We start from the raw sequence: 144,179 nt of genomic DNA on the forward strand, positions 1-144,179 counted from the left end.
ACAAGGTCGCAGTTTGTCGAGCTGATTAAGAGTGTAACGCTGTTTGGCAGGCGAGACGGTGCGGTTATTTTAATGCCCTTAACAATATATTTTCTTCATGGGACCTCCTTTGCCAGTACCAAAATGTGAGAATAGGTTTTCCACTTTTGTCTGGCAACAAAACAGGTGTTCAGATGTTAAAACACCAAACTAAAACCTTTTACAAGGAATTATGTCTGCATTAACCACAATACTTGTGGTCAGAATGCAAACAAAAAACATACTCTGATAATATATGCATTGTCTCAAGACTAGGCTCAAAAAGAAAGCTGTCTGGTGTGGACCAATCAGTTTCAAAGACAATCCATATATTATCAGAGTATGTTTTTGGTTTGCATTCTGACCACAAGTATTGTGGTTAATACAGACATTATTCCTTGTAAAACGTTTCAGTTTGTTGTTTTAACATCTTAACACCTGTTTTGTTGCCAGAAAAAAGGGGAAAACCTATTCTAATATATTTTCTTCATCAATGGATCAGATTAGTGCATTCATTCGTTTTATACGAGTTTATGAAAAAAATGTATATGATGTCGTGGTAATAGCTCATGTAAACTCTGCATTATAATGCCACACAAACGTTTCCCACTGGATACTTTCATTCTGTGGTTGCTGTTGTTGTCGCCATTATAAATCGTACATTTCATTTCCTGTTTAGGCGACAATGGTTGATTGATTTGAAATCCTTGTTTTAACTTAACAATTTCCACACGGTGAAACGAATGCATTTTTTATATTCCCCCCCCCATTTTGGAATTTACGCCCATGCTGCCACCTTGTGATTAGAATGTACAGCAATAAAAAAAAATGACTGGACATCTTGACGTAAAAAAATGTAACAAATACCATGCTTGAAAACTAGTGAATCCTACCACTCGTTATGTTTTCCAGTCATCGAAAAACGCAACACCCACGGCTCATCGCCACACTTACTCCACAATTAGTAATGACCACAGACCTATATTAAATATATCCTCAGCATCACAAGGTTATATAATTTTTGCCTACAGATTTGATAATGCTTTTCGCTGACATGATGATGTAATGTATTCCTGAAGGTCTCTACTGAAACAACTATTTCCCTATAAAAGACATGCCTCAGTAGGTTAAAAGGGAGATACAATCCCAAAAATATCCCCCTTGTTAATACCCATCTATAGGCTGTGTGTCACGGGTTGTCCAGGGTAGATGTAATCTTTGTTTATGACAAATTCACCATAGAATTGCATTTGGTTTCTTGTAATAGCAATCGAGTGATGTCACCGCATTGACATTCAAATGTATGGGATTAGCATTCTTGTGAAATCATTAAAGAGCTATAATAAACAAATAATTTGGCGATGCTGCATTGGCAGTGGTGCACAAGCACAATTAATTAAAACAACGCATTTGTCAATAACACTGCATAATAGAAAAAATATATGAAAGGTGATTTTTGGGCCATGACCCTTCTTCAGAGCTATGCAGAAGGGCTATCATCTGCTATGAAAAAAATCCATTGCCTGAAACGTCGCCCATTATATATTTTTCCTCTAATGGCAGTGTTATTGACCAATGTGTTTTTTGTTTGTTAATAAAGCTGAAATAGGTCACCACTTAACTGGAACTTTACAGCCTTTTTGCCATTAACAAAGATTCAGACCCATATCTAACAGAGTGGATCCTCATCTAAGAACATCTAGGAGTTCACCAACATTGGTTCAAGCAAGGCTAACCCTGCTGATGGAACACTGAATGTAAAAACCTGTGCAAAGTTTGCTTGTGTGCAACCAATACTGCCGAATTATGCCGGAAGGCCACGTGGCTAAAGGAATGTATGAATACAAAATACTAATTTATTAATGTGGAGGGACATATATGTAAAGGAGGCGTATTCTCTGCTTATTTAATTTTACATCAAGTCAGACTGCCTAGGACACAGAGGCTAAGTGTGAAAGTGCAGGATCAGATACATTTGTTTTTGGATTAAGATTTAAGCCAATGCTTTTACGCACCAATCGAGACAATACCGAAATGTAAAAAATTAGAGTGGAGACCGTTTTTTGTTGCAGCCTCCAAGACGCACATGCAGTGACTCGTTTGCATGCTGCAGGTCATTACACACGTTAACAAACCCTGCACGTATTTCTCTCTTCTGGTCTTAATATTGTAAATATAAACATATATAGCCGGGAATTTCAACAAGCCTATGTCTATTGGAGGAATGATGCCATTAACGCAGCTGACAACTTCAATGAGGTACTGCGCTGCCATGTAATTTGCATAAATTGTTTATGGTTTATTAATATGAATACAATGGATATATACGTTTTGAATGTGTTTTCGGGTTGTACGAAGTGTTGTTCGGCATATCCAACGCTTCTCTCTGCATGCTGGGAGCTTATTCCTGAAGAAGCTTCCAGCAGGTGAAGCGAAACGTCGTACATCATGCTGAACAACATGAATTACAAACCAAAAACACATCGAAGGGCTATGCAGCACGCCCGCTGTAAATGTTATACAATACTTTATATCAACATAGTGTGTGCATTTATATTAATAAAATGCGCATTGCGGTGTTTATTGGACGGAGTCGATTTCTTGCTCCGAGGTAATGCCGTCTGCTCGTTAATGTCAATTGAGGTAGCTTGGTTTATTGAAAAGGATGCACTGGTCTCTGAGATATATACTGCGATGGAAGATACTTGGTTCCCTCGGGCAGTCAAGCGATCGCTCTCATTAAAAGGTGGGTACTGCAATCAAACGTTGACACACAGGTGTCATGCACAAAGCTCTGCATATTACATTTCAAAGTGGCCAAAATTCAGGACACACGGATCTTTCATATATTTTAACACTGGCATTAACACATTTTAATTGTTTATTCTTTAAGTTCATATTTTATCTGTTATCGTTATTAATATATATTTGTCTTCTTCCTGTGGGGTCACGTCGAATCTGTCGTTTACAAAACTCGACCAAGAACCCTGCATGAATTGAGACAATTCGTAATTGATGAATTCAAAGATTATACCTGTATTCTTCAAAATAAAGTTCTACATTTATTTCAATTTACGCGTGTGTTAATGTTAGTGTAAATCAGTGTTATTTGTTCAAACAAGTATAATAACCCCATGTGTCCCGACTTTTGGGAAAACCATCATATATTCTCATCATTCTCACCCCCCACTCAAAACTTTGCGGTCTGATGTCAGCCCTGTAGCATGATTTTGTCTAAAACAAAATCCACAGTGGGGACGATGGCACAATATCGTCAATGTTACACAAACTTTAAACACAAGTTAAATGTTAAACATGATTGCTTTTGTCTATCATGCATTCTGCTTTAGCTCTCAATTTCCCACTATTGTACCGTGTTTTATATTTACTTTTATAATTTAAAAGGGTGGCCGAACTAAAGGCCTCCCATGCTACAGGGTTGTCCAATAAAGCTTCATATTATGGCTGAACTCCGTGCAAATATAAATATTATAGATTATTTTTCACAATAATTGTGACTCAGCTCTGACCAGCCAAGCTCACTGCAGGAGCCCTTGCCAAGAGCAGGCCATGAACCCCATTTCAGAGGCATTAACTGAGTGGTGTTGATGTGGTCCCAAGCCCCCTGAGCCACCCAGCCACCTCAGAACCCATTCTTTTGAGTGATCAGCCGTTGGCTTTTCTGTTGTTATTACCCTAACCCAAGCACTCCCAGGATAGACCACCTCTTAAAAGTGGTCGATCAATAGGTGGCTAAGTGAATTATTCACCAAATGTAGCACGACAGAGGGCAATAAAGAGATGGATTGGTTTTAGCCAATTTCATACAGATTGACAAATTTACAACCTATTGATAGACCTTTACTTAAGGGGTATATGTATAGTACAATGCATGCGAGTAGTTTACACGTTGATATTTTCTGAAATATGCGTTAATTTTTTAAATGTGTTCCAGTGGCATTTTAACCAACGTGCATTATCATCGAGGTTCAAATTTCAAGTTTATTTTGTTTAACCAAGTGAGACTTCATTAGCCATAGTCATCCCACTGTTGGATAAAGGCCTCCCCATGTCTATTCTCATGATTCTGTGATGCAATAATCATCAAGTACCTACACATTAAATCATTTAATTGCTCCATCTCCGCGATAGACGTCCTCTCGGATGCGTTTTGTTCCAACATTAATTAATTAATTTATTGTGATAAGGCAGTGTCTGTTCACAAAGCAAGGTAAATTCACAATAATGCATTGGGCATTTTCATTAAAGGATGTCTCTGACTACAACAATAACCTTCGATGCGAAGGAGTCTATAATGAATGCTTATTTCGATGTCGAGCTAAGGTTACATAATTGAGGTGTTATAAAGCCCTTGGCAAGCATGTTTTAAAGTACAGAACTGTTAACCCACGTAACTTTAATGGAGTTTTCCCAGGTGTGTGTGCAATACTAAATTGTAAAAGTGGTCAGATATTGCTAGTCTTAAAAACGCCATCGGTTTAAATTACGCTGATTGACTTCAGTCTCAGTTCTTTAAAAGTTGTTATAATATATTCGAAGCTTTCATGACTGCATGAATTACTCTGGTTCTTTATGTATAGTCAAGTAGAAAGAAATTAAATTAAATAATGATAGAATACGACGTTTCGATTGCAACACAAGCAACCATCATCAGAGAGAGGGGGGGCAAGAGGGGGGTTGTGTGGAATTCCTGCCGATAGGGGACGGACCAGCTGGACACTGGACTTCAAAACAAACAAGCACCGAGCGTTGTGTAGAATTACTGCCCATAGCGGCCGAAGGAGAGAAGGGACCCATAAACAAGCACGGAACAAGCACGGTCGAAAGCAAATTTAGTAAAATTAGGAAGTGTAATGCAATGCAAAACAGAAAGTCGGTTAGAACACAGTTAACGCATAGCCTGGTTGATTACGTTCTTCCAAAGATTGATAAATTAGAAGTTAAGTGTGAAACAAACAAGTAAGGCAAACCCTCCCCGTAGAGGTGGTTCAAACTAGATTCGAAGCTTTCGTGACTGCAGGAATTACTCTTTGGTTCTTATGGGCAGTAATTCCACACAACGCTCCGTGCTTGTTTGTTTAGAAGTCCAGTGTTCAGCTCGTCCATCCCCTATGGGCAGGAATTCCACACAACTCCCCCTCTGCCCCCCCCCCCGCTCTATCTCTCTATGTAAGGCCTCGACACAGAGACGTCTTTCTGTGTGCCTATGTGTGTGTCTCTGTTTGTCTCTGCGTGAGTCTCTCTCTGCTTGTGTCTGTCTGTGTGTGTCCGTGTCTATGTTTCGTATCTCTCTCAAATGTATCAATCTTTGGAGGAACGTAATCAACCAGGTGGGGTGTTGACTTGTGTTGGCCGACTCTCTGTGTTGTATTGCATTATATTTCCAAGTTTACTATGTTTGTTTTCTCATTCATTTGTACCTGATGCTGGTTGCTTGTTTTGCAATCGAAATGTCGTATTCTATTATTATTTAATTTAATTTCTTTCTACGTGACTTTACCGAAAGAATCAAAGAGTAATTCCTATATTATTATTGTGTAATGATGTACTTTTTGTTGAACATTTGATTATAGATATTGCACACAAATGCTGCTGTAAAAGCTAGCTGAGGACTGCCGTGTGCATAGTTGCGTTTATTCGATTGACACGCAGTGGCGGCTCCTGCAAAATCTCTCAGGGGGGGCAAATGTTTGGATGATTGATAAGGATAAGGTCCACCAATGCAATGGATAAATTAACAGCTTAAGCATGTAAAGGCAACTTCACTACTTTAATATTAATGAAAAATAAAGTGACTCTTACAATACATCTCCTTGTTTGTTTTTATACTCACTATTATTACACTGCTTACATCACATTACTCGCTTAATACACTGCTTACTTATACTGAAATTTTGCTCTTCTCTCTTTCAAAGTAGCAAAGTGATCAATTACTCTCTCATTGAAAGCAGGCATGTTCCTGACTAGTTCCCTATCCATGGAAAGCATAGCCAGTGCAATCAGACGTTCCTGTCCCATTACATTTCTCAGGAATGTCTTGATTCTCTTTAAGGTTGAGAAACACCTCTCAGCTTCAGCAGTTGTCATGGGAGTGGTTATGAGGATGTTCAACAGAGCAACAGTCTCTGAAAAAGTATCCTGGAGGTTGTACTTCAGCAAAACCTGGTACAGCGCCAGTGCACCACAGCAGCCCTTGAATTCTGGACTCTCAAATGAGAGACAGTTCAGTCTTCAGCTTCGCCTTATTTAACATAGGGTATGCCCTGACAGTGATATTCAGAGCCTCAACAGGGAATGTATGGCCATGCTGTTGAAACATCTCTCCTTGTAGCAGCGTGGCACTTACAAGGTGGTCGGTAAAGGAGAACCTTTCTTTGGTGTGGACCAAGATTGTGTCGCAGACCTGACAAAAGAAATACATTTATTTTAGTTATAAAATAAATTATTTATTATAATATAAATATGGAGATACAAGGTTTCCATCCCGACAGCAACAATGTATCAGGCAGAATCCATATTTTATATCTCCATATTTTTTAAAAAAATGTATGCTATTGGTCATCCTTTACATCTGTCAATGTGTTTTACAAATATTTAACCAATGAAAAGCATTAAAAGAGCTTGGAAATTATTTTGGGGAAAAAACTGGTTTTCTTTCGTTTCCTGAAAAGTAACAGTTTTGGACATACAAGGCTTCCATCCGACAGCGATGTTTGTTCCCACCAATCGCTGCACAAGTTAAGGATACGTATGATGACGTAAGCACGTTAGTGCGAGCCCTCCCGGAACCCATAGAGAATGCATTGCAGTGCCTGCAGTTCGAAAAAAAACATCTTTGAATGTAAGTCTATGGGAACACTCTGGGCGATTCTCAGCCAGAGTGAAATCGCCCAAAAAGAGGTGGTACTCCACAGAACGTGACATGACGCTGATTGGACTATATCCAGAGGCACAGTGACGGCTAGCGTAACTCTGTGGTTGAATGAGATTGTGAATGTGATTGAAAAAGTTCCTTTCACACTTTGGTGGTGCGTCGCCCAATCGCCCTAATGAAGAAAACGCCCCTGTTGACACGTATCTTACATATGTAGTGACATCGGGGATGTCACTGTATGGTGCCGGCCCGGGACGGCCGTGGCGTGCACTGGGTGGGTTGCTGTGTAATGCCGGCTTTACAATAGCACAGCGTGCGATGCACCATCATCGCGTGCACCCCGTAAATGGGTGTAGTACCAGCCCTAGCGGGGCTTGGTGAGCGCTGGCATAGCGCGGGCACCACGCATAGCGTGTAGTGCGGGCTCCCACAAAGGAGAGCGGGAGAGTGTCAGCCCAGGGACAGGGTTTCCCCGGGCCATGGCACTCTAGTTGACCCCGTAGACACGTGTGTCCACAAAGAGGGCCCCAGGTGGGGGGGCTAGGGAGTGGTCACGTATCTGGGGAGAGCTCTCGAGAGGGATCGAGAGGGAGCTAGAGTGCTCGAGAAGGCGGGCGGGGCCTCGGCGGAGCCAGCCCCGACCCGGGAGTATATAAGGTGGGTCCCTGAGAGGGACCGGGGTCACTTCGTTCTACAAGCCGGAAGCTTTACGTCCTACGAGGCATCAACACTTGGTCGGGGACCCGAGTGAGGGTCTGACCCTTCGTAGCTGTAACTCCTATGTATAGTATAGTTAGCTGGGTGGTCACCACCCTAGGCTGTATCTGGTAAAGGGGCAGTTGCCCCTTTGTGTTAATGTGTTGATGTTAAATAAATGTGTTGCCTCTAAAGAATGACGTCTGCGACTCAGTTGGACTCACGACACATACAATAATTGATACTCTTAAAAAAGTATTGTATTTCAATACAATTAATCCCAATCATATTCCGAAAGCAGTAACGCATGACATATGTGTAGTGGGTTAAATCGAGGCACACACTTGATCTTGGAGGCAACACGTTTATTAACTCACACCACGGGATAACTATTAACATTAACGACTTAGGGTGGTGACCACCACGGCTGACTATATACACATTGGACAGGATAACTACAATCGGACCAGGACAGCTAATACGCTGCCTGGTCCACATGTGCGAAGACCAAAGACCGAGGATCCAGGCTATAAGACGGAGGATTTCTTCCCAGAGATGAACAGCTGCGATTCCTCTCGGGACTCGGCCTTTATGGGCTGCAGCATGGCCAGGCCCCGCCTTTGGCCATGCCCATTTTCAGATCCTTCTTGGAGACTCAGGGCCCATCTTACGTGTCCCTCTCCCCTCCTCTTTGGTCCTCTTTACCACCTCGACCGGTCACGTGCCCTCTCGACTCCCCCCAGGTTGTTATGTCCTCACCCGGCCTTCCTCTCTCACTGCCACCGGGACCATGTCCTCTCTCGAGCCCTTCCATGGCATACTACCTCTAGTGCTAGAGATAAGCCCCGCACATACAGTACCACTCTTCACCTGGTACTGTCGCTACACTATAGTGACACCGTTTATGTCGCTACATATGTAATGTTATATTTTAAACTGATACATAACTGCTATAAATTTCTCGCATGTACGTAGTTCTGTAGAGACATAAAAAGCACAATGTTCGTCGGAAAATATATGTTTTTAATCACGGTGGCTGAGCACAGGCTCAAACCTCCAAATGACCAGCAACAAACAGCACTATTGGACGGTATACTGTACTGCATGAGGTGATCGTCTTAAGAAACAATGTCTATGTTCTTGCTTTAGAATCAGAAGATGTATTTATACTGGAGGAATCCAATGAGCTATAAAGCTCTTTTTCACAGATGTCCAGTCGGGACAGGTCAGAACTAATGTTGATTGCTTGCTGTCTCTTTTATACCATAACCTGTGCTGTTAATGATCATTAATACTGGTAGGAACAAAGTGAACCAGCCTACAATAGATTATATCGTCCGTCCGTCCGTCCGATGTCCGATTAGGTGTAGCAACATCGCCCCCTACTGCAAACACTTGGCAGGACCCTACAAAAACCTTTAGACTCAGTGAGGCTTTCCTGGCTAAACAAGTGTAACATTCCCTTATAATTCCCTGAGATAGTTTTTTAATTCCCTGAGATAGTTTTTAATTAAAACATTTAAATTAAAAATTAACTCATTCCCTGAGATAGTTTTTAATTAAAACATTTACATTAAAAATTAACTCACAGCGGCCTAAAGCCTACAGCTAGGCCTAAAGCCTAGAACTAGGCCTCAAACTCTCCCTTCGTATCGTACCCCCGCGTGTGTGAAAGGGAGTTAATGTTTAACAATGTTACATTCCCTGATGTTTTTAAATATAAACATTTACATTTAAAGCTTTTACATTAATAATTAAAACATTTAAATTAAAAATTAACTCACAGCGGCCTAAAGACTACAGCTAGGCCTCAAGCCTAGAACTAGGCCTCAAACTCTCCCTTCGTATCGTCCGATTACGTGTAGCAACATCGCCCCCTACTGCAAACACTTGGCAGGACCCTACAAAAACCTTTACACTCAGTGAGGCTTTCCTGGCTAAACAAGTGTAATAATACATTATGTTTATATTCTTTGGTTATTCGTTCCTACCAGCCCACTCCGCAGGGACCTGTTATATATGTAATCGATAACAGTTATGCGTTACATCATCAAGAGTTATACCAATTTACAGCCCTTTGTCAAGCCACTGCTTGTTGATGGCCTCTCCACATTGTCAGTTACAGGGATTTGTTTAACCATACTTCACCACGCTAGTCATTTGGTGGGGTGGGGGGGGGGGTAGCAATGCGGAGCTCAGGAATAGTCCAGCTCTCTTCATTGATGTCAGACAGTGCTAACCACTGCACCACCGCTCTCACCAGATATTTGTAAGATGGTTCTTTTAACGTTTGAAAATGTAATTTTTTAAATGAATAATTCACCTGCAGTCTGTGTGCACAATGGGGCAAAATTCACCTGCAGTATTTTACCTAACAGGGGGGCCAAAAGACTGCTTTTTATGAGTGTGGGAGACCCGTGAAACAGCGCGAACACAGGAATGAAACTGCAACACCACCACAAATGGGTGTAACGCATCAATGCACTTTCTTGCGTCAAGTCACAGGGTAGCTTTCATCTTCGTGTGATCCACCAACCCCACCTACACGTTTCCGGCTGAATTACAGATGTGCAATATTACTATGTACACCCAACAAATCTACGCGCGTCTTTCCTGGAGAGCATTGTGAATGTACACACATATTTTGATAAAATATAATTTACTGATGCCCTAAACTGCATAGTTGTCCATGCATTTACATCAATACAAACTCGTTATGCACATGGCTTTTGGGCATTTCGGGTCAATGCTGAATTATGTTGTGTCTCTGCACAAAATCATACATAATTGCAAATTAGCCTACTGGCATACAGGACTAATATTATAGAAGGGTACACAACACTCACAAATATTGGTTCAGGGTAATGCTTTAAAATTAATCATTTTCAATTGGTAAATTTCCATCGCTTCCCAGTATTATGGTGCAACGATGTTTTATCTCCATTGCAGAATCTTACACAGTGCGATTATTTAGTATTTTCTGTATGACAATGATCCCCCCATACAGAGACTATTGAAGCAAGCATTGTTAGTGAGCACATATTTAGGCCAACACCACGTCTGGCCACAGTTTGCCTACCCCGTGCCGATGTTTTCACACCCTACCGGGTACCCATTTAAGGCCGAGCTAACCGACAGGAGACGCAGGACTGATATATTGTTAGCCGTGGCTGCAAATCGAACCTGCAAATCGAACCAAGTAAGCCGGATTCACAGTGCTATGAGATTGCCACTCCACTATCACCATGAGACCAAAGACAGAGACCAAAGACAGAGTCCAAAGACAGAGACCAAAGACAGAGACCAAGATCCCCCATATATAGACTACACAGGCTGCTGGTGAAAATGCTGTTAGCGAGCACCTAACTTGCCACTAACCACCACGATGCCAACACACAATCTACGCACTGATTTCTAATTGCCCAGTGTGATTTGGATATGAGTGGGTGTTGATTGTATTGGTTTATATATACATTTATATTGTCATGCAGTTTGTGGTTATTTCTATTGTTAGCATACATTTCAGCGATGCACCTCCGCCAACAGAAATTATTTAAATAAGCAATGATCATGGGGTTTGCTGTTCCTGGTGTCACCATCAGGCCATTCGGTCTATTTCAGCAGCCTGACAATTTAAACACTAAGGTCCCCGATGGGTAAATCGGAAATGTCAGGGAGCCGAGAAAGCTCTATATAGTCCAACCGCTATATCCTGCATAGAGCCAATAAACGCCATCCGGCTCCGCTGGGTGGTGCGAGACCCTCTGGTACTGGTGGCAGCATTACACATCTCAGCTAAAATGTATACCTAGCGTTTTAATGCATCTCTCTTGTTTCATCATTATCACTAAACCATATATTTTTACAATTTTTATTTTACAAAGTAAGGCCCACTGAGCTAGATAGCTATTTTATTCAGAAGCGACTTGGCCACAAATAACAGCTCGACGAAGTGGCTTATCACGTGGACATTTATGGCAGCCAAATAATCGAAACGCATGTCAATTCTAAATGTGGAGGGGAAAACCGGAGCACCCGGAGAAAAGTCCACACGACCACAGGGGTAGAGCGAGAAACTGTGCAGACTCCAAATATACAGTACAGGCGTTAGTCGGGATCGTAACCACGACTTCCTGTATACCAGGCAAGGCAGTTAACATCTCGCCACCGTGACCCCCAACATCAACATCAGCCACGGTCAACCCACTTCTGGATGACGGCCTACAACCCTAGCCACCGCAAGCTCATGATCCTGCAATGTAATCAATTCTCTCTCGCTGTAATATGCATGTACCCTACATCGGCAAACAAATATATAGGGTTCTCCATATATAGATACCCCAATGATATCTAATGATCCTTTTTTTCTCAGATTATTGAATATTGTGTACTAAATGGCTCGGTATCTTACAGAAGAGATTTAAAACATATTTAATAAGCATATATCGATTGGTGGGATACATTTAGAGGCTTTTTTGTATTAAAAAAATGTTTTCAATATAATTTCTCCCCATAATATGTAATCCTCTATGATGTGAATGCATCATAAACACAAGGCTCGCTAAAATAGATTGCATGTGAGAAAAGGGGTCGAGATGGAGTGAAACAGTAATACTGCCCAAAGAAACATGGAAATATATTCAGCCCCACCATTGCTAACGAGCTTACGGAAAGAACAGACGATGATGATTCACTGACAAGCAAGGCGTCCACTGCTTTGACAGATTATTTTTGGGTTTTCAATCAATATTGGTAATACCAGGAGGGGCACAATTTAATGAAGATTTTAACCACAATGACTTCAATACAAGATATATGTACCATAGTATCCCATTCAAGTGCTGGCGAATCTTGATTCTTTGTCAGATGTTGTCCAAATGGTGGTGGTTGCTACCTCCTATGTACAAAAAAACATCAGGACATATTATTAAAATAAGAATCTTTCACAACACTGGAGGAGGGGAGAGCTACATGTAAACGCTCTGTCTTGAGTAGTGTATTATTATGCAACAACAAAATAAACGGACATTGAATGTCCCAAAAAGACACATTTCCCAGGACAGCTACCTTAAAATGAGAACGATCCTGGGACAACCAGAACAGAAGACAACCTTAGATTCACATATTAGAGAATGTTCCTTTTTGTCAATTATTTTCCCCAGTGTGACGATGTTCCCTTCATTAAAAAAAAACAGAGGAACAGCGCCAAAGCGGTGTATTTTGGCCATTTCATCAAGACGTGAAATCTGGTCCAGATGAAGCAGACCATCAAGAAAGTTGCCACGAGACAACAAATTATTTGACAAAATGTCATTGATCATCAAATTATAGAAAGGGACACGACAACCGGTAGCCTTGCGGCAGTGTAAAATATATACAGTCAGTAGCAGGTACCACTGGCAGGTTCAAGATAAAAAATAAAATAAATATCAAACAGGTGTAATGAAATAAACCATCTCGAGAAGTCGATTAGAGTACATGTTTTTTTTGCTGTGACAACCGCTGTGTATGGAGCTGCGACGAGAGATTCTATTTTTTTTAAATAGTGACAGATTGGCGAGGGACGTGGAGGCGGCGTTTCATTTGTGCCCCGCTGTTCACATGAGTGACAGATCCGCTTAAGCTTCTTGGCTGAGATAAACGTGGTGGCCTTACCTGCATAATTGAGGCATCAAAAACAGGAGCTCACCGGGGAAGATTTAATAACGATTTACCTTCCACTCATCTTTCCCCTCGCCAAAACCAACTTTTCTCTCTCTCGTTTCTCCTCAGCTCATTTCCCCTTTCCAGAAAACCACGAGATAAAATTTTTGGTTTTTAGAGTTTTCCCAGATGTCAATAGGAAATTATAGGAACGTCATATGATGGATAATTCCTTGCCGAGTGTGCGTTGTACAAATGTCATAGAAGTATGATGTTGTTGACATGTATTTTTCGTTTCGATATGGTAAAATAAAGCAATAAGTTAATCATGAAACGATTGTTTAATTTTGTTGGTTACAATTCCAAACAAATGGCTTTTTAACAAGTAGGCTTTCGCGACCAATATTATCCATAGATCGCGTAAATATAAATGCGTCGTTAAACCTGCCACCACCGACATAGCCAATAAGTAGGGTTTGTCACGTAAACAAAACATGAAAATTCATTACGAGTACAGCACACCGGTGTGTTGGAGAGTAAACCCACAAAATTGTCAATTCGAGTACGACGTTTCGCCAGTCATTACAACTAGCACCATCGGGCAACAGCCAGATTTGTGGAGAAATCCTGTATCATGTAATAGAGGACATAAGTACATAATTTATCAGTATAAATATTTCCCAAAATTTTCACTATCATTCTCACCATCATCATCACTTACAGCACTTTATCAATAGATATGCTGAAGGTTTCCCCACGCCTTTCGGTCATGGAGTTGTTTTTTACTATACTTCACCACGCTGGTCAGTACACTCGCCACTGAACCACCGTTCCCCACATTGGAACTATTGTGAAGATTAAGAACACAACTATAGATACATCCATTGTCGGTTAAAAAATTAATCTATACACGTATTGCAATTGCAGTACTACTGTTATAAAAAAAATATTTTAAATGCAATTGGGATGTCCATTTTGTATTGTGCGTAAATTACAATCAACCTTGATATAAAAACATATTTCTCGATGACAATCTACGGTGCCGTAGATTAAACCTGCATATGTACTGATGCCTAATTATTTCAATGTATGTTTTATAATGGGATTACCAGCTTTTATGATACAAACGCACATATGTAGGCAAAGTATTGATACAATAACCGTATTGTTTTAACAAGTCGACAAGATAGTTAACGCCTTGCAGACGACTGAACGACAGCGTGCCATGGTTCACACCTCCGCTGTTAATTGGAGCTCATCTCATTAGCAAAACGAGACAGCGCGTCACGATGCAATGCGTGGAAATATATAGCAGCCAAATACTCTAAACGCATATTGATTAATTATAAACGTGGACGGAAAACTGGAGGACCCGGAGAAAAATCCACGAGACCACGGGGAGAGAGAACATGCAAACTCCAAATATACAGCAGGCGTAAGGGTTGGGATCGAACCCACGACCTCCTCCATACCAGGCGAGGGAGTTAACATCTCGCCACTGTGGCGCTCATAATAATAATCCACCTTGCCACCTGTACGGAGTATTGCAACGACGATGCCGTGGCGTTACGAGCAGACGAATTTGGGACGTTATCCCGCAAACGGTCATAACAATAGAGGTCACTCTTAGACCACATAAGAGCGCTCGTTAGAAAGTAGTGGGGTATCTCTACATTGATCGCCCTGTGTACTCATACTGTACTGCGCTTTATTCCAAACACGTGGTCGCTACGTCGATAGAGTGTGCAGCGAGTCCTGTTAACAAATGCGGTAGTCATGAGAATCCATACCCAGATATTTTCGCATACTTCAAGTCAAGGGGGGAGGGGGAAACGATTGCTTTACCATTTCCGCAGCTAAAGATGAAACATAGTAAGTACTGCGGGTTCGTCATTCCACTGCTGGATGAATGGCACCCCACGCAGATTCAGAAATTGGGTTGTTATTGTTGTTTTACCATTCCTCTCTTAGCTGGTGACAGCAGGTTAGTGAAGGCGCGGAGGGAGGCCCAGTACCGGTTAAAATATCACCAATATTAGCTATTGTTTATGAAGGGCATTAGAACGATTTCACGCTAAGGAACAAGATACACAATACCATTGTTTCTCATTTACCAAGTAATACACTTACCAGCAGTATAACTCCACTAATACGTGGCCCATTTTACCCGTGTCTACTGGTTATCCGCAGGACCGCGATTGTTTTTTTCTCGCGGATAAATGAGTTCATTCTTTCTCAAATAACCGTGCGGATAACAGGAACCGTGCATTTCGTTTCCCCAAAGCAGCGCAGACAAGAGTCGTCCTGTATCAGGACAACAGATTTAAAATATTTGTATTGGTCTTGAGGGAATAATTTTTCATGCCATAATGATTAAAGCCAGTACTATGCAATTTGTAGACTTTTTTTTGCCGTATTCGAATAAAAAGCAACTTGTTTCGGCAACAACAACCAAAAAATTAGCCAGGCAAGTGATAGCTTTGCTCATTAGATTATTTTGTAATGTTAAAGTACTGGCCAGGTGAACATGCTCTGTTGTAGTGCCGTATTCTCCGGATTTTAAGACGCACTTGTTACTCCAGTATGTTTTTTTTTTCAAAAGTTGGGGGTGCGTCTTAAAACCAGATAGGTGTGTGACCATATTTGTATAACTTTGACACCGGGCACAAGCCTGGTGGCCCGTCTTATAATCCAGAGACTACGGTATGTCTACCAGCTGGAAAAGTTTTCTTCCGTTCACCAAAAAAGCAATCAGGCAGGCTGCTACTCGTGGTGATGCGCATTCTTATAATTAAGCCCTCTGCTTTATACTCATCTCGCCACACGGATGAGCGCCTGCAGCATTGCAATGACGATGCTTCGGGGATGATAGCGATGAATGAGACATTCGGCAGCAGCACAGCATTAATAACGGACGCATACGATGGTCTGGTGAATTTGTTGGCACTGCACGCTTGTCCAATTACGTTGCTTAAAGCTTGCAGTCGGGGATGCCACCAATGGGAAAGGCTGACTCACGTGCATGCTTTATTGGCAGCCTTGTCGCAAATTACTCACGATAATGTCTTGTATATTTTCAATCACCAGCGTTGTAACTATTAACTGCTATATATTAACATAAATTAAGTATGGAAGCTAATTGCCAATAATAATGCAGTGGCTGCATAACAGAATTCAGCCTTTAGGGTCAGTTAAATTCATTGTAACCTGCGTTTTTACGCCCAACAATCACTGCACACTATTTGGTTCTTTCGGTAAAGTCACGTAGTTAGAAATACAATAAAACTAATCACGACGTTTACTTTATTTCTAACTACGTGACTTTATCGAAAGAACCAAAGAGTATGGATTCCTGCAGTCACGAAAGCTTAAAATCAAGAATCACTGCACAATAAAAGCAAAAACAATTTTACTTAAAACTTTCGTGACTGCAGGAATTCATATTCTTTGGTTCTTTCGGTAAAGTCACATAGATATAAAAATAATAAAATATCAGTGAATACAAATAAAAATGATAAAAAAATAAAAGAAAAAACAATGTAGACTGTAGTCTGGTTCTTAATCGGTGTGAGTGTACTGGCAGTCTATAATTTGACCCCCCCTCTCTCTCTAGGTTTGTTTTCTCATTCATTCTTACCCATTGACGGTTGCTTGTGTTGAAATCGAAACGTCGTATTCTATTATTTCATTTATTTTCTAAGAACCAGAGTAATTCCTGCAGTCACGAAAGCTTCAAATCAAGTTTGAACCACCACTACGGGGAGGATTTCCACACAACTCACACTTAACTTCTAATTTAGCAATCTTTGGAAGAACGTAATCAACCAGGCTATGCATTAACTGTTGTGTTAACAGAATCTCTGTGTTGCATTGCATTACATTTCCAAATTTTACTACGTTTGTTTTCTAAAACTTCCTATTTCTCTCTAAATTTTGCCAGGTTTGTTTGTCTATCGGTCCATTTTCTCTCCTCCAGCCACTACAAGGAGGATTTCCACACAACTCTCTCATTGAAATGCTAATTTCTCTACCCCCCTCTCTCTCTGCTCCAAACCCCCTCCTCTCTCTCTCTCTCTATTTAAGGCCTCGACAGAGGCGTTGTTTCTCTGTGTCTCTCTCTGTATCTCTCTCTGCGTGTGTCTGTCTATGCGTCTATGTTTTGTCTCTCTCTCAAATTTACAATCATTGGAAGAATGTAATCAACCAGGTAGGGTGTTGACTGTTGTTAGCCGACTCTCTGTTGTGATTTATTATATTTCTAAGTTTACTATGTTTGTTTTCTCATTCATTTTTACCTGATGATGGTTGCTTGTGTTGCAATAAAAACGTCGTATTCTATTATTATTTAACTTATTTTCTTTCTACGTGACAAAGTTTAAACGTTTTGTTTCTTCTTCGCATCTATCCTCGCTGCGCTTGGACATAACAGAATAATCCGCGCCAGGTGGGTCTCGGCATTTATGTGTTAGGTGGGAAGGAGTCGCCAAAAATAAATTAATTTTGACTTTCGTTTATTTGGGACCCCGGGGTCCCGCCATAAGGTTCATTTAGAGAATACAACATTTAGAGAACACGACAAAATGAGGTCTGCAATCATGATCAGTGTCCCCTCAAAATATTGGATGGGAATGACAAATCATTGAGCAATACACATGAATGTGACCATATGTATACAGTATTTTTAAAATGTTACAAGTAGACTAGTAATAACACCCCTTTAAAACAAGTGTAACATGCACTGCAAATAATATAATTAAAATATTGATCATAAAGCCCTTCCCTGATTGTAATGCATCTTCACGACGAATCTTTTTTGATGCCTTAAAATGTACGGTTAGTCAACGTTTTTTTTTACTCCTGCGTTGAAGTCCTTTATTTTGCGCACACTTGTGGTCCATCTTAAAAAAATTCACTAAAGGCTTCGATCTCAAGTCCACGAACCGCCTGGCGATACAAGACATACCAGATTTTTTTTCAGAAGGTAAATCATCGAAACAAATTAAGGGCACCTAAGTACAACTACTTTGTTTCATTAAACCTACGTATTAAAATTATTTTAAAAAATTACGATTGAGAATCAAAGGGGTGCAAGGCTGCAGTAACGCTTAAGAACCATTGGCTTAGATTATATCGCAAAAGCTGTCGATTTTTTCTTAACTTGTTCATCCATGCTTGTAACGTCTCCTCAGATTGGCACACAATCTTCTACCATACACTCAACTATTTTAGTTTTATCTAAACCACAACGTTGGAATGCACTAATCGGTGTTGCCATCTGCTCTAAGTGAATCAAACAATTCCAACAAAACAAACCTTTTGGAATGCAAGGAATATTTGATTTGAAAGGATACGCCATATATGCACAATCAGCTGCTGGATGAGGGCCTCAATGCACGGTTTAGCTTCAAGAGGTGACGAGATCGATACAAATCTGAGTGATTTGTGGTCATTGGTTGATAGTCCATTTAGATGCATTTATTTCCAAATACAGTACAGCATAGGGACACCAAAACAAAGGCAGGGCTTTATGGTCACCGAGTGTATACATATGCATTATTCAGTCAGATTGCACCACTAAAATCTCATCCATCTTTCAGGATCCACCCAGTTCATATGATGTAATTTGATTGATTTTAATAATCTCCGTATCTGAACCTAACCAATATGAGATCACATTTACCAGGAAAAACATACTTTATTCATACATGTTGAGATGAAATGCACAATCATATACTCCAGCATTACAGCATTCATTTAAGTTCTTGCGTATACGTTGTTGGGTGCCTGTTGGAAATTCATAGGTTGATATCCATTTTAAAGTACCAACAATTAAACTTTCACGACCATGTGTAAAAATAGCTATTTCCTTACACAACGCTGTCATAGTTACAAACTAGTTTACAATCGCGCATCAAATGTGTTATTTTATTACATCTAAAACCATTTTGGACATTTGCAAACCATTTCCAGAAAAAGGGTGTGAGCGTGCATGGGTTTGCCCTGGATTTTAATCTTCGAACTACACAGGATGCAAAAAACACAAGCTCACACGCACAAAAGTATGCCGATGCAACTTGATATGAAATGAACAACTATTTTTTTTAAATAACATTTAGCAATAGTTTTTTTTACAAATTTTTTTTATTGTTGTTGGATGATGTGGAAAGGACTCGAGTAATGGGAATAGCAGATTATTTTCAGTTTATACCCCATAGGGCTGCTACACATGCTGGGTAACACAATGGAAATAATGTAGTAAATTCAACAGTAAAGGTGATGATTGCACCCGGCTTTTTGTAGCCGACATTCACATCGAATCCTCAACTGCCCGACAAATAAAAGACATCTATCCACTTGGACAACTGACATTTATATAGTTATATTTGACAAAAAGTCTTTCACTTCTTTTAAAGAAGGGTTTATGGGTATGGTGTGAGATGAGAAAGGACTGTGTACCATTAGGTTACTGTCAAGTTAATAAACAAACATGCAAATATCCATAATATGTAATCATTAACTGTTGTGTACCACATGTGCTGCAATATAAAACAAAAACACGTAAAAAAGACTGCATACATACACTTTCCTTCAGTAATAGAAGCAATATATTTACTAACCAGATATAGCTTGCACATTAGCACTTTGATCGTGATACCTAACAATTGTTTGTCATCTTAAACTCTGTGCACAGCACATCAAGACCAACACGTTGTTTGTCAGCACTATGCCACCTAAATACTGCAGTAAAGTGCACTTCACAATGATATATCATTCATCATTCCACAGTCAGTGCAACTATTTGGTGGTACATTTTTTTTCAGCATACTTATTATATATACATATTTTGGCAGTTGAAAATGCATCTGACTACATTGTGAATACTACTGCATTCCATGTTTTCAATAATTTACACCAAATGCATATTTACAAGAAATGCAGTTAAGTTTGCAGTTATCCGCAAGGCAACATTTTCATTTATGTACATATATTACGCATAAATGTAATATTAATAATAATGTACAGACACAACACAAGTGCACAGCATAACATCCTCCATGGGTTGAATTGCCATCAGGTAAATGGTAATGGAATTTGAGTCCTTCTAATGAGGCGATCAATTTTGCAGAGTGAACAATTCTGGTGGCAATACGTCAGAGTTCAATTCTGCATTGAAAAATAAGTGTACTATTTAATTCTGCATGTTAATGCTTCATTCACATTCATACGAGAGCCTGTACGAGCATGACAAGAGCACAACACGTAAGCTTTGCAAAAAAGCTCAACCATGTCTCTTTGTATTTAACGTTTTGCAATGTGTCACCTGGCTCCTTTAGCTACGCGATACTCTTTCTGTAGAAGGGGCCGTCTCAGGAGAGACCCTGAGTTGCATGGGTAATTTGAAACGCTCATGCTGCATGAATCACACTCCAACCACATTTACCGGGTTCCTACCCTACCCTCTAGCGGGAAATACGGGTACTGCAAGAACGATTAACGATGTCACGAGACCCATGACATGGGCCCTGCTCATACCAAGAGTAAAAGAGAGGAATAAGACTCATGTACTGTCTTGTGTTTAACTTGTTGCCATGTGTGGTCAATTGCAGTTCATAAATACGGAGTGGGAAAACTTTTGTTTGAAGCCACACCTGGCACAGATGACAAATATAAGGTAAAAAAGTCAGCACTATCTTCCCTTAACTGGGCTCGCACATCAATGGGGCATTTGACATCTGCAAGAAAACAAATGAGGGAACAGGATTAATATCCCCTTTAAGGACAGTGCTCTTATTGATACGTGTGCATCCAGATTGGAAAGTGTAGGGACAGTGATCGCTGCACTACTACGACTACATCACCAAATGATTATTTGAATTTTGCTGGCAGATTAAGAAACTACCAATACACCTGTGGGCTTCGTTATACAGTAGACACCACTATAATACACAAGAAAAAACCGTGTAATGTGCATTCAGTGTACAATACCATACCAAGTTTCTTCTAAACGGGAGAATTTGATACACGAGCTATATATATACAGGCATGTCCAGGAGCCCTTGAATGGCATGAATGAAACTGTGATTCTGCTCACTATTAGTGTATTCTTCTACATTTTTATGCAAAGTGTATCCAGTAATGGTTGAGATTGGTGAATAATTACCTTTTGGCTAAAAGCCCTGGCTCATTTTCAGTAGATTGTTTTAAACCTGGCAAGGTCAAGCACTTCACTCAGAGGAACACATTACATAGTTTCTTAGATTATGCTTTTCTGCTTTTTTGCAGCAGTAATGCATACCATGAATAATACATAACTCTAAAGCTAAATGTACAATCGTTTTTTTAGATATAGGGATGCACAATATTTTCACATGCTTATGTATTTTCTATTTACATCATTTCATATTTTGCCACACCGATTTGCATGAGGATTGTGGCAAAGTTTTAACTGACCTTGACAAACTATTTAGGATGCAGTTAAGAGTGTGCTCGCCACAGCCTTATACATTCGACTCTACAAAAGGGCGTTTAGGAATTAGTGGGGAGGTGCACGGTGGCTTGGGATCCTTGACCACATGCTGTACAATGAGGCCCACTCCATCCTGATATCCCTGCAATGAGAGTGAAGTTGGCTTTGATGACCTATCCTCATCATTTGTGGAGAGCTCCTCCTGCATAAGGCATCGTCCGTTATGCATGTTGTTGTTATTTTGCTGATGTGGCAAAGGTGGTGAGTCAATGTCAGTGCCCTCTTGTTGCTCAAGATAATTGTTTGTCTTGTTGTAATAGGTCAGGCTGTTCATTGGAGGTGATACCGCGGAGGAGAGGGGTGAGTCAGAGACGGGACTTGTCACAATAACGTCAACCGATGATGTGACCCACTTCCTGCCACTTTGTGACTGCTGCTGTTGCTGTTGTGGTGTTGGCTGCTGTGCTGATACGAGTGGCAGTTGCAACTGATGGGCCCGAGCACGTTTGTCGTTGACTCCCATGAAGGGTGTCGGGCGGGACTTGCTGTCAGGCAAAACAAACTGTCTCGAATCTTGTGTGGGAGATATCACACCAGGGTGCTCACCTCCACTGCAAGCAACTCCAATGCTATTTGCACTGGTCAGCGATTTTAGGTCCAATGTGGTACGGATGCGCACCTCAGCTTGGGGACTGCAGGCATACTGGGGATTCCCTGCCTCCATCAGACTGAGAGAAGAGCTGCAGAGGCCAGTGCTCATAACATGAAGCGAAGGACGAGGAGTAGGTGGATGCGGCCTCACTTCCAGGGGAATGAGTTGACCTGGACAGCTATAAGCTCCCATTGTTGACTCCCTACACAGCTTGGGCTTCTCTTGCTCTTTGCACTCAAATACACTTGCATTTAAATCTGACAGAGGATGATTACTGTTCACGTGGGGCTCTGTTTCCAAAATCGACAGGTGCTGCTCAAGTCCTCTGTTGCCACCAGTTAGCATTGGCCTACCACTACTCATCGCAACATTCAGGGATGTTTGGTGAAAAACTCTGCCTTGAGATACAGCAGAGGAGGGCAATTCCATTGATCTCTGCATCGCTGGACTTTTAGGTTCATATTGTGACATTCTGTTTCCCAATCCAACATTCATTCCTCTGCTAACCAGCCAGGGATGTTGGGCCGATTGGGTTCTAAGAATTTGCTCTCGAGCAGCGGCATCCTGGTGTGATCGAGGAACCATTTGAGTACCCTCCCCAGGCCTGAGTTCAGCTCTGCCGTAAATGTCTGACCCCAAGTTGCATTTAACTCTCATTTCTTGCTGCAGTGCATCAGACCAGGGAGAGGTCTCAATGGGAGATGGGTAAGTCGGGCGAGAACGCAAAGCTTGGGGAGAAGACGGAGACTCATCCTCATCAGAATCCTCTACTTTGCCATTGGCATCCTCTGGCATTGCCACAGGAAAATATTCCTTGGTTCCACCGTAAGTGGGAGGCTCAGCATAGTAACCCTCTTCAGTTTGTGTGCAGTTTCCTTCCTGTTGTACTTGCTGCTGCTGGCTCTGTGGAAGCAGGAGCTGCTGCTGACATTCATCCTCCACCCGTGCGAGTAGGCGACGAATTTCCCGGTTCTCTGGGCATAAGCGCACCGCCTCATGTAGGTCCTCCAGCGCGGCCATGAACTGTCTGGGATGCGCAAGGTGAGCCACAGTCAGTTGTCTTGTGTGAAATATATCACAGGCTTGTGTGTCTTGTGTGAAACATATGCTATTCTATTACACCAAATGCCAGAGCTGCAAGGAATTATTTCTTAAAGCCTTGTTGAATGCACCGCTACAACACCCACCTGCTGCTGCGCTTGGCACGAGCCCGGGCGTAAAAAGCCTCGTACGATTTTGACTTCAATTCCAGAGCCTTTGTAGCAAATTCTTCTGCCATTCCATAATCCTTATTGAACAAAATATTAGTCTCAACATCAACATGTATTTTGTATGACTATTAGTCATAGTATTATGATGATTCGATCGCAGGGTAAATTTTTCAACTCTAAAAATAAAAACTGTCATATTTAAAGTATAATAATAAGGCTGTGCATAGTACTAAAGAAAACAATTCACTGGTTGTTGATGATACAGCTCGGGACTCACATTCATCTTGCGACGGCAGCGTGACAGATTGAGATACAAGGTGACCTTGAGTTCACGGAAGGTCTTCAGTTCTTCACCAAAGCCCTCACGGGGAAATTTCTTCAGAGCATACTGGTAGCGCTGGGCTGCTTCTTTCATTCGTCCTGCCTGTGATACCAAATGAAGACAAACATTTTTTGATCAGTCTGGTTGGAATACAAGCTTATAGCAGTTTTATATATCTGTATGTCTGATCTTCCACCGTTTTATGTATCCCAAAGTCTACTGCATGGGCAACTGTGAATTGAAGCCAATCACTAACTAGAATAACAGGTGACGTTTCAGAGTATTTACACAGCACCTCTGAGAGTCTAGGTTCAAGCTCTGGAGCTGGGACGTTTGTCTCTTACGAGGTTCATGAATGTATTTTCCAAGTAGTGATTAAGCATGTCAGATGGTAGGTTCAGGCTCTGGCGCTGTGTTTTAAGAGGTTTACAATCACTATCTATTCTTGTGATACCAGGTTTAAGCCCTATGCCTGTGTTTGTCTCAAAGCAAATTACAAATGGCCATGTTGGAACACCGATTCAGTGTCCACGTTCTAAAGTCTGTTTATGCGCAGTTATATGTTAATTGCTGTGACTACGCGGTGCAGCGCTGTACTACAAAGCACCCTACCTACCAGTAAATCATAGATTCGGCACTGTAAGTACGTGAACTTCAAATGTAATTTACTGCTTTACCTTGTAGAGGAAGTTTCCCTCCTCAATCAACTTGTTGAGCAATATTATCATGACATCTGGCTTTGAGGTGGCCATAGCCCAGGAAGCAGGACCTTAAATATATACATACAGGGTAAATAAACGAGACAACAGTGGGCACGTATCATTATTAGTGTCATAATTTATTTTTAAATAATATTTAACATATAACATGGCATATAACTCCAGTGCAAAAGTACAAGTGAAATACATTGTGATAACTTCGTAATTTCACTCAATAGACTAATGTCTGGGTTGATTTGAAACTTTCGTGACTGCAGGAATCCATACTCTTTGGTTCTTTCGGTAAAGTCACGTAGATAGAAAATTATTAATAGATCACGACATTTCGATCGCAACACAAGCGACCGTCCTCACCTGAAGACGGTCGCTTGTGTATGGATGATATTGATCGCGAAAACCTACGTGTTAAACTGATAAGTAACGTAAACGGAAGAACGTAATCAACCAGGTAGGGTGTTGACTGTTACGTTAGCATTATATTTCTAAGTTTACTAGGTTTTTTTCTCATTCATTCGTACCTGATGATGATTGCTTGTGTTGCAATCTAAACGTCGTATGATATTATTTAATTTATTTTTTCTTTCTACGTGACTTTACCGAAAGAACCAAAGAGGATAATGTCTGGGTATTAACACAAATAACAACAACTTTAGCCAATGCTGTAAGTTTAACTTTCCAAAATTTTTTTAGCATTTTTCTTATATTATGAAGTGAATGTGTTATATTTTGGCACAGATACATCCACCCCAAGTTATGTAGTACATATATTACCAAGCTTGGCACCCTTTTTCAGTAAGGCAACTACCACAGCGGTGTTCCGGCATCCAATAGCACGGTCGAGTGGGCGCATGCCACTATAATCCACATGCTCTATCATGGCTCCATGCTCCACCAGATATTGGACCTGTTACACAAACACAAATCGCACAAGACTGACTGACTATTTAGTCACTGTATTGAGAAAAAACTATGCTTGGTGAAAGTAGGTGAAACAACACTAGTGTTAATATAATAATTGTTTTTTTACCCTTTTATCTGGCAACAAAACTGACACCTTTTTACAAGGAGTCATGTTTGCATTGACCACAATACCTGCAGTCAGAATGCAAACAAAAAACATAACTCTGATAATGTATGCACTGTCCTTGAAATTGACAAGTGTTGACAAGTGAATGGTTTATAGCTTTGTAAGATATGCAGTCCATGTTATAAAAAATGCACATTTTTTTACTGATTTTAATTATCCAAGCTATTATTCATCATAAAAATATAGCAAAATTAGCTTCCATTACTGTGGATGTGGTGGTTTTCAGCCCAAGTGTGGGATGTGCTTACCACTCCAGCATCACCATAGAAAGCAGCGAGATCGAGTGGCGTGCGCCCATTCTTGTCCGTATGATCGATGGCGGCACCACGTCCAACCAAAGATTGCACCACCGGCTGGTGGCCCTTCAGACAGGCCCAACTGAGGGCACTGAGTCCTTCCTTGTCCACACATCCGATACTCGCACCTGCACAATGGTGACAAACCATCAATAAGCTGCCCAAGAAAAGTACAGTGTGAGATTACGGATGCGATTTTGTGGCACCATAAGGTAGCACGAGCCATGAAAGTGTAGTAGTACCTTTGGAAAGGAGGTATTCCACTGTTCCAATGTGACCCTCGCAGGATGCAACCATGAGAGCTGTGTGACCCTGCCTGTCCATAGCATCCACCTCTGCACCCCGTTTCAGCAGTAAGTCCACTACCTAGAGAAAACATAAATGAAACAAAATCCACTGTGGCCTAAATAAATGCCCGAACTTAGTGTTTGTCGGCTGGACACCAGGTCTAGTGATGCCAACCTGAACTACTGGTGGGATGACATTAGAATCAATGCAGTAGTCATTGAGGATTTAGCTCAATCCTATGCACAAGAAAAGCAAGAGTATCCACATACATACCTGCCACTGGCCCTGACGCGCTGCACTGAACACGGGGCTGATCCCACGGCGGTTGGGCTGTGAAAGCGTGGCTCCGCGCTCAAACAGCAGCTCACATATCTCCAGCCTGCCACGGCCACTGGCTGCAGTGAGTGCTGTCAGATGCGACAGGGTGTAACGACACTTATATCAATTCTGAATACGTATTTTCATTGAATTTTAAGCACAAGCAAGGGAGTAAAAAAAAAATACGTAGAGAATTGTTGTGAACCATACAAATAATATTTGATTCCATTAAACATAAAGACTGCATTTCTATTTTAGAGTAGCACAACCACCCAATTTAAATATTGGTTAGAGGTTAGAGGAGAACTCTATTAAAAATGAAAGCATCATGTCAATCAATCATCGTCAACAATGAAGAAATTGCAAAGGCAAACAGTAATAATTGAGTTTATCCAATTAAGCATGTCTTGACAAGCGGTCGTGATGTGCAATGTGGGCAGCTACCCTTAAGCAGTCAAGATATCCTTTTGTGGTTCAGTGCCTTCAATTGCCTGTCTGCTGTACTTTATATTTGTCAAACGTGTCTCTTACTGCATACCAATTTTTATTCCCAATGCAGAATTCATAGGCGAGTGCACTCCCATACCGTCCCCTATTTCTCTATTTCTGTGCTATTTGGCAATAGGCCTTTAACATCCTCAAGGTGACCTCATGTCTCTTTGGGTTTAATAATGGATATAGGAGACACCCAAAGCTTGCTCAATCACATGTGCCAACATGAATTAAAGTGCACACCATGTCAGGTAAAAAGGCAATAAACAAACCAATGGCTTTGAAAGTACATTGAAGAGCCACAGTATATCAAAGAAGACAGTAAGGAAGTCAACATAATAATCGTGTAGCTTAAATACTGGATTGGTGTTCTTACCCAAAAAATAAACAAAGACGCATCCTGTCAAAATTTGCATAAATATTGGATGACTATATTAAGGATAGATTAGAATCAAACACCAAATTTAATTCACTGCTCATGCATATATTTCAATGTTTTTGCTACTAAATTAAAAGCATACATATCAATAAAAAAACACAAACAAAACAGAATTCAGTGTAAAATATTGATTTTATAAGTCTCCACATTTTACTGCTTTGGCTTTAGTATGCATCACGTGAACTGAATCGTGACTGACCGGTCTCTCCCCACAGACTGTCAAAGGCATCGATTTGTGACTGATTCTCCTGTTTCTTTTCATCAGCCGAAAAATCCAACAGATACTCCACAACCTGCAAACAGGTACACAGATATTAAATTTCATGCAGGCTTCTGCGCTCATTACCCTTCTTATGGCATACATCAAGTCTACAGGTTGACAGGAAGCAAATTAAATAAATCCATAAATCCTTCCATCAAAATGAAGTTGCAAATACTTTGGCCTCATGTGGGATTGACTTAGATACATTTTGCACAGTCCTTGACATATCAGAACATCCTCTCATGGTACGAACAGACACTTGAATTAAGATATTTGTATTTGTGAGCATGCGCTCTGTGAGTTTAGTTTTATAAGTGTTCCATATACTGTGTAATGGTCATGTTTTCTTCAAACATGTGTAGGGCAGATGTAATGATACATCGATGAATTTATTCATTTCAATTCTTAAGCTCAAAACACATGTATCATGTGCACAATATATACATATTTAATGTACATATATTTTATATGGCTACGATGTTCACCACCATACGCAAAAAATAATCAAATATTTAATTGAATCATGAGCATTAATCGTAACAATTCATTGATTCACTTGGGGAGGGGGGGAGAATCATTGCATCTCAAGCGTGTAAAAGGTAAATGTGCAGCTCTTGTTCTTGAAACTTTTGGAGGAAGGTCCTCCACCATAAGTAGTTCTAGAAGGAGCTCAAGATAATATTTTTGGCCCACTCTTCCATGCCGGTGAGACATTTTGGAACAGGTTGGAAGTACCCACAATGTACCCTACCTGCTGATCAACAAATTGCGTCGTGTAATGTAGCGTGTCGTGCACTTAAAACAGCATGAACAATATCATCCATCTGCCGTTCAGTTTGTGCCCATTCGAGGGTGCGCAGATCTGGGCACCTCAGTGTGGCCCATGCTGGAAGCAGCCGTGAGGCCCTGCTGCATCGCCTGTCCCTTGCGCGGCAATCCGGGTTGTTGCCCAGCCAAGGACCAGTCCTGGTTCACCAGGAACTCCACGATCGAGCGGTGACCCCGCAGTGCGGCGTGCACCAGCGCACATTGCCCATTGCGGTCCACGTGTGCTAGCTGCATGCACAATTAGAGGCTTCATGTGAGGACACTGCTACTGTCCATCATTGTGCAGAGATAGTTTAATCTCGTGTCATCTCCTCTTATTGGTATCTAATATGCAATCATAAATATGCTACACTTAGTTACAATGAAGGGTAGAGTGGTCATTCGCCACACTATCAACCTAGTGACCCAAGACTACTGGCTACATTAGTGAACGGTTAGTGATGTCTGAATTGGTTCTGAGCACCCCTCTCTTCATCAATCGAACTGAGGAGCGGGTGAAGTACCATCAAACCTCATAATCACAAAAATTATAAAGACCTTTATTTACCGCTGGATTGACAAAGAGGTGTTCGTAAATGGGCAATGTGAAATTCTGCCACATTTTGAACGTTACTTATCAGACTTAATTTGGAGCTTTCGTGACTGCAGGAGTTACTCTTTGGTTCTTTCGGTAAAGTCACGTAGAAAGAAAAAAGAAATAAAATAATATCATACGACGTTTCGATTGCAACACAAGCAATCATCATCAGGGACGAATGAATGAGAAAACAAACCTAGTAAACTTAGAAATAATATGCTAACGTAACAGTCAACACCCTACTTGGTTGATTACGTTCTTCCGTTTACGTTACTTATCAGTTTAACACGTAGGTTTTCGCGATCAATATCATCCATAATATAGGTTTTTTTTTTTCATTCAAGTTACTTATCATTCAAGAGTTGTGAGACTTAAGAGCCATATGAAGGAATACATAATGATGCCATCTTATCTATAGGTAAATTAATGAGGGTATTTAATATTTATTGGATTCACCATGCCCGGCCGCCTTTGTCCCCCCAGTGGCGATGTTCACACACCACACCAGTTACTCGTTTGAGGCTGAATCGACCTAGGTGAGGCCCAGGACCAGTTCAATAATCGTCACCGGTGGTGGCCGTGAGCGGGAATCGAACTCGGGTCGCCGGGTTCGTAGCGCAGTGCGCTAACCACTACACTACCGCTCCCCCCACACACGCGCGTGCGTCCATAGATACACATACACGCGCTTGCTGCAGACACACACAACTTTCAGGGTGCGTACGGCAGTAAACGACTGAAATAATAAACCAATGCTGCACGAAGAACGCCTTAGACCTGAAACACATTTGTATGGCACTTTACTCGTGAAGGTTTGGGGGGTGGAGGTTTGGGGGGGGGTGCGTGACATAGCAGGCACACTGCGTTACGCTTCTGCATTTGCGGGAGTGACATGACAGATGTGACGTCACAGCTCACTTTCCGTGCAAAATATATGCATTATTGCGCCCCCCCCCCCCCCCCCCAAAAAAAAATACAAAGTCTATTTTTATAATTTTTGCATGATGTACAGTCTGGAAAGTACCCACATGGCAAATTTCAAGTTTGTTGCATGGCAGGAAGTACGCTAAACATTTTGAACAGATACACATATTCACAAATTTCCCTTTTATATATATAGATGTTCATTTGGCTTTGTTTAAAATTGATAAATCACTGTTAATTAAATTTACAATATTTACTATTTGGTTCTTTCGGTAAAGTCACGTAGGTATAAAATAAAAAATAAATCACGACGTTTCTGGCGCAACACAAGCGTCCATCATCAGGTGGGAAAGCGCTGGGAAAGCGCTTTCCCAGCTAAAGAGTTTGGATTCCTGCAGTCACGAAAGTTCAAATAAAGAATAAACAACATTTGTTTCTTAACTATCTGCTGACAAACGAAACACTTTACAAATATAATTCAGAAACCAAAATGTCATACATAATCCGTAATGGAGGTTTTTTTGGGTTAGATTGCATGAATATAAGTGTCATTAAACCTGCCACCGCCCACACAGTCAATTAGGAAGGTTTGTCACGTAAACAAAACATGCCAATTAGTTACTAGTTCAGCACACCGGTGTGTTGAAGAGTAAACCTACAACATTTACAATTTGAGTACGATGTTTCGGCGGTAATTACAACCAGCCTCATCAGGCGACAGGCAGAGTTGTCGGGTGGTGGTGAATTTAACGACACATTTATATTTACGCGATTTAACCCAAAAAACACTATTATTGATAATATTGGTCATGAAAGTCTATTTATCATGCGTAATCCTAAGTCAACTTTAAATAAAATCCACAACATATGTAAAGGTATCCTAAAATATTGGTAAATGCCTGTAGAACATTTAAGATAAGAGATTGGCGTTACAACTAGTAAGAGAGCTAAACTCACTTCTTTATGACAGTGCAGCATTGCAATTACTTACTCATGCCACTGCTGCCACGAGAGGGAGCTCTAGAGTGTCTCAAGAGGGCAATTGGCCTACTCTTCCACACTGGCCTGGCTAGAATGAGAGAACCCATCACACATTGCCCTTTGCCAAATAGACTGTGGTATAACCATTCATACTCATGGGCGGACAGATGTGGGGCATATTAACAAACTTGCTTATTGTTTCAATTTCTGCGCTGGGAGATCGCATCGGTGACTTCTGAATTCCAAGTCCAGTGTGCTAATTATTACACTATGGTAACATTCCCAACTGCAGACGACCTCTTAAAACCAGCAAAATTTAACAAACGAGTGCACAAGGCAGGGCTGTAGAATTGACTGCGAGGTTGTTGAAACTAAATAATTACGCCTTTTTAATTATCAATGAGGCAAAACTAACTTCTTTGGTAATGATTTGAGCAGTGGTTCTTAAATCGTGGGTCGCCTTTCATGGGGGGGATGCAGACTGCGGCATAGAGACCGTGCAGGAGAAATTCTGAATGTCAACACTACGTTGCGGCGACAAAACACAATATGAAACATGCCTTACTAACACCGCACTGACGAGGGGTGTGGACATGTGCTCTCTCCATACAGTAGCCTGTGAAATATTAGTTGGTTTTTTTTAGGGCTGGGGCAGTCTCTGATTTGAGGGACACCATTGGAAAAAAAATAAGAACCGCATAATTAGAGCATGATTTAAATCCAGACGGACCACTATGAATGCTACTAAAGTGTAACAAACAAATGCACAGGCTAGGGCAGCTGTAAAAATAGACCTACTTTGGCACTGCGACGACAGAGACGAGCGACAATTTCTTGCTGCCCGGCAGCTGCAGCGTAGCACAGCGGTGTCATTCCACTCTCACTGGCCGTGTCCATGTCAGCGCCCGAGTCCAGCAGCAAGGAGACCATCTCGCTGTAGCCCAAGTGGGACTCCACGCACAGCACTGGCGCATTGCTCAGTGCCTCTGTGCGGAAATCCACGTCTGCCCCCGCCAGAATTAGTAGCCGAGACACCTGCAGATCAGAAAAGCGTGTAAAATAAACGGGCGAAGAAATGGAAGCGGGAGGAGGAAGCACGAGAGGGAAATACTCGAGTTGACGAGGTGCGGAGAAAATCCGAGACACAGTCAGACAGGTAGGTAGCGAGTGAAATGGAGATTGACAGAGAAAAAGAACCAGAAACAAGTAAACCCGTAAAAACAAAGTTTTTCACTATAAATCCTTTATATGCATGGCGGCTAGAGTCCTCTCGTCCTCTGGCTTGAGATGGCTGCCACCTATGGGTCAGATGATTGTCTGCCACCATTAAGAAATTGGTAATTAAATATTTAATTTGTTTTCCCTAAACAATGTAAAATTTTGGAATTTTTTTTCACGAACATTAATTATCTCGCACAACGAGTCTGTGTGGAAAATGTCAGCTCGATTGGATCACGGGAAGTGGGTTAAAAAACGAGCGAAAGATTTGCACGGTCCTAAGCAAGCAAGCGAACTTAATATAAAGGATTTTAAAATATATTCGCCTGTGGAGGACGCGGGAATCGATCCCGCGACCTTTGGCATGGGAAGCGAGGGCGCTACCAACTGCGCTACTCCGCCATGGCCTGTGGAGGGGTTACGCTGTGGGCTCTTACACTGTGACGTTCAGCCAAAGCCATGAATGCGTTCTATTTGAATATATGTAAAATATTTTTTTTTTGCCTAAAAAGTGTAAAATTTTGGGAATTTTTTTTCACGAACATTAATTGTCTCGCACAACGAGTCTGTGTGGAAAATGTCAGCTCGATTGGATCACGGGAAGTGGGTTAAAAAACGACCGAAAGATTTGCACGGTCGTAAGCAAGCAAGCAAGCACGCAAGCAAGCAAGCAAGCACGCAAGCAAAGCAAGCAAGCGAACTTAATATAAAGCATTTAAAAAAACAGATATGGCTTAAAGATTTGGGCAGGCAGGTTTCAGTAAAAAATAGACTGGCCATGTAAACCTTCACACCAGCAGCAGCTTATCTATATATATAAAATCGCAAATCTGTCTGTCTGTCTGTGTGTCTGTCTGTCTGTGTGTCGCCGGACCATACGCAGTTTCATTGGACGAAATGTGAGGGATTTGCGAGACACGATTGGTCCGTTTGGTTTTCCACGGCGGTTGCCCCTGGCAACGGGTAGCGACGCATTCGCTGCGGGGTGGACGCCATTTTTAATTCCCGTTAAAAATATGCGCACGCATTAACACGCGACTCTGAGGTAAATTCATCAAAGTTTCACGTCCTCTTCACTCCCCCCCCACCCCAATGTGTGCAATTACTATTATAGGGTCGGTAGATAATAAAATTATAGCGATTAGACAGTATTATTGTAGCGCGGGGGGGGGGGGGGGGTAACGGCCCCAGTACCCAGCCTCAGCCGGGTGGGCAATTTAGGCGAGGCCGGAGGCTCTGCACGGTACTAGGCCTCGACACCCCACCACACTATAGGCCGTACATATTACTGCACAGCGGCCGAGGAGATCGTGGCTGGGGGGGGGGGGGGCAGGGGTAGCAGCCCATCTGTGTATACATGTAAGGTTATTAAGAAATATATTTTTCACCCGGGCAACGCCGGGTACTTCTGCTAGTAGCAATATAAGCTTATGGCATACCATTTGGAAATAATAAAAATGTGAATACATCCCTTGGGCATATTTTTGCAGTGACAAATATAATTGGCAAAAATGTACTTACAGTGAACACAACTCCCCAAATTAATCATAAATGTAAACTATCCATCAATTATAGCAGTTATGATCCTATTATGTCAATGTATATGTTAGAGATATTATTTCAATGTCTAAATGAAGTAAACAATCTTATAAAAACAGCACAGCTATGACTAGTCTAGTTTCTTCCCACATGTTGAAATACTTAAGAAAAACAAACATCCAAGAGAAGATTTTCTGGAAAACAGTCTTGTCAATTTGCAATGCCTTTCTTAATAAATAAGACAAAGGGTGTTATTAAAATAGTCGACAAAATATTAGTTAATACTGCATCATTCAACATGTGCCCCAGGCCATCAAATGTAAAATTAAAACCGAAAGTATATAGAGCTGGCAAGATTGAAACCTGATATTTGTAATATTCTCAGGTGCAAAGCCCATTTGGGCTGAATCTTTACCTTGATGTTGGGCGTGTAGAGGTTGCGGAGTGAGGCCAGCGCAGCAGACAAGCTGTCTGTGCTGTACCCCACCCACAGAGCCTGCAGGATGCTAGATGAGATACCGAGTTTCTTGCTCAAACCCTGCAAATACAGCAGAGGGTGCAAATAACATTAACAATGTATCAAAGCTTTAGTATAGCAAGCCAAATGCATGTTATCATTTCTGCACATTCTTTACAAAATTTAAGTGAACATTTATTACTTTCCAAACATCACTTCATCTTCATGTATTGCTAATTTTTATTTAAACAACTCCATTTAGAGAAGAAAAATTTAAGAGTAAGCAACACGTTATTTTATGTTAAATATGCAAGATAAACTTAACATACTATTTGGTGGTGACCACTAATTAAGCCGCGATATTAGTTATAACCGCTCTTAGAGGCAAGTTTATTTTTGGCATTGCCGCGCGAGCTGCAAGCACGTCTGCCTTTTCAACAGACCGATGCTTCTTGTGACATTAACAGAACATTTTCACAACCTTTCCTGCCATTGAACCCAAAAAGAAAGTCCTACAATGAGCTAAGCCATGGATACCATACGGTTGTGGCCAGTCACAGTCCAGTGAAAGGGAAATAACCAAGACACAAAGACAATTTATCACAATTTTTTTGTCTCCGACTCCAAAAGAGTGACTTCTGCAGCACTGAACTGAGCAAGCCAGCTGTGGCTTTTAATAGAAAAAACACTAAATTGATGCTCCCTATTCTTTTATTCTCAAGCCTCTGACCTGCTAAGTGCCATGGCAACCCTCATGACAACTGATGAGCCGATATTGGTAGGCTGCCACTCGAGCTATCGCCCGTGACGCTCTCGCATGTCGCACACTTCAGTGATCATCTTGCTGCATTCTTCTACAATCAGCTTCACGAAATAAAAAAGTGCCCCTACAACACTTGGTTTAATGGAAAATGAGAATTCTTTCGGTAAAGTCACGTAGAAAGAAAATACATTAAATAATATAATACGATGTTTCGATTGCAACACAAGCAGTCGTCATCAGATAGGACTAAGTTTGAGAGAAAGATAAAACACAGACACGGAGACACACAGACAGACACACAAGCAGAGAGAGACAACACAGAGACACAGAGAGAAAGACACAACATAAACACACCTCTTTGTGTCTATGCAGCAGTGCATACTGACTGTGGCGGAACCTGCTATCACTGCAACAGTGCATACTGACTGTGGTGGTACTTGCTTTAACTACAGCATTGCATACCCACTGTGGTGTACCTGATTTCACTACAGTAGTGCATACCCACTGTGGTGGTACCTGCTTTCACTACAACAGTGCATACTGACTAGTGGTACTTGCTTTAACTACAGCAGTGTATACCCACTGTGGTGGTACCTGTTATGATTACAATAGTGCATACTAACTGTCGTGGTACCTGCTATGATTACAGCAGTGCATACTGACTGGTGGTACCTGCTTTAACTACAGCATTGCATACCGACTATGGTGGTTCCTGCTTTCATTACAGCAGTGCATGCCGACTGTGGTCATACCTGCTTTTACTACAGCAGTACATACCGACTTTGGTGGTACCTGCTTTCACTACAGAAGTGCATTCTGACTGTGGTGGATACCTGCTATGATTACAGCAGTGCATACTGACTAAGGTGGCACCTGCTATCACTACAGTAGTACATTCTGACTCTATAGCAGTATATATCGACTCTATAGCACAAACTACTAAACTGACAGTGCCGTGGTGAGACCTATTCCCGTGCAGAGCCCCCGCCCTCGCCTAGATTGTCCAGCCAGCCGAGGTGGCACCTTGGCAGGCGGGGGGCTGAGCCACTACCCCCCCCCACCCACCATCACCCCCTATAATATTAGTGTCTACCAACCCTATACTTTGCTGATTTTACCTCAGCGTTGTGTATTTTTTTTGCATTTTGAACACGAATGAGAAATCCCCCCCTCCACCAATGACGCGTGTGCATTTCTAGGGGCAACGCCCGGGCAGCTTTAGTGCTGCGGGAAGAAATCATTAAATAATAAATAAAAATCACTACATTGTTTATTTAACTACTTTAAAGTTGACGGATGGGAAAATGGAATAGCGCTGGCTCACCGCGGGGCTTCCGGCGTGGTACCTGGCTACTTTTTTAAAAAGATATAAACCCCACTGATGGCGAGCCAAATCCTTCGCAAGTTGCGTCCACACACAGACAGATGGACAGACGGACAGACAGACAGATGGACAGACAAAAAAATTACATTTATAGGTTAGATGCAAATGTGCTACAGGAAATATTGCTGCAAAAGGGAGCAGAAGAAAACCAATTAAAGAAGTGGGCAAGAGCCAATGAAGTGCTTTTGGACATCACTCTTCAAAAGGGCATCAATGCGCTTAAATAAAATATTATACAACATAGTTCTCCTTCAATTATGACATTTATTTGCCAAATAGTTTATTTTTTTTATGTTGTACCATATTAATACTGATTGCAAGTAAAATATCATTGCACATCGAATATTTCAATATCCATATATAAAAAAACAGGCCGGTGAAGTCTGCCTCTAAAAATGTTAAACTTTTGAAGTGTGTTCCTTTAAAACGTAATGATTCTCTGGCTAACATCCACGTTTTATGTTGCTAAGGGTTTCGATTTAAAGCTTTCGTGACTGCAGGGATTCATCTTCTTGGTTCTTTCAGTAAAGTCACGTATAAGGGAAGTAATAAAATAATAAAAATAAAACATAATAAAATAATTCTCACGACGTTTCGGCCACAACGCAAGCAGCCGTCCCTTCTACGTGACTTTACCGAAAGAACCAAGAAGTTGCTAAGGGTTGTTTGCATGAACTCTGGCAGTATGAACTTAAGTGCATGAGTGAAATTAAATCATCAAAATGAAGTCAATTCACTGGCCTTTTTAAAATGTAGTACATGCTAAGATTAATTAAAATGTATAAGAAAGCTAGCGTTATTAAAAAGACAAACATTTGTTGGACTCGTCTTGGAATCTCAATGAATGAATCCGTTTCTTCTTGGAGATCCGTTTCTTCTTGTAGAGTTCCGCACACAAAACACTGTGCGCCTTTGCATGGCAGATGAGACCTGCCTTATAGATGTGAGCCTTGAGGACGTGGTGGCCCAGCTCCATCGTGTGCTGTCGGTTAAGCTTTCCCTCCTGACGCGAGAAGCTCATGGCCAGCAGTGCATGACCACTCCTGCACGCACAATCACATCAACAATGATGCTGTAACAGATGGTGAAGGCAGATAAACCTATACTCGAAACCCACAACAGCCAAACCATCCATGTGAAGGGCAAACATTCAAAGGGTAGAACACACTTATGCTAGGTACAGCTGGACTTACTTGCAATCTCACAGTTCGCACGCAAAATTGATAAATCACACAGGGATCAACATGCACCTGAGATACACACCTGGACAGCTACAAAGTGGAATATAGACTGCAGTACAGCACACTTATCGATCTGTCCTTGTGTATGTTTGACCAGTCTCCTTGTATGCTAGGCTTTTATTTGGCTGCTTCAGTTTCCTACCAAATTCATAAACATTTCAAGAAAAAATTCCATCTTGTATAGCACCCTCTTGAGAATTGAATCTTGATGCGATTATTATCTCTGAACTGATGAGAGTCCGATACAAGCACACATTATTAACCCTGATGCTATTTAAATGTGTGGTTTGACTTAGTACAGCACACACTGTAAAATGTTGACACTAAAATTGATTACTGTATGAGACATGTAAAACAAGTATACTCATTGTAATTTCTTAAGTGGCTATTCTGCCTGTAACTTGAATTATATAACATAATTTAGTTAACTCGTGCAATAGTTGGGGTTGTGCATTTATCAGACATTGACGACAGACGGGTTAAGTATTTTTTTTCTATAACTAGCAACAGACACATCCTTTGGATGTGTCCGTCCTGTCCCAGCAAGCCAGTCAACTAAACGTTTAACCTTATATAGAGCCCAGTCTCTCTCCGTCTTTCTCGTGCTTTCTCTTTACTGTATATCCCAATTTATCTCAAATTCTCGCTTTGTCTCCGATGTAATTTATTTCTCTATTTGTCTGTCCCCTCTTCTACCTATCCCTTCCTCATTATTCCTCTCCTCTCTCTACTGTATGCCACCTACTTCCACCCCATCTCTCTCTCCATCTTAACTTTCACCCTTGCTCTCCTTATTCCCAGCTCCCACTTCCATGACAAAAAGATGTGGAAAAGCCTTCGTTCAGTAGTGGATTTACAAATCGTTGTAAAAAATAATTTAACCATTTCACGTAGAGACTTCATAGAATTTACAAAGTGTCATCGCTTCTCAGGGGTCGATTCCAATGCAGTTTAAAAAAATATCCTTCAATGTTGATTATGGCACCAACAAAAAGGCCATTGAAGGCTTCACACTCCAGGAGCAACTCCCACTCAAAATGCTTCACCTATCTCGGTATAACCCACGACTTAAACAGCTGTCTTCTGTCAGAAATTTCCAAGACCGCAGATTCATCGAGGTTTTGATCACTTAGGCAAGAGCCTCCTCTTGCAATTCTCTGTCTCTAGCTAGTCTCGGCAAATTTTCACAGTAGATACAGCCTTTGATGCTCTTTTGTTGGTGTCATTATAGTTGCTGAAGATGGGGAAAAAATAACGCGATGAAAAAGACAAACGTGAGTGCCAAAGCTAACAAATCACGAGAAGGGATGATGGGCAAGCGTGGTGATGGAAAGGGTGCCAAATGAGGGATCCTGCTCAAAACCACTAAGATGAAGTGATGAGATGAGCATGTGTGTACAAGCGAGATGGACTGTGGAATTTGCTGATCCGTGGGAAGTGGTGACGTTGGAAATCCTTCAGCAATGGATAGAACATAACTGATGATAATAATGATGTAAAACAAAGTTTATGAAAAAAAACTATTGTGAGAGCATGTTTAGTGTAATACTGCACCATTTTATTTGATTTTTTTCCCCCAGTTGACAAGGTGTTCTCAATTATACAAATAGGCTTATGATGATAATTAAATTATGTCTGTCAGGGTTAAAGAGACATTACACAGATGAAGCATGCATACCCATAAATTAAATTTCAACACTATAACCTGGGGCCTGTTCTCTCCAACTTGCCTAAATTGCCACAATTATTTTCACAAGACTCACAGTACTCACGCTTTGCATGAGTGTTGATCTATTGCAGAAATGAGCATTATTTCAATATATTGCATTGTATAACCTTGTCGGTTCAGAAATAAAAGAGCCATCAAACTCTGGGTCAACCTCAGTAGTTATCAATTTTGGTATCGCTCTGTGTGCCACCTGTTAATGACCATTTGATCACATAAACTCACAGCTTACAACCCCCATTATATACTGGTTGCTGCCTTTGATATCATTGATAGTTCCAAACTGGCTGATAATGGCACAACGTGTACACAGAACAAAAAATGTGTCAGGTTAATTACGTTTATTAAACCGTTGCAACTCAACAGCCTGCAAAGAATGGTGACAAAACAAATATCTATGGATTTGGATTTGTGTACTTATTAATTTAGAGAAAGTATAATTCAGTTAAAAATGAGGACAGATTCACATCTTGCCAAACTAGGTGGCAATTTGCTTTATTTTTTTATTAAAGAAGAGAACGGTACATATTCACAAAAACATCGCTGTACATTTTGACTTTTGCATATGCTGTGTCGTGCGACTTGCCGTGAGCTAGAGGGACCCCTATTGGCACAAGGGCTGGTAATTTGGGACACACACTTACGGAGCCAGATGGGAGACATAAGTGCTCACATAGCCCATCTGCAGGTCGGTTATCAAAAGCTCTCTGCTTTTTATTTTGATGGATAACGAAGAAATGCAATAGCGGACAGCACTATTGACTGTATATATACAAAATGTTGTTGCAAATATAAAACACATCAAAATTAAGCGCAAATATATATGTATAGGCTTATTCAATTTGAACAACCTATTGCGTCATTATTTTTCAGCATCACAATCTTTATTTAGGCTGGAGGAATCCAATGAGATATGAAGTTCTTTTTCACGGATGTACAGTAAGCTACATTTTTTCAAAATAATATCAAAGGCAGGATAAAAATAATAATATTGAAATAAAATATTTTAGTAAAAAAGTACTTTATATTTAATTTAATCTTATTTGTCATGTTAAGAAGCAGAATAAGATACAAAATATACTTAACCATTACTCTCCAATGTGTATATATATACTTTTTTTTTATACGTAAACCCCACAGTTGGTCAGTTAAAAACGTCTCAAGGTACCCCCGCGCAGACAGACAGACACACAGACACACAAACAGACAAAACATTTCTTTAATAGGTAAGATATTGCCATGATGCGTACCATAAAATTTGGTCTGACTGAAAACTTTCTGTGGTGGGGGTATAATCATACCCATCAACCCATACGGTTTAACTGTATTCAATGCGGGCAAACAAGCTTTTGTCTCGGTTTCTCCCTTGTGATTGGACTTTGTAGGATGAACGTTAAGATTTATAAGAGCACGGGGTGACCAATAAGGTCTGAATTGGTCTGTAATAAGGTGAGGGCACTGATTAGGGGTTCACAGGTATGGTATATTATAGTACTCTCATATTTACCAAGATGTCTGGCTTGTGTGGCAAAAGTCTTCCAAATTACCCTTGAGCGGGGCTCTCTACAGCTCCCTATAATGTAGGCCCTTCTGCCAGCAGTGTTGTGAGCAAGCAATTGCAGGGATGCACCTTTACTTTTAAAAAATATTTTGACTCTATTAGTTTGATACAATGAAGCGAAGTAGGCAATCAGTCATAGATCAATAGGTAAAGGTCTCACCTGGGATCACAGAGGAACTTGGTGCTCTCGCCCTCGGGCCGCCACATGAGCCACTCGCGGAACGAGGGGTGGCAGAACATGCGCGTGCCATCCCGCCGCCGCACCAGGAAGGGAGACACGCTCTCCAGGGCAAATGTGAACGCAGCTACGGCATCCGAGCGAGGCCCCGTCACCCATCCAGCCGCGAGCGCACGCAGCAGCTGCTCGTCAGCGAGTGGGTGCAGAGATGCCAGTGCCACGCAGAGCAGTGGCTGTGCCCGGGAAAACGCTGCCCCCGAAGGGAAGCGCAGATTGCACTGAAGCAGGTACACCTCCGACAGCGAGACAGGGAGCACCTGTCAAAAAATTAGCAGAGGGATAGGGGAGATACACGTGTAGTGTCGTGCGTCTCCTCTTCGTTCTCTTACTCGAGGCTTGTGTGCGTGCGGGTGGCGTGCGTCGCACACACACTCAGTCGGAGACGAGGTGGTCGCAGGAGACACTGTCCTCCCCTTTTATTGTTATTGAGTTCACGCGACCACTCGGGGCCCCCTCTCTCTCATGACCATGCTGCCTCACGACCCGTCCCAGACACGACCCTATCCGCGTTGCACTCACAGCATCGACCGGGACAGCCAACTTCTGTCTGGGCTAAGGCAGCAGTGACGAGGGCGGCGACAACGACAGCGATGACGAGACGAGTCCAATCCCAGAACCGGCAGCCCGGAGCCCTCGCTCTCTGCTACTTATATTCACCTCGGCGCGGCTTGGCTCCGCGCTAGCCATGTCTCCCTTCTCGAACCCACCAGAGGGTTCCAGGGGCTTACCCACAAGGTCTACTCTGACCCTTGCCCCAGTTCCTCCGCCCTGCCGGCACACCCGCGTATATGCTCAGCGGCCGTGCGCTAACTGCCCACCTGCAGTTGCAGCTGCTGTACAACAGTCAGCGCTATTTCACTACACATGTGTAATGAGCGACTTCTGCGACACGTCATGTAAAGGGTACTTCTTTATTCTTATACGGGCACAACACAGGCCAACCTTATCTTCTCACTCTGAGTACAATACTTAGATGTTAGCGTCTCTACTGGCTACACACACACGGCCGATCACTCGGCGCAGTTCCACCGTCCACACTCGGCTACGCCGCTGGCTGGTGGCGTGCTGAGGAGGGTGATGTAAGCCTGCAGGAGATCTTCCACGTGGCCGGATGACGGCGAGTAGCGACGCAGTCCGGACCCAAGACTCCACACATGAACCCCAAGCCCTTGTCCGCCTCCGCTTATATCTCCCCAGGCGTGGCTAGGCTCCGCCTCTGGCCACGCCCTATCGTGGAACCTTTGAGCAGGTTCCCGGAGCATCTCGGCCAACCCTGCCCATTTCCTTTGCCCCAGATACCTCTCCCTTTAAGATTGGATGTTGTTTTAGCGGTGCCTGTACCCGTGCTTCCCTTTTCTAGCCAGCAGGTGTCATCATGTCATTACACATGTACTGTACAAATGCATAAGCTTTGCATATGTATGGGTTGTACTGTGTAAACTACAGAATACATATTCTGAATACTGCTCATAACAGGTAAGCTGGATATAACATTGTTCGGTTGGAATGTGTGAACCACTGCACCACCATTCCACCATTATGTATGAAGAGTGCACGCAGGAGGCACGTAGATTTTGCAAGTCTCCATTGTAAAAGAGATGTTGGTCTCAATGGGCTCTAACCTGGCTAGAAAATTCACAAGCTGTGCATGTTATGCATGTAATGAGTCTCTGCCACCATGGTTGAATTCAAGAATCGGGTGTTTTTTGTATATTGTGGTAACTGAAGTGCCTTTAGTGGCTGGAGGGAGTCATGTAAACCAATTATATACAATTTAGTATGGTATGATTAAAAGTAATAATCTATGCCTCAAATTTCCTGCCTTGCTGCTGGCTGGGCTCCTCTCTACCCCAACAGTAACTCTGTTGTCAGTGGCTGTGGGCCACTGTCTCCAAAAATAGTTGGGTAACTGGCTAAAATGGCATTTTACGTGTAACAAATAAATATTGAATTGTGGTGAAATGGCGGAAGAAGCTCATTGGACATTATAGACAGCAACACCGAAGGTGGGAGGAATGAATACAGAAGACTTACATGGTTCATTCAAAATTTCTCCAACTTTTGAATGTGTGTGCCTTTAAGGTTATTCTTTCACCATAATATTCTTTAAATCATAAATAGTATAAAAAAAACCTCACAATACATATTATATTGGCATTATATTACACAAATATCAGATTACGTTGAGTGCTTCGAGTATATTCCATGTTGAAGATCATTAGGCGTGGCAAGAAAATCCACACATCATAATGAAGAACGCAGGTGAGTATCCTACCCGCTTAGTGATGCTGTATTTAATGCCAATGCACATTCACTATATGCTACTATGACCAAATAACCCCATCTTACCTATAAAAGTCATGTTTTGCCTGCCCGTCTGTCTCCGTGTTTGGACGAAACTTGCAAAGAATTTGGCTGGCGAACCGTGGGGTTTACGTTTACAAATAAGTAGTCAGGTTCCACCCCGTAAGCCCTGTGGTGAGCCAGCGCTATTCCATTTTCCCATCCGTCAACTTAGAAGTAGTTAAATGTACAATGTGGTGAAATGTATTTATTTATTTCCTCGCATCATCTGTGGAGGGGGGGGGGGGTGATTTCTCATTCGCGTTCAAAATGCAAAAAAAAATACACACAACGCTGAGGTAAATTCATCAAAGTGTCATGTCTTCTTCTCCCCCCCTCCCCACCCCAATGTGTGCACTTACTACTATAGGGTCGGTAGACACTAATATTATAGCGGTTAGATAGTATTATTGTAGCGCGGGCGGAGGGATGGTGTGGGGGGGGGGGGATAGCGGCCCAGCCCCCAGCCTGCCAAGGTGCGCCACCTCGGCCGGCTGGGCAATCTAGGCGAGGCCGGGGGCTAACGACGTGACTAGGCCTCACCACGGCACTCTGTCAGGTTAGTAGTTTGTGCTATACAGTCGATATATACTGCTATAGAGTCAGCATGTACTACTGTAGTGATAACAGGTACCACCACAGTCAGTATGCACTGCTGTTATCATAGGTACCACCACAATCAGTATGCACTGCTGTAGTAAAAGCAGGTACCACCACAGTATGCACTGCAGTAATCATAGCAGGTACCACCACAGTCAGTATGCACTGCTGTAATCATAGCAGGTACCACCACAGTCAGTATGCACTGCTGTTATTATCATAGCAGGTACCACCAGTCAGTATGCACTGCTGTTATCATAGCAGGTACCACCACAGTCAGTATGCACTGCTGTTATCATAGCAGGTACCACCAGTCAGTATGCACTGCTGTTATCATAGCAGGTACCACCACAGTCAGCATGCACTGCTGTTATCATAGCAGGTACCACCACAGTTAGTATGCACTGCTGTAATCATAGCAGGTCACACATGTCAGTATGCACTGCTGTAGTGAAAGCAGGTACCACCAGTCAGTATGCACTGCTGCAGTGAAAGCAGGTACCACCAAAGTATGCACTGCTGTAATATTAGCAGGTATCACCACAGTCGGTATGCACTGCTGTAATGAAAGCAAGCACCACCACAGATGCACTGATGTAATCATAGCAGGTACTACCACAGTATGCACTGCTGTAATCATAGGTGCAACCACAGTCAGTATGCACTGCTGTAGTGAAAGCAGGTGCCACCAGTATGCACTGCTGTAATCATAGCAAGTACCACCACAGTCAGCATGCACTGCTGTAATCATTGCAAGGTGCCACCACAGTCGGTATGCACTGCTGTAGTGAAAGTAGGTACCACCACAGTCAGTATGCACTGCTGTAGTCATAGCAGGATACCACCACAGTCAGTATGCACTGCTGTAGCAATAGCAATAGCAGGATACCACCACAGCCAGGATGCACTGCTGTAGTGGAAGCAGGACCACCAGTCAGTATGCACTGCTGTAATCATAGCAGGTACCACCAGTCAGTATGCACTGCTATAATCATAGCAGGTAGCACTGCAGTCAGTATGCACTGCTGTAGCAATATCAGGATACCACCACAGTCAGGATGCACTGCTGTAGCAATAGCAATAGCAGGATACCACCACAGTCAGTATGCACTGCTGTTATTATCATAGCAGGTACCACCAGTCAGTATGCACTGCTGTTATCATAGCAGGTACCACCACAGTCAGTATGCACTGCTGTTATCATAGCAGGTACCACCAGTCAGTATGCACTGCTGTTATCATAGCAGGTACCACCACAGTCAGCATGCACTGCTGTTATCATAGCAGGTACCACCACAGTTAGTATGCACTGCTGTAATCATAGCAGGTCACACATGTCAGTATGCACTGCTGTAGTGAAAGCAGGTACCACCAGTCAGTATGCACTGCTGCAGTGAAAGCAGGTACCACCAAAGTATGCACTGCTGTAATATTAGCAGGTATCACCACAGTCGGTATGCACTGCTGTAATGAAAGCAAGCACCACCACAGATGCACTGATGTAATCATAGCAGGTACTACCACAGTATGCACTGCTGTAATCATAGGTGCAACCACAGTCAGTATGCACTGCTGTAGTGAAAGCAGGTGCCACCAGTATGCACTGCTGTAATCATAGCAAGTACCACCACAGTCAGCATGCACTGCTGTAATCATTGCAAGGTGCCACCACAGTCGGTATGCACTGCTGTAGTGAAAGTAGGTACCACCACAGTCAGTATGCACTGCTGTAGTCATAGCAGGATACCACCACAGTCAGTATGCACTGCTGTAGCAATAGCAATAGCAGGATACCACCACAGCCAGGATGCACTGCTGTAGTGGAAGCAGGACCACCAGTCAGTATGCACTGCTGTAATCATAGCAGGTACCACCAGTCAGTATGCACTGCTATAATCATAGCAGGTAGCACTGCAGTCAGTATGCACTGCTGTAGCAATATCAGGATACCACCACAGTCAGGATGCACTGCTGTAGCAATAGCAATAGCAGGATACCACCACAGCCAGGATGCACTGCTGTAGTGGAAGCAGGACCACCAGTCAGTATGCACTGCTGTAATCATAGCAGGTACCACCAGTCAGTATGCACTGCTATAATCATAGCAGGTAGCACTGCAGTCAGTATGCACTGCTGTAGCAATATCAGGATACCACCACAGTCAGGATGCACTGCTGTAGTGAAAGCAGGACCACCACAGTCAGTATGCACTGCTGTAGTGAAAGCAGGTACCACTACAGTATGCACTGCTGTAATCATAGTAGGTACTACCACAGTCAATATGCATTGCTTTTGTTCTGCCTCACGGTAGGTGTTTTGCTCCGTGGGAGGAGTGGGGGCGTGTGTACACAAGAATTTCCTGTTTTTGATGCCGAGTTTGGTCACGTGACCAAGAAGTTCCAATTTGACAGCCTTTCAGCCACGAGGCTGGGGGTCCACCATTACACAGAGTTCAAGGTGGCGGCACACATCGCGTCCCAGTCAAGCCAGCTGTAATTGTACATTGTGGGACTTTAAGAAACATTGTCTGTAAGTTCGTTTATGTTCTTGTAATACTGGGAATGCTGTTATAATGTTACAATGACCGTTATAATGCTGTAAATGCCTTTATAATGCTGTTAAATTGTTATGATAAATACGAGGCCTAGTTAACAACAAAGCCTGCAACTTGCCTTATTGTGAATGTCACTTGTAATTTAATAAGTCGAGTCAAACTTGTACCCAAGTAACTATATTGCGATCTTGAGAGCAAGGATGACGAAATGTCTCATTCATAGTGCAGTGTTATATGCAGTGCTGTACATCTGGGGTGCAGTGTGATGATTGCACGATGTGCCTTTGTTTAACACAGTAGCTTGTTCTCTTGTATAGCTGTTCAGTGCTGTTGTGGGTGCCTGGTCCATCCAGGATCTATTGTTGAGAAACATGTTATCTAGGACAATGTTGTGATGCTGTAGTGTTCATGCATTGTGTTGATGTTTCCAAGTATTAACAGACGGTGTATCTGTGCTGTGTTTTTCCATCAGTTTTACCTCGTTCAATTCAATAAATTACGTTTGGAGTCGGATGTTCACCCTGGCTCTGAGGGTTTATTGGATGCGAGGTTAACTACTCTGATAGCGGTGCAACGCAGCGCACAGCGAGGCCGAGACAGCTGTAATCATAGCAAGGCACCACCACAGTCAGTATGCACTGCTGTAGTGAAAGCAGGTGCCACCACAGTCAGTATGCATTGCTGTAATCATAGCAGGTACCACCAGTCAGGATGCACTGCTGTAATCATAGCAGGTACCACCACAGTCAGTATACACGGCTGTAATCTTAAGAGTGCCACCACAGTCAGTATGCACTGCTGTAGTGAAAGCAGGTGCCACCACATTATGCACTGCTGTAATCATTGCAAGTACCACCACAGTCAGTATGCACTGCTGTAATCATAGCAAGTACCACCACAGCAATATGCACTGCTGTATTCATAGCAGGTACCACCACAGTCAGTATGCACTGCTGTAGTGAAAGCAGGTACCACCACAGTCAGTATGCACTGCTGTAGGTGAAAGCAGGTACCACCACAGTATGCACTGCTGTAATCATAAGTAGTCGCAAAAGCTGACGTGTTAAACTCACATTAATCCTTCACATTTTGAACATGAATACTTTTAAGTTACATGGCCAAGGTCAACGGCGACGTGGTGTATTCCGCAAATATGCCCGACTGTGAGGGCGGGCACAAGCCGGCGTGAGTAGGTTAAACGTTGAATTTTATAAGGGCACCACGGGGTGACCAGCCCCTCCCCACCCAGCCCCACCCCTCCCTCCCCACCCTCCCCTCCCCACCCAGCCCCACCCCACCCTCCCCACCTAGCCCCTCCCTCCCCACCCAGCCCCTCCCTGCACGACGGACTGACACAATAATCCCCTGTGGGCTGGTGTAACCAGGAGGTTCCTACCAGTATAATACAATGAGTTTGACCTGTGTAATGTAAATACATAAGATGTATAATCAATAAGCATTCCCAACGGCACAGATTATACTACATCCAGGGCCAATAACCACACTGTTTTCTGACTTAATATTTTGCCATTTTTAGACATGATATTTCATTATTTTCAAATCAATATTTATTTTTATGTTCTTCTGTGGCAGTTTAATTTGACTAAATAAACTTTCGAAATTATTACACAAGGCAGTTTCCAATGCCACTCATAATTAAAATTTTAGTAAAACATAAAAAGAATTGTAATACGTCAATAATTTTTAAATCAGAAAAGAGGAGGCAGACTTAAACATAGGTAATGTTCTTACAATGTTGATCCTTCTTGGCAGGTCATTCCATGTAACTATAGCTCCGATTAGTGGAGACGAGTCATTCAACGTTGCACAAATGTTTGGCTTATTAAATTATTATATTCTGTCGTGAACAGATGTTTAAATGGCTGCAGACCTCTTCCAGGAATACACCTAGAATATGGCTGTGTGCCAATTGCGACGAATATCTAGGGTTGGCAGAAGATCATTTGTAGGCAACAAGCACTCCCTGAGTCTTGAATGTGAGAATGACGAGTCAGTGCATCACCTTGTAGCCGGAGCTCTTCAACACGAGGTGTCCTTCTTCTATGAGGTCGAGGGTAAGACGAAGAAAGAGGTACGATCCGCGTGCCAAAGAGGACAGGTGCGAGACCAGCTTAGCCAGCGCCGCGCCATCGGGCCGTCCACTCAGCGCAATGTTGCTCTGAATCTCGTGGCTTCCGTTGACACGATACATGACGTAGGCCTGCAGGTCTCGTTCCACAAGTCCCATGTCTACGGCCCCGCCAGCCACACTGGCGCTGTCTAGCTGGATGGTGGTGAATGGCAATAAGCTCGTCACCTCCTGGCAAAGGAAAGAAAATCACATTGATATACATGGCATTGTATAAACAGATGTATACACAAATGAAAACAAAATCATTTAATACCACTTAAAATATTTGTTGGTTGTCAGACCAAACTTTAGGTTTGTGAATGTATTTTTTTAAATCCCATGAATAAATACATAACATTTTCCGACAAGCCAGGTGGCCAAAAAAACTTGATTATACATGTTAAATGTCCTCATTCCTACTGAATGCATAAATAAAACAGCCTCGGAATAACCAGCACCTGCATGCTGTTTCGAACGGTCAGCACGAGCTTGAGCCATGGAGGGAACTTGCAGAGGAGCTTAGTGATGAAGGAGGCAATGGTGTCCCCGTAGTCAGGCTTGTGGAACTCAGCCTCATTGAGTCCGTCCACTAGAACCAAGAAATCTTCATCTAGGATCTTCCGCTCTGCAATGGAAATGCACAAGTAATGGTAACTGTTATTGCGTGGATACTTACTTCAAGGTTTTCTTACCACCACGACACAGTATTTAATGCATATTTTTAAAATACGCATAATCTCAGTTGCATGAAGTGGATTATGCAAAATGGCAATTAGCACTTTATTACTAAATAAGGATCTATAGACTTGTAAACTTCCACATGCATGGACCTCAGATTAACATGGTTGACTACGTATAGTGAAAAATATTCAACATACATACGTACATATTCTGCACAACAGATACTACATTACAAGTATGTTTGATGTCTATTGCAGCAACATTACATACTACTAAGTAGAATGACGTTTGGCAAGAGATGAATCCAAACACACGCTTCCCCTGCAGTGTCCTTGTGCAGCACTCACCCCTTCTCAGTGCCGTCAGCGGCTCAAGGACCCCTCTACGCAGGGCAGTTGAGGGGTCCTGGACACATGCGCGCAGGCTGAGCAGGCTCTGCAGGTGTGGCTCCCGCAACAGCAGCTCCCGGTATGACACCAGCTGCGGGGCTCGGCACAACAACGCCGCCACACTGTGCACAAACTCTGGCACCAGGCAGGTGTATGTGTTGTCGGCCTGGCAGTAATGGTAGGCCACCACCTGCAATGTAAGGTGAAGTTAAGGACTGATCGGCAAGGTCAAGTATGGGCAAACAACCACCATGAATGACACAGCATGGCAAGGTCTTCATTCAGCAGTGGGCAATGAAAGGTTTTCACATTATTATTGCATTATTTCAGGACTCCTTCATCCCATATGCCTCCGGCTCACACATAACATGCGTTGCGACATCATTTTATGTCTGGTGAAGGCGAATGATACGGCAATCTATTCCTCTCGACGAACTCTACACGATGCCCTAATCAAAGTTTTGTTTCTTCTGCGCATTCGTTCTGGCTGCGCTTGGACGACATGACAACAGAATGATCCACACCAGGTGGGTCGCGGCGTTTATGTGCGTGGTGGGATGGAGCCACCAAAAAATAAGTAATTAATTACGTTTTTACTTCTGTTTATTCGGGACCCCGGGGTCCCACAATAAGGTTCATATGATCATATTATGCTTGGTTTCTATGCATGTAAAATTACATTCTTCTGCTAATTCTACCGGTTGTGCCTCATGTTATGCAATAGTTGTGGTAAAAGGCCAAATGCAGAAATGGAAATAAAATATGACGCAGGACAGCTGTCAGTCTGAACACAAGCTTCCCCATTTACCCCGTTCCCTGCAGTCTGCTCGCACGTCACCGACTCCTTCTCGGCAATGCATTCTATTTTAAAATATGCCAAAAACAGCAAAAAGGCCTTTTTAAAAATCAAGATAGGGGTAAGACTCAATAACTTTCAAACATACTTTTTTTAAAGCAAGCTCTAGCTGCACGAGTATACATACACTCTAAAATAAAATATTTTGTATTTCTCTAAGTGAAACAGTACACCATGTGTTCGGTGTCTACACCCCATGTTTAGCTTGCACGTGTGGCACAGCACCTGAGCTGCAAGTCTTTTCACAGCCTCTTCGGGCCTGCAGCGCAGCTCCGGCGTGTTTGGGCAGCTTCCACGGCTAACTAAGCGCATGCCATCTGTGGTAGGCGGAGGCTGGCCCAGCGGCAGCTCCTTGCCGAGGTGTGGATCTGTGCCAAGAGAGCAAAAGGAAGCCTTTTTTTCAGCAAATTAAATCAGCAGGTCCATTTCACACTGACTATCTGTAACACAAATGACACTATTTGGCCATTGACCCGAAAAATAGAACAATTAATGGAATTTAAAAAATAGAGGAGAAAAAAATGAAATTGACACCGAGATGCATCACTCACTTTTGTGCTGTAGGCGTGGGCTGTCAGATGCGATCTGCCACATACGCGTGCCGTGGCAGCTAAGGGCCACCATCCGAGACACAATGGCCGTCTTGCCGGTGCCGACTCCCCCGACGACGACAGCCCCCCTGCAGCTGGTGTTCCTATCAGGGCTGGTGCCCGTGCCCCTGGTGCCATCCACGCTGGTGGCCAGCTGCCGTTCGAGCTCGCAGTACAGCCAGTCCCGTCCCACAAACACAGAATCGGTGGTCACGCTCGGCACCTCGAAGAGCAGTGGCTTCAGTGCAATGTCCGGCGGCTTGTATGGCGCAAATCGCACTGCACGCCACAAGCAAATGGTTTTAAAACATAACACTGTGTACAATGTATTTCAACAAAAATGCTAAAACGGTTTTATTTGTCATTATTTTTTTAATTGTATTTGAATACAAGGCGAGGCAGCTGGGTGGGAATATGTCGACAACAAGTTGGGGCATGCCAGCCTATATTTTCATGAGACATCTTTCGGGTTATGTACACACCTTTCACTTCCAGTTCAACATCCACCTTGCCATGTGGTCTCCTGAGTACTGAGCTGGGCCACGGAATGGCAGTCGCTACTGTGATATGTCAGACTGATGAAGACTATGAACCTCTGAATGTTGCCGAAACGTCTAATTTACTCTTTGGTTCTTTCGGTAAAGTCACGTAGAAAGATAATTAAATTAAATAATAGCATACGACGTTTCGATTGCAACACAAGCAATCATCATCAGGTACGAATAATGCAATACAACACAGAGAGTCGGCTAACATAACAGTCAACACCCTACCTGGTTGATTACGTTCTTCCAAAGATTGAGAGAGAGACAAAAGACAGACACGGAGACACATAAGCAGAGAGAGATAACACAAAGACACAGAGAGAGAGACACACACATAGGCACACAGAGAAACAACGCCTCTGTGTCGAGGCCTTAAATAGAGAGAGGGGGCAGAGAGAGAGGGGGGGGTGGAGGAATTAGCATGTCAATGAGAAATTTTGAGCTTTCGTGACTGCAGGAAATACTAGAGCTACAACACAAGGACACAGAGAGAGCGATAAAACACACTTAATCAAACAAACTTAGTAAAATTTGGAAATGTAATGCAATGCAACACAGAGAGTCGGTCAACACACAATTAACGCAAAGCCTGGTTGATTACGTTCTTCCAAAGATTGTTAAATTAGAAGTTAAGTGTGAAATTTAAGAGAGAAACAAGACACAGACACGGAGACACAAAGACAGACACACAAGCAGAGAGAGACAACACAGAGACACAGAGAGAGAAAACAAACTTAAATCCTCCCCGAAGAGGTGGTTCAAACTTGATTTGGAGCTTTCGTGACTGCAGGAATTACTCTTTGGTTCTTTCGGTAAAGGCACGTAGAAAGAAAAATAAATTAAATAATAGCATACGACGTTTCGATTGCAAGACAAGCAATCATCATCAGGTACGAATGAATGAGAAAACAAGCCTAGTAAACTTAGGAATATAATGCAATACAACACAGGGAATCAGCTAACATAACAGTCAACACCCTACCTGGTTGATTGTTTATCTGTGTTCCTATGTGTGTGTCTCTGTGTTATCTCTCTCTGCTTATGTGTCTGTCTATGTGTCTCCGTGTCTGTTTTGTCTCTCTCTCAAATTTAGCAATCTTTGGAAGAATGTAATCAACCAGGTAGGGAGTTGACTTATGTTAGCCGACTCTCTGTGTTGTATTACATTATATTTCTAAGTTTACTAGTTTTGTTTTCTCATTCATTCGTACCTGATGATGATTGCTTGTGTTGCAATCAAAACGTCGTATGCTGTTATTTAATTTCTTTTTCTTTCTACGTGACTTTACCAAAAGAACCAAAGAGTAATTCCTGCAGTCACGAAAGCTCCAAATCAACGTCTAATTTATTCAAATAGATGCTGATGTGCCAGAATTGCTGTCGTCGGCTATAGGTTTGTACAAACAGTCCATGCCACAAATACATAGATGTATTTTGAAGTAGATTAAAAAACAAACATAACACAATTCTGAAACGAATTACCCACTTTGTTCTTGAAATTACACAGACATGTAAGAGGAATGGAAAGAGAGAGCAGCACTTACTTGAGTGGTTTAGCCAGGACTGCACTCTGGGAGCTATAGGCAGAATGCAGGGTAGATGTAGCCATGCAAGGAGAATTAACAGAACATTGTCAAAATGAAAACATAAAAAAAACAAGAGAACAGTAAGTGTTATAAGTCAGAATTTGTAGATAGGTTTTGAAAAATAAGAAAAACAGTACATATGTAGTATATAATAGATCAGTCAAGCACATTGTGTTTATGTGAAATGTAAGCAGTTTATTGTAGAACAATATTATTTACAAAAACATATTCTAAGATATACATTCCCGCAGAATTGGAATTGTGAATAAAATAAGTATTTATATTTATTTTTGAGCAAGCAGTTAACATTCTATGCCTCTTAACAGTGCCTGATATTTTAACATGTCGTTTGTTTATAAGGATGGCATATGCAACACAAGTGGGCCGAGTTTCCAATCTGAGCTCAGCATTTGGTTGCTTTGTGGTGCTCATGATTTGTAAAACAAGCTTTTATTCTGGGCGCATCCGTCAGCACCCGTGCCACCTGCCACGCGTGAGGTCCTGCCACTGCGTGGTTCAGCTCTGTGCAGCTCAGCTCTGCGCGCTGAAAGCCCAATCTGGTTAAATAATTCACAACACGGCTCTTATTTCTCAATGCAAACGTTGAAGAGATCTTTTGTTTCAAACGCACATTGAAGTAAAACATTTATTCATAGCACTTTCAACAAACTAGGATATCTTTTTGATTTGTATTTATTTTCATTATGGTATTTTTGTTATGTAAAATGTATTTCAGAAAAATAAATTGGGCCCCAAATTATAGTCGTACATTGAAAAGAAGAGCATATATTACAGAATCCATGACAGAAATCCCAATGATTTAGTTGTACCCAATTATACTCCGTAATGTTAAAGAAAATACGATGTGGTACAAAGACACAATTTTTTTCTTATCTACTGCTAATTGTATTATTTTGTCAAGGAAAAACTTTTGTAATTATTTTATATTCTTTGATTTGAAGCTTTCGTGACTGCAGGAATCCATACTCTTTGGTTCTTGTAAAGTTATATATGTGGCCCATCGCCACATATATAACCTTGTTGTAACAGCTCTCTCGCTGGTTCAGCAGTTCCACTGCTGGGTTATTTTTTCCGCCTGAGGACGACCGCTTGTGTTGCGATCGAAACGTCGCGATATATTATTTTTATTTTGTTCTATTTTTTTACCTACGTGACTTTACAGAAAGAACCAAAGAGTATTCTCAACAATAGCTAATAAAATAATGTTCCCGGAATGTTTGCTTGTTGGTTCCAACAGCCAGTCTACACATATAGGGGGAGAAACTTTTCCGGAATCATTTTTGCTAACAACAAAGTTTTTTGTCCAAGTCGCTTTGTTCATCATGGGCTGTAACACTGGAATGAAAGTTAGGTGTGTACTTACAACACAACTTTGTTCAAACTCTCCTCAAAATGTTTCTTATTGCATGTGCAACAGTGATATGATTGGCCGACTGTTGTGATATTTTGGCAAGGCAATGAAAAGGCAAACATTCAAGCATGGTGGCTTTTAGGTATGTGCAATAGCATTAAGATGTATCATGTATAAAGCCTACATGTTAAACTGGATTAATCCTCTTTTTAATGGACAAAAAATAGCTCAGCTTTTGTAAATATACTGACATGTTCCCAATTTTCCCTTATCTATTATATACAAAGCGAAACACTGTGTTATATTATTAGGCATCACAGCCGCATTTCCATTCCTAGATACCCTGCCAAGCTTGGGTGATCTCTCTCGGTCAATCATGCAGGCAAGAGGAGTGGGTGTGGGTGTTAGGCCTCAGACTATATACCCTATGTTACCAATGATCAAATACAAATACCAGAGTATACTGCATCAGTTTAGTAACGTGAAACTCCTCTTCTTGGTTCTTTCGGTAAAGTCACGTAGAAGGGAAGTAATAAAATAATAAAAATAAAACATAATAAAATAATTCTCACGACGTTTCGACCACAACGCAAGCAGCCGTCCTCAGGTTTCTTAACCTGAGGACGTGAGAATTATTTTATTATGTTTTATTATTATTATTTTATTACTTCCCTTCTACGTGACTTTACCGAAAGAACCAAGAAGATGAATCCCTGCAGTCACGAAAGCTTTAAATCGAAATTTAACGTGAAACTATTGCAAAATAGGAACAGCGAAGTTGTAACGTGGATCAACATTTTAAGTGTGCAACAAAGTTACATACAGGAATGTTGCTGTCTGTTTAACTTCTGATTGCTATGTACACGTCAATCTCATTACCAGCAAAGGTCATCATTGGAACACAGCTCAAATGTGATTAACTGAGATGACATTTAATTACGATGTAAAATACGTGTTCCTTTTGCTTGCATTTTCTCATAACATTCCATCACATTAGTGTGTAGCTACAAGATGATATCTCTTCCAAAACATGCTACTTACAAGTGTTTATACTGCCAGTGGTTGTTCTCATTAATTTAATTTACTGTAATTAAATCTATCTTCAGTCATAATGACTTCATTTGTTTACACTGTCCAATGCGTTCCCTGAAAGCTAGCAATGGAACATAAACAAACTGGTATCGCCATGATTCCCCCAATAATTTGTGTTTAATAGTATCCACAAAGAATTTAAACGCAACTAGCAACACATTAAATACACTGGCACGGGTAAAGGTATTTAAAAAATGTATTAACGAATGTCCAAACTTAAAAATGTTCAACTCCACACTCGGCCAGTGTAATATCTTAAACATCGTGTTTCACTTTTGAAAATCATGTTCACAGTTGACATGATGATGCACACCTATTAAGGAAACCCCAAGTCATGACTTAGGTATTGGGCCTACACCAACAACAATGGGTTAACAGTTGATCCAAGTACCTAATTGTAAAAAAAAAACCTGGAAACTTAACTAAATTACGAGTAAGCTCCTGACAAGTATAACAGTTCAATCAGATACCTAGAAAGAGATTACAATACCTCTGTAAATATGCTCCAGGCTACATCTGAAATATTCCTCGCATATATATTTTTTTGTGCAAAACTCCTGGCAAAGTAAAGCACAAGGTGGACGAGGACGTTACAATGTTTTGGCAGAATGACAAGAATTCAGAGGCGGCAGTCTCTCCCTGAACAAACCAAAAATAGTCCCACATACATCCTCTCATCACCCAGCTGTGCCAGTGCATATGAACGCTTACTACAAGGATGCGCACAGAAGGGATTGGGAAAAGACATCTTCTAAAATATCAACTTTAGCGATAGTTTGTGCAAACACAACATGGATAACGATATGCGCAGTATTGTAATCTGAAGATGACTTTTAGTCACAACTGACCTACCTTCATATCTACAACCAAACTTTACATAACATATATGTTGACAGACAGAAGTACTGATAACACTAACAATGTGTTCTTTTAAGCACTGCATTAGGCAGAAATTCCATAAATGCCATATGGCTACAGTGGCTGAATATGGCTTTGCGAACATCAGGGCAGTGGGACTAAGTCTGCGAATAATAATGTAGCAGAGCCTGGCAAACAAGGCATTAGCAATAAAGCAAAGGGGCAGAATTATTCCAGCCACTCACCTCTGTGGTCAGGCTGCGGGTGGCCAGGTGCCAGATGCTGCCGTGGCATCCTCATAGATGTGCGGAGCGGAACTCCACGCTGCTCATCCAGGAAACTCAGGTCCTCCAGCCGCGCAGAGCTCGTGGCTGGCAGCACAGACAAGGGTCCCTTACCAAGTGGTGAACACTTCTCATGTAGGGGAAATAAAACGCCAAAGTTTGAAAAAGGGAAGTTGCAAACCACGGCTCATTGAGCAAAAATCCAAATATAAATGTTGTGCTCTGTAGAAATTAGGATCATCTCAGTGTCATTTTCTAAAGGATATTAATTTTATAGAGCTGCTGCACGTTAATATAATCTAATGCCAGTTTTTTTTGTAAATTTGGTATCTATGTATATATGTTCCTAGCAACGATGGGAACAAGATAATACCACCTGAACACATCAGCTGGGCAAAAATATCTGCATGGATATTTATGTGATGCTGCATTTCCACATTTTAGGCGATACACTATGTTCATCACCGAATGTTTTACACCTAGTTCAAAACTCTGTTGCATACTAACTTCATGCTATTCACCATGTGGAGTACATTTTTTTAAGTACAGTACTACAATATAGAGTATAAAATAAGTTATGCCAAGATTTGTCCAGGATTACACTTGAATGAGAAAATATGAATATAAATTTTAACTTAAATAATTACTTTCCAGTAAAGTTGTAGAGGCTTTACACATTTATAACTGCCACACAATTGTATGAAAGCTACCAGCTTCTCTGAAGTCTAAAGGTCACCTCTCTCGAGGCTAACATTTTCATGAACATTTTAATTACAATTTGACCACGGACATCACTGTTCCACTAAAACCTGATCCATAAATGTCCCTTCCACCAAATGGCCCATTCTTCAATGGCATCGTATTCATGCGAAACAGTTAATAACAATACTTTTTTCTAGTACACAATCGCGAGCGGAAAACAACAATTTAGCTGCACGTAGCACCCGCTGAACATGCCCAAGCATATTTTACTTTTTACACACCACGCTTCCATCTCTATCGTTCCTTCCCGCTCCCTAAAAATAGTTCGCTCAGCTGTGGTTCCGCCTCACGCAAAGACCGAGACCACACCGAGTGCTAAAGGGTTTGCAGCTGCCACGTACGGCGGCACCGAGTTTAACTGTACCATGCTTCAGGGGAACTAAAACACAAACAAGTCTATCTGCACAGATGACCGCATCCTACTTGCTCGCCGTCAACCAAGGAAGGATTTCAACACAACAAGACCGCACAGAGCATCGCTGACCACAAACACGCAAGAGTCCAGCTTACCCAAGTTACTTCCAAGTCCCAGGGAAGACCCAGAAAGCAATATCCACCAGATGACATCACCACATGACTTACATGCTTCATGCTGAGAGGGTAAGCCATGTGTCAAACAAGGGACGCTTCCATACAAATTCTCACGTTACTGTAATAAGAGAAAAGGCTCACAAAGTTGCAGCTCATGTTTCTTTCAAAAATCCAACTTCCTGCGCCAGCCTCAATTATCTGGCGACCCTGTAGACATTTTGCCTGCCTGTGTACAAGCAGTAACAAGCTTTGTGTCCAGAGGTCTCTCCCACCCCCCAACCCCTTGCTCAAAAGAAGGAAGTTGAGTTTCTGGGTAGATGTGGGGAGGGGGGGAAATCGCGAAGCTAAAAAAATAGGAAGGTAGGGGGGGAGCTATAGAGGCAGGCGGAGTTTAAATGCTCGAAGACTTCCTACAGTACATCAACTTGGCAGCTCTCGTGTAACATACGTAATTTAGCCATTTAGCCAACACTCAGGAGTCCCATAACTAAAATGACATTCCAGAAGCGGTCATGTGGTGGCTCTTCTCAGATTGACACCAAAGGTTGGAGAATTGTATGTTAACTGCTCAACATCGTGTTTGCTCTGACACGTCAGATTTATTCCACTGTCGTCTGTTGCACAAAAAGAACTAGGTACAACTTAAAATTATATTACAATTTCCGATGTTATGAAAGCTTTTTTTTTCAAAAATGCATTCTTCTATTTATGCCACATGACCCCATCAAATCAGAGGGAGCCATTTTTCATATGAACTGCAGGAGGAGCTGTGAAATTCTCAGCTGTACGATTTTACGCAAAAATAAGTTTTCTTCAAGAATACAATTCCCTTGCATTCAATTATGTGGTAGTAGCATCGACATTCAAAGATATATGGAAAGTTGGGGTGTAAAACCTTCAAAAATACCTACGTGACTTTACCGAAAAAACCAAAGAGTACCTTCAAAAATGCCATCACGCATTACCACACTCCCTAGCTGACACCACACAGGCATTGTGGAACGACAGACTTCACAAACTTGAAAGCTGGTTGGTGCTGAGGCGAGGGGAATTCAAAAGGTCACTGTGATACAACAGGCCACTGAGAAATGTCTACTTTTTTATGAAATGTTCACCAAAAATAAGAATCAGAGAGCATGTATATTATATGTCGTTGTCTTCAATTTTGTTGTTTGAGCTGGTTTAAACCGATGTTCCCTTTGTGAAACAGATACTGTTGAGTACAGTATTGCATCTCAGCGGGTGCTCATCATTTTTTTTAAACAAAGCAACCGATTGATGGAAGCAGAAGACCAATGAAAAATACAATGTACTTCAATGAAAAATACACTGTGCTGCAGTTAAGTTGCTCAACCCCCACCCCTTGTATGTGTAATTGTTGAAACAGATAATTTTTAAGATTCCTTATAATTTGCAGCCCATTGTCAATCTATGGAGGCCTCCCCACATTGCAGTGGTCATGCGGGGGGCTACTTTGACCATACTTTACATCGGTCAGTGCAGGTTGGTAAAGGTGGGGGTACCAGGACTAGTTCAGATATCACTCACCACTGATGTTATGTGGCTGGGAATGGAACTCAGGTCGCTGGACTTATAGAGAAGGCGAACCAACTGCACCACCACTCCACTGCATTCTATTACATGTTAGTGTATGGTGGTATGGTGACATAATTCGTATTTTTTTAAGTAACATACAGTTATGAAATAATAAGATAATAATTTTACTGATAAATACGGATGTTATCTATGAAATTAATATTCATATTGAATGTAATATGGAACTCCTATCCACACTGGAGTGGGGGAAATGGAGAGAAAAGCTCTCGTCCTAATACCTATCAAAATAACTCCTCTAATCCACTAAATTGTGGCGAAATGCAGATGACCAGATTATTTTGTCCATAAGACTCCCTCATGTGCAACATTCAGGGACAATAGGATGCACAAAGCACCCACTGGTGACCTGTTCCAGGTGATTCCTGTCGTAAAATATTCACGGATAATATAGGAAGATCCATCAGAGGTCTTGTGTGGTGATGTCGTGCAGCATGCTGAACCTCACGGCTGTTGCAGCAGCATCAGCAGTAACGAGACCGTGACAAAAATGGCATCGTCAATGATGATATTCATCTCTTCATCAATGTATATCCCTTGCTGAATGAAGGCCTCCCTGTGCTATCACCATCCTTCACAATCCTGTGATTCCACAATCCATATATTTCCTGCTGCACATGAGCTGATCTCGTTGCTCTTTGTCTGTGGCAATTGGCCTCGGGTGGAGTCTCTCTCCTCTCCTCTGGCTGCCATTATCACAGGCGTCATCCACGTGCAAAGCGACCAGGCGCACCACGCGGAAAGCAGCTAGACAGGATTGATCAATGACACTCAATTAATTAAACTCCCAAAATCTGATGGCGAGGAAATGACAGTTCAGCAAGTGGGCACTGCAACTTCTCTGTAGGGACCTTTAAATTGTATTGCTCCATATTGTGTGGGTTTTTCCTGGTTTCCTCCCACATGAAAAACACTTAATAAAATGTAATTGGCTAAACATTCCAGATCTGGACCCCCAGAAAAATAATCTTGAGACTCGGTCATTCCCAACAACAGCGCGGTGATGTTTAGCATTGCAATCATCATCAGTAGTAACAGCATGATGTCACATCATCATTACTATCGGCGTCGTCAACAGCAACAGTGACACCAACAGCAGAAGAACCAGTTGGCATTTTCATCATCCACATAATTATCTTTTTCACAAATATAGATGACTATGACGAATTTAGCATTCACAAAGACCACTTCGAGGTGACACGCATTTTGCACAATGTCAAACATTAGGAATAATTAGCCCGAGGATCATGAGTTGCCATGGAATAATATGGACCGATGTATGAGAGGATGCATGGATAAGAGGGTCATGGAAAAGTGTTTCATTGTACATGGATGTTCAATGTACTTTAAAGACAGTGAATGCATATGCATGGTAAGTCTATAAACAAATGTTGTGCTATATCTCTGGCTTTTAAAACATTACAAATTTTCCGTGACATTTATCCAGGTTTAGATTAGTTAAATACATGTGCATATTTCACCTAAGATTACATTTACTCTTGAGCCACACAGCCGTTTTCACCATAAACCACTGTTTGCATTTTTTGCCAAGACAGCATATTCAGATTGAACCTTGAAATTGGCCTCAGCTCCATGCACAAGGAATGTAGTCCTGGCTTACAGATAAAACAATTAACTTTATCTTAGTCACTTATGACTTCATTACTTAATAATTTGGGTGTACATGAATGAAGTAAACACACAGTAACTACAATATTTCTTACGTCTTTCATACAATTACATAAATGATTGTATACACACTGTTTTCTCCATGAAAGACTATTCATATACAGCACCACAACAGCATGCTTCATGACAGTTTGGCTGCGAAGAAGGCTTGGGGGATTGGAAGCAGGCAGTGTGTGAAGGGGGTGAGAGATGTGCTAAAAAAAACCTTTACAAAATGGCAAGAGTCACAGAGTATCTCTCAGGATAAGTGGGAATACAATATCCACTTGGGCAAGCATAACAGCAAGCATGCGTGAATCAAATATCACCTTCTGATCTTGAGAGTTTGGAACAAATTTGTGCAAACATTGGCAAACGTGAATAATGTAAAGGCCTGAACAAAATCCATTTTCATTAATATTTCATGACATTCAAAAGTGTATATAAACCTGCTGGAGTGGCTTCATCTTTATAAAACATATACTCCTTGAAAATTAGTTATATAGTGTTTAGTCCAAAAGGAAGATGTAGTTCACGCACTGTTTATTGCCGAATGGCACAGATTTTTTTTAATCAAACTGATCGGCTACTGATTGTTATAATCAGAAAATGTTATGATTATCTGTGTTGTCCATCAATCTATAGAAACGTAAAAAAAATCACAAAAAGTCTCTAACCGTTGAGACTAGCCACAATTCACCAGTACAAAAGCCCACATCTCTTGAGCGAGAGCATAATTGGATATGAAATTACATTTTAAAATGTATTTACTATAAAAATTAATGTTCACGCTGCACTGCAGCACAATTACCACGCAAGTGTTACAAGCGTTGTGGTGTAAGCACGTGTGCAGATTACATGCTACAAATCTGTGTGAGTTTGTGTGTTGTAAAGCAAGCGCGTGGGTGTATTCGCATGCATCAGAACGTGGGTGGTTGAGTGTTAAGTGCGCACGACTATTATAACGTGTTGGTCGTTTGTACTTTTTCACATTTCTGTGCCGAGTTCTTTATACGGTTGGAACACTAACAAAAATGGAGCTCCCTTACTAGGCTCGTTTGATAGGTTTTAAAAAAAATACGTATAGTTTTCTTTGAGAACCAAGATACAATTCTGTAGTCATCCATGTCAAAGGCATGATCTACAACGTTCAATTTACAATATAATAGTATCACTTTGTAATATTAAAGTTGCAGCCCTGAAATTGCTTGCTCATGCCACTAGTGGCAGAAGGGACTCCCTTAGAGAGTCTAGAAAGCCCTTTGAGAGGGAATTTGGCCTACTCTTCCACACTGATCAGACATCTTGAAAGGGATGGGAATACCCACACTTTATCCCACAACAATTTGCTAATTTATGAACCGTGATGTACTATTGTTTCCACAACAGGTGATCAAACTTAACCGGCGACCTCTGGATTCCAAGTCTCGTGTGCTAACCATCACACCGTGGCAGTATTCCATCAATTCAAAATTCAGAAAAATACTTAAGTACTGTATTATATTTCTGCATAAAAAAAGATATATATATTTATAAAAAATAGACACAGGAATCAAATATGTACAGTACTGTATTAGCATCAGTTTGAATGTTATTAAATCACTACACAACCATAGGAATGCCTGGAAATAGAATAACACTGTCCCTGTTGTTATTTTCATGGCCATCAGCTGCGATCATCATAAGCTGTACTGTTGTAAATATGTATTCCAAAACAGGACTCTTTCATAATAACAGATGATCTCTGGAGGCGTGGGATGAGACGGAGAAATATGTAATGTCAGATTTGGAGATTTACCTGAATCAAGATCCAAAGAAAACACAAAACCTAACCAAATTAACTTTCCCCAGACACATAACTTTGGTAAAAATGTTATAGAAAACATTGTTAGATTAATGGGTTTGCCTCACTTATAAAGAAGCTCTCATATATTTCATTACTCGATGCTTGCCGTTTAACTAATGACTGAAGCAGTCCCTGTTTATAAACAGATTCCTTTCAATCTAGATTTGATGCTTTCGTGACTGCAGGAATCCATACTCTTTGGTTCTTTCGGTAAAGTCACGTAGGTATATATATTTTATACCTACGTGACTTCACCGAAAGAACCAGAGTATAGATTCCTTTCATTTTACATGCCTACAAGGGTGCTTTGTCTGTTTGATTTACTCCTGTCAGAATTCTAAATGACAAAACTTGCCAGTCAATAGTGTTTACCGAACCCACCAATTTGAAAAATCCCTCAAAGTTAAGACAGTATCATATTTTAATCACCCTCCCATTATATGCTTTTGTACACATGTTCCACATATGCTCCAGATCCCGTTTGTGTCATCTTTCAATTCCTGGAACAAATGTTTTGTAACCTCAAAATATGGGACTGCCCAAGAAGCGCTGGTTCCTATCCTGCCAAGGCATGGTGTTACCAGAACCAGCAGTCGATGCTCAACACTTAGGCAGAACACGCTGCTACTGCTGCTAGTTTTGTTCCTCAGGAGACATTCCTGTTGCTCATGAGGCACTGGGCTCAACGCGACAGGGCTGGAGAGCCACCATGTGACCATGGCCCCTGACGAGTGTCAGTTGGTGTGACACCCCCACCACCGCGATTTCTTCGCAGCCAATGGCCGAAAAGCCTCGATTAGATCATTAGTTCTCAAGTTTCCCCAAAGTACACTTGTTAGAGTATTGAATATAAAAATTATGATTTACTACATAAGCTATGGTGTTTCAAATAATCTACACTGTGTACGTACGTACAGGACAATATTATCCAGATAAGTATTTTGGTAAAGAATGTATATTTGTTTTTATTGTGATTTATTTAGTTTCTGAAGGAGTTCGTTAGACTGTATAATACATTTGTTCCATCATTGTTTAAAAACAATGGGGCTCGGTCTATAATGCAATATAGAAGAGTCAAATAAAAGAAGTGTTCATATTTTACACTGTTTTTACAAACGTAATAATACACACATTATCATAAAGGTGTCATATATAGAATAAATAGAGTGTATATATTTATATCACCTTTTTTCAAATACACTGCTACTTTCTAATTGTACTTTTAAATCAAAGTTAGATTTGTATGGTTTGTCAAAATGTCAGATAACCTCAACACACAGTCAATACTGTATAAATTGCCACTTCAAGAATTCAATACAAATTCTCTTGTATGATGCAAGTCAGGTGCGCACTGCATATGGCCAATGCAAAGTGCCTGAGGGTTTTTACTGTGTACACTGACAACCTCCACTTTGTTAATAATCAGAAAAAAAATCATGAGCTGCACCTGTCACCCAACCCTTCCCAAGGTCCAAAGTTCCTGTCCCCTCTTCAATCCGTGCTGCTATGTATTGAACATTTCTACATACGCAGAGGCACACTGTTTGTCCATCTTACCGCCCTGGCAGCTTTTCAAACCCAACAGGTCTGACAGCAAACACGACCACGTAAAACTCTTCTGACATTACACCACTGCATGTAACCTATTTTAACACAGAGTATAACCTTTTTTTGACGGATACAATGCCCGTCCCGTACACTGTTTTTATAAATACACTCCACTTACCAGTGTCAAGCTGAAATTCATCCCAGGCTACCGCATCGCACACTACACCCAGGATGTAAAGCTTCGAAATGAAACGTGCCCTTTAACCGGTCTTGCTTAACAGAGCAGCAGTTGGTGCTTTTACTGTAGATGGTAATCAATTCCCAGCACCCAATGACTTGCTGTTACAATACTAACTCTCAGTGTAGCCAATGGAAACAAATTATTTCATTATTTTACTCCCTAACCACAGTTACGATTTGCATTTGCTGCACAATGCATCACGTATATTTATAAATTACAAAGGTCATCAGCTCCACATGAACACATTATAATTTATACTCTGGTTTTATAAATTTCACGTAACTAAAGTCGTAGGATGGCATTTGGAGTACTGTACTGAATTTTCATTCCTGAACAAAATGAATACTGAAACTCAATTTATATATTTTTTCAACGATACAATAATTTAAATTATTATTAATATAGTGACAGATTATATCGTTTCCCTGCGGTGTTGAAAGTCAGTTATACATATTTTACAACGTAAGTTTATTGCCTTTTCCTGTTTTTTTTCAGTTACTCAAACGAATACACATGAACTATCTCAATACAGCAAGTTCTGTTAAAGTTGAACGTAGCTCTACTCAGTATCTTATCATATCAACAACTTCAGTATTCATAAACGATGAATTCAGGCAATACACAGATTATGCCACAATGTGTTGAACGCGACCATTAATAGTTAAACAAGAATGGGTGATGGGGTGTTTGCATGTGATGTTGGAAGACGCAGTGTAAACACGACATAGTATCAACAACTGTATAATTTAATCTTGATTTGAAGCTTTCGTGACTGCAGGAATCCATACCTACGTGACTTTACCGAAAGAACAAAAAAACTGTATAATTAGTTTTACATTTATTATTTACCTTTTCCTTTTATCAGAAGAATTATCAATGTTGCAAGATACGTTTCGTCAGTGTGTGCTGATGAAGACCAAAAGAGGAAATACTCGATCACTCAACTTTACCCATAATCTCATGACAGACCGTCCCATTGTTTAGTGTTGGGCAGCGTGTCCACCACATTATTTGAGATTTTGGGTCGTACCTGCCACCGAGTTGGGCCGAGGTGTCAGGTAGGTGGGGATAGAGTAGGTAGAATGCGACGGGAAGATGTCCAAACCCCTTTCCGTGCTGCGGCTCAGGCTAAAGGATGCACTGGAATGCAGCTCGTCCGCACCCGGCATCCCGTACACCCGGAGCGCACGCGTAGGGGCCATTGGCGGACGATCCGCCAACACAGACGCGTCCAGGGAAGTGAAGGAGGATCCATGGAGTGTGTAGCAACGGGCGTGGTCTCCCAGATATGGATCCCGTTGTTTGGAGAGGACCAAACGACGGTTAATGTGCTGATCATTCCGTCGGCCCGAGAAGCCAAGGATCTGAGATGAGCCTGCTTGATCAGAGCACCCATCAGAACGGTCGCCCGTAAATGAATCAATCTCATATGGCTCCAGTTGGGTGGCAGAACGCTTAAAATGGTCCCCAAGAAAAGCACGTCGGTGAGAGGGCTCTGCTGGGATATGGCAGGAGGCCTCGTTGAGCTCTTCAGGTCGACTGCTGTCGGACGGGTCGTCTGGTGGGCTGCTCTCCTCAATCTGATCCAAGCTGCAGCCACCGCGCTCCATGTAAGCACTAGACCTTGTAATTGTAGCTGCCCCACAGGAGACAATTGCAGACAGGAGACACTTTTCAATCAAGTCATATATTTTTCATGAGCATTTAAAAGGCACAAGGCTTGCTGTTGGTAAGGTAAGAAGATCCAGCCTGGAATTTATAACAATCCGTACTGCCAAATTTAATTAAATATAGAGCTCAACTTAATTTGTGCCTGTGTCATTCGTGTATCATTATTATTAACTAAAACGTGAATAATCATACAATGTAACAAATCAATACATATTTCTAACTAAAACTCCACTAAAATAAACGTAAGATTCGTACATTCGAACACATTATCTGTAAGATTTTGAATGGAAAAAACTGGCTTAAATGGAAAAAACTGGCTTAAAAAACTTGTTTTGCACACTTCAACAGTTACCAACACACACCGTTGCCGATATACCACTGTATCCTGTTTGTTATCAGCAAGCAATCTGGCAAAAAGGCTGCCGCAGCAAGCAGTGACCAACACACTTAAACCAATGAGTGCTGGCCGTGCAAACATCTTATCATGCTTTCCAGACCTAGGACCAGAGGACGTGTTGAATACACACTCTCTGCCCCCCCCCCCTTCACTTCACACGCTATTATTTGCATACAGCTTAATACACTTAATAGGTATAACAGGATCTAATTTAATCTTTGTTTAATCAGTCCTCATTGTCCCATTAATCAAGGTAGCCTACTCTATACCATTTGCACACAGTCCCTCATCAATACCCTTACAAGTCGCTTATATAACCATTTCAACCGTTTTATCAATTAGTGCTGCATTTAATATGGACCATTTGAGTTAAAACCTTTTTCACACTGCTCTACATCACCACAAAATTGCTTTCAAATTCCATTATGACTTCCCATAGTTAATTTATATAGTTAACTTACAGCCTCTTTTGTCAATCCACTGTTGGATCAAGGCCTCCACACACCATGTTGGTCATGGGAGATATTTTACCGTTTCACCATACTGGTCAGTGCGGGTTGGTGAAGGGGTTGTAGGAGAAGGGCAGGACAGGTTCAGTTATCACATCGCCACTGATGTTGGCCATGGCTAGGAATCGAACCCAGGTCTCTGGGTTTGCCACTACTCCACCTATCCATTTCCTATATGTTCTTAAACTAATGTTAGTTTTGTTGATGACCATTTGTAAAAGCCATGAAACTTATAATGCTCCAGTTTTAGTTTTTGTGAGTATCTAAAATATTGCAACAATTTTGTATCTACAATAAAATATCTATAACAATGGATCGCAGCCTTTTTTGGGTACTGTGCCACTTGCTGAATTTTGTTTTAACTGAGTACCCCTTGCCTGACCCAACATGTTTCTGAGAAATAAATGTATGAATAATGAACATCAATAATTTAACCAATTGTCCATTTTGTGAGGAATCCTAACGAGCTAGTAACTGCAATTATTCAAAGGACGCAGTGCATGAATGATGTAATTTGTTCGCGCTCGCTGATTAATCTTGGAAACAACATTGTTTACGATCAATGAAAGAAAGGTCTTTTTTATATTGTTCGAGGTTACCAAATGGATACAAATGTTATCGTAGTTATTTTATATTGGCAGATTCATACATGAGTATTCACCAATGACTCATGTATGATAACATTTCACATTTATAAATCACCTCACGTACCCCTGGGACATTGCCACATACCCCCAGGGTTTATGCATACCCCTGGTTGAGAACCACTGCTCTACAATGTGTTGTAATCGCATAGACATGTCACAGATATAATTTACCTACACTGCGAGTTGCAAGCAATGTTTTTACTGAGTGGTACCCACCCAGAATAAATTACAGCCAAATCTGTCAGTGATAGAAAGGTTTCCATCGCTGATGTGATAATGTGTGTTCATAAACGCGTAACAATAAACTCCCTCCATCATTCAATAAAATGTTGTGATCCAGTCATGATTTGATTCGTGAACCAATTAAATTTTTGACATTATGGTGAATGTATTGGCTTCAGGGATCGAGTGAACCTATCATGTACAACATATACAAATAGAAAAACATAGATTCTTATATATGATTCGATACACGTAGCATGAGATTTAGAATCAAATGAATCGATCATTTGATACATTTTTACTTCGCATTGTCCACACTCAAAGCTCATTTGAGTGGCACCCACCATCTACTATGGTGTTTCTGTGCTAGTGGAGGAAATACAACTCATAGCAGGGAACATTTTGTTAAAATAAGATAACCACTGATATCTTGTATTAAAATAAATATTAGGTCCTGAATCAACAGAGATTTGTAATTGTGATCTTCTTCTCTTTGTGAGTCAGGCACCGTCATACACTGAACTGGTCAGATATATTGCATTCATGTCTGCGGTACGTCAATGTAGATTGACAATGGCTGTTGATGACGCTATGCTGCGCCTGCAAAAACAAAACCAATATAAAAATAGTAAATGGGGCTCATGCAGCCATGATGGCTTTCTGTGGCCACAAGTTTGGAGAGGCAAGACCAGCTACTGCCTGCCTTACCAGTAGTGCTGCTGCGCGTTGAAATGTGAGTAGCCCCTGGTGATGTGGAGCGTCTTACCAATGATTCCGCTGTCCTTGCTCTCAAGAGTAGAGCTGGGAGTTGGGACGAGGCCGTAGGGACAGGAGCGTGTGAGGGGGGGGCCGCCCCTGGTGGATGGCCCAGCGAGCGTGGAGCACGGGCTTGAAGTGTGCGGAGAAGCCGAGCTGCTGGTCAATGTGGAAGAAGGGCTGATTCCCTGCTCCATTGCACACAGCTAGTCAAAAAAATAGTAAACATATGTAAAAAGTACATCTACAAATATCTACATTTTTTTCCCATGCACATGTCGGCTAGCTTTTATTCGTGGCTAAATAAATTGCTAGGAAAGATGACTCTGACCTTCAACAGATTTGTCCAATTCCCCATGTCAAGTGTGACCGGTAATGCACTTATACAGTGTATGTATGCTATGCTACACAGATTGACATTACTGGCCACACCTGGTATTCTATTTTGCCAAGTCCACATAATGACACTGAACTGTGTTCCATGTAACCCTTGTATCTGGTAGTGCCACTCCTCCCCAATATCCATTCGGCAAAGAAGAAACGACAGAGGCTTTATTTTATACTTTATACATTCACTCCAATGCGATTACTGTATCCTGAGGTCAAATAATGACGAACCCTAACCTCCGTCTCATGGATGATACTTGTCACAAAGGACATACACAAATACATAGTTAAACCGGCCAATTTTACAATGGCGTGCAGTCACATGAATTCTGATGGTTTACAAAACATGTAATATAACATGAGTAGTCCAACGTGTGCTCACAGAGAGCACAACTCATGCACCTCTTAACTAAGAAATGACACATGACCATAACTTATGAGCGAGAAGTGCATTTAAACAGTCATAGATATGGATAAAACAGAACCATCTTAACATGTGAAAGACACTCTCCAGCAACATACATTGCATCACATATCTGACTTTCTAGGGAATAAGGTATAAGTGGATGGGAGGTGGTTTGATTTGTGAATATTTATAGAAATGATGGTCACAATGTACAATACTACACTGGGTGTTAGCACTTGATTGGTCACTGTCGACATGGGATGGTTGAATATGCAACATTGTACTTTACTGAAAAGTTGTACACGACAGAATGTTAATGTGAAATACAATAGCTCTTTTGTAAAATGAGAAAGAAAGTAACTTTACTTTGGTGATACTCAACAACTGGAAAAGAACAGTAAAGGCAGTGGATCTGCCCAGCAGCAGACCTTTTGGTTCCTTCTGTCATCAGTGTGCAGCTGTAAAGAGCCAGAATTGGAGGTGAGGACCCTGTCTCCCAGGAGGAAGCCCAAGCGTGTCATCAGGGCATGTGCAGTTTCATCGCTGCAAGGAGCTGGGCCAAGTGCCTTCGTAGAGCCTGTGAGCCAGTTGGCGCATACACAAACATTCAAAATGGTCAGCTACACAAAAGGAATGGCACCATTATAATAGCCCAGGACATAGCCATACACTGACAAAACAAACCATCATGCATTCAAATACAAAACGCAAAACATTACATAACTGGATTCGAAGCTTCCGTGACTGCAGGAATAACTCTTTGGTTCTTTCGGTAAAGTAACGTAGAAAGAAATTTAATTAAATAATAGTAAAATACGACGTTTCGATTACAAACAACAGGCAACCATCATCAGGTACAAATGAATGAGAAAACAAACATAGTAAACTTGAAAATATCAACCAGGTGGGGTGTTGACAGTTGTGTTGGCCGACTCTCTGTATTGTATTGCATTATATTTCCAAGTTTACTATGTTTGTTTTCTCATTCATTTGTACCTGATGATGGTTGCTTGTGTTGCAATCGAATCGTCGTATTCTATTATTATTTTATTTTATTTATTTCTATGTGACTTTACCGAAAGAACCAAAGAGTAATTACTGCAGTCACGAAAGCTTCGAATCTAGTTTGAACCACCTCTACGGGGAGGGTTTTCCGTGCTTGTTTGTTTCACACTTAACTTCTAATTTAGCAATCTTTGGAAGAACGTAATCAACCAGGCTATGCGCTAACTGTATTCTAACCGACTCTCTGTGTTGCATTGCATTACACTCCCTAATTTTACTAAATTTGCTTTCTACCGTGCTTGTTCCGTGCTTGTTTATAAGTCCATTCTCTCGTCCGGCCGCTATGGGCAGGAATTCCACACAACGCTCCGTGCTTGTTTGTTTAGAAGTCCAGTGTCCAGCTCGTCCATCCGTTATGAGCAGGAATTCCACACAACTCCCCCTCTGCCCCAACCCCCACCCCTCTCTCTATTTGTAATGCGAGCAAGGAAAGGGTGGGCGCTGCCTCCGCACCACTCACGCGGGCCGGAGTATTAGGGGAGGTGGAGCCTGGTCGTCGGGGTGAGTGGGGGCGGAGTCAGGGTCACGTGAGGAGGAGGAGGAGTCAGGGTCTCGTGAGGAGGAGGATATAGGGTGAGAACCGGAAGGGGATCGGGAGTCGAGAGAGAGTGAAGATAGGAGAAGCCACGCGGGGTGCTGGCGGAGGAGTGGCACGAATTGCCACGTGGTCGGAGTCACGGCACCGTCAGCCAGCGGTGTACGTGGAACAGCAGAGTGGCTGCAGAGTGTGCGGAGTCACACGGAGCAGCGGAGTGGCTGCAGAGTGTGCGGAGTCACACGGAGCAGCGGAGTGGCTGCAGAGTGTGCGGAGTCACACGGAGCAGCGGGGTGGCTGCAGAGTGTGCGGGGCACACGGGCAGCGGTGTGGCTGCAGAGAGAGCGGAGGACTCGAACGGCGTGCGGGGGGGCACGCGACGGAAGAGGTGAGGATCCGACCGGAGACATTGCGGGGTGCGAGACAAGAACCCAATAAAGGACAGACGGAGACCAACATCGCCTAAGAGTCCTTTATTACATATTTAAGGCCTCGACATAGAGACGTTGTCTTTCTGTGTACCTGTGTGTGTCTATCTCTGTTTGTCTCTGTGTGAGTCTCTCTCTGCTTGTGTGTCTGTCTGTGTCTCCGTGTCTATGTTTTGTCTCTCTCTCAATTTTAGCAATCTTTGGAAGAACATAATCAACCAGGTAGGGTGTTGACTGTTGTGTTGGGCAACTCTCTGTGTTGTATTGCATTATATTTCGAAGTTTACTATGTTTGTTTTCTCATTCATTTATATCTGATGATGGTTGCTTGTGTTGCAATCGAAACGTCGTATTCTATTATTATTTAATTTATTTTCTTTCTATGTGACTTTACCGAAAGAACCAAAGAGTAATTCCATAACTGGGCAAAGCACTTCGATATAAGAAAAGAAAATAAAGTGATTTTTGTCTTTTTTTTGTTTACATTGCATTACATCGCGTCGTCCCTCGTGTGTCCATTGTTGAACGATCACTTCTGACCCCAGATGTAGTAAGTTGCAGGAGGCTTGGACGACGTGGTTGGAGGCACACTTATTTATTAATACCAACTTGTGTACAGTAACGGGAATACACAGCACTTGAAGGGGTAACTTCCCCTTCACTCGTCTAACAGGGAGACACAACGTCTAACCCCGCTAACCTACGCCCGAGTCCTCCACTACGGAGCTAGGGGAGGCTACCTATCCCAGCCCTGGTCAAGCTGGGATCCCGGCACCCTGAGTCTCCAGACCGGCTCTTATAAGAACATCAGTCTGGGCTCTCGGGGCCACGCCACCGGCTTGCCCTGGTCGGTCCTGACAAGGACAGCGAGCCAGGGGAGCTCCGGGGCCTATTCTAGCTGGTCTTCACTCTTCGCTGGTTAAAGCTAACACTCGACCTCGAGCCCTCCGGCTCACCACCTTTTATAGCACTCGGCCCCCGGGAGGGGCCCGTGGGGGATGCAGGTGCGGACGTCAGTGTGAGCACCTCCTCTGTGTACGGCCCTAACCACGCCCCTTGTGTTTGTTACCCATCCGTGCCCATACATCTTTACAATTACACCTCTACATCACTCCCCCCCTGTACAGCCCGCAGCCGTCCCCGGCTGCAACAAAATCACAATAAAGGTGCATCCCCCCCCAAAACCGTGTGTGCCTCGCGTAATTTTAACAAGAACAACAATAACAACAGGAAAAAGAAAAATAACCCGACGCACCCCCCCTGAATAAATACCCCATTCCGTAAAACCAACATATATACACGTACCCCGGACGCCCCCCCCTCCTTCCGCAAGGGCCCCCCAACGGCCGACCTCACAAAAGTCTGCGCGTTTTGGCGCGCGTTCTCGCGGCGGGCCCGTCACAAGGGGCCGCCCCGGCTCGCCCAGTGGCGGGTGTCGACAGTCCGGGTGTGAGAGTGTCTGGCTTCGCTGCTGAGTGACCCCCGACCCCCCCGGGAGGGGTTGGCGGTCGTGGGCACGTCACGCCTGGTGCACCTGGAGATGGAACAGTCGGTGTCAGGTTAGGCGAAAGCAGCGAAGCCGGGGAGTCGGCGGACCCCTCACATGTTTGGCCATGCGTGTGTGTGTGAGGAACACGGGGCGGCGCAATGAACGGTTTCAACCTGGAGGGGTGCACGTACCACCGACGCTTCTCCCACTTGACGCGTACACATTGCGGCCGCAAGACCTGTATGACCTCCACGGGCCCCCGCCACGGCCGCACCAGCTTCGACGAGGTCGCCAGTGGCACCTGGGGACAGTGCAACCATGCCCTGTCCCCCGGTTTCCATTGGAACACATGTGCACGCCCCAGCCTAAGCCTCTCATTCGCCCTTTGGCGGAGTTCCGAATTTTGCACGGCCGCTTCCCGCGCCTCTGTTAATTTCCCGATGTTAAATTTAACGTGGTCGGACAATTTAGAATTTGCCCGAGGCGCCGAGAGCTTCAGCTGAGTCGTCACAGGCGGGTTAGCCTCGCGGCCATACATTAAGAAGAAAGGTGAAAATCCCGTGGCCGCATGGGGAGCCATCCTGTAGGCTTGCAACACACCCGCAATGTGAAGGTCCCAATCGGTCTGGGATTCCGATACCTGCTGGGACAGCATGGACGTGATAGTCCGATGCAGCCGTTCCACCATCCCGTCAGTTTGTGGGTGATATGGGGAGGTCCGAATTTTCTCCGTATCCAAGAGGTCGCACACCTCGCGGAGGAGTTTCCCCGAAAATGTTTTACCCTGGTCAGTCAGAAGCCGTTCCGGAGCACCCTTGTCGAGGACGTAGCCCTGGACAAAGGCCTCCGCGACGGCTGCTGCCGACTGGTTGGCCAGGGGCCAGGCGGCCATGGGCCATCTCGTGAAGTATTCGACCCCTGTCAATAAGTACCTATTTCCCCTGGGTGTAGCGGGAAATGGCCCGAGAATATCCAGAGCAACGAGCTCGTTAATCCGGGAAACCTTTATCGACTGCAGCGGAGGGTTGGACCCCCTCGCTGGTGGCTTCCGCTGCGCGCATTGAGTGCACGACCCCAGGAGATCCCCCACGTCCTTTGCCATGCCCGGCCAGGGTCTTGTGAGTCCCCAAGTGCAGGAGCCGCTCATGCGCAGCCCACACCACTTTACCCCTCAATGCTGAAGGCACCACCAGCCGTTGGCGGCGGGATTTCCCGTCCCAGTGCATTAAAAGCCCCTGGAACAACCCCCACGAGTCAACGTTCGCCGCCCCCTGACCAACCCTCCCGATGCGACGGGGCAAAGCGAGGAGGGAGGTGTCCTCCATTTGGAGGCGTCCCCACTCCGCAACGGACAACCCCAGCAAGGAATCCCTCCCTTCTTGCTCGATAGGACCCGAAGTTGAAGGCGCATCGGCGGCGGCCACAAGGACCGAATCCGTGGTCACGTTCGGAGGCCTACAACGCCCCGAACCCAAGAGGCAAGCGCACTCTGAAGTGGGCGGCAACCGCGACAGAGCGTCAGCGTTTGTGTGGCGGACGCCCTTACGATATGTGGTGACAAAATCGTAGTCTTGGAGAATCTCCAACCATCGAGACAACTGTCCCGATGGTTGTTGAATCCGCAAGGCGTACTGCAGCGCCGCATGATCTGTACGGACGGTGAAACGTCGACCGTACAGATATGGGCGGTACTGCTGAATGAAATAAACGATCGCCAATAGTTCACGACGGGTAACGCAGTACCGTTGTTCCGCCGGAGACAACACCCGACTACCATAAGCCACCACATGCTCTACGCCACCAATGAGCTGCGACAGCACGCCCCCAATGCCCGTGTTACTTGCGTCTGTATCGAGCAAGAAGGGTTGTGAGAAATCGGGATAATTCAACGGCGGAGCCCCCACCAGGGCATCCCGGAGGGAGCGAAAAGCAGCCTCCTCCTCCGGTCCCCAACGAAACCTGACTCCCTTGGACGTCAAGGCATGCAAGGGTTTCGTGATCGTAGCGAAGTCAGCCACAAACCGTCGGTAGTACGACGCGAACCCAATGAAACTCCTGACCTCCCCTACCGAGGTGAGAGTCGGCCAGGAGCTGACGCATTTCGTTTTGGTGGGATCAGTGGATATCCCCGAGCGTCCAACAATATGACCCAAATACCGCACCGATTCGCGGAGCAAATGGCACTTCTGCGGTTTAAATTTCAAATTGGCAGCCCGCATTTTGAGGAAAACAGCACGCAACCTCTGGAGGTGTTCATCGAATGTTTTGCTAAAGACGATGACATCGTCCAAGTAAATTAAACACGAATCCCATTGCAAGCCCGCTAAGACCAGTTCCATTAACTGCTGAAAAGTTGCCGGCGCAGAATGTAAGCCCATCGGCAAGCGGTTAAATTGGAAAAGGCCGTGCGGTGTACGGAAAGCAGTCTTAGGTTTAGATTCGTCATCCAGAGGAAGCTGCCAGAATCCAGAAAGTAAATCCAGGGTGGAAAAGAATCGCGCCCCCGCCAAGGCATCAAGCGACTCATCCATTCGAGGAAGCGGGTACGCGTCGGCTACTGAAATTTTGTTCAACCGCCGAAAGTCGACACAAAACTGCAGTGAGCAGTCGTGTTTTTTCACCAAAACGATCGGTGCGCCCCACGGGCTGTTGGAAGGGGATATGATATCGGCGGCTAGCATGTCGTCAACGGCCGATTTGACATGATCCTTTTCGGCGGGACTCAACCGAAAGAGATTTTGGCGGATTGGCGCGCTGTCACCCGTGTCAATGTGGTGTCGCAGCAATTTAGTACAACCAATATAAAATTTGTGTTGACTAAAACCGTCGACAAACTCTTTCAGGAGAACTCGCAGCCTCTCACGCTGTGAGTCGGACAGGTCCACTCATCCCGCACAAAGCGCATCCAGCCATCCGTCATCACAGTCCGAATGCGGTCGCAACGGAGGATCGGTGCTCACCTGACCCACGAGCGGTTCCTCATAGGGTGCCGGCGTTGCGTGTGCAAGCACGGTCCCTTGAGGAACCACGGACGTTCGCGATCCCACATTAAGGACTGCAATGAAGGGGTCCCCATCCCCTTTCACCATGGTCTGAGCCGCTAGCAAATCGGGTCAATTGACCCCGGCTCGAGATGGTCCCAACAAGACCCCCCGATCCGCAACCCCCTCAGCAAACGGCCGACGCAACCTAAGAGGGACGAGCATCTGAGCTCCCGGGGGTACGCGTACAGTCCTTGCCACGAGCGCCTGCACGGTCGCAAATGCCCGACGCTCCGTGGCGGGGGAAGACAAAAACGTTACACGTCGGCCCGACGGGAGTTCGATGCACCCCTGGTCGATCAATATACGGATAGGCATTTTGGCCAAGAAATCCGTCCCCAACAGGCACGGAACCGCCAGCGAGGAGGAAACCAATACCGGCCCGGATAATTTGATGTCCCCAATGCAAATTTTGGCGCGGATCTGCCCAATGATGCCCAGCGAGCCCCCGTTAGCAGCATAGCATGGCACGTCAACGGGGAGCAAAGGACGGCTTTGACCGACGACCCCGCCGACGCTGCAACGACACGATGGGCGAGCTCCGACCACTGGCCCGGTTGGAGCGCTCGCCGCATTTCAGAACATTCTGACGCAACGCCCGGCGATTTTCGAGCCCTGTTTGTTTCAGCGAGTGAGTGACAGATGTGTGCACGGGCCAAACGTGTGAGGTGCCACGACTCGCCGTATTTCTCTGCTGGAGCTTGGGTGGAGGCGGCGCGGCGTCCTGACGAGGTGTCGCCCCGCGCTGACGAGGAGCCCGGCATCCTGAAGCCACGTGGCCTTAAAGGCCACAGTTGTAGCAGCGTGTGAGCGCCCCAGATGACCTGGGCTGCTCCTGGCGGCTCGGTCCGTTCCGAGCCTGTGGTCCCGCAGATCTCCACTCCCCCCCGCCGCTCCACCCCGCAGACCTCCTCCGATGGGAGGGTGGGAGCCGCCATGGCATGGCCGGCCACCCCCTTGGAGGCCTTGCGACGCAGGGACCGCAAGCCACCGTGGATGTGGCGCGCGACCAGCAAGGAAGACATCTCTGTGTCGTCTTGAGCCAAGACGGCGACGTCCAGCTCGTCCGTGAGCAGCAACAGCTTTTCCGCCACCATAGCGTCCACTCCCTCCTCGTCCATCCGCGGAAAAGCTGCCTTCGCCAGGGCCAGGAGAGCCGTCCGGAAAGCCAGAGGCAATTCGTTGGCGCCCCGTTGGCGATCGTGGAACAGCTGCCTGCAGTCCGAAGGCGGGCCGTAGACAGCGTACAGCAGCTGCAGCGCCAAGTGCAGCGTGGCGCGCTTTTCCTTAGGCGCTGAGGTGAGCGTAGCCAGGGCGTCGTTGTCCAGCATCGCCGGCAGCGCGCGTAGTGCTTCGCCGTCCGTCCAGTTCGCCATCTCCTGATGAGCGAGGAACCGTCTCTTGAAGCCACCCCAGTCCCCGTCCACGCCCACGAACTCTTTGAGAGGCGGCAGTCGCTGCTGTAACGCGACGTCCGTGGTTGTGGATCGCGCTCCGTCGTTCCCGGCACTCGGTACAGTGCGGGCGGGCTGCGCGTATGGCATCGCCGGTCGCTCCGTTGTCGACGCGCTGGCCGGTGTTGATGATGTCACGGCTTCTGCTTGGCCCTCGGCAGTCACCTGACGCGGGCCGGCCCCGCCCTCTGCTCCCACTGTAGCGATGGCGGGAAATTTGACTGCGAGCCGCGTCGGGGTGGAGGGAAACGGCGCTGCGCGTCGGCTGCCATCGTCGTCCCGCGCAGCCTCTCCAGCCCCTAGCCGCGTGATCTCCTCCAACGTGGCGGCCGCAGCCTAGAGCAGCTCCGCCAGGCGGGAGTGAGCCAGCCGAAGTCCCTCGGCCTACACACCCCACCCTTCCTGTCGTAGCGGCGCGGGTGTACTCGGCCCCGGCTGCTCGGATCCGACCTCGGCCATCTCTGGTGCCGAGCCGGCCGAGGTGTCCTCCATCTCCGGCTCCCTGGTACGCGTCGTCCCTCGTGTGTCCATTGTTGAACGATCACTTCTGACCCCAGATGTAGTAAGTTGCAGGAGGCTTGGACGACGTGGTTGGAGGCACACTTATTTATTAATACTAACTTGTGTACAGTAACGGGAATACACAGCACTTGAAGGGGTATCGTCCCCTTCACTCGTCTAACAGGGAGACACAACGTCTAACCCCGCTAACCTACGCCCGAGTCCTCCACTACGGAGCTAGGGGAGGCTACCTATCCCAGCCCTGGTCAAGCTGGGATCCCGGCACCCTGAGTCTCCAGACCGGCTCTTATAAGAACGTCAGTCTGGGCTCTCGGGGCCACGCCACCGGCTTGCCCTGGTCGGTCCTGACAAGGACAGCGAGCCAGGGGAGCTCCGGGGCCTATTCTAGCTGGTCTTCACTCTTCGCTGGTTAAAGCTAACACTCGACCTCGAGCCCTCCGGCTCACCACCTTTTATAGCACTCGGCCCCCGGGAGGGGCCCGTGGGGGATGCAGGTGCGGACGTCGGTGTGAGCACCTCCTCTGTGTACGGCCCTAACCACGCCCCTTGTGTTTGTTACCCATCCGTGCCCATACATCTTTACAATTACACCTCTACACATGTGTAGTGACAGAGAAAGGTCACTACTGTGTCGGCCCGTACGAAGGCCGGGGGCCCCAAGGGGGTGCCTGGGGGGTCACGTGGTGGAGGGATCCGGACCCTCCCAGAGGTGGGGGAAGTGAGGCGTGTCCTGGGAAGGGAGGCGTGGCCTGAAGAGAGCCAGCCACGCCGGGGCGGAGCCAGCGACGCCAAACCAAATATAAGCGTGGTGTGAACGCAGAGCGAGGCTGCTGTTGTACTGTACTCCAAAGTGAAGACACCACGAGTCGTCAAGTCCCGAGTCGTCGTCCTGGGCCAGGCAGGCCGTTGCCTGCCTGGTCCAGTCTGTGTCGTGTTCCAGAGTGTTAGTGAGTTGAGGAAGGTGGTCACCACCTCAGGTACAGCGTTATGTTATTTACCGTTTAATAAATAGTGTTGCCTCCAAGTGCGTGTGTGTGCACCTAATTCGGTCTTACTACACATGTGTAGTGAGCCCAAGGACGAGGGGGAGCCGGTAGTTGAGGCGACACTTTCATTTAACAACACTAGTGTACAGGGTCTCTAAGACAAAGGGGTAACGGCCCCTTACACCCGCTACCTGGGGAGGTATGGCCTCCGGGCTATCGTGCCTCCTCACACTGGGGACCACTCTGCACTCAGCCCTCCGGCTAGGGGCCCTAGGGGAGGCTACCCTGACCTGACCCAGCCAAGGTCCTCGGGTCCCGGCCACTGGCCCACTCAGTCCCGGCCCTTACAAGGACGTCGGGGTCTGTGGGTACCCAGGGTCCAACTACTGTCCCACCTCAGTCCCGGTCCTTAAAAGGACAGTGGGTCTGGGGGCCTCTGGGTCCTACTCTAAGCCCGGTCTTCAGTCTTCGGCTTGAGGAACACTGTCGAACCCGGGTCAGGGGTCCGGCTTTTAAACACCTGCCAGGGTTCCCACGCCTCTGGCCACGCCTCCCTTCTAGAGAGTTACAGAGGGACCTGGAATCTTCCCCCAGCCCCCCTCTTGGGGTCTGGGGAACCTTGGTGGCCCACACATCACACCCTACTGGTGGATGTCTGCTAGTGCAGGTAAGTACCCCGTTTATCGCGTTAAACATGCAATTACAACGAAGCTACTGAACTTAACAGTTACAAAATAATGTTATAATGTTACATTTACGTGAGAAAAATACTGTAGTTCACAAACGTTAACTGCAGAAAACGCAGATATTTTCTTGAAATCTGTGGTACTCGTTTGAGACGTTGGGCTTACGCTGGCCTCATTTTCAATAATGTCACCTGTGAAGTGACCCTGCTCACCATCCAGAAACGGCTCACTCCATGACTAAATCCGCCCACCTCTAGAAGACACCGAATCTTTCATCTGACACATTCCTACAGCCTTAGCACAATTTAAACATGCCAGTAAGAGTATGGGAGGGATAAGGGCTTGTGGCGAGGATCGATGCTAAACTTTGTAGCAATAACGTGATGTAAAGAGATAAGTTTTTTTCAAAAAGCATGCTCTTTTAACTCGCAGGAGAGAAAAGTTCAACATATTACATTTTCTACGTGTGATTTTCTTTACTCAACAACGGGCACAAAAGTTACATGTTAAAAAATGTAAGCAAAGATGAACATCACTCCAATTTGAAAGTGCTTGTTATTCATACTGTATATTCTGAAGATTTTACATGTCATAAAACATGCTTTTACACATTTCATTTACACATTTCATCCCAATATGAAACGCAAATATGTGCAATAAATCGACTGTAACCTGAAAAACCAAAGAACCCCAGGCACGAAAACAATTTTCCCACATCCCGCACCTTTGTGGAAATGTACGCAACAACAAAAAATTGATGGAGAATGGTTGCTGAAAAAACACACACACACACGTGCTCCTCAGTTATGAGCTGCTGACAGGCTGGCAAACAGGTTTGCTTGTTGTGAGGATTTGCTTGCATACCATGAGTAGGCAGCTGCTCCGAGTCTGCTCTACTGACGGACGGCGCAGCCGGCTCGGGGTCACGGGTTACGTCCGCGTACCTCGGCTTCCTGTTTGAACCTGCGATTCAGCGGTGAGATAATGCAGAGATTCAACAGCAAGAAAGGTAACACTGGTTGGGCACAGTTACTGTGAGCTTAACCGTTTACAACATCCATATTCATTAGCACCCTTAAGTTTGCCTCCAAGCACAGTCATGCAATTGAGTTTTCCTGTTATTAAGCCTAAACTTTCAGTTACAAGCTCTCCTAGCCAATCCTATTACCCATTGCTGACAACAATGAAACGAGTTACTGGATTGGCCGGAATGCCACCAGAGACTTGTGTTATTGGTTGTCACATTTTTAGGCTAAATTACCACAAACATCTGTTTCAGTATTTCCCAGATGAAAATAAATCCATAATTACATGACTAATCGAAAATAAGGCATTGGATACAAGGATACAATGTTTGGGTGCTACAGTATTCATCATGCAAGAACATAATTATTCAAGTACCATATACACTATTTAACAATGGCTATTTTCCCTATGAATTCCTGTATTACGTGTTAGTGTAATAAACTCCTGCACATTTTCATACTATAAGCCTAATGACATAACGTTCTAACTTCAATAAATGACATTTATACAGAATACAGTAAGCACACCGTTGGTTAACGTAACCTCTGAGCATATCAAGACATCCACATCCATTTGTGGATCTTCATCCACTAAGATCTCCCATTGCCGGGTTGGTCATATAATTGTATATAGCCATACTTCACACTGCTGGTCAGGCTCTTAAACCCAGTGCAAATACTCTTCAGATTATTATCCATCCATATTTACACATCATCACCACAGCAATGTACAACAGCAATGTAACTATACTGTACTGTGTAAAACATACTTGTAAATACAAATGAAATGCAGGAATAAACCAGTAGTCTGCTTCAATTTAAACATGACTGGAATAAGACACATGCTGACACAACCTGAACCCAAGTTCAGAATACAAAATATAACATTACCACTTAAACGAGATGCCCTCGGCCCCTTAAAACTTGAACACTTTGAGCCAAGTGTCACACTGTGTAGCAAAACTGCAGAAACGTCATGCGTTCAAGGCATAAGGGTGGATGAGACCTAAGTTGTTTGGAATGTCTTCGTAAAAAAAAAACATTCCTCAATACGGTTTCTGTAAATCCAAATGTAATGCAAACTTCAGTCTGGCTCGTATTGCTTTGCACCGTAAAATTTCTACATTTGGTGAAGTTGAGATTAATGTATACAGCAAGAGGCAACATTTTAATTCAGTGCGAGTCAGAGTATGTCTCACTTACATGCTCATTGGTGAAGGTGCAATTATAGCAATTTGCATTGCTTTTTTAATGCAGTTATACTTTTACATAGTTTCCAAAGCTGATATTAATTTAACCCCATGGACTATATAATTGAATGAAAAAACATCTGGAGTCCTTGCAAAACACATTCTGCATTAAAAAAGCAGGAACAGATTTTTTACTTTTCTGAGGATTAAATATCAAGTGGTACAGTAGTTAGAGGTTTTAAGACATGGGCTTTATTTTTGCACAATTATTAAATATCGTTTGCATTTATTAAAAGCTTGAGCAAAAATACACCCTCAAAAATGTCATTTCCATATATAATTGCATGAATGCAATTGACTCGAGAAGCAATATTTAAGTTCACAAAATATAATTTACAAGCCAACTCATTCACTACAACTACACTCTTCAAATGTATTGACAACTTTTGGTAATTATACTACCAATCATTTTAGCGTGTGGTTATAGGAAGTTGACAAAAATAAACTATTATTTTGCATAACTATATAAACACATACAGTACTGTATTTCTGACAGTGATCCTTCCATAAAGACTGAAATAACTGCACAAGAATATTGCATGAAGTTTAGTAGTTACCTTCACGTCAGCAAAAAGTGTCTTTCATTCAGTGGAAATGTCTTCCACTCTTACGACACATGGCATCTTCACACAGTAAAACTAAGTATGAACTCATAAGTTATTGGGACCATAAAGTTAAATGACAAAAAAATGTGTGTCTGCTTCCAGAATTACTACAGCCATACTGGCTTTGCTACCACTGCTACTAAACGAGTTAGTTACAGCTCCCAGGAAACGACGTGGGGGCAGGGGGGGAAGAGACAGATTCATCTGTTGGAGCCATCAGTTTGCTCCACGGTAATACGAGAAGCCTGCAGGACCGGCGAGTTGGGCCCATAAAGTCACGAACTAGGAGGGCTCTGCCGCAAACGCCCAAACAACGCCAAGCCAGAAACTGAAAGGGATGGCCATGAGTCGATGCGGGGCAGGAAGGAAGAGACGCCACTGGAAAAAGAGCACCGAGAACTTCTCCCCAGTGTGTTTTTGCAAAGACCAAAACAAAGGCAGGAATGCTGGGGGAGAGTGGGGCCTTAAATGCGGGGGCCTTAAAGGCGGGGGCCAGTTGGTGTAATTGTTTTACTTTTGGGTCCCCTTTGGTAGTCCACGTAGTGCTTATTGCTCCAAACTTTCCTGTTATGTAACGGTGTCCATTATGCAATGGAGTTCAATGCATATTTACTCTATGTAATATAATGGGGTGTTGTGGGGCCATTGGTGTACGCCCATTGTGCCATTTCACTTAACACTTTTTACATGAAACTAATATACTGTCATCATCATCACGATCCATGGGTAGCCCGGTAGGGTGTCCACTGCACATTTCGTCATTTGTTAAAATTTTCCCGTCTTGTGCCAATATGCTCAAGTAGTGCACATCTATCTGGCACCAATCTCTTATGTCGTCAAGCCATTCTGTTAGGTCTTCTATACTGTCGGATACTATATTTCACTTTGCAAAATATTTTCTTCAGCTCATTACCAGAGTTAATGTGTTTAATTAAAATGCCATGTTTTAATAACATTAACGTTTGTTTTGACTTCCATAACTGTACTGTATATACAAAGCAGAGCGACTTTAACTTGACATTAGAATGTTTTTCTTTAAACACTTGTTTGTCTTCACCCAACTAATACTGAAAACGGAGCAACATGAAGCCGCAAACATGGAAAAAATGTACACTTTCTGCTCCAGTTGCATTAATCCACTCACGAATGTTGCAGCTGCTGTTGCTACTACTGCAAGAAGCTTTATTGAACAGCTCTGCAAAGGACATCACCCTGACCTGACCTTTAATCACATGGGCAAATGACCCTCTTTATTTTTGCTTGCCAACACATTGTAAGTAGCCATCAGCTAAGGCAAGTCACCCCGAGCCTAACCTCAAAGCACCTGCAGTCACGAAAGCTTTAAATTGAAATTTGCCCTTATGACCGTTAACCTGAACATCTCACCTTTTGTATGATTTCACATTCCGCCAGCTTCTGAATCATGAGCTGAGTTAACGCCGTCCTAAAATAGCCCCACCCCTCCTTGCTCCAGTGGTAAAAGATTCGGTGCTCATCCATCTCCTTTAGTGGTCCTGAGCGAGTGGTGGAAATTCCACATTCCTAGGACGACAACTATAGGAAGTAATGTTGTATATGCCATGACAAATGTGTACTGTGTTATCGGTTTTTCGGAAATGTTTCCACACTATTTATTACACGTCTTTAAACATGAAGGCCTTGCTGAGATTCCAGACTTTTTAAGGAGTGTCATGTTTCCATCGGCCAGTTGGTAGATTGATATTTGTGATTTGCACTCAGTTCTTTGATCCATGGATTTATTGTTGGAGCATCAATCCCTCCCAGATGATGTGCTCCCGTCATTCCATTTTAGTGCTGTCCTCTGTACATCCTGTAGCAATCTTTACCAAGTACAAGTGTAAAATATTCAACCCCCTGAGATTAATTTAATTGTCATGACTCAGGGTCATGAACAGACCTGGGATCAATCACAATTGTAATTGTATCATTCGCTATCACAATGTAGAGTATATTAATTGGTGATATAATTTGTAATTTGAGATGACTGCAGTGTCTCTCGTCATTGTTTCGATTTTTCATATGCGGTGAAAGCTGGCGCCTCTAGTGGCCACGGTTATTTTATTTTATTTAACCACGTGGGAACTCCAAGAGACCAGGATAGTGTAATTTTCAGGTCACCTGGGTCCTCAAAATGACAAGAGTATTACACAGAACATATACGGTTCGTGCATTATCAAGCACGATTCCACGTGTATATATTGAGGGTAGAAGTAAAAATTAAAATGGTTAAACCCCCTAACTCCAAGCATGTAAAATGTAAATGTGCGAGCCAAAGACTATGTATAGCATGTTTTGCATTAATATGGTTATAGACTCACGTGCCTGTCGTGCGACTGTACTTCCAGTAATAGGTGTGAATAATATTAACGTTTTCCTCCCAAAATTACCAGTTTTTCCATATACATAACATTCCATTTGTCAGTACAGTTCTGGTTTTATCAAGATGCAAGTTTTATATGAGCAACAGGCTGATTTACACAGTAAGAGATGGGGAAATGTGCAGACCTTTTTTTTGCTATAACCAGACTTTTATTTTACTGAAGCATTCAGAACACAAGACCGTTATGGTCAAAGCGTGCAATCTAAATTCTGCAAAGCACGTGTTAGTAAAAAAAACTGGCCGTTCTTGCGTATTTAGATAATAGTGCCTTTGTTGCAATGTGTCATACTACGGTGTGAAAAATAAAACCCAGTGGAACCTGTGGGTGTCAATAACTGCAACAGCCGGAATCGATGGCCCATCCAGTTGTTTCATGAAAACAACCCACAACCACATGTTATTTACAAATCTCACGCTTCAAGTCTTTAACCGGGGGGGATGATCACCCCACACACACATTGCCAAGTGCTTTTACAAGCTGTCGCGGCTTGACGCGTTAGTGACCAAAGCCAGACCAGTGTCATCACAGCAGCTGTTATACAAATGCAGCGGGCATTATTCAAAAAAACAACCCAATATATAAGAGTTGCTTGTACAGTAACTAGGCAAGGGCGTCCCTGCAATTTTACTTTACGTTTCAAGCAGCAAAGCGATTTAAATGTACATCGCGTGCAATGCGAATCGCTACCCAGTATATGTTATCAAGCTTTAGATAATGCTGAAAACAACCTAAATGGGTCAAACGCGTGGCCATGGATTGGTGAAGTGTTATACAGGTTACTTAAAAACAAACACGCATAGATGTTTGATACAGTACGTGATATGTTCCGACATGCATCAGAAAACGTTCTGGGAAATGCAATGGGGATTAATGCCGCACTCGGCAGGTATAGAAGTGGTGTGGCTCTGCAATGTAGTCGAACAAGAAATCCAGAACACAAAGAAAACATCCACAGTTGTTCTATAGTAATGATTAATACACACTAACAAGGGAATATAAAATGGTTCAATCAACAAGCACTGATAAAAGTTAACTTAATACGCAAATTGCCGTACCTATGTTTGACAGGTGAATCTCTGCCCTCGCAGTTCCAACAGAGTAAGAGTATATCACTGTAATTACACGAGCTTGCAGATGTTTAAATACATGAGCTTGTAAGATCCGATTGCAGCATTTTACATGGCAGAATCTCACGGCGTCAAATGCTAAAAGAACGAATTTTATTTGGCTTCACGTGCGCGCACAACACCTGACAAAAGCCAAAAAACCCTCAACCCATCTTCCCACAAATACAGCAACCCCCCCCCCGACACATCCACATGGAGCGACAACGCAGCAGCAGCAACAACAACATTCATACACGGCCTGCAGTCGGACGGCGACTACCCACCGAGTAATTTGAAGGGCAGCATGTTAGCAAGGCAGCAACTTGCATTGACTCAAGACGGTCGTGGTGGTGGGTGGCTTTGCTGCCACACACATACAATATATTACAGTTCAGCAGAACGGCCGGGAGGAGCAAAAGCGAAATGAATTTGCAAAACATAAGGCGAGTCAAGGTCTCCACCACCCACCCACCCCCCGTTCAAACACGCCTCGATCTGCGCGCCGCAACTCTCCTCCACCTTTCGCTTGGCACGGCCAAAGAAGTCGCCGGGACGAATAAGCGGAACCCGCTTTTCCTTTAAATCCACTTGACATCCGACTTGTTCATGTGCTGTTAACGTTTTCCACGCCCCTCTCGCTCGCCGCAGACCCCCCCCCCCCAGAATCTGCCCGCGATGCAGCAGCATCGACGGCGGCAAAGACAGCCACCTACACTGTAGTAGCCTCCCTCCTCCCCGTGGCACTCCGCCCCCCTCTGGAGACGGCGTGGTGGTCGGGTGATGTAACACCGCCACCACCCAATCACCCCCCCCTACCAGTCAACCACCCAACCACCACCACTCACCCCCCCACCACTCAACCACCCCCCACCACTCAACCCCCCCCCACCCAACCACTTCCCCCTACAACAACCCCCCACCCAACCACTCCCCCCTACCACCACCCAACCCCCCCCACCACTCAACCACCCAACCACCCCCCACCACTCAACCCCCCCCACCCAACCACCCCCCCACCACTCAACCCCCCCCCACCCAATCACTCCCCCCTATCACCCCCCCCCACCACTCAACCACCACCCAACCACCACCCATTCACCCCCCACCACTCAACCCCCCCCCCCACCACTCAACCCAATCCCCCCCCCACCAAACCACTCCACCTACCCCCCCACCACTCAACCACCCACCCCCCCCACCACTCAACCACCCAACCACCCACCACTCAACCACCACCCAACCACCACCCATTAACCCCCCACCACTCAACCACCACCCAACCACCACCCAATCACTCCCCCCCCCACCACCACCCAGCCCCCCCCCACCACTCAACCACCACCCAACCCAATCACTCCACCCCACTACCACCCAACCCCCCCCCCACCACTCAACCACCCAACCACCGCCACCACCACCCAACCACCCAACAAAAAGGTCCCATTTTTGGAGGCTATACTGTACCCAAAACTGCCAGAAATCCCACATCGTCTGTCCCCCCAATTGCTGTTTGTCTCGAGGTGGTATGATGATAAACGTGGCAGTCACTATTTATTTGACGCATCAGAGAACATTATACATCCGTGTTTCGCTTAAATGAAATTGAAATAAAGTATACACTCTTGATTTGAAGCTTTCATGGCTCCAGGAATCCATACTCTTTGGTTCTTTCGGTAAAGTCACGTAGATAGAAAAATTAATAGATCACGACGTTTCGATCGCAACACAAGCAACCGTCATCAGGTGAGACAAACACAGCAGGAGAACTGCTGACGCAGGAGAGAGAGCTGCTGCAACAACACATTCCTGCGGAGGGAGCCGGTAGGAACGTTGAGTTGCTCGGTCAATGGCCAGGGTCAACGGCGGCGTGGTGTATTCCGCAAATATGGCCGACTGTAAGGGCGGGCACAAGCCGGCGTGAGTAGGTTAAACGTTGAGTTTTATAAGAGCACCACGGGGTGACCAGCCCCTCCCCTCCCCACCCAGCCACACCCCTCCCATCCCTCACCCAGCCCCACCCCTCCCATATTTGGAAGCACGACGGACGGACACAATAATCCCCTGTGGGCTGGTGGAACCAGGTGGTTCTTACCAGTACGAGGTTATACAGGTAGGAACAACAGGTTCTACACTGCCCACCAGGGATTATTTGTCTGTCTGTCATGCATATTTGTCTGTCGTGCACGAATGCGCTATCCAACCAAGTTCCTACCTGCCCACTCAGAAGGAACGTGTTATAGGCTTTAGGTGGGCTCAATCCAAGGGTAAGTGGGCAGAGCTAGAGATGGAATTTGTACGTAAATGTAAGAGATTAGCAAGTCAACATGGCTTTAGGTGGGCTCAAACCAAGGGTAAGTGGGCGGAGCTAGAGATGGAATTTGTACGTAAATGTAAGAGATTAGCATGTCAATGTGAGACTGCTCCAGCAACCAGGCGCTGTGCCAATGAGAAGATTAGCATGTCAATGTCAGAGAACCGGGCAACAAGAACAAAAAACCCGCAAGAGCAACTACGAAGACAAACCAGCATTATTCTTTGGTTCTTTCGGTTAAGTCACGTCTAAAGATAAAATAATAAATTAAATAATAGCATATTACGACGTTTCGATTGCAACACAAGCAATCATCATCAGGCATAAAAGAAATAGCAACAAAAATCAAACTAGAAAACTATAGACAGACATACAAGCAGACAGACATCACAAGGACACACAGAGAGAGGACACATATCGGCACAAAGAGAGAGGTCGTTTCTGTGACGGTGCCTTAAATATAGAGAGGGGGGCGGGGGCGGAGAGAGGGAGGGGGCAGAGAAAAAATTAGCATATCAATGAGTGGACGGCAACGTGATGCTGCTGCAAGTAAGATGACGACGCGGCACGGCACGCAAGCTTGAAATCTCTGTGTTGCATTACACTACATTTCGATATTTTACTAGGTTATTTAATTTTAGTGTGCCTTTCTCCTAATTTTCAAGCTTGCGTACCGTACCACGTCGTCATCTTGCTTACCGCTGTCTGTTCTCTCTGCCTGGGTCCTCTCTTTGGAATTTTCACACTTAAATTCTAACTTAGCAATCTTTGAAATACGTAATCAACCAGGCTATGCGTTAATTGTGTGTTGACCGACTCTCTGTGTTGCATTACATTACATTTAGATATTTTACTAGGTTATTTAATTTTAGTGTGTCTTTCTCCTGATTTTCAAGCTTGCGTGTCGTGCCGCGTCGTCATCTTACTTGCAGCAGCATCACGTTGCCGTCCACTCATTGATATGCTAATTTTTTCTCTGCCCCTTCCCTCTCTCCGCCCCCGCCCCCCTCTCTATATCTAAGGCACCGTCACAGAAACGACCTCTCTCTTTGTGCCGATGTGTCCTCTCTCTGTGTGTCCTTGTGATGTCTGTCTGCTTGTATGTCTGTCTATAGTTTTCTAGTTTGATTTTTGTTGCTATTTCTTTTATGCCTGATGATGATTGCTTGTGTTGCAATCGAAACGTCGTAATATGCTATTATTTAATTTATTATTTTATCTTTAGACGTGACTTAACCGAAAGAACCAAAGAATAATTCCTGCAGTCACGAAAGCTCCAAAATTAAGAACAAACCAGCATGTCAACGAGAGAGATACACATGGAGAGAGAGAGACACAGAGAGAGAGAGACACACACACAGAAAACAAAGGGAGAGAGACACATATAGAGACATACATAGAGATACACACACAGAGAGACAAATAAACAGAGAGACACATACACAGAAACATCACAGACAGTTATAGTCTGTTAAAAAACGAGAGCTCCCGCCATAGCGAGAGAAAGGGGCAACGGCTAGCTGTGTTAGTGAGACAATTAGCCCGTTAATGTAAAGACATTTAACCTGGGGAAGTACTCAGAGAGTCGGAAATAACAGCTGACATCGGCAAGTAGGATGGAAACATCACAGTCAGTTAAGACTTTACCTGGTCAATAACGTCCTTCCAATGATTACTCAGTTTGTACCCAGTGATCCAATTTCCAACCCCCAGGAACAGGTTTGCAGATTTGCTGAGCATTTCTGTGAGGTCCTGGAGGAGGGGACATTCCTCAGCCTGGATAACAACGTGGGACAAAGTGGGGATGACCCTGCTGAGGCTGCGGTGCCTCAAATATTGGAGGAAGTCACCCCCTGTGAGTGGCTGGCTGAGGTGCCATCTGTTGAGGAAGTACTGAAGGAGATCCAGAGTCAGAGACCACGAAAGGCACCGGGCAGAGATGATCTCCCAAGTGAAATGCTGAGGGAGGGTGGCGTTTGTGCACAGACTGCCCTACAAGACATCATAACAACAGTCTGGACCATTGGACGGGTTCCACAGGACTGGAAGGATGCCCTGGTGGTCCCTCTCTGTAAGAAGGGGGACCGCACAGACTGTAACAACTACCTACAGGGGCATCTCACTCCTCAGTGTGCCGGGAAAGGTCCTGGCAAGGATTATTCAACATATCCTTGCTAGGCACGCTGAGGAGAGGCTTGCGGAGCCCCAATGCGGTTTCAGGAAAGGGCGGTCCTGCACAGATGCCATATTTTGTATCCATCTGCTACAGCAGAGGTGTAGGGAATTCCAACAAGGCCTACATCACTGCTTTATTGACCTGGTCAAGGCCTATGATACCATCAGTAGGTCTGGGCTCTGGGTAGTTCTTCGTGCTTTCAGAGTCCGTGACCCTCTGCTCACGATCATTAAGGACCTTCATGATGGTGAGCTGGCACGGGTAAAACTATGTGGGAGTTGGAGCCATTCCCTGTACACCTTGGGGTGCGACAGGCATGTCCTCTGGCTCCCACATTATTTAACATCTATTTCGACCACGTAGTTCGTGATGCCTTCAATAGCTGTACCGGAGGAATTTCTATCTGGTACAGATACAATGGGAGGCTGATCGATGCCTGGGTGCGGTCAAGGGATGGCTCCCTATTGCTCAACCATGTTACGTATGCCGATGATCTGGTAATTGCTGCTCACTCAGAGGAAGAGTTGGAGGCGCTGCTGCTGAACCTGGAGCTTGCCACTAAGAAGTGGGGCCTTACCACCAGCCCCACCGAAACTAAGCACCTGCTTGGGTATTTTGTACCATCGGACGCTCCACCCCCACAACTCCCAATTGGTGATAGGGCAGTTGTGGAGAGAGTGGAGAGTTTCCCATACCTGGGCAGTTTCCTCATGACCGGCTCCAGTTTAACAGCAGAGGTCTCACTTCGAATCAGTCGAGTGGCATTATCTTTTCATCGGTTGCATAACGCTGTGTGGAAACTACCTGGTCTGTTGCTCCGCACAAAGCTTCAGGTCTTCTTGGCCACGGTCATTCCCTCCCGTCTCTATGCTTGTGAAACGTGGACCCCCCTAATGGAACATCTTCGCCAGTTAGAGCTATTTAGGCTGGCCTGCCTATGATCCATCCTGGGTTTAACCACGCTGGATTGTGTGAGCTCACAAATCCTTGAAAGATCTGAACAAAGTCCCATCGGTGAGCTCCTCCGGTAGACAATGCTGCGTTAGCTGGGCCATGTAGTCCGCATGCCCCTCCACCGCTTGCCTAAACAGCTTTTGTTCGGCCAGATCGAGGGGGCGAAACGGGTGCGGCACGGGCTGGAGAAGAGATGGAATGATGTGGTACAGGAGGATATGGAGCTGAGTGGACTTGCCAATGACTGGTACCAGCGGTGTCAAGATCGGTTGTGGTGGTTGTCTCTCTGTGTATCCCTCTCTCTGTCTCTCTGTGTTGTGTCTCGTTGTGTCTCTCTCTCTGTGTGTGTCTCTCTCTCTGTGTGTCTCTCTCTCTCCATGTTTATCTCTCTCGTTGACATGCTGGTCTATCCTCGTAGTTGCTCTTGCGGGTTTATTGTTCTTGTTGCCCGGTTCTCTGACATTGACATGCTAATCTTCTCATTGGCACAGCCCCTGGTTTCTGAAGTTGTCTCACATCGACATGCTAATCTCTTACATAGAAATTCCATCTCTAGCTCCGCCCACTTACCCTTGGGTTTAACCCACCTAAAGCCACATTGACATTCCAATCTCTTACATTTACGTACAAATTCCATCTCTAGCTCCACCCACTTACCCATGGGTTGAGCCCACCTAACCTATATACAGTAACCTCGTGTTGCAGCAGTTATTTCCCCTGCGTCAGCAGTTCTCCTGCTGTGTTTGTCTCACCTGATGATGGTTGCTTGTGTTGCGATCGAAACGTCGTGATCTATTAATGTTTCTATCTACATGACTTTACCGAAAGAACCAAAGAGTAAAGTATACACTACATTGTAGACTTCCCTACGTTATCCATTAAAACAGTACAGTGCCGAACTTGGTCATTTCTTATAGTACATTCTACACTACAGAGACACGTACATTTAAAAAAAAATGTGTACCGTATAACTGCACTGTACCGTATAACTGCATTGGTATGTTATTAATACCGTACTGAAATTACCAATTGAAATATTTTTCTTAGAGTACTTTAGTAATAATGTATTCTGGTTCAATGTGATCTATAAAACTAGTATTTTGACGTTACTGAACAAGTTTATACTGTAGGTTATTCTCTCGAATGTATATGCCCCACTTTCAATTTAATTTTAACAAAATTAAGTACGTTCCAATGCATATATTTACGTGCTGTATTGCGTTTCATTAATAACTACTATATTATATAGTTCAAAAAAACATCTGCTTACTCAATGTTTAGTACAAGAAACATTTACACAAACCATAGTCAGAGTATTAGTGTTGTGGAGTATTCCTATTCTTTGTTTACACAAATTGCATATAGGGTTAAAACATAAGGCACACGCACACTCCATCCCATTGGTACGTTTGTCAGGGAGTAACTGAGAGTGATAAGCAAAGCAAACATCAACCGTCGTCTCTGTTGTTTCTTCTTACCTTGAAGGTCACAGTCATAAATGAGGTGAATAAGTCCAACAGCAACAATTCAGTCAATCCTGCATCACTAAACCTCATAACCCACTTCGGATCTGCATCTCATCTTTCATCGGTCTTCCAGCCTTTCCGATGAATCACCACTCTTTAACGTTCCTACTTTTGTCCTAGGCAAGGCATCGTAGTTCATTCATCACCCAGACAACATTCCAACAGCAACACCATTCATAGCTCTCACTGAAAACTGTGCACTTGGCTTAAATCTGTAACTGATATAACTACAGTGTGATGCAATACTGTCCAGAGCACGAGTTTTTCAGGAGCAATGGCTACTCGGAAACCAAGCTCAAAGCATGAGCACCGGGCTGCCAATGAGGCTATAGCTTTTGTAATGTTAATGAATTTGTGTAAAACTGGACAAAAGCCCCTGGGCTCACTTGTTGGATTTATGGGACCTTGCTGCAAGAAAGAAAAGTTGCACTTTAACATTGTGCTAACGCCCAATTGGGCGTTATAAAAGATTACACAGGGACATTTACGATTCATCAGACTGCTGTACAGTATTGCCGACCACGACAGGATTACCAATATAATTGAAAGTGCATTCAGCAAAGTGTCAGAATACCGTACACATTTTAAACTGTTCTATATTGGGAAACATTAATTATTACGTTATTGTAGTAAGACGCTTTCCAGCTTAACCATGAGTTGCCTCTTTAATTCTGTAAAAAATAATAATCATATATACAACAATAAAGTGACAGTACTGCTATTTGGTAATGAGAGTACTGGCAAGCAATATATATACCATGAATATATATTTCTAGTATGCTATGCTAAATTATCAAATTTGGAAGAACTATATTTATTACACACTTTAGTTGCTGGTCAAACAAAATAAACCCATTTGGCTTCCTGCAAGCCAATATGTTACCATAGTAACTACAGATTGAATGTTGCATCCCAGTGGGCCTCTGTGCTCTGTGCATTGGCAGCTGGAAGTGCAAACACAACCCAAAGAACGCACGTAAATATGTGGAATATTAAATAAACTATATGGAATAGAAAAAAAACTCTACGTCGGAAATTATAAGAATGAATACTGATACCATCGGTTAATGCATTGGTCAATGTTCTCTATCATTATAATCAACCCTGGATGTATGAACACCCACCAGCATTTGCACTCATAACCATCGACTTTACATAATTGTGAGCGAAGCTCCCTATCTGCAGAGCTACCAGCCAGATGAAAAGAAAGAGTAATGATTGCATTGTGTAACAAAAAAATTGTCCCTGGGTGGTAAGTGTTATTTCCGAATTGCTTATGCCTCAAAAGTACAGAAAATGGTTATTATTCCCATCAAACTTTGCTTTTGTGACCCGGACAGTGATATTTTGAAATTTACCTATTTTCAATGAGAAAACGTGTGCATTTGTGTCCTTCCTGCACGTAAAGTCCTGGTCACAAAAGCAAAGTTTGTGGGGAATAATAGCCTTTTCTATACTTTTAAGGCATAAGCAATTAAAAAATAACACTTACTACCCAGGGACAGAAATCGTATTACATAGTGTTATTAATACTGGCTTCACTACACTCACTTACCTGGAGATTTGTGTCCAGACCATGGCCTCATGCCACCGATGTGTCTCGAGAGGAGTGGAGACGTGGGCAGGGATGCAGACGTGCCCTCGGTGGCATGCAAGCTTCCAGCCCCTCCACCCACTTTGGAACCCCCTCCCAGGCTCGGGCTCAGAGAGTCGTACGGCAAGGGCTCAACGTCCGGCACAAGACCCCAGCTCCCGCTCACTGTGCCGTAGTGCTTGAGGTACTGATCTCGACCTCCAACATGGGTGAGCAAGTGAAACGTATTTCGCACAAATTAGACATACTGGCCCATGCTGTCTACAATACCTACTCATTCTGTTCATTCAAACTTGACATAATATGCGCATCAATGTACCCTAAGTTGAACAATTTATGTAGTTTTTGAAGACCAGAGGTTATCGAAATTCCAAGCACAAAGTCATCTAAGGAATAATGTTAATATTAAAGTATAATCAATGTTATTTAAAGTAGAATAATACCACCTTTGATCGGTTATCAACAGAGTTAGTGTGCTTTGTAGCTTTACCCATATACAGTTATGTCATATATTAGGGGCAAAATAAAAACAGCCTTATAATTGTGCGAAGTGGACAGCATTTCATGATTTCACTGTTATTTGTTCACAAAAAACTGCATCTCAAAGCCAACAAAGTAATAGTTTTCTAATATTTGTTTTTATAAATGCACTCAACCATGAACTCCAGTATGCAATATTTACTCAGTTTAACAAACTACAGTGTGTTTCCTTTAAATGCATTATTTAAAATGTCACAGAAAGTAATTGTCAAGAAGATGTATATTAATCATTGGTATTAATTTCAACATGTACACGTGCTTCAATGCAGAATTGTTTTTATAAAAGTGTTACGGAATGGGATGCATAAAACTAGTCCATGTGTAGTGACCAGTAGCGTCACTACTGCATACGCATACGCACACACACACATGACGTCATCCCAGCGGGAGGCGGGGATGACGTCAGGGCCGGTTCTAGACTCGGGAGGCCGTGGCACTCTCCGTGACCCCGGCTGGACACGTGACCGGATCTCGATGGGGGCCAGGGGCCCCACCGTGGGGGGCACGTGGACAGCAGGGAGGCTTCGAGAAGGTTCTCGAATGGAGTCGGGCACACTGAGGCCGATATAAGCAGCCTCTGAACGAGGTTCGAGGCTGCCCTTGTCTAGAATGAAGAGGCGTCAAGAAGACACCAAGAAGAGTCAAGCCTCCAATCAGCGGGCCAGCCAGTAGCCCACCTGGCTGGGTCACGCTAGAATATCCGAGAGTCAGAGATAGAGAGAGACGGCGTGTGAGTTAGAATAGGATGGTGGTTACCACACTATGTAATAACCCGTGTGGTGTTAAACACATTCCTGCAGAGAAAGCTGGTAGGAACGTTGGGTTGCTCGGTCAATGGCCAGGGTCAACGGCAGCGTGGTGTATTCCGCAAATATGCCTCACTGTTAGGGCGGGCACAAGCCGGCGTGAGTTGGTTAAACGTTGTGTTTTATAAGGGCACCACGGGGTGACCAGCCCCTCCCCACCCAGCCCCACCCCTCCCACCCCCCACCCAGCCCCTCACCACCCTCCCCACCCAGCCCCTCCCCACCCTCCCCTCCCCACTCAGCCCCACCCTCCCCACCCTCCCCACCCAGCCCCTCCCTCCCCACCCAGCCCCTTCCTGCACGACGGACGGACACAATAATCGCCTGTGGGCTGGTGGAACCAGTGGGTTCCTGCCAGTATAAACAGTGTTGCCTCCAAAGAAGTGTGAGCGCCAATTTGAGCCCACTCCACATGTATAAATTCAAACGCACTTTCAATAGAAGTTATACAAACATACGGATGTTTTTTAAAAATGTTTCTACCATGGCTATATTTGAAGATTTGTCAACAAATCTTGTTTTTTTAAACATCGTTTTTTAGTTCCTTCTTTACGTGAACTTATGAATAAACCAGTGAATTTGTAAAAAGACCAACTTTACCAACTATTATTTGGTTCATATTCTCAGGTTTTTTCGGTAAAGTCACGTAGGTAAAAACATTAAAATTAATGAAAGTAAAATAAAACAAAATAAAATTCACGACGTTTCGGAGGCAACACAAGTCTCCGTCATCAGGTGGGACCGTCACAGCCGAATTAGCTGCATCAAGTGAAGCAATGATTCAAGATGTAATCGGCTGTGACGGTCCCACCTGATGACGGAGACTTGTGTTGCCTCCGAAACGTCGTGAATTTTATTTTGTTTTATTTTACTTTCATTAATTTTAATGTTTTTACCTACGTGACTTTACCGAAAAAACCTGAGAATATGAATCATTGCAGTCACGAAAGCTTCAAATCTAGTATTATTTGGTTCTTTCGGTAAAGTCACGTAGAAAATAAAATCAAATAATAAAAGAATACGACGTTTCGATTGCAACACAAGCAACCGTCATCAGGTAAGAATGAATGAAAAAAACGAACAGTAAGCTACGTGACTTTACCGAAAGAACCAAAGAGTAATTCCTGCAGTCACGAAATCTTCGAATCTAGTTTGTACAACTATGCTACTTAATTTTGAACTTTGACTAGAACATCATCACTGTACAGTTTAAAAAGCTTAAAAAGCTATGAAAAGGGTGAGTTGTACAAAATATAGTGGTGGACAGTTAAATCAATCTGGAGGGCAAATTCAGTGAGGTAATAACATGCCATGTTTTATAATAATTACAACTTATGAGCCACCTACAGCCCCACAGCAAGCTTTATTCACAATCTGCCAGTTACTTTTATCCGTAACATATCTGTCATGGTGATGCCAATGATGTTTAGTCAGAATTTTTTTTGTATTCTTCAAGCGTTATTTAAAATACATTCTCTATAGAAATGTAAAAAAAGGGAAAAAATATCAGTTACGTTCACGAAAACATATAATTAATACAGAATGCATGTGACAATTATCTGAACCGGTCCTGGGCCTCCCCTAGGTCGACTCAGCCTCAAATGAGTACCTGGTGCAGTGTAAACATCGCCACGAGGGAGATAAAGGTGGCCGGGCGTGGTGTTGGACACCCACCCACTCGTGTGCCGTGCCGGCCTTTATAGGTGCTCGCTAACAGCACTTGCCCCTACAGTCTATTAAGACTATACGAGGGATCTTTGTCTTTGTGTGGGACAAACATCACGGATCCTATAATTCACGAGATTATTTGCTAATTTACCCAACTTAGATGTGGTAAAAATTTGAAAAAATCACAAATAGGAAACATAGGGCCATGGATAATAGGAGCTTCTGAGGATCATAAAAATGTCTGTACTGCAAATCATGGGGAATATTTCACCATACTTCCCCATACTGGTCATGGGTTGAAGGTGGAGAGTGTAGATGTCAGGGCATCGGAGCGCAGTACAACAATTTATTTTTCTGCATTGTATAGTACAGTAGTCTATGACATAAAAAATATTTTGTCGTGGATGCTTCCCATAATTGCGCTTTGCACTTCATATTAATGAAATACTTTAATTAGCATATATGTGGTTGATTTGTGATTAAATTACTTTCATGGGTAAGTTCTTATCGAATATAATTTGCTTTAGTAAAAAAATTACTTGCTTTATTGTACCCACAGTGCAAATGTTTCACCAGCAAAGAGGAGGTGATATATGGGGGGAAGAACCTTCCAATTAATTTACTACGCGTTGAATCCATAGTATCTTGATGTAGTCGATCTAGTTTAATCAATTACAGTATTCGTACATAAGAGGGTTTTTTTGGATTAGATCGCATAAATATATAAATGTGTCGTTAAAACCCACCACCACCCGACACAGCCAACTACAGTGAGGTAAAAAAGTATTTGATCCCCTGCTGATTTTGTACGTTTGCCCACTGACAAAGAAATTATCAGTCTATAATTTTAATGGTAGGTTTATTTGAACAGTGAGAGACAGAATAACAACAACAAAATCCAGAAAAACGCATGTCAAAAATGTTATAAATTGATTATCATTTTAATGAGGGAAATAAGTATTTGACCCCCTCTCAATCAGAAAGATTTCTGGCTCCCAGGTATCTTTTATACAGGTAATCAGCTGAGATTAGGAGCACTCCCTTTAAGAGTGTGCTCCTAATCTCAGCTCAGGTAACTAGCTGAGATTAGGAGCACTCCCTTTAAGAGTGTGCTCCTAATCTCAGCTCGTTACCTGTATAAAATACACCTGTTCACAGAAGCAATCAATCAATCAGATTCCAAACTCTCCACCATGGCCAAGACCAAAGAGGTATCCAAGGATGTCAGGGACAAGATTGTAGACCTACACAAGGCTGGAATGGGCTACAAGACCATCGCCAAGCAACTTGGTGAGAAGGTGACAACAGTTGGTGCGATTTTTCGCAAATGGAAGAAACACAAAATAACTGTCAATCTCCCTTGGCCTGGGGCTCCATGCAAGATCTCACCTCGTGGAGTTGCAATGATCATAAGAACGGTGAGGAACCAGCCCAGAACTACATGGGAGGTTCTTGTCAATGATCTCAAGGCAGCTGGGACCATAGTCACCAAGAAAACAGTTGGTAACACACTACGCCGATTGACTGAAATCCTGCAGCGCCTGCAAGGTCCCCCTGCTCAAGAAAGCACATATATGTAATAAAGGACTCTCTCTCAGATGTCGATCTCCGTTGTCCTTTATTGGGTTCGTAGAATCTCGATACCACGGCGTCTCGCTCAGGCCCGCGTCCCGCTCGACGACCTCTCCACAGCCCTCGGCTGCTCCGTTGTGCAGTCTCCCTGCTGCTCCAATATGCAGTCTCCCTGCTGCCCCGTCAGGCAATCCTTGCAGCCACACCGCTGCCCCGCTATCTAGCGTCACTGCTGCCCCTTTCACAGCTAGCCTCTCACTGCCCCGTTAGCTCTCTTCGTCTGACACCGATGGCTGTCGGTGTCGACGTCTCCCACCGTGTGGCGACCGCGCCACTCTCTCCGTCTTGCCCAGCGTGGCCTCCTCGTATTTCACTCCATCTCAACTCCCCCTTCCCCTTCCGGTTCTCTCCCTAAATCCTCTCCCCCACGTGACCCTAACTCCACCCACTCCCCACGTGACCCAGACTCCGCCCCCCTCAATCCTTGCTCGCATTACACGACCCCCCCCCCCTAATGAAAACCCAGCCGTCCTCGGCTGCAATAATTAAAAGAAAATAATGCGAGCAATATTGGAACCATCTGGCATCACTGGACAACAGAGAATATAAGAACGATAACAAGAACAACAAGAACAATAACAATCAACGAAAGGAAAGGGATTTGGAACACGTGCGGGTCGCCGGCCCGTCCCGAATGGGCGGCGGTCCGCTCACGGACCGAGAACGCGACGGGGTCTTAAGATCGACGGGAGTAGAACCGCCTGCCGCTGTTGGAGGCCTGTCAACGCCAAGGTCCCGTTCCCCAGGGAGACCCAAGTCCGGGGTCTCTGGCAACCGTGTCTGTGGTGGGGTTGGAAGGGCAGCGGGGCCAAGTGGCCCCGTCGCCGTGGTAGGCCCACCCAGAGCAGGATTCACCACATCCGCCTGCGTCACGGCTGGTTCATCTGTAGAAGGCACGACAGGCGCGCTTGCAGAGTCAACAGGCAAGGGCAGAGGTGCGTCGGGCGCAACAGACACCGGCAAGGCAACATCAGGGGATGACGCATCCGTCCGTGGGGCCACGTAAGGCTTCAGCCTAGACGTATGAACGTACCAGCGCCGTGATCCGAACCGAACCCGTGCGGATTGCGGGTTAGGGACTTCAATACGCTTAACCGGCCCCTGCCATGGTTTGTGAAGCTTAGGGGAGGTCCCCGGCCGCACCTGCGGGCAGTGCAGCCATGCCATGTCCCCCGCTCGCCAGGGGCATGTACCGGTCGAGCGCCGGGCTCAACGCTCGTTTCGCGCCTGAGTCTTGGCAGTAGCCAACCGGGCCCCCGCCCGTGCCTCGGCGACGCGTCGAACCGTGTCCTGAGTGTATTCGGGGAGAGGTTTAACAGGACCCTTCGCCCCCGTACTCAGCTGTACTTCCACCGGCGGCACATTCTCGCGGCCGTACATGAGAAAAAATGGAGGATACCCAGTGGACGCATGAGGCGTCATCCGATACGCGGAGAGTACCCCAGGTATATGCAAGTCCCAATCAGCTTGTTTCTCGTCAACCGTGTGACATAGCATGGCCGACAGCGTCCGATTAAGGCGTTCCACCATGCCATCCGTCTGCGGGTGGTAAGGAGACGTACGAACCTTCTTGGTTCCCAGAGCAGCGCACACTTCCGCCAACCATTTGGAAGAAAAATTTCGCCCCTGATCCGTGAGTAGCCTCTCCAGCGCCCCTTTGTCCATCACATATCCAAATAGGAAGGCGTCCGTGATAGACGCCGCCGACTGGTCGGGTAAGGGCCAAGCCATCGGCCAGCTGGAAAGATATTCCACCCCGACCAGCAAATATTTACTACCCCTAGCGGATGGCGGGAAAGGTCCCAAAATATCCAGCGCCACCAACTCGTTGATTCGAGACACTTGTATAGACTGCACCGGCGGCACGGAAGGGTTTTTAGGCGGCTTCCGCCGGGCACACTCGGGACACACCCGAATGTGTCCGACGACATCCATCGTCATGCCGTGCCAGAAGTAGTCTCGCTGTAATGTTAACAAAGTCTTCTGCACCCCGAGATGTAATAAAGTGTCGCCGTGCAGAGTCCGAATCAATTCGTACCGTAGCGACGACGGTACTACCAGACGCCAGCGGTCATGCAATCCCTCTCTCCACATGAGCAAACCATCCTGGAGAGCGGCCCCCGGCGTCTCACCGGACAGCAATCTCCCCGCTCCCTTCGCAGCCCGACTCCGTAAAGCCCCCAACGAGTCGTCAAGCAATTGTTCGCGAATCCATACCGAGCGCGGCAGGTTCAGAACCCCATCGGCCGGTCCTGGGCACACCGTACCCGACGCGCAAGCGCAAGGGGACCCCTGCGGTAATCTAGAGAGTGCGTCCGCATTCACGTGACGCGACCCCTTCCGATATTGTATGTCGAAGGAAAATTCCTGCAGGGTCTCCAACCATCGTGCCAGTTGGCCAGATGGTTGGTCAACCCTCAGGGCATATTGCAGAGCCGCATGGTCCGTGCGCACAATAAATGACCGGCCGTAAAGATACGGCCGATATTGGCGGAGAAAATAGACAATAGCCAATAATTTGCGGCGAGTGACGCAGTAGCGGGTTTCTGCCGGGGACAGTACACGGCTACCGTAGGCTACCACGCGCTCCACGCCGCCCTTGGACTGTGACAGAACGGCCCCAATCCCAATGTCACTAGCGTCCGTATCCAGAATAAAAGGTCGATCAAAATCCGGATAGTCCAATGTCGGCGCCGTTGCCAACCGATCGCGTAGGCCCTGAAACGCCGCTTCCTCCGGCGGACCCCAACTGAACCTCCGACCCTTACCCGTAAGGAGGTGCAAGGGCCTAGCGATCATAGCAAAGATCGGGACGAACCTGCGATAGTATGAGGCGAACCCCAAGAAGCGACGTACGTCCCCAACCGAGGCCGGGGTTGGCCAGTTGCGGACGCACGCCGTCTTCTCTGGGTCCGTGGCCACCCCGTCCGCACTGACTATGTGTCCCAAATAACGCACGGATCGTTGCAGTAGGTGACACTTTTTCGGTTTGAATTTTAAATTTGCGGAGCGCATCCTAGCAAAAATTGTCTCCAATCTCTGCAAATGTTCATCAAATGTGCGGCTAAAGACGATGACATCGTCTAAATAAATCAAACATGTCTCCCACTGCAGACCCGTTAACACCCGCTCCATCAACCGCTGAAAAGTGGCGGGAGCCGCATTCAAGCCCATCGGAAGGCAATTAAACTGAAACAGTCCCTGCGGCGTGCGAAAAGCCGTCTTTTCCCTCGAGGACTCGTCAAGGGGAAGCTGCCAGAATCCCGAAGAGAGATCCAATGTTGAAAAAAACTTCGCCCCAGACAAGGCATCGAGGGAATCATCCATACGCGGAAGTGGGTACGCGTCTGCGACGGACACCTTATTCAATTTCCGAAAATCGACGCAAAATCGCAGTTTCCCATCCTTCTTCTTCACAAGGACTACCGGCGCGCCCCATGGACTGTTAGACGGGGATATAATGTCAGCGGCTAGCATGTCCTCCACTGCCCCGCGAACCTGATCCCGCTCCGTCGGGCTCAACCGATGCGAGTTCAACCGAATGGGAGCGGCATCCCCCGTATCAATGTGGTGGGAAAGCAGGGAGGTGCGTCCCAAGTCAAAATCATCCGAGCTGAACACGTCGGAATAACTTAGCAACAGCGCGTGAAGCGCGGACCGTTGCTCTCTGGTCAGGGATGAATTCTCCCTGCATAACTCGGCAACCCAACGGTCATCCTGCCCCGTTGGCCCCGAAACCCCTCCTAACATGTCCCGGTGGACCCGGTTGTCATGGGTCGTGAACGCGGTCGTGGCGTGAGCCACAACCGTTCCGGCCGGGACACTGACATTCTCTGCACTCCCATTTAGCACCTGTAAGAACGGGGGCTGGCCCGGCCGGACAATTGTTTGTGCCCCAACCAGCGCCGAGCCGCCCGTTATAGCTGTGGACGGCGATAACAGAACCCCCGCCGCTCCCTCAACACCAGGTACTGGCTTCCGATATCTCAACGGGATAAGCATCTGCGAACCAGGTGGAATGTCAACAGATACCTCGGACAGCGCCTGCACCTGGCAAACAGGGGCAGGCCGGCCCCATGGCGACGGTAGGAATGAAATTTTGCGCCCCCCCGGTAATTCAATGCAGTTTTGATCAATCCTTATTTGAATGGGCATTTTTGCCAGGAAATCAGTCCCCAACAAACAGGGTACCGCGAGGGACCTAGAGATCAACACGGTCCCTGAAGCCGACACCCCCCCGATGGATATGTTGGCATCCACCTGGCCCACAATGCCCATACTTCCCCCGTTCGCCGCTATGCATGAATCATAAACCGCTCGCACTCTCCCTGGCGGAATGCCCAAAAGATGGAAAATGACATCCGAAATAATGGTCGCGGACGCACCGGAGTCCACCAAAATACGCACCTCGAACCCCTGAATGGAACCCGGTACCGTGGACGACCCCGTAGCGGCCGCAACTACCCTGCGTGCCGAACGGGCCCCATTGCGTCAGCGAGCGACACGGGTCAACCGGAGGCACCTTGTTGTTAACGACACACGGACAACGCGGTGATGGTGATGCATGAGGTGACAGGCCTTGCCGGGTGTCTGGTGCGCACCGACTTGCCTGTACTGGTGGGTCTTTTCGCGCGACGTCCGTGGTCGAGGCCTCCTGCTGGGGCGGCCCTGGGATGCGAGCCCAACAGTCCCTGGCGAAGTGGCCCTTACGGCCGCAGTGGAAACACTCCACGTCGTTCCAATGCGCGGCACCCCCCTGTCCCGACGCTCCCACGCCGGCGGCCCGGACATCGGCCCCGTCCCCCCCCGAGCAGGCCACTGGGCGGAGGCGGCCGTCAACTCCTGCGGACCCTTGTCGTCAGGAACGTAGATCGCCTTCGTAGGATACCACCCCGTAGCACCGCCTTCAACGACGGGCCCCCCCGTCCAAGCTGACACCTGCTTCCAGCGTCGGAGATTAAATTGAGCGTCCAAGCACTTAGCCACAGCACGGGATGTCAATTTATCATGGCTGCACACCGGCATGGGGATCCCCAGGTCTCTAGATAATTCGAGCATTTTGCCCAACACGAGGGGCTCCAACAAATCGGGCTCCGTCTCGGGGTATGCCACCATCGCCAGTTCCAGAGCTGCTCCTCTGAATGCCACCGGCGGTTCATCAGGCGCCCGTTGGCGCTGAACAAATCTCCGATGGGCGTCGTCCGGAGGCTCGTACGCATCCGCCATCTCCTCGAAGACACCCTGCAGCGTCTTCTTCTTGTCGGCCTTGATGGAGCAGAAGAAACGGACGGACTCGTCGTCGAGAAGTGTTGGTAAGACTTCCAGGGCCTCCGCGTCCGTCCATTTGGCGGAGCGTACGGCCACTTGAAAACAGCAGGCGAATGCGCTCCAATCGCTGCTGATTGAGAATTCTTTGACCGTTGTTAAATGACGGCTGCGGGTTCTTGCTCCTCTGTCCTCCTCCGATGGTGACACGCGCGGCAGCGACAAGATGGCGTCGCTCCGCAACGTGTGCAAGATGGCGGCTTCCCGCGGCGGAGGGCGCAAGATGGCGGCTTCCCGCCGTTCTTCCTCGGCCACGCCCAAGATGGCGTCTTTGTGCCGCGTGGTCGAGAGGGCTGATGGCGACGGCAAGGCCCCGGCCCGTTGTTCCTCGCCGGGCCTCCCCGAAGTCGTCGCCGGCGTCACGAGGACGCACAATTTCGCCAACCCAACTTCTGACACCAATGTAATAAAGGACTCTCTCTCAGATGTCGATCTCCGTTGTCCTTTATTGGGTTCGTAGAATCTCGATACCACGGCGTCTCGCTCAGGCCCGCGTCCCGCTCGACGACCTCTCCACAGCCCTCGGCTGCTCCGTTGTGCAGTCTCCCTGCTGCTCCAATATGCAGTCTCCCTGCTGCCCCGTCAGGCAATCCTTGCAGCCACACCGCTGCCCCGCTATCTAGCGTCACTGCTGCCCCTTTCACAGCTAGCCTCTCACTGCCCCGTTAGCTCTCTTCGTCTGACACCGATGGCTGTCGGTGTCGACATCTCCCACCGCGTGGCGACCGCGCCACTCTCTCCGTCTTGCCCAGCGTGGCCTCCTCGTATTTCACTCCGTCTCAACTCCCCCTTCCCCTTCCGGTTCTCTCCCTAAATCCTCTCCCCCACGTGACCCTAACTCCACCCACTCCCCACGTGACCCAGACTCCGCCCCCCCTCAATCCTTGCTCGCATTACATATACATGCCCGTCTGAAGTTTGCCAAGGAACATCTGAATGATTCAGAGGACAACTGGGTGAAAGTGTTGTGGTCAGATGAGTCCAAAATTGAGCTCTTTGGCATCAACTCAACTCGCCGTGTTTGGAGGAGGAGGAATGTTGCCTATGACCCCAAGAACACCATCCCCACCGTCAAACATGGAGGTGGAAACATTATGCTTTGGGTGTGTTTTTCTGCTAAGGGGACAGGACAACTTCACCGCATCAAAGGGACGATGGACGGGGCCATGTACCGTCAAATCTTGGGTGAGAACCTCCTTCCCTCAGCCAGGGCATTGAAAATGGGTCGTGGATGGGTATTCCAGCATGACAATGACCCAAAACACACGGCCAAGGCAACAAAGGAGTGGCTCAAGAAGAAGCACATTAAGGTCCTGGAGTGGCCTAGCCAGTCTCCAGACCTTAATCCCATAGAAAATCTGTGGAGGGAGCTGAAGGTTCGAGTTGCCAAACGTCAGCCTCGAAACCTTAATGACTTGGAGACGATCTGCAAAGAGGAGTGGGACAAAATCCCTCCTGAGATGTGTGCAAACCTGGTGGCCAACTACAAGAAACGTCTGACCTCTGTGATTGCCAACAATGGTTTTGCCACCAAGTACTAAGTCATGTTTTGCAGAGGGGTCAAATACTTATTTCCCTCATTAAAATGCAAATCAATTTATACAAATTTGACATGCGTTTTTCTGGATTTTTCTGTTGTTATTCTGTCTCTCACTGTTCAAATAAACCTACCATTAAAATTATAGACTGATCATTTCTTTGTCAGTGGGCAAACGTGCAAAATCAGCAGGGGATCAAATACTTTTTTCCCTCACTGTAGTAAGGGTTGTCACGTAAATAGAATATGCCAATTCGTCACGAGTACAGCGATACCTTGACTTCTGTCCACTTGACTTTCGTCGCTTCGATTTTTCAGCCGTTTTCAATCATAACCACATTTCAAATTTCGTCCACGTCCTTGCCTCTTTCGTCCAATTTCATCCAACCTTCCACGAGGTTCGCGCCATGCGCCATTTTTTACGTTCAGTCTTTGAATAGAAGTCGTTCAGTGAGCATCTATTATATTTGTGTTTATTAATATATTATTAATCCTGTACTTATTTCTGTGATTATAATGTAAACAATTCATAGTTATTTTTGTGATCTCAATCAAAGTCCCCTTCTCCCAAAAGAAAGATATTGATTTCCAGTTCTGATGATGAATCTCATACCAATTTTCTCCTTCCTATTTTATGAACCTAGATTCCCCCTAAATCACCAATATATTCATCGTCCACTTGAGCAAAAATATAAATATTTGAAGGTATAAATTTGTTTATTTATTTAGTTTTGGTTATTTATTTAGTTTTATTTATTTATTATTACGTTTATTTTTCTTTTATGTGTTTATTTAGGTTTCGCACGCATGTTTATATAGTTACTATAGTTATTTGCATGTACGTTTTTCGCCACCCAAAATAAATTTGCAAGCTAAATAAAGGCCCTGCTTTGACATTCGTCCATTTTTGACATTCGTCCATGCTCTGGTCCCTAACCAGACGAAAGTACAAGGTATTCCTGTACAGCACACCAGTGTGTTTGAGAGCCAAGCCACACCATTTACCATTTCAGTACGACGTTTTGCCAGTAATTACAACTAGCTTCATCAGGCGACAGCTAGATTTGTGCAGAAGTCCACCTGTTTCATTCCTTATATAGAGGCGTAGATGTGGGGGGATTAATGAGTCAACTTACATTATTCATGTGCAATATGTGAGCCCTTTGATCTTGTCCTTCCTGTCCATTGTGTGTATTAAAATAGCCGTACCAACGGTAATCCCTATGGAAGTATAGTTGCCTGTATAGCCATGCATTTAAACAATGTATTATTTGATGATTCGCTGACAGTTGTATTTAGTAGTATTTCATATTTCTCTGATGTGCTTTTAGTCTCGTGCTGATCATTCATCAGCATTTGCCACGAGTGCAGTTAATCCTGTACACACCTGTTGATAGCTTCGGTAATACATATTTTGTACCAGATATTAATTTATGCATTTTATGTACCATGCCAAATCTGACTCGGATGTTTTGTTTTTCCAAACATCTGGCTAGTTTATCAGTTACTCAAGCAATGTACGCTATTTTGATCGTTTTAATTACTTGGGCAGTTTAAATGCTCGTGGTATTTGATTTGGTTTTGGTATTCAATACCCTGTTGATTTGTGCATCATTGTAACCGTTCATTTGCAGTGCTTCTTTAACATGTTTAATTTCATATCTCAAACTTTTTTGGCTTGATGATTGAGCGTCTTGATATGAGCAGATTTATGTGCAGGGTGATGGTGTGACTCTGCATTGAAATAGGCGTCAGTATGCGTTTTCTTTCAGTAAACGCCGTGTGTTATTTTACCATTTCGACCCCATCCGAGCAGAATATCCAGAAATGGTAGAGTTCTGTCAACTTCCACTTTCATGGTGACTTGGATGGATGGATGGGTTTTGCGAGTTGAGATTATTTAGAAATCCGTGAAGTGTATCTTTTCCGTGTGGCCAGACCACCAATGTGTCATCCACATATCTAAACCAAGCAGAGGGTTTGCTTGAAGCTATTGCTTTTGTTTCAAAATCTTCCATGTACAAATTCGCTATCACAGGAGACAAAGGGGAGCACATTGCTGCTCCTTCCTTTTGTTTATAGAAGTCACCTTTCCACAAGAAATAGGTGTTCTTTAGACAGCGTTCAGTTAGTATTGGGATATCTTTGGCTAAACCTTTGTTCAATACCAGTGTCGAGTAATTTAATTGACTCGTTGACCGGAACCCTCTTGAACAGAGAAGTCACATCAAAACTTACGAGATTATAATTAGGGTGAACACAACTTTTGATTAAATTGCAATGGGCTTATTTTTACCGAAAGAACCCTTAATCGTGAAGTGATTCAATTTCGTGAAGTGTTAATGCATTTACTGTAAATGCTTTGAGAACTGTGCATCATCAACCTCCGCATTTTTGATTGACATATGATAATTTGCATCTGCCCATGACTGCATGGTGAATTAGCACTGAGAGCTTCAAAAGCATGATTGCAACCGGATCATGTGCCAAGGGATATAAGATTTAATGCACCAATGTCCGGTAAGAGTTCAATACTTATTAACCAATTTTTTCATGCTTAAAAGGCTACAGAGGCATACGTGTTAGATAAAAAGACATGCAAAACTAACAATATAGTGTTGTATTACAAATGAATAACGTTTATGCAATATACCTCAGTAGAAAAATATTCTCAGTCACAAAGCATTACTGTACTAATCATATTTTAAAAAGTAACATTATGTGCAAATATGATATATAGCATAACAATGGAGTAACATGGAATAACATATGGTATAAAAATTTACTGAATTCTGACACAGGAACGATATGACAAAAGGTATATTTACAATAGTTTTCAGGGTTTAAAAAAATCTCATTAAAATCTCATCTAAGCCACCAATAAATGTCATACAATATATTACAGTGCATACTCATGCCAGAAATTGAACTGCATCAACCACATACTGCAGATGCTAATTACAGTCTTCCATGAACGTGAAATCCCAACTGCAATCATTATTGTGAAAGGGTTAACAGCCGGCCGAAGAGGTGTACCTAGGGGGTTTTGGATCACTGGTTTGACTCTTAAGCTCGCTGCTGGGCTAAAAGGTGACCTGGAGATGGCAGTACAGCGAGTGGGTACTTGAACCCATCTGTGCATTCCTCTGTGTATAAGAACTCATGTACTGTTCAAGAGGATATGACAGAGAAGCTGTTTAAGAGAGGTCAGCAATCTACCTTTTGCATTTTACACATAATAATTGCAGATTTACCATGAGGCAACCTGAGAACCAAAAAATCATGGGACCCATATAGATAATTGTCATATCGCATTCAAACACAGCATTGGAACTTAATATGAAAGGAAAACGATTACAGTAATGTTGATACACTTTTACTTAATAGTGGATACCTAAAATCAAATGATAAAAGAAGAACGTTTACCAGATTTTCTGTTGAAAGTGCCCAGCCCAGCAATGGATCGCTTTTTGTGAGCACTGTCCTCCATCCCATTATCTGCCAAAAAAAATCTAAATGTCAGCTTAGAACCTGGAAAATAACTTTCTGGTTACAACTGTACATTCACACAAAACATGCCAAATGCGAACTGTACAAAATGTTCCCTTAATGTCAAAGAAAATAAAACATGTAAGTATAATTGACAAATGCATAAATGGTCATCATCTTCAATATTTGATTGAAACGTTTTTTTCTAAGTATTCCTTTAGAGTTGATTAGAAAAAATTTAACTCACTTCAAATGCACAAAATAAATGTAATTTGAACCGAGAGTAGTGCTGTGCCCTTTTCACAGAGGATACACAGGAGTTAATTCAGGTGGCTCTCATTTCTGAAGATGTCAGGGAACAGCTCAGCATTGATTTATGGGTCCTTTATTCTCTCCTCCTCCTCTTTGCAAAAGCAAAGGCTCTTTTCCCATGTGATCCACTTTTGTATAGGAGGTTTGAGGCATCACACCATCCAAAGAGCAGGAGTGTGTAGAAACAGAAGAGGCTTATGTTTTACACGGTTGCCAAGCATAGGCCCACAGGCCCACAAAGCCAAAGAACCAGCAACAAAAAGCACGGTTGAAGTTGTAATAGATACGATTTAACACGTTCTTAAATTGAGAAAGATTATGAGAGCTTGGTAAAAGACAAGTGTGGGAGGGAATTAGAAAGTTGAGTATTACAAGGAAAGTATCAGAAATAGACGTGTGATTATAAGTAAGTTTGTTGAACACAGTATGGATGAGACAAAACAGTCAGTCTCATAGACCTAGTCCTCAACATGGGTGGAGGAATCAATGAGTGATGTTCAGGGGGACAGTAACCATGGTAGTAGCGATGGAAGCGTGATAAGGTGGTTACTGGTTGCCAGTGAGTGAATGGAGTAAATTTAGTGAGTGCTGGACCACCAATCACCCTGACTGCTTTAACCTGAATTATATTAAGTACAGTGAGGTAGAAACTGGTTGCTTAATCCCAGATATGCAACAATATTCCAACTTTGGCCGACATTGTGCTTTGTATGGTACGAATTGTTCATAGTAAAAAAGGCCTTGACACATAAAATAAATCCTAGCTCCTTGCATGCCTCCTTAACCAGCTTAGTGAAACTGTATAGCCATTCCAAGACAGGTCAGATGAGACTGTCAAGTAATGTCATGGTTTTATTGTAGATACGAATATAATGGAAGTGTGGATATTATCGTGAAATGTTTTTTTGTTGAACTTGACCAGGTTTTTGTCACCACAATCATGCGTAGTATTCAAGTCAGTAGTGACTGATAGTGCAATATTTATTTGTTGGGCAGCTGAATGTCTATTCCATTACTTTCAGATCCATGGCACACTGTGGAGGTTAGACTAAATAATGATGAAATTTTTATTTTGCCGATGCGGTGTGTCCCGCATTGAAAGGAAAACTGCGTGACTCCATTCATTGGCAAAAAAAATGGCTCATCACATGGAAATATAAAGCAGCCAAATACTCTAAATGCATGTTTCTAAATGCGGAAGGAAAAAGCGGACGTGGAGAAAAATCCACACGACCATGGGAAAAACATGCAAATCCCAAATATGCAGGCATCAGGGTTGAGATCGAACCCATGGCCTCTCTGTATTAAGCATCATATTGTACCTGCACTTAGTCTTTCACAATTTTAAGGTATAAAAGCGTTACGCTCGTCCCGAGTGCCACAAGTAAGATGAGTAACAATTGACTTTGCACATCGGTGGCTTTAACTTAATGCAATACTTTGAAATCCTCAAATATTTTACCATTTTCTTTTATTAAATTCAAAACCATCAAAGCAGCATCTAAAGGTATCTTTACTGTTTAAAAATATATATATATTTGTAAAGGCTGCTCATTTGCAGTGATCACTAGAATAGGCAATGGGTAAAGGAGACGGAATAGATCAGTCACTTGACGTTACTGGCGAGGTCATCAAGAGAAATTATTGCCGGAACCAGAGCCTCATAGAGTCCAGGTGCCTCTAATTTAATGGGGCTAATCCACAAGCTGCAGCTGTCCCTTCTCACGGCAGATTAATTGAGCTCAAGGTACTCCAAATCTGCTTCAACGCGAGGCTGAAGTATTTGTTGGCATGCGTAAAGTTAGTGATCCTAATATGCAGACGTGTCATAGTACATTTGTAATAAGTGGCTCTGACACGGTAAAGACTTGAAGTTGTTTATTAATAAATCTTCAGTACAGACTTGTTTCACTCTCTGCGGATGTCCACCCACTTGGGTGAGCGGCTGAAGGTCAAGCCGCCACATGGCAGGTGGAGATGGTGGGGCAGCAGCGACGGGGAGCTTCTCTTTATCTTCAACACTGACCCCTAACGTTGCTCTGCCCCCGGCTTATATTCGCTCCCCGGAGGCTAAGCCCCGCCTCTGGCCACGCCCCTCTTGGAACCTTCGGGAACGTTCCAGAGGCTTCCCTGGTGGATCCGCCCCATCACCTTTCACCTGGATGTAATACCCACTATAGATAAACAGCCTGTATAAGGTAATACACCCCCCACAATAATACAGGAGATGGCACTCTCTTATTACACGTTGAATTCCTCTTTAAATTTATCAGGTTTGTAAGTAAACTAATAAACAATAATTGAATAAGATCAGACACTTACAAAGTAATGAGATTTTTTTTCATATCAAATACTACAAAATTACTGAAAAGTTTAATGCATGTATACTCAGTGCATATTAGCACTTAAACGAATGTATGTTTTAGGTATGGTTAAAGTTTGTGAATCTGGTTTAAATAACCATTGCTTTTAAAGTTAATTCAAGCCCCCTTAATGAGACAAAATTACACCTGTCACATAAAACGTGGCAATCCATTAAACAATACTGTACACGGTATTTTTTTTTGTAATAACAGCTTAAAGGTTACCACTTGCAGTGTTGCTTGGGTTGAATTGTACAAAATGTGTTCACACGGGTTTCAATGTTGAACCAGCCCTTGCATCCCAAACCTGTCCAACCCAAGAGGGTTTGTGTTTGTCAGACTAACTGTTGATAATTTGTTTTTTTACCCTTTTATCTGGCAACAAAACTGACACCTTTTTTTTTACAAGGAGTCGTGTTTGCATAGACCACAATACCTACAGTCGTAATGCAAACAAAAACATAACTCTGATAATGTATGCACTGTCCTTGAAGTTGATTGGTCCACACCCGAGACAGCTTTCCTTAGAGCCTAGTCTCACATGGTGTTGGAAACCGCCCTGTGTGCCCCGTAACACAACACAACAACAAGAACAACAACTAACGTAACAACACAACACGACGCGAACACTACCATCCGCAACCATCAACCAATGCCACCGCGACAATAGAACAATATATACAAACCGGCGAGTGACAATAGCAATGTGTATGCAGAAAGGAAAATAAATGGAAAATTTTTTTTTTCTTTCGACTCGTGCAGTGTCCCCTTTTTTTCGAGCGTCCCTACAACGGGACATTACCCCGGCAGAGGGGAACACCGGGCGAGCTCGGTGTAGAGAAAAAACGTCTTCATGAAAATTGTTGAGCCCTAGCCCGAGTCCGCCTTGCCGGTCCGTCGTACGGCACCAGACGCGGTTGAACGTCCGGTGGTGCCGGCGGTTCAGGAAGACATCGGCCAGGCATCGAGGACCCGTGCGTGCCCCGGGGTTCAGGCTCCCGACGGTCAGCAGCCGTCAAGCCCGAGGCACCTGGGGGTGGGTCAGGTGGAGACACGTGAGGATCAGCCTGCGACACCTCCCTCCCCGAGTCGACGGTCACATCACACGCCCGGTCGTCACGGCACAGAACGGGGTCACACGGTGCCGCATAGGGCTTCAGTCGGGAGGGGTGCACGTACCAACGGCGTTTCCCCCATTTAATCTGTATACTCTGGGGTCGTGCAACCCGCACAATTTCCACCGGTCCCCTCCAAGGTCTCAACAACTTGGGGGACGTAGCCAACGGTGCATGTGGACAATGCAGCCAGGCCTTATCGCCTGGTTTCCAATCATGCGTATGCACCCTCCGCTCATGCAATTTCTCGTTCGCAATTTGCCGCGACCGCGAATTCAACCTCGCCGCCTCCCGCGCTTCAGTCAATTTGGCGATATTAAATTTGATGTGGTCTGCCAATTTAGATTTTGCACGTGGCTGGGAAATCCCCAGTTGGACGTCCATGGCCGGATCGGCCTCCCGCCCATACATAAGAAAAAATGGGGAAAACCCCGTCGCCGCATGAGGGGCCATTCGATAGGCCGCGAGTACCCCCGGCACCTGTAAGTCCCAATCAACCTGATCGTCGCAGACCTGTTGGCACAACATAGACGTAATCGTCCTGTTCAGACGCTCAACCATCCCGTCAGTCTGCGGGTGGTAGGGGGAAGTACGCACTTTCTTTGTACCCAACAGGTCGCACACCTCGCGCAACAAAACGCTCGAAAAATTCTTTCCTTGATCCGTCAGCAAGCGTTCGGGGGCGCCCTTGTCCAAAACATAACCCTGGACAAAGGCGTCCGCCACCGCCGCAGCCGACTGGTTGGCGAGCGGCCATGCCATAGGCCATCGGGTGAAGTATTCCACGCCAACCAGCAGGAACCTATTTCCCCTTGGTGTAGCCGGAAAGGGCCCCAAGATGTCCAACGCTACCAATTCGTTTATACGCGAAACCTGAATGGATTGCAGCGGTGGATTAGCTGCCAATGGTGGCGGTTTCCTTTTGGCGCACCCTACGCATCCCTTAAGAATATTCGCCACGTCGTTACCCATCCCCGGCCAATAATAGTCTCGCTGGATTAGGGCGAGCGTTTTGTGAAAACCCAGATGCATGAGCCGTTCATGAGCTGCCAGAACAACCCTACCCCGCATAGCAACAGGCACAACGAGCACGTGACGCCGGGACATGTTGTCCCACTTCATCAAAAGGCCCTGTCTGCACACCCAGGAACCGACCCGCACCTCCCCTACCTCGGGAGCGCCAACTTTCCGACGTAGCGTAAGTAGGAAGCTGTCGGACATCTGGAGACGGCCCCACTCAATGAGGGGCAACGACAACAGCGAATCCCTCCCCGTGGGGGCGTCCTCTCCCGGGGTGTCAGTGGCGGCGAGCGCAACTCCCGGGGTGCCGGCGACCGGGGGTTTGCACCGCGCCGATCCCAACAAACATGTGCAGTCCGTGCACGGAGGCAACCGCGACAAGGCGTCCGCATTTGAGTGTCGCAATCCCTTGCGGTAAATCGTCGTGAATTGGTAGTCTTGAAGGACCTCCAACCATCGGGACAATTGGCCCGATGGCTGTGCTACGCGCATAGCGTATTGTAGAGCCGCATGGTCCGTACGGACCGTAAAATGACGGCCGTAAAGATACGGCCTGAATTGCTGTGTAAAAACCACAATCTCTAACAATTCACGACGAGTTACGCAATAGCGTTGTTCGGCGGGGGAAAGAACTCTACTACCGTAGGCGACCACCCGTTCAACCCCCCCGACCACCTGTGAGAGCACCCCCCCGATACCCGTGTTGCTGGCGTCTGTGTCAAGCAAAAACGGTTGTGTGAAATTGGGGTAACACAAGGGGGGAGCCTGCACCAAGGCGTCACGAAGGGAGCAGAGCGCAGCCTCCTCTTCCGCCCCCCAGTGAAACCTCACACCCTTAGCCGTCAAAGCGTGCAGGGGCCTGGCTATGGTGGCAAATTGCTTGACAAAACGACGGTAATAGGAGGCGAAACCAATGAAACTGCGAACCTCCGTGACCGAGGTTGGCGTTGGCCATGAGCTGACGCAATGCGTCTTAGCAGGTTCCGTCGAGATCCCTGAACGACTCACGATATGGCCCAAATACCGGACCGATTCCCGAAGCAGAAAACATTTAGCCGGTTTAAATTTAAGCTTAGCGGAACGCATCCTGAGGAACACCGCTCTCAGTCGCTGGAGGTGCTCCTCGAAAGTCCGACTAAAGACGATGATATCGTCGAGATAAATCAAACAGGTATCCCATTGGAGGCCCGACAAAACCAATTCCATGAGTCTCTGGAACGTGGCGGGAGCGGAATGTAAGCCCATGGGCAAACGGTTGAATTCAAATAGGCCACCAGGTGTCCGGAAAGCAGTTTTAGGTTTAGACTCGTTATCGAGTGGCAATTGCCAAAATCCAGAAAGCAGATCGAGTGTGGAAAAAAACTGTGCTCCCGCCAAGGCATCCAGCGACTCATCCATCCTGGGGAGCGGATACGCATCCGCCATCGAGATTTTGTTTAAGCGGCGGAAATCGACACAAAACCGCAAGGACCCGTCCTGTTTCTTTACTAGGACAATAGGAGCACCCCACGGACTAGAAGAGGGCGAAATGATATCGGCCGCCAACATATCATTAACCGCCGATTGCACATGTTCCTTCTCGGCTGGGCTGAGCCGGAAGGGATTCTGACGAATAGGGGCCGCGTCCCCTGTAGCTATGTAGTGGCGCAACAGGTCAGTGCAGCCGATATCGTACTTATGTTTGCTGAACACGTCAGCAAACTCGAGTAGCAAACCCCTCAACGCTCCCAATTGCACCTCGGACAAGTTAGCAGAACCGGCACACGAGTCCAACCACTCAGTCCCCTCATCACTTGGAGGATGCGACTTGACAGTGAAATCTGCTTGAGCCACGAGCCGTTCCTCAACGGGTAGCGGCGCGGCGTGAGCCAGCACCGTTCCCTGCGCAATTACGGCCGGCCGCGACCCCGTATTCAGGACCATTACGAACGGCTCACTGTCCCCTCTCACCATGGTTTGAGCAACCGCTAAGTCGAGGCCCCTTCTGGCTCTGTTAGACGGCCCCAACAGCACCCCCTGTGCCTCCGCACCCACCTCGAGTGGCTTCCTGAACCGAAGGGGTACTAACATTTGCGATCCCGGGGGCACCCGTACAGTGTGAGTTGCCAGCGCCTGCACCGTCGCACAAACCGTGCGTATTTTGGTAGGGCTCGTCAAGAACGCAACCCGCCGACCTGACGGAAGCTCTATGCAGGCCTGATCTATAAGAATTTTGATGGGCATTTTGGACAAAAAGTCCGTACCTAGCAAACAGGGAACGGCCAGCGATGATGATACAAAAATAGGGCCCGCCAATTTGATGTCACCAATGCAAATAGTCGCCCGAATCTGGCCGATGATCCCCAGGGATCCCCCATTCGCCGCATAAAATGGCACGTCTACTGGCAGAAGGGGTCTACTTTGGACGGGAAGAATGTTATAAATAAGGTCCGAGATGATGGTGGCCGACGCACCCGTGTCAACAAGCACCCGGACCTCAACCCCGTCAATGAACCCCGTTACCACGGACGACCCGGCCGACGCAGCCACGATCCTGTGGGCCAATTCGGACCACTCGACTGCTTGCGGGCCGCGTACGGACCCCCCTCGCCGAAATGAACCCCCGGCACCCAGCCGCGAACCCCCCACCGCCAAGCGGCGACCCGAATGTGCCGTGTTTGTGGACCGAACGTGTGAGGTGCCGCGACTTGCCGGGTTTTGTTGGGATGACTTGTGGCCCTGGTCGTCGTCCCGACGTGGTCCTGTGGTGCGCTGACGCGGGGCCCGGCACCCGGCTGCGACGTGACCCCGAAGGCCGCAGTTGTAGCAGACGACGGACGTCGTAGGTTTCGGTTGCTCCAGCTTGCGGGGTGAACGTGTGGGCGAACGACCTCCCGTTCTCCACTCCCCCGGACGCGATGCAGCGAAGGCCTGCTCCTGATCCGCAGCTGGCTGAGGTTCGGCGATCGTGGCGGCCAGTGCCGCGTTCCCCGCCCATTTGCAGACGACCCCCGGCTTGCGTTTGAGGACCTCGTACGCGTGAATGCTCGTGGCGATCGCCAGGGAGCAGATATCCATCTCGTCCGCCACATTGATGGGGACCCCCAACTCGTGGGCCAACGCCAGCAGCTGCTCCGTCACCATGGCGTCCTTCCCTTCCTTATCCATGCGGGGAAAAGCTGCGTCCGCCAAGGCGAGTAGTGCCGTGCGATAGGCGAGCGTCGTTTCTCCAGCCACCTTCCGCCGATTGTAGAACTGGTGGCGACACGTGGAGGGCGGCCCGAACACCTTCGCCATCAGGTGTAGTGCGGCCTGGAGCGTAGAGCGGGACGACCTTGCAGCAGATGTGAAGGCTGCAAGCGCGTCGTCGTCAAGCATCGCTGGCAACGCACGCAGGGCAGTGGTGTCGGACCACCCCGACATCTCCTGATGAGCGAGGAACCTTCGTTGGAAGGCTCCCCAGTCGCCCCCATCCGCCTTGAACGCCGACAGCGCGGGCAATCTTTGCTGGAGGACCCGATCGTCGTCGACGTCGGAGAGATTTTCCCGCGCTCCGCTGTAGTTGTGTAAAATGTCGGCTCGGTTGTCAGGCGCAAAATGGAGAGCTCCGGCGCGCGCTGATGACGTGGGCAGCGCTGAGCGGAGGTGTCCGGCCACGTGGCGTCCGTCTTTCCCGCCAATCGGTGGCGGCCCCCCAAAAACGGCGGCAACTTCCAGACTTTTGGCGCGAAGCGCCTTTTGGCGGGATTCCTCCAACGTCGCTTCCTCCACCAACCCCGCAGCCGTTTTTTCCGCTCGCCGGAACGGAGATGTCGGCCAAGACAGCGGCGGCGGCGAGTAGCAACTCCGCCAACCGGGAGTGCGCGTCCTGGAGGCTGGTGTCGGAGGCAAGCGGAGCGTCGGCCATCACCGCGAAGTGCTGCATCGGCGGCAACTCCTCGTCCTCTCCTGCCGAGGTTGGTGTCCCCGGTACGCCGTCGTCGTCCCGACCTCGCTCGTGGGTACGGGTAGTCTTCCTCGTGTCCATACTTCTTGAAGACAGGTTTACTTCTGACGCCAGTTGTAATGTAGTAACTCGGCGGGAGACGACTTCACGGGTAACACACTCTTTATTTTATCAAACTCGTTCACAGGTGACTAACACCTACTTTGTATCTCGGGTGACAAACACCCACTTAGTATCTCGGGTGACAAACACCCACTGAGTATCTCGGGTGACAACCACCCACTTAGCTACTTGGCGACTAACGCCCACTGAGCTACTCGGATGACCAACATCCACTTAGTATCTCGGGTGACAAACACCCACTTAGCTACTCGGCGACTAACGCCACTGAGCTACTCGGATGACCAACATCCACTTAGCTACTCGGCGACTAACGCCACTGAGCTACTCGGGACACTCCCTGCCCGGGGTATCCGTCTCGACTGTGGGTCCCCGGCCCGACCCACGGGGGCGTCGGACCCCGGGTCCCACAGCCTCGCCTCCGAGCCACACAGGGCCCCGGTCCCCACAAGGACGGCGGGACTAGGGGTCTCGGGGCACTAGGTCTTCAGCTCCGTCTTCGGGTCTTCAACTGGGTAACTCTCCCCGAGTGCTCTCGCGCGTCCCCCTTTATACCCCACCTGCGGACGTCGCTGCGAGCACCCACTTATTCGACCAATCGCTGGGCGCTGGATACGATCCTGTTTTCCCACATCTCATCGTGCCTCACCACCCACGCCGCGCCGCCCCGTCATCTGTCACTCCCGGCGCGCGCGTCCACACCACGCCCACAACGCGTGCCCAACCCCGCACCCCGCGCCGCCCCGTGATCCATCACTGTCACAGTCGGCGCACGTCAACACCACCACTACACATACATTATCAGAGTTATGTTTTTTGTTTGCATAACGACTGCAGGTATTGTGGTCTATGCAAACATGACTCCTTGTAAAAAAAGGTGTCAGTTTTGTTGCCAGATAAAAGGGTAAAAAAAACAATTATCATATTTCTCTACTGGCAAATGAGGTTCCAAGACTAACTGTTGTGTAATATAAATTCAGCGTTGCTTCCAAAATGACTGGCTGGTGTTAATGGGTAAATGTCTACTGCATGCTAGTTTCCATTCTAATACTCTATAACATGCCATCGTTTTGATATTGTACAGTAAGGTACTGGATTTTAAAACATGATTACTCATACTGTAAGCTGAACTATATGATGAAAGACTGGATTTCTATAATTATCGTCTTAGTCAAATCTGGAATGCAACATGTATATTGAGACAAGCGAGAAGCGATCATAAAATGGTTCAATGTTTATATATCGTGAATGTATAAATCATTGTCTATCCACCGCTGGACGAAGGCGTCAGATTTATACAAGAAACAAGAACACTACTGAAAAGGCAGGATAGTAACTTGCTATTAAAAAAAAATCTCCCAGCTGTAACTATAATTATTTCACCTTTGAAATTAAATGTAACTGCTACTTGTGATAAAAAAAAGGCATTAGAAAAAAAACCCGACATCTGCGTAATGATTTATTCAAGTTCCAATTAAGGCATGGTACACATTCCCCCGTGCCATTATGGTGGGTCACAGATGCACGGTTGCCATATTTCATTGCTTCTCATCGGTCAAAAATGGTTTACTGTGTTTATCCGTGTGTACGGAAATATTTTCAGGCGCTAAATGCCATTGTGTATGTCTGCTAGCCACGAGAGGGCTTTAGGAGAGAGTTCGTGTAGTTTTCATATTCCTCTGTTGAATAAGCTCAGCCTATAGTGGTTTACTATATGGTTCATCGTTTACCGTATTACAGTCCCTCCAGAAAAACGCGATTATGCGATCGCAAGATTTCACGCAAAATCAGCCAAAGTCCGCATATTTATGCGGGGGGCGCGTTTTTTCAAATACGCCGCACTTTCGCCGCATAAATTGCAAATTTCCGCGCGCAAAATATGCGGGCTTGCATGATTTCATAATCCCCGCATTTTCGTTGCAAAAAGTCACATATATCTTAGCAGAAAGTTGAAAAATGTTGCGTTTACTTCACACAAGCGCAGCCATTTCCCCTGTTGCCATGGGAACGTTATGAAGTGACGTCACTCATTACGCGACATCATTGAAAAGCTGCAAACCCCGCGATGCCAATGAAACCATGATGAAGCCCGCAAATCTTTCTCATTTGCCAACAAACGTAAGCGCAAAAGACCGCGCAAAGCAGTTCCCCAGTGTGTTACATGACAGTGGGGGCAAATTATTTTGCATAGCTACCTCTGTAAAACAGGAAGCACACATTTTATTTTTTAATATTTTATTTATTCATTTTTACAGAAGTTGTAGCATATTCATTTTGTAAAGCTACAGAACTTGTTCGACTCAATGTTTTGTAAGTTTGAGCCATCTGTTTGTTAAGGTCTGAAATAAAACAAGATGAGAACTTAAATATTCCCAGCACTTTCTATGATGTAGTATGCTTGCTTATCATAGGAAGTAATAAGAAATGACTCTTTACATTAAAGTAGTAGCCTAGTGAATAGGGTGTTGGGGGAATCACTTTTTTTTCTCTTTTTCATCAAACCGCAGTTTTTGCAAGTTCCCGCAATTTTTGCAAGTTCCCGCAATTTTTGCAAGTTCCCGCAATTTAATCGCATAAAATTGCATAAATATCCCGCATATTCCATCGCATTTTTTAAGAAAACGTGCCGCATAATCAACGATTTTTGCCCGCAACAATCACCAAAAAACTCCGCGTTTTTCTGGAGGGACTGGTATTAAAAATGGCTAATAAATATGCACAGCAGTATGCACTTATTTTTAACCCATTTATTCTGAATACAATGAAACCCTTTGTAAATGCATTACAATTAATTTTAATGCACAATACATCATAATGCACAGTATAAAAGGGAATACAAACCACTATACGCATTTCAGTATCATTGACATATACATTATATATATATTTTTAAATGCACATAAACACACCCGTGCCAAAGCACACACACACAAACAAAAACATATCTCGCACATCCACAGCACAGAGATACACAACACTTGTGACCAGAGTAATGAGCCCCAAGCCAATCTAAGATACAATAAAAAGCAACGGTCTCGTCCCATAAGTTTCATCCAGGGTTCATCCATCATTTGTGATGGGGGACCTTGGTATGTCAACCTCTGCAGCACCAAAATTCATTCACGTGCCTGCCCGCCCTTGCACGCACGTGCACAATGGAAGCATCCACACGCATGTATAGTACTCAGTTAATGCACATGCGCAAACACACACGGCGTGTGTTTTTTGCTGCGTGCTCATAAATGTATTCAAAACTGTGTAGGTCAGGACAGATTGCACTGGTTATAATATATCATTGAAAAAATATACTGTACTTATATTACAGGACTGCATTACTGTAAGAAGAGGAAGACCTATCTCATTCAATATGTAATATGAAACTGCAATGTTTGAGATTTTGTAAAAAACATTAAACGTCAAATAATTGAAGTGCGTTTGCTGTCACTCCATTGCCCTTGCAATTGACTAATACATCAAACAACCAGGGCTCAATTTAAATAATTTGTCATTTGATTGGAGCTGAGATTTAAGATGGACAAAGTGCGCAAGGGGGTCCAACTCCTGGACTGCCTCAGCAGACAAATACCAGGTTACCCAGTGGTATCACAGTTTAACCTTGCAAACAAGTCGAGCACGATACGTGTTTTTTTATCCTACTTGATTTCAACGCCTCACATACATACAGATGTAGTGTGGTAAAATACGCGGTGCGCACTGCTGACCGAGGTCAACCGAGGACAGGCAGGTGCGCGTGTGCACCGTAAGGTTGCACGTGCAAACTGCCACCTCGTTAACGGGAGATTCGGTTGCAGACGGGGTCGGTCGTACGCTGGCACCGGTGTCGCCTTGGAGACGTGCGATAAGGAGTGATTGATGGCCTGACAGGTGCCAGCCTGTCGGGCCCTAAAGAGACACAAGGGAGGAGCTGGATAATCGGGTGGAGGATATAAGGGGGTGCGTGAGAGCGGAGCGGGAGTTCGGGTTCTGGCACCAAGGTGAAGACATCTCGCCGCTGCGGCTCAAGCCAGGGACGGACCTCAACTCTCACGAGTCGACGGGCGGGTGATGGTTGATCGGGGCCCTGCCCGGATCGGACGAGTGAGTGGGTCTGAGGGAACGTAGGCGAGGGCAGCGGCGCAGGAGAGCAGCTGTGTGCAAGCTCTGTGTGAGTGAAGCCTCTGTGTGAGCGCTGCTGTGTGCAAGCTCTGTGTGAGCGAAGCCTCTGTGTGAGCTGCTGTCTGTGTGCGGAGCTGTGAATGCGGAGCTGTGAATAAGGAGCTGCAGTGAGGAAGAGCTGCCGCAGGCAGGTCAGCGAGGTATAAAGTAGATGGGGGAAGTTGGTTAACAAAGTGACCGTGCAAGAGTACAGTAATAAAGTGTAAGCAGGTGACTTGGAACAACGTGTCCGACTGAGTGATTCTACGTGACACTACACATATATATGAGGCAATAATGGATTCAGAATGCAAATGTACCGCTGTTATTGTATCACACAGTCCACTCATCATGTGGAATTACAGATGGCATACTGTTGGCCAACCAATCGTATCCCGCTGGACCAAATATAACATTCACCATGCAAGCAAGCATGGCAGTAGGGCGAAAAAGCATGCGAGTATTTTTCAAAGTGCTTGCAGCAAAACAACACGTACCATTGTACAACATCAACATGTTTAGACAAGGATCTTAGGAATGCATAACGTTTCGTTTAAATGTACACACTTCACACTGATCGTGTGAATCTTCCTGGTACTATATATACTGTACATACAGAGCAATTAAACTATCTGCTGTTTAAAAATATGTACACAGAATTTTGCTAACAGTTCTATTATTAACAGATGTTTTCCAGTGTTTTAATATATATTACTCTTTCAGGCTCATGTCATTGTATACTGTATGGGTTGTTGTGCCAACCACAGCATATTTACCCTCCAAAAATGAGAGGATGTAAATATGTACGGCAATATAATTTCCAAAAAAACGTTTTGCACCAGGTTGACTTAACATCTCTCATATTTTCTTCTGAAAAGTTGAACTTCTAAAGGAGCATTTGTAGAAATGTCAGGCACCATTTATCACAGTTGTGTGAACTGTCAAAATCCCTGCAATGTATGCTGCACTCACGCACGTATGAATAATTTATCTGACATTTTAAAATATATTTTTTATTTCCCCTTATCTTTAGAGTATGCCCTGCAATAGTGTGCTATGTTCAAAGCCACCCCAACCCATCCAAACATTAAATTCAATCTAAGCAGGATTCCAGAATAAAGTACAGTGTTTAAAAAAGAATCATCTTGCGTGTGCACTTTTAGTAACTATGCCTTTGTACTCATGGACTATTACATGTGTAGTGACTGTGAATGTCACTGTTTGGTGCTGGGCTTGCGAAGCCACGGCGAATAATATGTTGTCATTATGTGCAGCCCGGTTACTGGGCGTAGTACCAGCCCTAGGGGGGCTTGGGTGAGCGCTGATCAGCGTGGTGGCATCACGTACAGTGTGCGGTGCGGGCTCTCGGTGAGGGAGCGAGAGGGAGTGTCAGCCAGCCAGGGTTACGTTGGGGCATGATACGCTGGTTGACCTGCCGACATGTGACCAGATGATATTGGAGGGGGGCCACAGTGGAGCTCGAGAGATCTAGAAGGTGGGCGGGGCGAGGGGCGGAGCCAGCCCCAGCCCAGGCCGATATAACGGGGCCCCGTGAGGGGTTCGGGGTTCTTGGGGTTGTTGGTGAAGAAGATCCACGTCGAGTTGAAGAAGCCTCTAGCCACACGGTCCGGGACCCAGCTCGTGGTCCGGACCGCGATAGTGAACCGTGTCTAGTTCTGCCGTAGCATGGTTAGATGGGTGTTCAACACCCAAGTGTAGGTTACGTTATGTTGTGTTGAGTTGGTGTAATAAATAGTGTTGCTCCCAAGACAACGTTTGCGACTCAGTATTACTGTCTGAATAAAATACAGCATTCTTTTTAAAGGAATGATACCACACAGTATGTATTCTTGTTTGCATAACGTTACTTAGTACTGGATATAACTAGGACTGAGCAGAGGGGTTGGAGCAGTAGTTCATGCTGCGCCATGAACCTGGTGACCCGAGTTCAATTCTTGACCACGGCTAACATCAGTGACAAGTGATATCAGAGTTGGCACTGCCATTCCTCCACCCGAGCTCCCTTGACCAAAAATCCCCATGATTACTATGGCCTGGGGAGGTCTTCATCCAGCCGTGGAAAGAGAATGACTGAAATACAAAACAGAAGTAATTTTACAATACAGAATATTAATTGCGAAATTATCTCGCGCTATACTGTAACATGAAAATAAATAGCATTTAAAATAATTTTGCAATCATGGTGTATATGCTGTATAGTGGAATACTGTATTTAATTATAAATGTACACCCAATTTTTGTCAATTCACTGCTGGATGAGAGCCTCCCCATGCATTTTATACTTATGTAGTGATGTAAAATGGATCACTACGGCGCGTAGCGCTAAGTGCTGTAAAACAAGGAAATATGGGTGCAGAGGCTCGCACACCGTGCAGTCCCATACAGTGGGTCATGAGGGGCATGGTACCGGGTGCTAGTAGAAAGAGGCAAATGAGTCCTACCGACAGAATAGGGAATAGCAGCCACTCCGCCATCGCAGCAAGTAATTGCCACATACTTGGTCACGGGGGAGCGTGGTGAGGGCTTCTGGCGGAGGGGGGCATGTGAGGACGAGTCACCCCGGCATCGGGTGAAGCACGTGATGGACCGGGGTGAGAAGTCGGGGGAAAAGGTGACCGAGGGGACACGGGAAGTGTAGCCGGGAATCTTCTGGAGAGTTCCAGAGGGGGGCACGGCCAAGTGTGGAGCCAGGTCGCGCCGAGAGGGATAAAAGGGGAGCCCTGATCACATATCGGGGCTGTCTGCAGGTGATGTGGAACCCAAGTGCTACGTCTTTGTCTCCGTCTACGACGTCGTGGGTCAGACAGCATGTTGGCTGCTCTGACCTGGTTATAGTTATCCCATGTGCGCAAGAGATAGGAGTGTTATAGTCTCGTGTGTAACGAGGGTAAGAGTCAGGTGTATTATAGTCCCGTGTGTAATGGTGTTATGTAATGTAGAATAAAGTTGTTGCCTCCTGAATAGTGATTTCGAAGTAACTCACTACTCTTGTATGAAAAAAATGTGATCAATAGGCATATTAAAGTTAGCATCCCAAAATACTATGTAACAACAATGAATAAAACATATATAAACTGCAACTGACGAGTATAGGTGACCATGAAAAAAATGTACAGCTTTAAGTAAAAGCCAACTGCCTGGATTAGATAAATTATTTCTGTGCGGTGCCACTTTATAAATCATTACCATAGCAGACCATCCACTTGTCGCTCTTGAAACCAGAGTATTTGATCTTTGCTCCAAGTGTAAGGACAGTACAGGGTGATGTAGGGACAGTACAGTTCCCCGTGGCCATGGTTACTAATTAACGTAACAGGAACAGACAGGGTCACGTTAGGGTAATGTGGGACCTAAGTGGTTGCTAATAACGATTGATGCGACAAGCGTTGACAGGGTCATGTGAGGGGAAGCATGGGACCTAACGGTCGTAAATTGTAATACGGGCAGAGACAGGGCCAGGTGTGGTGAGAGAGGGTTGGGAATAGGGGCGTGGCCGGGTCGTGAGGGGGATAAGAGCCGGCGCAAACCGGGGCGCTGGGCTGCTGTTGTGGGAGAATTGCCGTCACCTTCATCACCTTGGAGCGGGGGCACCTTGTAGTCTTGGAAGGCTAGAGTTATGTTGTCTCAGAATAGAGCTATCTAAGTTACCCAACTGTATATAATCACTCGCAGTTACTCATTAAGTTATCAGTGAGTCGGTGGACTTTATTAATAATAATATACATATAACTGAATAAGACGGTGTATCTGAGAGCTACATTACACAAGTACAGTGTTTCAAATCTCTTATCAAAATACTCTCATCATTTATATATCTATTACTTTTTTTAAATATATTTTTAAAGGCAGGCCCCAGAGTATAATGTTTAATGATGTCTGAGCATAAAGTAAGCTAAGCCTTGTGCAATAGAGTGATTTTAATTTAACAAAAAAAGCCTTGACCTTGGACGCTGACCTTTGAAATCTGTTTTGTAAATTACAAATTGGATTATCCCATGGATACAGTACTAAATCGTCAAACACAGTAACAGATGATAAACACATCTACTGGATAGTGTATTATCTGTATTGTTAATTGAATCCAAGCAGTCCCAGATATCTTTGTGACTTAAAAAATTGCATCCGGTCAAGACTTTTTGTACTATAGAAACCTATTCCATTGTGAATTATATCATTTTGACAACCAGTGGCTATTAGGGTCACAATGGTCATTAGGGTTAAAAAAGCTATTAAAGAGGATCCAATGCAACCACAATAATTTATAGGCATTTGATGCCCTGCATGGCTGCTTCAATTTCCTTACACTACGTTAATTTCAGCAAGAAATTTATTATCTGATTATTTATGTGTTACCTTTTTTATTTTAATACATACAGCGTATGTTTTTTTTTTACTGGCAAGAGTATCATTACAGCAGGCTGAATCTTCAATGTTATTTGATTGCAACAAACGGTAATCAAGCACAGCACAATAGTGGCATTTCTCGAATTGGATATGATTTTCACAGCTTTCTGAAGAAAAATGTATTGTCTGAAACCTGTCCTATGTCTCACGAAACTGCAGCATCCTCTTTTCCACATTACATATAAAAAATAGGCCATTATATAGCATTGCTTTACTCATGCATTGTAGTCAGTTCAATGTTTTAGTACCCTTTTATATACGCACGCATGCACATAAAAGACAAAAAAAGACACCAACACATCTAGAATTAAATGTTTTACATAACAGTGCGTATCCCCTACTGTGGTCAATAGGTGTAGAATATTGTTTCAAGTGAAGGTCAAGGTCATCACAAACAATGTTGCTGATGCCTCCGTATCCTGCTTTTGCTTCCTTGCTTTTGCTAGATCCGATCCCATAGTTGTTATGTTGATTCCTAATCTTAAAGATCCCTTCTTAGAGTATCTAACTATCTAGTTAGTGTACTATTTAATGCTTTTCTAACTGAAGATACTGTTCTCCACTTCCACTTAATCGCTGAATGCTGGCTAACCCCTCCAATGCCTGTTTCAGTCATTACGTGCACATATCCCATCCATCGAAACCTCCTTTTCATAATTATATCCATAACATGTTTGTTTCCAAATCTATTCTTCAAAAGGTCCTTCCATGAAATATCTAGCATTATGTGCATTGATGTGCATCTAAAGGCCAGGGGCCTATTTTCTATTTGCTTTATTGAAATCCAATTCTCTAATCCAAACAGTAACAAAAAACTCCTACCTCAAACACTTGGCTTTTAACACCAATGTGGACCGATACCAATGTGGTTTATGTGGTCCATCAAAAGCCTGCCCTGCTAATGTGCTACATCTCTTGACCTCATGATCACTACCCCAAATAAAATTAACATTCCTGTACCTGGACTACCCAAATACAAGCCCGAAATTACCTCCACACTCTCATTTCCTACTTACACTTATCATAAACGTGCACAGCTCACATCCCTAAGCCACTATCATGAATTTTATTTTGGGAAGGTTTATGTAATGGTCCCATTGTAGAGCCTCAGGCTCTGAGACTGGATAAAATAAACTCTGCAAAGCCCCAGTCTGTAGTCTAACGAACAAACCTGCATTATCCACACATTTCAAGTCTCTGAGTTGGAAATGACCCAGGGTAATCATTGGTATTTTGCCATCTCTTCCATATCCATGGTTTCAGTGAACACTAAGTTAAGTACAATATTTGAACAAAGTGAGAGACAAAATACATCATTGTCACATACCGGTTCTCGCCTCAAGCTACTCTGTTGTTTATCCTTTTAGCAGTGCATAAGCATGGATATTCTTCAGTAATTCTTCAGCAATCTGCAAAATCTTACCTTGAATGCCATAACATATAAATTCCCATATTTTAAATATCCAGACTGAATGATTTGTATACAGAATATACACAACTATCCTCCACATCACCATCAACCATGATCAATCCACTGTTGGATGAAGGTTTCCCGAAGCCATATTCATCCCTCACATACTGCATAAGAGCTGCTTTCATTACGACGTGTCCTCTTGGGCACATTTCACCCCTTGGCTGCCATTCCATCATTATTCTTGACCATCTACCGACATATCCTACTAAAGCCCAATTATTTTTATTTACGGTTTGAATCATATAATTAACTTGCATATATGTTCTAATTCACGTGTGTCTCTTCTGTTTATGAATGCAACTCCAAGAATGGCATACGTATCCTCTAGGTGTGCGAGTAAAATACAGTATCCAGTCAATGACGGTATATCTTAGTGAGAGAAAATGCTTTTACCAGTTTTGCAAGTCAGTATGAGATTCACTTTAAAATTGTAGTCAACCCTGGGCTTCTAAGGCTATATTACATGTCACTCACAGAAAACAGGATGCCACATTTATCACTAGAATGAGGATATCGATTTGTGGATCCATCTCTGTAATATCACTCCGCCATATAAACCTTTAGCATATAAGTGATGCTTCGGTGACTGAGCTTCATTACTCAATAAAATATCATCAGTTGCACTGCTAAAATTAATGTTTCATACAACCATTCATTAAATGATAGCATATTAAATTCAAACCATACTATGTATACAAATTATTTGAAAATGATTTACATTGCATTCATCATGTGTATGAATTAACAATCGAATGTTTTTTTGTTCTTCGGATAACTCAATTAATAGACAAGCAATCTTCAATAACACAGTATGTGCATGACCGTAATTACGATTTTTCATCTTGATATTCAACAGTATAGTACATATACTCTACACACAGGTGAATTCCAACATTCCAACAATTAAGCAGAACATGTCAGAAGAAGTGATAATCGATGGGAAAGAAGTGATTGAATAGTGATAGTCAAGAATAGTGAGATAGTTAATAGTTAAATAGTGATGGAATGGCAGCCTAGGAATTAACCATCCAAAAGAATCCATGCCTAGGAGATGGAACAATGAAATCAGCTCGTGTGTATGTGCCTGGTGATTTGTTACGTTACAGAATCTTAAAAGATGACAACGGCTTGGGGCGAGTCTTTATTCAGCAGTGGATAATGGCTGATGATGATTGCATGTCCCGTAGGTGACTGAAATTATATACATCATTCTAACCAAATCCTTTAAGAGGAGTAAAAACTTGCATAATCACTGCAAGTTGAGAAAATATAGTTTTGATGCACTGAAAGTAGCACATTAGCTGATGAATGACGATGCAATATTTACCCAGTGAGGGATTAAATATAGTGTTTGCGTGTACATTCCAGTACTCGTAAAACAACGGAAGCCCTTATATCAGTGATATAAAGTTTGCTATATACCAGAGGTGGGACAAAGTCATTGTTATGCAAGTCACAAGTAAGTCTCAAGTCTTTGCTCTCGAGTCCCGAGTCAAGTCGAGTCAGAGATGAGGCAAGTCCAAGTCGAGTCTGAAGTCATCAAAATCATGACTCGAGTCTGACTCGAGTCCAAGTCGCATGACTCGAGTCCACACCTCTGCTATATACTACTTGAATTAAAAACTGTCTGAAATAAAACTAATGATTTATTGGGGCCTTTAATTAAAGTCTGCATGGCAAGTGACATTCATTATTGTCAGCCAAATGTTGAAAGAGTTGAAAGGTCAATTGATCCAGGCTGAAATAAGACACTTGATGCCTTTAATTATGAGGGGCAGGGTACATTTTCACATTTCTGTGCTTTGCAGTAATGCTGGCCAGATGGGTTGTAAGAGCACCAAATTACCAGTCATTACTTCACATTTTAAATGTGACATTATATGTGCTAGAGGGGCCAGCGATTTTAAGCAAATATAATTGTGTAGTTACATTTATGGTACAAATATCACACTAAATTGGAATACTGTGCATACTATAAAGTAATCCTAATCCTAACCCATCTAAAATGACTGCAACATGAACTCAATAAGATGAATAAAAAAAATAAACAGTACTGTATCTATTTTACAGAAGGTACACTATCTTCTTTAAGCACAGCAGTATGTTACTTTTCAATGTTGAGATCCGTTTTTCAAAAGCCCGACAACCTGCTCTCATCTGCCTATAAATTATCACGTTGATCCCGGTCTACCTTCAATAACTGCCATGAGGTATATAATACCCTCCTGATGTGATCGGAGACGTGCATATTGACAAAGAAAATGGGAAAAGCTAAAAAGGATTCAAAGAAGTGTGGATCGGTGCATGCGATGAAATCAGGAATGAAATCAGCTCATTTGCAGATGCTCGGTTAATTGTTGCATCAAAGGACCATAATAAATATAAATCGATGCCTTCTTTCAGCAGCTGGTCATGCTTTGGAAAAATAAGTTTATACCTCAGTGAGCTGTTTGGTAGGTTTGGGATGGTTTAGTTTTATTTCTATGTGTTTGGGTGATTTGTTTACCTTCCTTATACTTTGCACTCCTATCGTGTTTTTGTGTTGTTCTTTGTTGTTGTAACGTTCTTACCTGCCCCTAAAGCACATCTTTGAAAAATAGCTTCATAGCTCATCGGATTCCTCCAGTATAAATACATATTCTGATTGTTATGTTGAATGTATCATGATCTAAACTATATTACTAATGCCAGTTTTACTGCTGTACTTGCAATTCACCTTGTTATACCACAACAAGGTATTGCAGCTCAGCGGGTTATGTTGGATTTAAATGAAATATTTCAACCATAGTGGTAGTTTATATTTTGCCACTGGTAAAAGAGATCTCATAGTGTAAATGCTTACCCCGAGCTCTCAATACTCTGATATTGCACTGTTTGAGTTGTACGCCTTCTGGTGTCATCTGGTCCAACACCAATGGGGACTAGGCTCTAAAGAAAGCCGTCTCGGGTGTGGACCAATCAACTTCAAGGACAGTGCATATTATTATCATTATCAGAGTTGCTTCTTTTTGTTTGCTTTTTTTACTACTTGTGTTGTGGTTATTGCAAACATGATGCCTTGAATAAAGGTGTCAGTTTTGTACCAGTTTAAAAGGATAAAAACCTACTACTATATTTTGCCACTGGTAAAAGAGATCTCATAGTGTAAATGGTTACCCCGAGCTCTCAATACTCTGAAATTGCACTGTGTTTGAGTTGTACGCCTTCTGGTGTTATCTGGTCCAACACCAATGGGGACTAGGCTCTAAAGAAAGCCGTCTCGGGTGTGGACCAATCAACTTCAAGGACAGTGCATATTATTATCATTATCAGAGTTGCTTCTTTTTGTTTGCTTTTTTGACTACTTGTGTTGTGGTTATTGCAAACATGATGCCTTGAATAAAGGTGTCAGTTTTGTACCAGTTTAAAAGGGTAAAAACCTACTACTATGTTTTGCCACTGGTAAAAGAGATCTCATAGTGTAAATGCTTACCCCGAGCTCTCAATACTCTGAAATTGCACTGTGTTTGAGTTGTACGCCTTCTGGTGTCATCTGGTCCAACACCAATGGGGACTAGGCTGTAAAGAAAGCCGTCTCGGGTGTGGACCAATCAACTTCAAGGACAGTGCATATCTCGGCCTCGCTGTGCGCTGCGTTGCACCGCTAGTCGAGTAGATAACCATGTGTTCAATAAACCCTCGGAGCCAGGATGACCGTCCAACTCCGATCGTCATGTATTGATTGTAACAGGTAAAACTGGTGAGAAAACACAGATACAGCATCTGTTATAATTCGGAAACACCCACACAATGAACACCACAGCATCAGAACATTGTCTCAGATAACAATAGATCCTGGAAGGACCAGGCCCCCACATTACCCCTGAACAACTAGACAAAGGCACAAGCTGGTGCGTTGCATACAGGCACATAGTGTATTCATCCCACTGCACCCCAAATGTACAGCATTACACTTAACACTAAATTGTGGATGAGATACTTCGTCATCACTCTCAGGATCGCAACATAGGCACAAGTCTGACTCGACCTACTAAATCACAAGTAACATCCACAATAAGGAAAGTCACAGGCTTCGTTACTAACTAAGCCTCGTATTTACTACAACAACTTAACGGCACCATAAAGGCATTTACGTTGCTATAACGGTCATTCAAACATTACAACAGCATTTCCAATATTATAGGAATATAAACAACTTACAGATAATGCTTCTTAAGCTCCCACAATGGACAAGTGCGGCTGTGGTCTCACTGAGATGCGATGCGTGCCGCCATCTTGACTTATCTGTGTAATGGCTGACGCCCGCGTGGTACAGTGGAAATCTAACATCGTCACTTCCTGGTCACGTGACCAACAGCATAAAAAAACAGGAACTTCCTGTGAACGTACGCTCCCCATCTGCCGTGAAGCAAGACACTCCCCGTCTGGTATCTAGGAGATACCACCATTTATTTCTTATCTCATAAACAAGTGTATAACAACTTCAACGGGTCGACTTATTTGTCCATATCTTTGCGAGAGAGAAGTAATACTATCTCGACTATGGGCCTGATGAAAGTTCTTGCGACTCCTTGCTTCGCAGTCATAACCTCGACCTTTCGAACTTTTCCATCGGCACTTGGAATCGACTTGAGGATGCGGCCCATTGGCCACTCATTCCGTTTGGCTTGGTTGTCCTTCAGTAGGACGAGGTCGCCTTCTTGGATGTCTGGTCTATTAGACTGCCACTTGTTGCGCACTTGGAGTGTCGTAAGGTACTCGTTTTTCCAGCGACGCCAGAACGTATTCGCGAAGCTCTGCACTTGTCTCCATTGACCTCTGTAGAGGTCTGCAGTGCTGGCCTCCTCGGTAGGTGCTGTGAGCACATCTGTCTTCTGGGTAAGAAGTGTAGCAGGAGTCAAGATGAATGGTGACTCCGGGTCGGTTGAGACGGGGATCAGGGGTCTTGAGTTAATTATGGCTGAGACCTCGGCCATGAGAGTGGTCAAGACCTCGTGAGAGAGCCGTGTGGACCCGACATCACATAGCATGGAGTCGAGAATGCGTCGAGCAATCCCGATCATGCGTTCCCAGGCTCCACCCATGTGCGAAGAGTGGGGAGGATTGAAGATCCATGTGCAGCCTTGGTCACTAAGGTATTTCCTGACAGAATAATCTTCGACATTCTCCGTATTGATCTTAAGCTCTTTACATGCTCCTATGAAATTGGTTCCACAATCAGAACGGAGTTGCTTGGCTGGCCCTCTGATGGCGAAGAACCTCCGGAGTGCATTTATAAAGCTCGAAGAGTCCATGGACTCGATGACTTCGATGTGCACTGCTCGTGTACTCATACAGGTGAACAGCACTGCCCAACGTTTGCTGTTCGCGAGCCCTCCTCTGGTGTGGCGGGAGATGACTGTCCACGGTCCGAACACGTCAATCCCTACAGAGGTGAAGGGAGGTTCCACACTGAGTCGATCGGCTGGGAGGTCTGCCATTTTCTGTTCTTCCTGTTTTCCACGTAGCTTGCGACACCGGATACACTTGTGGATTGTGCTGGCGATGCACCTCTTTGCTCTAACGATCCACAGCCCTGCAGATCGGATTGCTCCTTCTGTGAAGTGCCGACCTTGGTGCTTGACCTTCTCGTGGTAGTGGCGCACGAGTAAGATTGCGATGTGGCTCTGGCTTGGGATTATGAGGGGGTTTCGTTCATTCTCATCTAATTTTGCATTCCCTAGCCGACCACCGATCCTGAGCAAGTCGTCTTTGTCCATCCCGGGGTTTAGCTTCCTGAGGGTGCTGACCCTAGGAAGGTCTTCTCCCTTGTTAATGGCCTTGATCTCACTTGCATAAGCTGCCTGTTGCACACAGCGGAAGATTGATTTCCTTGCTCTGGAAAGCTCGTCTTCAGTGCGTGGCACTGTGCAGTAATGCCATCCATTGCAGCTACCAGTGGTGCCTCTCATCGGGCGATGGAAGCAGTCTGCGATATGCGTTAAATGTGCTATCGCTCGCACGAGCGTCGTCCATTTCGAGAAATGTTCAAAATGGTGTGGACTCAGTGGACTTCTCGGTCGCACATTTGTTACGAAAGTTGTCACTAGAGGACGAATCTCCTTGGTAGTACATGGGCCAACGTCACGTCGTAACAGGAACGCTGGACCCGTCAGCCAGATGGTTTGATTCAGCAGAGATGCAGGGACGGACCTAGTTGCGAGATCTGCTGGATTCTGGCCAGTTGGAACCTAATTCCATTGCTCCGGCTGCGTCGATCTCCTGATGCGCTCCACCCGGTTGCTGATGTATGTGTAGAACCTTCTGGTTTGGTTGTTTATGTAGCCTACTGGACGCGGTCAAGTAGAACTTGACCGCGTCCAGTTTGACGTCAAATTCGTCTAAGATCAGTTCCGCCACCTCTGTAGTAAGAATGGCTCCACACAGCTCGAGCCTTGAGATGGTATGTTCCGGTTGTGGGGCCTTGCCGTGGAACTCCTTCCAGAATTCCCACTCGGACGATAGTTCCGAGTCGAGGAACGGAGAGGCCACGGTCACAGCGACCACCGCCACGACCACCAGCAGAGCGACGAGCAGCGGCTTCACCTTAGTCTTCTTCCCGTCAGTCAGGACTGGCTTGGAGAAACGTGGAGGAACAAACTCCAACGAAGACGGTGGATGCACAAGCGAAGTCATGGTGGTTTCTTCGTAAGTCTGCACGGTACAGCCTTGACTTCTCTCGCTGAGTTCCTCTTTCAGCGTGAAGTGGTTGGGGCACGGTTTGAAGAGCGACGTGCGTCCATTCGTGAGCACACTCGTTCTGAATGTGCTAATGTGGTCTGGTTTGTGGGTCCCATCGAGACAAACGTCACCCACGATGACCCATCCTAGATCGAGTCTCTGGGCGTAGGGAGCGTCGTGAGGTCCATTGCGTTGGTTACGAACCTTGTGGACTCTCAGCATGTCCCTGCCAAGCAGAAGTAAAATCTGTGCCGCGTGATCCAATGGCGGGATGAACTCTGCTATGGGTTTCAGGTGTGGGTGGTGACGTGCAACTTCGGGCGTGGGAATCTCACTCCTGTCGTCCGGTATCTCGTTGCACTCTGTCACTGTAGGAAGGGCTAGCTTCATGGTGCTATCTATGGTTTCCACCATGAGGCCGCTCGCTCTTCTTCCCGCTGTCTCCATCAGTCCTGAGCATGTTCTGAGCGTGTATGGAAAGGAATTCCCACCTACACTTAGCTGATCAAAGAACTCTGACCTTGCCAAAGACCTGTTGCTCTGATCGTCCATTATGGCGTACATCCTTACTGCCCTTTCAGGATGTCCTTTGGGATAGACTCGGACGAGGCATATCTTTGAGCAAGATCTTCCTTTGAAGCCTTCTCCACAGACTTCTGTGCATTTGGTTGTGATTGACGAAGTGAGTGCGGCGGTCTCGCCTTGCTCCCCGCCGTGTTCTGCCTCGGGATCGGAAGCCTTAGTGCTACTGGGTTTCGAGTAAAATGTGTGCAGAGCAGTTGTGTGTTTGTCGCTGCCACATTCCTCGCACTTGATATCTGTCTCGCAATTCCTTGCAAGGTGGTTTGTAGAAGCACAGCATTTGAAGCACACTCCAAATTCTTTCAGCATGTTCTTCCGCTCTTCCAATGGCTTCCTCCTGAACTCACGGCATTTCTGGAGGGAGTGAGGTTTATCATGCAATGGGCATTGCTTCTCTGGATCCTCTATCTTTTTCTTTGTGGTGGTTGCCTGGACGGAGTTTGCGAATGTCGCAGGAGAGACCTCAGTCTTGTGTACGGAAATTGGCACTCTCGCTGTTCCTCGTTTCGCCGTTGTCCTTTCCATTTTTGGGAGATCTGGACTGGAAATCCCCGTGGTGCCAAACATGAAACTCGGGTCATTTCTAGTCTTAGCCAGGTTGCGGATAAACTTTTAGAAAAAAGAGAATGGGGGGAATGCAACCTGATGCTCTGACTTGTATCTTGAACCCGCTGTTCTCCATTTTTCCTGCACGTCAAATGGCAATTTCTCTACGATGGGGTTCACGCCATGGTAGGTATTCAAGAAAATGAGACCTGGTAAGTAGGGATCAGCCTGGGCTGATTCGAGCTCCATCAAAAGATCTCCAAGCTCCCGTAACCTTTTATTGTCTCGACCAGAGATTTTTGGAAAGTTCTGCAACTTCTTGAAGAGAGCCTTCTCAATGGTTTCTGGGCTACCATAGCACTCCTCGAGCCTCTCCCACACCGCATGCAGGCTTGAGGCGGGGTCGTCAATGTTTGCTGACCGGATCCTCTTTGCGTACTCTGCAGATTCATTTCCTAACCATTTCACCAACAGGTCGAGTTCTTCACTTGCAGAGATGTCTGCATTTCGGATTGCATTCCTGAAGGTAGATCTCCAGGCTCGATAGTTCTCAGAGTGGTCATCAAACTTAACGAGTCCTGTGTTGATTAGTTCGCGGTGAGCCAGGTACCTAGCAAAGTCCCCTAGTCCTGCTGATCCAGAGTGTGTCCATATTGGCGCTTGTGAGGTGCTATTATTTGCTGCATTGCCTTGCATGCCGTCATTTGCGATGGCGTTGGACTGTGGGCCCAAAGGGTTTCGATCACGTTGGCTGGATCCCCTTATATGACTGTCTGGAATGTGGGTCTGACTTGGTGCATCCACGTCTGACCCCACGTGCGCGACGCTGAGTTGGCGACTAACTGCCAGGGCAGGATATGCATTTTCACCATTCCTGGCTGCTGCCTCGAGCACCTCTGCCTGGGCCATTGCAGCAGCTGCTTCCCTTTTGAGTTGTAGGGTGCTTAACTTAGCATCCAGCTCAATGTTCTTCTGCGTGGCGGTAGCCACTAATATACTCTCTTGCTCTCGTGCGGCAGCAGTTGCTAATATACTTTCTTGCTCTGCTTTCCTCCGTGCGGCAGCCGTTGCTATGCTTGCTTCTTCTTGTATGTGGGCCTTTTCAATTAGCATGGCTTCCTCTTCAGCCATGTAGGCAATACGGGCGTTTGCTGCTTCTGCTGCTGCGCGTGCCTGAGCTGCTGCCATACTAGTAGATGATGTATTTGAGTGTGCTGAGGCTTTAGATTTTGTGGTGGACCTGGATGAGACAGAGTGCTGAGATCGTGTCTCTCTTAAGCCCTCCACACGGTCCATTGCATCTTGTATCACTGCCTGCACATTATCATCGAGCAGTTCGAGGAAGTGCTCTTGTCTGCGCACTCCCTCAATGCCCTCATCTGTTTTCACCTTCATCAGGAGCGAGATGTATTTATTTGCCAGGAGCTTGTAGCTTGAGCTGCTCACATTCACTCGCTGGATGGCCCGCTGAATTGAGGCCACTGTGTCTGAGGCATTTGAAGCTTCAGATAAATCTGCTTCAACCCGGTTCCATGCCCGTTGTATCCTGGCATCAAGGTCCTGTTTCTCAGCTTCATAGCTTTCCAAGGCCCGTTGCGTCAACCTGACCTCCCTCTGGGGCCTTGAACTCCCTTGGTCCTCTTGAGGCAGGATGGGAGATCCTGGATTGCTTGGTTCACCTTCTTCAGCATCTCTCCCTGCTGAACTGTGGCTTTCCATGCTGCGATGCTTGCAGCACGATTTTAATGTAGACTCGTTGCAGAGCTCCTTGCTTGTTGCAGGCTGACTGCAGGGCTGGCTGCAGAGCTGGCTGCAGAGTTGACTGCAGGGCTGGCTGCAGAGCTGGCTGCAGAGCTGGCTGCAGAGCTGACTGCAAGGCTGGCTGCAGGGCTGGCTGCAGAGCTGGCTGCAGAGCTGGCTGCAGGACTGACTGCAGAGCTGGCTGCAGAGCTGGTTGCAGGGCTGGCTGCAGAGCTGGCTGCAGAGCTGGCTGCAGGGCTGGCTGCAGAGCTGGCTGCAGGACTTCTTGGGAACTTTAAGAAGAATATCTTTTTACTATCTCGGCCTCGCTGTGCGCTGCGTTGCACCGCTAGTCGAGTAGATAACCATGTGTTCAATAAACCCTCGGAGCCAGGATGACCGTCCAACTCCGATCGTCATTTATTGATTGTAACAGGTAAAACTGGTGAGAAAACACAGATACAGCATCTGTTATAATTCGGAAACACCCACACAATGAACACCACAGCATCAGAACATTGTCTCAGATAACAATAGATCCTGGAAGGACCAGGCCCCCACATTACCCCTGAACAACTAGACAAAGGCACAAGCTGGTGCGTTGCATACAGGCACATAGTGTATTCATCCCACTGCACCCCAAATGTACAGCATTACACTTAACACTAAATTGTGGATGAGATACTTCGTCATCACTCTCAGGATCGCAACATAGGCACAAGTCTGACTCGACCTACTAAATCACAAGTAACATCCACAATAAGGAAAGTCACAGGCTTCGTTACTAACTAGGCCTCATATTTACTACAACAACTTAACGGCATCATAAAGGCATTTACATTGCTATATCGGTCATTCCAACATTACAACAGCATTTCCAATATTATAGGAATATAAACAACTTACAGATAATGTTTCTTAAGCTCCCACAATGGACACGTGCGGCTGTGGTCTCACTGAGATGCGATGCGTGCCGCCATCTTGACTTATCTGTGTAATGGCTGACGCCCGCGTGGTACAGTGGAAATCTAACATCGTCACTTCCTGGTCACGTGACCAACATTAGCATAAAAAAACAGGAACTTCCTGTGAACGTACGCTCCCCATCTGCCGTGAGGCAAGACAGTGCATATTATTATCATTATCAGAGTTGCTTCTTTTTGTTTGCTTTTGTGACTACTTGTGTTGTGGTTATTGCAAACATGATGCCTTGAATAAAGGTGTCAGTTTTGTACCAGTTTAAAAGGGTAAAAACCTACTACTCTCATAGTGTAAATGCTTACCCCGAGCTCTCAATACTCTGATATTGCACTGTGTTTGAGTTGTACGCCTTCTGGTGTCATCTGGTCCAACACCAATGGGGACTAGGCTCTAAAGAAAGCCGTCTCGGGTGTGGACCAATCAACTTCAAGGACAGTGCATATTATTATCATTATCAGAGTTGCTTCTTTTTGTTAGCTTTTTTGACTACTTGTGTTGTGGTTATTGCAAACATGATGCCTTGAATAAAGGTGCCAGTTTTGTACCAGTTTAAAAGGGTAAAAACCTACTACTATATTTTGCCACTGGTAAAAGAGATCTCATGGTGTAAATGCTTACCCAGAGCTCTCAATACTCTGATATTGCACTGTGTTTGAGTTGTACGCCTTCTGGTGTCATCTGGTCCAACACCAATGGGGACTAGGCTCTAAAGAAAGCCGTCTTGGGTGTGGACCAATCAACTTCAAGGACAGTGCATATTATTATCATTATCAGAGTTGCTTCTTTTTGTTTGCTTTTGTGACTACTTGTGTTGTGGTTATTGCAAACATGATGCCTTGAATAAAGGTGTCAGTTTTGTACCAGTTTAAAAGGGTAAAAACCTACTACTATATTTTGCCACTGGTAAAAGAGATCTCATAGTGTAAATGCTTACCCCGAGCTCTCAATACTCTGATATTGCACTGTGTTTGAGTTGTACGCCTTCTGGTGTCATGTGGTCCAACACCAATGGGGCTAGGCTCTAAAGAAAGCCGTCTCGGGTGTGGACCAATCAACTTCAAGGATAGTGCATATTATTATCATTAGCAGAGTTGCTTCTTTTTGTTTGCTTTTTTAAATCCTTTATATTAAGTTCGCTTGCTTGCTTGCGTGCTTGCTTGCATGCTTGCTTGCGTGCTTGCTTGCTTACGACCGTGCAAATCTTTCGGTCGTTTTTTAACCCACTTCCTGTGATCCAATCGAGCTGACATTTTCCACACAGACTCGTTGTGCGAGACAATTAATGTTCGTGAAAAAAAATTCCCAAAATTTTACACTTTTTAGGCAAAAAAAAATTATTTTACATATATTCAAATAGAACTCATTCATGGCTTTGGCTGAACGTCACAGTGTAAGAGCCCAGAGCGTAACCCCTCCACAGGCCGTGGCGGAGTAGCGCAGTTGGTAGCGCCCTCGCTTCCCATGCCAAAGGTCGCGGGATCGATCCCCGCGTCCTCCACAGGCGAATATATTTTTTAATCCTTTATATTAAGTTCGCTGCCACGCATATAAAGGATTTATAGTGAAAAACTTTGTTTTTACGGGTTATACTTATTGACTACTTGTGTTGTGGTTATTGCAAACATGACGCCTTGAATAAATGTGTCATTTTTGTACCAGTTTAAAAGGGTAAAAACCTACTACTATATTTTGCCACTGGTAACAGAGATCTCATAGTGTAAATGCTTACCCCGAGCTCTCAATACTCTGATATTGCACTGTGTTTGAGTTGTACGCCTTCTGGTGTCATCTGGTCCAACACCAATGGGGACTAGGCTCTAAAGAAAGCCGTCTCGGGTGTGGACCAATCAACTTCAAGGACAGTGCATATTATTATCATTATCAGAGTTGCTTCTTTTTGTTAGCTTTTTTGACTACTTGTGTTGTGGTTATTGCAAACATGATGCCTTGAATAAAGGTGCCAGTTTTGTACCAGTTTAAAAGGGTAAAAACCTACTACTATATTTTGCCACTGGTAAAAGAGATCTCATGGTGTAAATGCTTACTCAGAGCTCTCAATACTCTGATATTGCACTGTGTTTGAGTTGTACGCCTTCTGGTGTCATGTGGTCCAACACCAATGGGGCTAGGCTCTAAAGAAAGCCGTCTCGGGTGTGGACCAATCAACTTCAAGGACAGTGCATATTATTATCATTATCAGAGTTGCTTCTTTTTGTTTGCTTTTTTAAATCCTTTATATTAAGTTCGCTTGCTTGCTTGCGTGCTTGCTTGCATGCTTGCTTGCGTGCTTGCTTGCTTACGACCGTGCAAATCTTTCGGTCGTTTTTTAACCCACTTCCTGTGATCCAATCGAGCTGACATTTTCCACACAGACTCGTTGTGCGAGACAATTAATGTTCGTGAAAAAAAATTCCCAAAATTTTACACTTTTTAGGCAAAAAAAATTTATTTTACATATATTCAAATAGAACTCATTCATGGCTTTGGCTGAACGTCACAGTGTAAGAGCCCAGAGCGTAACCCCTCCACAGGCCGTGGCGGAGTAGCGCAGTTGGTAGCACCCTCGCTTCCCATGCCAAAGGTCGCGGGATCGATCCCCGCGTCCTCCACAGGCGAATATATTTTTTAATCCTTTATATTAAGTTCGCTGCCACGCATATAAAGGATTTATAGTGAAAAACTTTGTTTTTACGGGTTATACTTATTGACTACTTGTGTTGTGGTTATTGCAAACATGACGCCTTGAATAAATGTGTCATTTTTGTACCAGTTTAAAAGGGTAAAAACCTACTACTATATTTTGCCACTGGTAACAGAGATCTCATAGTGTAAATGCTTACCCCGAGCTCTCAATACTCTGATATTGCACTGTGTTTGAGTTGTACGCCTTCTGGTGTCATCTGGTCCAACACCAATGGGGACTAGGCTCTAAAGAAAGCCGTCTTGGGTGTGGACCAATCAACTTCAAGGACAGTGCATATTATTATCATTATCAGAGTTGCTTCTTTTTGTTTGCTTTTGTGACTACTTGTGTTGTGGTTATTGCAAACATGATGCCTTGAATAAAGGTGTCAGTTTTGTACCAGTTTAAAAGGGTAAAAACCTACTACTATATTTTGCCACTGGTAAAAGAGATCTCATAGTGTAAATGCTTACCCCGAGCTCTCAATACTCTGATATTGCACTGTGTTTGAGTTGTACGCCTTCTGGTGTCATCTGGTCCAACACCAATGGGGACTAGGCTCTAAAGAAAGCCGTCTTGGGTGTGGACCAATCAACTTCAAGGACAGTGCATATTATTATCATTATCAGAGTTGCTTCTTTTTGTTTGCTTGTTTGACTACTTGTGTTGTGGTTATTGCAAACATGATGCCTTGAATAAAGGTGTCAGTTTTGTACCAGCTTAAAAGGGTAAAAACCTACTACTATATTTTGCCACTGGTAAAAGAGATCTCATAGTGTAAATGCTTACCCCGAGCTCTCAATACTCTGATATTGCACTGTGTTTGAGTTGTACGCCTTCTGGTGTCATCTGGTCCAACACCAATGGGGACTAGGCTCTAAAGAAAGCCGTCTCGGGTGTGGACCAATCAACTTCAAGGACAGTGCATATTATTATCATTATCAGAGTTGCTTCTTTTTGTTTGCTTTTTTGACTACTTGTGTTGTGGTTATTGCAAACATGATGCCTTGAATAAAGGTGTCAGTTTTGTACCAGTTTAAAAGGGTTAAAACCTACTACTATATTTTGCCACTGGTAAAAGAGATATCATAGTGTAAATGCTTACCCCGAGCTCTCAATACTCTGATATTGCACTGTGTTTGAGTTGTACGCCTTCTGGTGTCATCTGATCCAACACCAATGGGGGACTAGGCTCTAAAGAAAGCCGTCTCGGGTGTGGACCAATCAACTTCAAGGACAGTGCACATTATCAGAGTTATGTTTTTGTTTCCATTATGACTGCAGGTATTGTGGTCTAAGTAAACATGACTCCTTGTAAAAAAAGGTGTCAGTTTTGTTGCCAGATAGAAGGGTAAAAAAACCAATTATCATATTTTTTACTGGCAAATGAGGTTCCAATGGGGCAATCATGTTGTGGATTATAGCTGGTTAAAAAACTGCCTGCAAAACCTTGCTGCTGTATTAATTCATATACTGCATTTAAAATGCATCAGTGAGTCCTCTGTCACTGGCCAACACGTGGTACAACCCGTAAACGC

The 144,179-nt window shown here is 44.6% G+C and overlaps 1 protein-coding gene across 11 annotated transcripts; it reads right to left on the bottom strand.

Moving 5' to 3' along the window:
- Positions 1 to 17,746: 17,746 nt before the first annotated feature.
- Positions 17,747 to 95,595, bottom strand: LOC144718987 (protein TANC2-like). Of its 11 annotated transcripts, XR_013585514.1 has the most exons (27): positions 87,442 to 87,564; positions 81,399 to 81,497; positions 70,757 to 70,905; positions 69,546 to 69,741; positions 66,364 to 66,969; positions 57,085 to 57,210; positions 53,476 to 53,508; positions 51,348 to 51,665; positions 51,022 to 51,164; positions 49,899 to 50,130; positions 49,329 to 49,495; positions 48,763 to 49,059; positions 41,165 to 41,499; positions 37,411 to 37,519; positions 34,288 to 34,410; positions 31,914 to 32,150; positions 28,676 to 28,861; positions 27,743 to 27,836; positions 26,568 to 26,701; positions 26,249 to 26,372; positions 25,959 to 26,134; positions 25,395 to 25,527; positions 24,582 to 24,673; positions 23,860 to 24,006; positions 23,559 to 23,659; positions 21,414 to 23,398; positions 17,747 to 20,985 (listed from the first exon to the last, which is right to left on the bottom strand). XR_013585514.1 is itself a non-coding variant. In XM_078594699.1 (26 exons), the coding sequence occupies exons 1-26, from the start codon at positions 95,473 to 95,475 to the stop codon at positions 21,751 to 21,753; spliced, it is 6,036 nt and encodes a 2,011-aa protein (XP_078450825.1). In that variant the 5' UTR covers positions 95,476 to 95,595; the 3' UTR covers positions 17,747 to 21,750. The 11 variants fall into 11 exon arrangements, 10 of the variants coding, with proteins under 10 accessions (XP_078450825.1, XP_078450843.1, XP_078450881.1 ...); XM_078594699.1 differs by lacking the exon at positions 87,442 to 87,564 and adding an exon at positions 95,445 to 95,595 and having other exon boundaries at positions 17,747 to 23,398; XM_078594717.1 differs by lacking the exon at positions 87,442 to 87,564 and adding an exon at positions 93,842 to 94,149 and having other exon boundaries at positions 17,747 to 23,398.
- Positions 95,596 to 144,179: the final 48,584 nt, after the last annotated feature.

The sequence above is a fragment of the Lampetra planeri genome, chromosome 1, assembly GCF_965212315.1.
Source record: "Lampetra planeri chromosome 1, kcLamPlan1.2.h2, whole genome shotgun sequence".
Classification (NCBI taxonomy): Eukaryota; Metazoa; Chordata; class Hyperoartia; order Petromyzontiformes; family Petromyzontidae; genus Lampetra; species Lampetra planeri.

Coding starts and splice junctions, on each gene's coding strand:
- LOC144718987 (XM_078594674.1), bottom strand. CDS start 87,517: ATGTCAAGTGGATTTAAAGGAAAAGCGGGTTCCGCTTATTCGTCCCGG. Junction 49,060..49,328: donor CCGTTCGAAACAGCATGCAG/GTGCTGGTTATT, acceptor TTCCTTTGCCAG/GAGGTGACGAGCTTATTGCC. Junction 25,528..25,958: donor TCTATGGTGATGCTGGAGTG/GTAAGCACATCC, acceptor TTTGTGTAACAG/GTCCAATATCTGGTGGAGCA.